At 46.2% G+C, this 142,110-nt stretch overlaps 3 protein-coding genes and 1 non-coding gene across 9 annotated transcripts; 2 read left to right on the forward strand and 2 right to left on the reverse strand.

The window, feature by feature from the left end:
* Positions 1–928: 928 nt before the first annotated feature.
* On the reverse strand, positions 929–21,888 carry LIG3 (DNA ligase 3). 5 transcript variants are annotated; one of them, XM_026517608.4, is made up of 20 exons: positions 21,742–21,888; positions 19,148–19,703; positions 16,509–16,652; positions 14,555–14,752; positions 13,396–13,547; positions 12,293–12,459; positions 12,104–12,181; positions 11,469–11,637; positions 9,756–9,911; positions 7,957–8,088; positions 7,484–7,563; positions 6,455–6,542; positions 6,018–6,095; positions 5,414–5,537; positions 5,134–5,276; positions 4,720–4,794; positions 4,154–4,300; positions 3,479–3,686; positions 3,043–3,110; positions 929–1,977 (listed from the first exon to the last, which is right to left on the reverse strand). In XM_026517608.4, exons 2-20 carry the CDS (start codon positions 19,695–19,697, stop codon positions 1,744–1,746), a joined length of 2,991 nt encoding a protein of 996 aa, XP_026373393.1. In that variant the 5' UTR covers positions 19,698–19,703; positions 21,742–21,888; the 3' UTR covers positions 929–1,743. The 5 variants fall into 5 exon arrangements, with proteins under 5 accessions (XP_026373393.1, XP_044246745.1, XP_057173793.1 ...); XM_044390810.3 differs by having other exon boundaries at positions 21,746–21,859; XM_057317810.1 differs by lacking the exon at positions 21,742–21,888 and adding an exon at positions 20,769–21,614.
* Positions 21,889–22,632: 744 nt separating this feature from the next.
* On the forward strand, positions 22,633–22,738 carry LOC113269212 (U6 spliceosomal RNA). The gene has a single exon (XR_003321374.1). It is a non-coding gene; the product is annotated as a U6 spliceosomal RNA (small nuclear RNA).
* Positions 22,739–32,448: 9,710 nt separating this feature from the next.
* ZNF830 (zinc finger protein 830) lies at positions 32,449–37,203 on the reverse strand. Its single transcript, XM_048212822.2, has one exon. The coding sequence runs from the start codon at positions 37,166–37,168 to the stop codon at positions 36,056–36,058; it is 1,113 nt and encodes a 370-aa protein (XP_048068779.1). The 5' UTR covers positions 37,169–37,203; the 3' UTR covers positions 32,449–36,055.
* A 74-nt stretch (positions 37,204–37,277) lies between these two features.
* Positions 37,278–63,814, forward strand: CCT6B (chaperonin containing TCP1 subunit 6B). 2 transcript variants are annotated; one of them, XM_026517615.4, is made up of 14 exons: positions 37,286–37,482; positions 39,063–39,126; positions 39,681–39,815; positions 43,226–43,399; positions 45,373–45,476; positions 49,990–50,100; positions 50,435–50,594; positions 52,653–52,735; positions 53,318–53,414; positions 53,935–54,082; positions 59,179–59,312; positions 61,582–61,684; positions 63,034–63,106; positions 63,628–63,814. In XM_026517615.4, the coding sequence occupies exons 1-14, from the start codon at positions 37,346–37,348 to the stop codon at positions 63,698–63,700; spliced, it is 1,596 nt and encodes a 531-aa protein (XP_026373400.1). In that variant the 5' UTR covers positions 37,286–37,345; the 3' UTR covers positions 63,701–63,814. The 2 variants fall into 2 exon arrangements, with proteins under 2 accessions (XP_057174112.1, XP_026373400.1); XM_057318129.1 differs by lacking the exon at positions 49,990–50,100 and having other exon boundaries at positions 37,278–37,482.
* Positions 63,815–142,110: the final 78,296 nt, after the last annotated feature.

A 142,110-nucleotide genomic window follows, 5' to 3' on the forward strand; every position in this document is an offset into this window, starting at 1 on the left:
CTGCTGCCCCGTCTGGTGGCTTGGCCTGAGGAGGCCGGAGAGGGGGACGGAAATTTATATAGGTCAGTGCTCACAGAAGCAGCAGCTTCTGTCGCCACAAAGGACAGAATAAAGAGAGTCTCATTCTCCGCACTCACGCCGGACTGAACGGTGCCTATTCACACCACCAACGGGCTGGGCAACAACAACCCTCCTGCCCCCTCCTCCCAGCACATTTTGACCGGCAGGTAGAGACCCGGATCGGGTTGGAGCTGCCTCCCGGCGGAATGTTACCTCAGTTGAGCACACTGGAGAGGGCGGGGAGGCAGGTCCTCAGTCTTAGAGGCCCAGCCTGTTCCAGGGGCAGGCGCATTACCTTAACTCACAGGGGATGGACAAACAAGCCTGGCAACCGGCCGACAGGAAGAAAAAAGAGGACTGTCCAAGAGTCCGCAGAACCGAACTCCTGGAAGTCCGTCTGCGAGGAGGGGACCAGCTGAGGAGCCGGCCCCAGCCCGGAGCGCGACAGTGACACGCAGGCGTGGCCGCGGCGCCCCCTCACAGGAGCAGGAGGGCGAGGCCCGGGCCCCCTCTGCTGGACGGGGCGCGGACGGGCATCCCGGCGTGACTCGACTCTGACCGCGGGCTTCACGTTAGGTAGCCGGAGTCCGTGGGCTCTTGCCAGCAGCCTGCGGTTTGGGTGCGGTCCTCCCCCGCCTCCGGGACGGCCAGAGGCTCACGCGTGGAGCGACTCAGGTGTGAACCGGGCCGGCCCCGCACTGGCCACACGTGACCGTGTAAGGCTGAAGTAAAACCAAGACTTCAGTTCCTCGGCTGTGGCGGCTGCCGAGCACCTGCCGCGGGGCTGAGTGCGCCTAGTTTATCTTGGCCGGTGACGATTGACAGGGTGTTTCCATTGCCACAAAAAGTGCTACTGAACGGCACGCTCTCCACGAGACTGTCTTCCTTTTATTCCAGTAATGCAGCCCTGGGGGCACGGGGGCCTTTCTTGGTACACAGGCTGTGTAGGTTTTGTCCTCGAGTGAGCAGTCTTGTTTCCAAATCTGGGGGAGGCAGAGCCTCCTGGAGTCCTGTATCCCCCAGAGGAGTAGCTCCACTAAACTCCCTTAAGGCCCCGTTTTCCTACCTGATCCTGGTTCCCCCCCTTCAAACCAGGACCCACACCCTGTAAGAGGAGAACACAGAGAATTTAGTCATAAAATTCATTTTGTTTTCTTTCAAAGGAGGCTTCATTCCTGGCAAAAAGGGCCAAGCTGAATACAAGTCCTGCCAAATATAAGAGGCATTTCTGAGCGCAGTCTTTTCAATACAATTTTAAAAAGAGCCTGCGAGTAAAGGGGCAGGTGGCTCTGCGGACGGGGCTTCAACAGCCGCGTCTCTCCGTGCCTTACCACTAGGGGGACTACAGGGGGAGAAGGGGTGCAGGATGGGGTAACTGCAAGAGATTTTATTTATAGGGGGGGAAAAAAAGCTTCTTTTAAAAGAAAACAAAAAGACAACCAAACCAGCACCCAGATCAGAAAGATCTATGTAAACCAGCAAGAGACACGGACTTCCCTGGCGGCACCTGTGGGTGCCACGAAGTTCTGGGCGGGAAGAGACCAAGCACGGTTGGTGGGTTCTGGAAGACACACTGCTTGGAGAAGAAAGGCCATCCCCGTGTCCTTGCTGTTGCCTGCCCGCCCTGGCCTGCCCCAGCTGGAGTGCAGTGAGCGTGGCCGAGGGTGAGGGAGGGCTGCAGTCCTAGCAGGGGGCTACCAGCCTTCGTTTCCGGATACACGCCCAAATCCACTCCGGGGAGACCTGCTGGGCCTCAGGGTTCTTGTCCCTGCTACCCAGCACATGTGTGGCTGAGGCCATGTCAAACTCCTGCACCAGGTCCCCATCGAATGCCACAAAATAGCGTCTGAGACGGCTGAAGTCTGGTGTGGAGGGTGGCAGGTAGAGCCGCACCCCAGTGAAGATGTCCAGCAGCACCTGCGAACGCACAGTGGTCAGGCTGGGGCTCTGCCCAGAGCGCGGGCCAGGGAGAAAGGGTGTCTGAGAACCGGAGACGGAGGGGACCATCTCTGAGAGCTGACTGCAGAGAAGGACCAGGCTTCAAAACCCCAGTGCCCCAGCCACCGCAGAGAACACCTACCCCTCCCTGTCTAAAGGGAAAGGAGGGAGCGTGGGTGGGTCCCCACACTGGGACCTGGAGAAGGGGAGAGTGGGGCTATCCCAGCAGCATCCAGTGCAGGGCCAGTGGCTCTTGGACTCCACGATGCTGGCCGACGGAGCAGTGCGCTGCACACAGGTAGCTAGACTTGGGGGTCAGGAGCCCCGCTCTGCCGTGGACGGGGGCAGGGGCTTTGGGTAGGGAAAAGATGGGAAAGGCTGCCTACTTCTGCTGGGGACTGGGTTGGGGCCCACGTGCCAGACTCCGATGCTGGCTTTGGCCGGGGAGGAGGACTGTGTGGCCGCATCACCCCTACAGAGATCCAGGGTTTACCTCCGTCCCCTCTGGGCCAGTAGCTCCCCCAGGGCTGAGTCTAATTACCACATTCAGAAGGAGCTCAGCAGCTGTTTTCAAAGCCAAAGACGGACAAGAGAGGGCAAAAGGAGAAGGGCGGCAGGTAGGACAGTCACCCGGCCGGTGCCCTCTCCGCCCTCGTGGGCTGGTTCTGCTTTGGCCCTGAGCGCAAACTCACACAGCTGCACTCCACCCAGACCGGCCTTCCTCCCCTCTCTTTAATGTGAACTGTGACTCGGGACCAGCAGCCTCTCTCAGCGAGGCCGGGCTGTTCTATCTCCTGCCTGCTGGCACAGCTCTCCTTCCTCTCTGCTTGCTGGCCGGCCGCCTCTGCAAGGCAACGAGAGGGCACAGGGTGGAACGGCCGTCCTGCGGGGCCTGCCCGGGATGGGTGAGCAGCTGCCGCAGGCCACGGGGTCTGGCTGCTAGTCCCAACACCTTCGCTCATCTCAGTCCCCAAGGGCAGAGGGCTGGGAACTCAAAGCCCCAGGCCAAACGGGCCCCCGGGACACCACAGTTCTTCCGCTCACCTTTGCTGGGCACGGGGTCTCAGCGGGAGCCTTCCGCTTCTGCCCCACTTTCACGGTCGGCTGGTGGCCTGCGGAGAGAGCCCACGATGAGAACTAGGAAGGGGGGAGGGGAGCTGCTACCCCTGAGGTCAGGGCAGCCGAGGGAAGGGCCAGGCCTGGACTCTGCTGGGAGCCTGGGGGAGCTGGCAGGGGAGGCTGTAAGCGAGTAAGGCCTCTAACTCAGGGGTGGCTTATCCTCAGGCCAGATGGGCTCTCGCAGGGGCCCGTCACTCAGGTGTACTGAGCAGATGGAGGGGCCCATGGCTGGACACACGACAGGAACGTGGTCCAGGTCGGGTGTGGTGGACAGAGCAAATCACGCGATCTCAGAGCTGACATGTGAGACTGGGTCCCCTCACAGCACACTCTTCCTCACCCCACCCCTCCCTTCTCTTACCGCCTCTGCGGTTGGGGCTGCTCAGCCTCCCTCCTGCCTTCTTGGCACTGGTGGAGGGCTGCTTCGGGGAGGCCCTGGAGGCCTTGCGAGCCCCCGCAGACCCTGAGGTACCCTCATTCTCTCCGCTGCTGCCCCCTGTGGTGGAGCTCCCCTCCTCTCCAGCCGCCACAGTGAAGTCTGCCCTCTCCTTGGACAGCTGGTACAGTTCCTGGGGAGGTGACAGAGATGTCAGGGCTCTTATCCCCTTCCCAGCCACTGGCCTCTGAGGCATGTCTTAGGCCCATGTGACTGAGGAACAAAGAGAGGAGAGAGACAAAGGCAGGGAAAAGAAGCTGGCATTCTTGGTGCTTTTCTAAACTTGAGCATTTCTTGGGTCATCACTGCAAATCCCTGTTATCTGTCCCCCTGTTCTTATCAGCAACGTAGACTATAGCCTGGGGACCAGCCCTGAGCACAAGGGCAGGAGGCTGAGGGCAGCACAGCTCTCTCCACTGAGGCCCTGCAGCAGGCGGGTCTCCCTCCACTGCCCTCCTTGCCCTGTCTCAGTGGATGATGGGGTGGGGGTAGGGGTGGGGGCAGAGAGGGAAAGAAGAGAACTCATGAGCAGGCCAGAGAGCCAGGGTTCCAAGGCTGGGACAATGGGGTGGAGGACACATGAGCAGGGGAAGCTGGCACCTTGAGTTGGGGGAGGTTAGTGGCAGATTTCCAGTCCTTATCATCACGGATGCGGGTGCAACGTGGGAACCGGATGGAGATCCCGTCGGCTGTGTGAGCCTCAGACTTGGAGAACTCAGCCCCTGTGATCTCCCACACGGCAGCTTTCTGTCAGGAGTTCAGTCACTGGTCAAGAAAAACCTCCCCCAACCAGCGAGAAGCAATACAGACCAGCTAAAACCAAAAAACCACTGGCTAGCAGGCGGGAGATGGGTTCTAGTCCCACGGTTGCTGCTGACACTAGGTGACCCGAGGGAAGTTCCAGCTCTCCTCTGGGGACCCAGTTTCTCTGTCAGTGCATGGAAGGAACTGGCCCAGGTTGCTTCCAGAGCAAAGCATTTGTGTGTGTCATCCTGCCCTTACCAAGGACGATTCCTCAGTGCTGACGGGCCCATCCCTTGGCTGAACAGTCCAGATGCCCACCCTGGGCTGGACTGTCAGTGAGGCTGAGATGGCCTCTCTGTGGCGCTAGGGAACCTGCGAGCTCATTCTGTGGGCTGGAGGAGCCCAGGCTATGGGGCTGGTACCTTTGGGTCTGGGACTATGAAGTCAGGATAGTAGATCTTGTTGATTTTCAGCCAGCTGGGTATCTTGCTGGGATCCTGGAGAAGACAAGATGTTGTCCTGAGCCGTTCCCAAGCCAAAAAACTTAAATTCCCCTTCGTTAAGGGCTTGTGTGAAGAGGGGACTTTTCACAAAAAGCTGACCCTCATCCCATGGGATCCTCCCTGCCCCGAGCGTGTGGCCAGGGGGTCATGTGGGCCAGCTGCCACAGGGCAGGCACTCAAAGTCTCTGAAGGCCTACCACTGCTCCCATGGCCAAGCAGCAGCTCTCCGTTCTGCGGACACAGATAAAGGATCCCTGTCGTCCCCCCAGCACGGCCAATCTCGGGGACGAGGTCCAGTGCAGAGGCCCCGGGCCAAGCAGCTCCTTTCCTCACCTTGCTGATCTTCACCATGTCCAGTTCCTTCTGCAGGCGTGCGAGGGTGGCGTCGTCGTGGCCTCCCGAACACTTGGTGACCGTGCACCACTTCTGGCTGTCTGGGTCGTAGCAGCCCATGAGGAAGATGGACATCATGCCACCTGGGAGGGGGGACAAGCGACGTGGTGGGGGGAGGGAGCCACTGCCGCCAGCCCCACGAGCCCAGGGAGGGGCAGGCTGCTGCGGGGGAGGGGCCTTTCAAAGAAGTACCATCCCAGGGGCCAGAGACCATCCTGACCTTTGCTCCCTTGCCCATAGAAGGCCCCAAGGACCACCAGGTCAGCTGTGTCAGCCATGGCCCCCTCGTTCAAATAGTCCTTCTTCACTTTCAGCCAGTGCCGCTTTCCAGGCTCATATGTACCCTGAGGGAAGAACAGGAGAGACCTCAAACTAGAATAAAAACTCCAGGAGGCTGAGATTTACTTTTTTTTTTTTTTTAAAAGATTTTATTTATTTATTTGACAGAGACAGCCAGCGAGAGAGGGAACACAAGCAGGGGGAGTGGGAGAGGAAGAAGCAGGCTCCTAGCAGAGGAGCCTGATGTGGGGCTCGATCCCATAACGCTGGGATCACGCCCTGAGCCGAAGGCAGACGCTCAACGACTGCACCACCCAGGCGCCCCTGAGATTTACCTCTTCATTCGACGTATGGGCTTTACCACAGTGCCCAGTCCACTCTGAGCAAGAGCCCTTAGCTCGTGGTCAGACCCTAGAAAGGCACCCCTGCTGCCTCCAGCCCCAGCCCCCTCAGACCGTCACCGCCCTCTGCTGGCCAGGGCTGGAAAGGCTGGCGGAGGCTGAGAGCCTGCGGGAGGAAGCAAGCAAAGGGTGTCAGCGGCTCACCTTCACGTCTTTCAGCACCAGCCCTTCCAGCCCCTCTCGGATAACCCGGTTTATCATGTCGGCCAAGTCTGCAGCTTTCTGAGGGTAAGACAAGACGCTGAGGTTGGTGTGAGAACGGAGAGCACCAGGGTGGGCAGGTGGAGGTGGTTCCCTTCCGCACACTAGTAAAGCGCCCGCTGCAAACACCCCGACCTGAACACAACCAGCAAAGGTCCTGTCCCAACCAGAGAGTGGCTGCAGCTTCCAGACACAGGGAGCCCAGCTAGAAGGATGCTGCAGGCCCCGCCCTCTCAGATGGAGACCAGGAGACAACCTACACACAGTGGCAGCCCCCGTAAGAAACTGAGGACCCATTCTCCCAGTCACGGCTGACCAAGGGGTTCTCTGCCCTGCTTTCAAACCACCAGGCTGCTGTCTGGGGTGGGGTCTTTGCTCACAGTAACTTGCTTCATTTCTGAGAACATGATCCGGTTGGGAATTTCAACCATGTTATCATGAAGAAACTTCCGCCGCTCACACAGAGGCCTAAGGGGGACGAGAGAGCTGAGGTCAGGCCAGAACCCTCCCACCCGCATTAGGAGTTCTGAGAACCGACGGGCACATCCACCAACCCACTTCCTGACAGGGTTTGCCATGGCTCTAAACCCTGACGCCTCACAGTTCTTGTCGGGGCGACAAGGACACCCTCATGACCGAACACGGACAACCAGACAACTGTGAGCTGTGGTACAAGCCACTTCATCCTTGCACTTCCTGTTTCTGTCCTGGAGCCGCGAGAACTGGCCTCTAGCCCAGACCGTCTGGTCCCTCATGAAAAATGACTCCCACTCTCATTTTTCATCCATGCAGCCGGCCCCCCGCCCTGCCCCCAGGCCCAAGGCTGGCTGGTTCTTAGGACCGAAGTCCAAGGACCAACAAGACTGTCCTCCTCCCCCCGCCCCAGCTCAGTGACGGGGCCAGTGGGGGAAGAGTGGGGGCAGGGACACATGTCTAGGTGTGCAAGGGGCCAATCCTAGTTTCTCAGGCCCAAGAATCTGCATGCAGTGAAGCCAAGACCGCTAGTTCTCCCTCAGACGGTCCCCACCTCCAGTCCTCCTCTAGTCCCCAGCTTCCTGGCGGCCTCTTCCAAAAGCAAAACCTGAGCTGAAAAGCACCCGCCTTATGCCCTCATGGGTGCTATTTGTGGACGGATAAACCGAAACCCTGTTTCTCTAGACAGTCTACTTTAATGTAGCACAGAAACTTCTGTGGGGATCTGGGCTTCCTCTCTGATTTAAGCTCTCAGGAGATCCAGTCAATAAGCTGGCTCTCAGAGTCAGTGGGGAGTTGAGTATGTGGCAAGTGTGCAACCTCTCGGCTCCCTCCTCCCCAGTTCCGGGCCACAAAGAGGCATATGCTTCAGCCCCTTCCCCTCCCTCCTGTCCAACCTGAACCCCCACCTCTCAGCCCGAAAACAGATCTCTCACCTGTCCATCAAGCTGACATCATTGAAGTAGATACAATCAAACACAAACAGGCAAACATTAGCATCCTGGAAGGCAGCTTTCTGTAAGGGAAAATGAGGTAGTAGATACATGAGGCCAAAAGTAAGTGGGCTTAAAAAATGGGGAGGACCAGTCCACTTCTGGAGACCCTGTGAAGCACTGGACAGAACTGCCCTGTATGTGTTCGGAGCCCCCTGGGCCACAAGGGCACTTGGCAGAAGATCCTAAATGGAAACCAACCCCATTCTAAGTTCCCAATACTAGCCCCTTTGATGTAAAACACACACACACACATCTAAACTCAGGGCTAAATTCAGAAATAGTTCAGAAACAAAGAATAAGCCCAACTCTGAGTAAGTGACAGATTCCCCTCCGTTCAGAGCAAGAGCTCACACAGATACACATGCACGTGCGCACAGCCGCTCAGTCCCGCACGCTTGGCGCTGAGCCAGTACCTTGTGCACCCCAAGGGTCCCAAAGGGCAGCGGCCTGCCTGTGTTCGCGTCGATCAGCAGCACCTCAGAGTCCAGGATCATGCTGTGGCCCCCGGGGAAAGCCTGAGGGATGTAGTCCTTGAAGTGGGCCACCTGGGGGCAGAAAGGTGACTCAGGTGAGGGAGGAATGGGCGGCAATGACCTAAAGCCGAGCCAGAAAGCAAAAGCCAGGCCCCAGAAGAAAGAACACCAACATGTGGGAGCCAAACTCATGTGCAAAACAGACCTAGGCCTTAGGAGCCACTGAGACGAGAGGAGAGGAGTGTTTGAGGCCCAGGAAGAGGTCGGCGTGGGGAGAGCCACGCTGGGCCATGGAGGAGGTGGGAGGAAAAAGGAAGAAACAGAGAGCTGAGTATGTGAAGGAGGAGGTGGGGGCGGACAAACATGGAAGGGAGGAGGAAACACGGGCAGACAGACATTTGTGGGGGAAAACAGGTGAGCTACAAAAAAATGGATGGAAAGGAGGAAATGAACCCTCCTAGGAGTAGCAAGGAAACAGGAAAGTCTTCTCTGAGTGGGAGCTCTGAACCCACAGCCATCTTCAAAATGAGTAAGAAAGGATGTTTGCAATCAAGAGTTTTTCCTGGTACAGGCAGAACCCTAGTCTCTGAGAGTTCCAGACAGGGAGCAGTCCCACTGTAACCCAGGGCAGCCCCTGCCAAATGATGCCAGTGGTGAGGTCCAGAGAGCATGACTGGGGCCCGAGTCCTCCCCTGGGCAGGGCACACAGGCCCTCACTACCTATGGCGCTCGGAGCAGGGACAGAAGATGCCTGTTCCGCTGTCCCGCTCGGCTTCAATCCCCAACCCCGCTCTTTACAAACCACAAGCACAGGAGAGACCAGGGACGGCTGGTGAGGGAGAGCAGGGAAAGGGCTCTAACTCTGAAAAGCTGGGCCCACAGTTCTTCCGGGTAGTGGAGGAGCCCACTGGGCAGCTCCCTGGGAGAAGTTCTGGGGCAGTTTTCCTGGGCCCCGCGGAGGCCAGTGCTTAGCTCTCCTCTGGACACCTGAGACGAACGGCTCGATGCTCAGTGCTCCAGCAGGAAGGCAATGGTGGGGGAAGCACGGGGGCCACACAACACATCCCCTCCACGCCCAGGGCTCTGAAGCACAGAGTCAGTCCTAGCAGAGAAGGGACAGCAAGCTCAGGAAGGCCCATCGACTCACAGAGGCCCGGGGTGCTACGAAGGACTAAGGGGTGAGGTTGTCAATGCCCCTTAAGGAAGGACAGGAGTCCGGGCTCTCCTATGTCCCCGCTGGGTGGAGTTTACATCAGAACGTAAGCTTCCAAGTACTTCTGTCCTTTTTTTACTGCTGTACACCCACTACCGAGCACAGTGCCTCGCCCGGACTAAGCCCCTGTTAAAGCTTTGTCAGACAAACGCATGACCGATAGCCTAACAGCCCTTCGTTGCAGAGCACTAATTCAGCGCTGGGGAGCACACAGGACGTGGAAACACAAAAGACGAGCACTGTGAATCACCTGCTAGGTGAGCTCGCTGTGCCAGCATCACCGTGGGCCAGGGGAGCACTACCATCCCCAGGGGCTCTGTGCTGACTAACCCAAGTCTGGGCTCTTTGGCTGTCCCCACGGAGCAGCCCTTCATTATAAGAATCCAAAAATAAATACACTCCTTCAACAACCACAGAATAAACCCAACTGTGCCCCAGGGCTGAAATGACTACAGAACCCTGGCCTTGAGGTTCTTAGGGGGCAGGAAGGGAAAGACAGTCCCCGCAGAGAGGAAGGGACCCGTACCTTGTGAGGCAGGACGGGCTTGAGGCTACGGCTGAAGTAGTTGAAGCGGTCCCCGTTCTTATGCACCTGCACTCGCTCCCCGTCATACTTGATCTCGGAGAACATGCCGTTGGGACACTTCTTCATCGCGTGCTCGATGGACTTGCAGGCCTCGGCCTTGGGGTGGGGAAAGAAAAGCCTGGAGACTTACAGGTGCTCTTCAATGGGGGCTGCTCAGCACGGATGGCCCCAGAGTCCAGGTGCCGGGGCCTGCGGACCAGAGGATACCCTCGAGACAGGTTGCTAAAGAGGCGAGGGGAATGGACAAGGCTAGGCAGTGCCGTATTCGGACCAGAGCGTCACTGCAGCGGACACCGGAGGGGGCTTTTTGAGGACCACGAATGTGATCCATGTTAGGGGCAAATAAAATTCCACTGAAACAGCATTTCATTTTTTTCCAGTAATTCAGGATCTTGCAGGGCCGTGGCTTGCTATTAAACACATCAGTTATCTCAGCACAGGAGGGACGTAGAGGGGAGAAGAGAGTGTAGGGGACAGGGAGGCTGGAAGGGTGGCAGCGGTCAGGGATCCCTAGGACAGGACACAGGAGTGCTTCACATCCCAGCGCCATCCTGACTCAACCTGACGACAACCAACCGTCTCAGGGGGGTTTGTACGTGTCAGGTCACACACATAACTTCAGTGCGTCCTCGATATGCTATCTTACGTGAGAAACACTGATTTCGTTTTATGGACGAAAAAACAGACGCTTGAAGAGCCTAAGTCCTCACTTAAAGTTACACAGCTTGTGAAGGGCAGGAATGAAGCTCGCAGGGAGGCCCAACTCCAAAGCCTGCGCAGTTCATCACGGAGCTATCTAACCCACGCCACTCTTGGGATAAATGACAGGTTACAGAAGAGACTCCCAAGAATTCCTATAAAAGTCAGGAAGGCCACTACTGCAGGTGATAGGAGTTCTGTCCCCGGGATGGAGATCCCACCATTCTGGGGCTGGCTGGCCCGCATTCCGGGCGAGAGAGGACACTTCCCTAGCCCAAATGCAGAAGCCTAACGGAAGGCTGCAGTATATAGCGCATGAGAAGGGCCCACAAAAGGCACTGCACCCCACGGGAGCAGCCCCAAGGCTCTCACTAGGCATGACAACATTTGTGGGGGCTGCCGTCGCACAGAAAAACCAGTGCAGAAAGGAAATCCCAGTTCTCACGAAATGAGCAGGGGCTCAAGATGATCTTGGTCAGACCCGGTCTTCACTCCTTAAGCTTCTTTCCAGAAGAAAGAGGCCAAGTCACCCTGTCTTTGGAAGCCCGGCTCTGCCACTAACTCTCGGAGCTCCTTTGCGGTAGGTCACAGAGCCTTAGGAATTACTTAACACGTCCACCTGTCTTCGGGGAAGATGCCTGGTAAACCATGCTAAGGAGATGATTCAGATTTCATACGTCACTCACGCAAGGAAATGAAAAACCAAGAAAGGCTAAGTAACTCATAACTCATTCAAGATTCTATAGCTTGCTGGTGGCCGAGCTGGGCCTTGAGCCCAGACATTTCTACTAGACCACACGGCCTCCTCCTTCGCCTTTACAGACCCGTTGGGATATACCCTGCAGCATCTGCGCTGTGCCCGGCCCCAACTCCTCCAGCATCCGTGCCCCCCCAGATCTCACAAGGAAGGTCAGAACAGCCGGACAAAGTGGGACCGGAGAGCAGCAGCCTTACCAGCATGGGCTGCACCGGCGTCATCAGGGAAGCCTGGACACTCAGTGCGCGTCTCCGGCCTGGCTCCTTCTCCACCTCCTGCTCATTGCGGAGGACCCGCTCCACCACGTCCTGCAGGTTGCGCGATGCTTTGAAGGCTTCATAGGCATTGGGGTCAAGGGCATCTAACCTGTCAAGGCAGACAGGAGCAAAGCAACAAAAACCACTGCCTTTGACCTTATTGCTTTAGACAGTGGTCAGTTCTCGCAGAGAGGAGGGGTCTCGACATAGGGGGAGAGCTTACGTTCTGCTGTCTAAAGCCTTCCGCAGGGGAAAATGCTCTTGGAAAACTAGCAATTTTGAGATCCTGGGTCTACATAGATGTTGCCCTAGCAAAGACGGGGCTGGAGTGGCAAGCAACTCATACTCGATTTATCGAACGTATTCCATACTTTCAATTCTAACAACTGTGTGAGAAGGGCATTGTGACATTTTATATGAGAAAATAGAGCCTGAGCTAGGTCAACTGATGGGCCACGCAGGAAGGAGTAAGGCTGAATCAGGACTTGAATCCAGACCGGGACCCCAAAGTCCTGACGCCGGCTGGCAACAAACGAAGCAGACAGCCCGGCCGTCAGACGGGGGCTGGTACTCACACGTGCTTTGCACCCGCGTTCATCTTCAGATCGTGTTTGATCAATCTGATGATGCACTTAAGGTCATTGGCCGTACACCTAGGGGTGAGGCACACTCAGCCTGGTCTTTGAAGAGCTCTAGACCCCCAAACCCTCCTTCCCTGGTGGTTTCATCTCCCCAAGCCCATCCCCGTCGGCCGGTGCCCCCACCTGGAGGCGATGTCCTGCAGGGCCTGCTGCTGCTCGTCCTCCTTGGTGAGCCTGGAAAGCCGGAGGAGGAATTCGTCCACCTCCTGGATGGTAAGGAGGCTCTTGGGAGCTGGGGGGAAAGACTTGCTCTGCTCAAAGAAGACTCTGATGGTCTCTGACACGTCGCCCTGTCTCCAAAAACCAAAATGGCTGCAACCCCAGGGTGGCTGAGTGTATCCCCCAAACCCCCAGGATTAAAGGTGAGTCAGAGATTTCAAGCATCACTCCTGTCCCCACCTCACACATATTAACCTCACTCTTGAAAGAATCTCTCCCACCCACAGTTCCCGGAAAGGGCACCTCTAACCACCATAGGATCTGGCCACCTGCCTTGGCTGACAGGTGAGCCAAGGACTAATCCAGGACTGAGCCAACTTGGTGCCTGTTAGAATTTGTTCTCGGTGAGAACTGCCGGCTACCCTAGAGGGGCACCTGGGTGGCTTAGTCAGTTAAGTGTTCGACTCTTGATTTTGGCTCAGGTCATGATCTCAGGATTGTGAGATCGAGCCCCCTCTCGGGTTCACGTGCTAGATGTGGAGCCTGCTTAAGATTCTCACTCTCCCTCTGCCCCTCCCCCACTGCCTCTCTCCCTCCCTCCTTCTCTCTCAAAAAAAAAAATTAAAAAAAGAAAGAATGAATGAATTTGAACTAAGAAACAAATACGGTCATCAGATAAGGGGAGGGTGGTGCTTGGATCGAAACATTCCATGCTGCCCAAGCTGGAGTCATGAACAAACAAAAGCTGAATGTTGTATCAAGTTATACTGAAAAAAAGCAAGAAAAAGTAGGGTCCAGAACGGCAACCCCAGGAGAGACCACGGGAGGTCTGAAATCGGTCCCTCAAGATCTAGGCCTCTTGGGGCTCTGCAGGAGTACGACTGCAGTCCTCAGAACCTCGTGAAACCGACGGCTGTCGCCTCACATTCAGCTCCCATGAAGGAAGCTTATTCAAATGGGTTTCAGTTTCCAAAACAGTATGTGCCCCAACCAGAAAAAAGGGTGCAGGTGCCCGGCTTGGCAGAACCCCACCTGGAATGCTGCCTACCCTCCCCCTTTCCTCTGACCTGTTCTAGGTCTCGTGCCATATCATCTGGGTTGCAGTTAAAAATGCGGCTGAAAAGCTTCACAATCTGCTTATCATTCAAGTTGTACACACTCTTAATAACACCCGGGAGCAGCAGCTTCACTGTTAGGTACACGTCACCGTGGAAACCATCTGGAGACAGAAGAATGGAGGCCTTCTTGAGAAATGGAGCCTAAACACATACAAACTCAAGGAACTGAAAGAGATGTCTGCATCGCTGTCTGTGCTGCCACAATGCCCTGCACGCTTCCTTACAGTGACAGAGGCCACAGCATTTGGCGACTCGTGGCTTACGTGTCTACCTCCTCTGGATGAGCTCCCACAGGGCAGGGCCACACTTCCAGTTCAGTGTCCCCAGTGAGGAGCACATTACAGATGCTCAGTGATGATCTGTCAGATGAATGAAAGAGCTGGAAGATTCTATTCCAGCCATGCATGTAGGTCACAAAAACCTGATCAAACGTGCTGGATAGTGAACTGTCCTCCTGGTCAAATGCAATGCATTCTTCTGGTCTCCTGGGGATAAAGTAAGGGCAGAAAAAGAGCGATACCAATGTGCTCTGAGCAGAACTGGCTGCATTCTTCGTGGGGCCCAATAAGAAGTAAAAATGCACGGCTCTCTGTTCATTATTAAGAATTTCAAGGGGTGCCTGGCTGGCTCAGTAGAGCATGCAACTCTTGATCTCGGGGTTTTAAGTTCGAGCCCCACGTTCGTTGTAGAGATTACTTAAAAATAAAAAATCTTTGGGACGCCTGGGTGGCTCAGTCGGTTGGGCGATTGCCTTTGGATCGGGTCGTGATCCCAGAGTCCCCGGATCGAGCTCCGCATTGGGCTCCCTGCTCAGCAGGGAGACTGTAAGCAGGGAGTCTGTAAGCAGGGAGCCTGCTCCTCCCTTTCCCCTCTGCCCCCCGGCCCCGGCTCGTGTGTGTGCTCACTCTCTCTCAAATAAATAAAACCTTTAAAATAAATAAATACATAATCTTAAAAAAAAAGAAAGAAGGAATTTCAAGACGTTATTAACAGAGGATTAAACCAAGTAGGAGGCCCCGTGCAACTGTACTATTCACACGGCTATGAAACCGGCCACGGCTCTGAGCTCTTCAGAGGAAAAGCCCATCCAGGATGTTCTAGGCCCCACCTCCTGCTGAACCTTTCCGAAGAAAGTCCTGGATGATCTGGGTCTTCGTGTTGTAGCTAGGATTCTCAGCCACCATGGCACACAACTTCCGAAACTCACGGAGCAGACAATCCTTGTGCTTGGGGTCGCATCTGCTTGATGACAAACTTGCCTTAGGGGGAGGGCTTGAGCGGGCTGCCCCAGAGTTGTTGGGCTTGGCTGTTGGAAAGAGAAACAGCAGGGATGATTCATTTGCCTTGCTGAGAAGGAAGAAAGGGAAACAAATAAGCACTCTGCTGGCACTCTGTATGGAGCTTCACTTAATCGCCCAAAATGGCCCTGCGGGGTGGAGACCGTTACACCCATCGCACAGGTAGGGCAACAGGCATCACAGCTGCTAATGGTAAAGACACAGTGGCTTCACAGCCGCACCGAGAGCCAGCTGCTGTGCGTTTCTTTATGTACGCGCTGCAGAGAACAAGCTGCCCCCAGAAAAGTGGGGATGAGAACGGAAGAAACCAAGGCACATGTTAGTTGGTGGGAAACTGCTGCTGTCGCTGTCAGGCTGGAAGAAGCCTTAAAGATGACCTGGTTCAATCTCTTCTCACTATGAGGAGCCCAAAGCCTGAGAGAAGGCATTCCCAGGCCTTTGCCGCTCCCACCCACCCATCACCCCTGCTTAGTGCCAAAATAAAAGGTAGTCAGTGAGCAAGACTGTCCTCCAGACACCCCCAAGTAACTGCACAACTCTCGAGTGATCCTCTCTTCCCTCCTTTACACAGCACACTGCACTCTGCAAGCTGGCAGCAGGGCCATTAGCAAGCAGCCTGCTGGTGTAAGCGGCCTCTTGGCTGGGGTCTGTAAATGATAAATCCATCCTTGTCTCTGCTCTGGCGTCTGAAGAGGATGTCAGGGGACAAAATTCCAGTGTCGATGTCGAGCAGGTTGCAAGACTTTAGAATACCCCGTTTCTCTCAGCTCCTCCCAACTTCCCCTCCCAGGAACGCGCTGTCCTTACGGCCACCTGGACTCTTCCGTATTTCCAGCTTTGCCCTACCACCAAACAAAAACCAGACCTCAGAGTTTCACAATAACAAAAACCCCACAGGATCAGGCGCTGTTTTTGCAATCTTCTCTCCAGCAGTCCTCGTGCGAATTCTGTAGGGTAAAGGAGGCAGGTGTTTCCTGTTCACAGATGAGGCCATGGAGGCTCCGAGGTAAAGCCACTTGCCCCCGAGCAAGCTGTCACATGACAGCGCTGGGACCAGAACCCAGGTCTCCCAACTTCAGTCTATGCTGCTTTCACTCACTTAAAGCTACCTCTCCAAACAACTTCTGAGTCCATACGTTTGGCTTTACTTTACCTGAGTCAGTCACAAGAATGTCTCCAAATATAAGAGGCAACAGGGTACAGGGTAAAAGAGCACAGGTGTTGGGAGTTAAACAGACCTCAGCGTCGATACTAACTCCATAATGGACCAGATATCAGCTTTCTCATTCATAAGATTAGCCTCATAAAAGTACTTCCCAAGGTTAACTGAAGAACAGACGAAGCTACATAGGTAAAAGCCCCTAGCCGAATGCTACTTGTTACATAAGGCCATGCTGGACACCTTCCATACTTTCAGCTCTGGTTAGGACACGTTTAGGGATGCAATTTCTCAAAATCCTTTCATTACCAAAATACAAGGAAGTTATAGGGCAGGTTATAATCATCTCCATCTGACCTAGGTGACTACTTCATGGGGGGAAAAGTCTTGAAAACCCAAACATCTTTTTGCTGCAAGAGAGATTAACGTATACAAAAAATGCTATACCAGTGGAATGTTGAAAATAAGCCATTACCTGCCTCTGCTCAGAGGGAAGCGAATAATGAATGAGGCTAGACAGCACGGAATTTTCATCTTAGCCAGAATCCCAAATGGGATTCCAAATTAAAAGGACCGTAACAGCTAAAGTATCTCTAATCTCTCACCTGAAAAACCAGAAAATTTCCGGGGATTGCTATTGGTGACGAGAGAGGCACCTTTCACTGGAGAGGTCACCTGGCCAGTGGCTGTCAGCTTAGCCTGGACAACGGCTTTCTTCTTTGGTGTGCCTGTTGCCTTAGAAGACAGATCTGTAGGACCCCCCAAAAAAGGGAAAATATGTTTTAGTGAAAGATCCCTGAGAAAAGCTTCCAAAGAATTTAACAAATGCTTTTACAGCCTTGCTGGGTAAGTTACTACCACGGCATTACACCAAGGCTGGTTGTGGACTGGCTGATCTTTTTGAGTGGAGGTAGTGGGTAAGAGAGTCCTGGTGGTGGTGCGGGGGAGTGTTCGGGGGACAAAAGCCCCGTTTCTCTTTCCTTTTTTTTTTTTTATAACTTTTTTTTTTTTAAAGATTTTATGTATTTATTTGACAGAGATAGAGACAGCCAGCGAGAGAGGGAACACAAGCAGGGGGAGTGGGAGAGGAAGAAGCAGGCTCATAGCGGAGGAGCCTGATGTGGGGCTCGATTCCATAACGCCGGGATCACGCCCCGAGCCGAAGGCAGACGCCCAACAGCTGTGCCACCCGGGCGCCCCACTCTTTACTTCTATTAGTAACTTACATTTTCATCAGCACTCGCCTTCTATTATCCTATATATAATGATCTCCAGATCTGGGAAAAATCAGAACCCACATGTCCAAAGATAAAACCCGGGGACCTCAGCTCCATGGAATTAGCCCCAATTTATAGATGAACAAGAAAGTAAAATGAAGATGGAGAACAGAGCATGTGAGGTTGGCACAGGCAGGGAAAGTCCCAGCTGCTGTGTTTTTTTTGAGCTGTGTAAGTTTGACTCTACCTTGTTTTTCTCTTCCTCAAGGAGACTGATTAGTCAAGAAGTGGCAAAGGCTGGGACCAATGGCCAAGTCAGGGCAGGACAGGGAGTTTGAGAAAGAAGATATGCAAAGTAGCTTTCTCTCCTGGAAGTCTTCTCTCCTCTCAAAGAACAATAATAAATAGGTGCCCATTTTTCTTTTTTTGCCCATTTTTAGAGCCACTGCCAGAGTCCTCCCAGAGTGACCAGAACTACACTTAATTGAAGATATGAGTATTACTTTAAAGATAAGTATATGGAAGGTCATGAAGGACTACCTGGATTTGGAAGTATCAGTGTAAGATTTCTAAAATATAAACACGTGACTACATATGTATGTGTGCATATATCTGTATGTGTATATGCATGTATTTTGTTTGCAAACATATATTTTCTAGTTCTGTCTGCTGAAAGGGCTTAAAAGCCAAGATACCTCATGGCAACAAGGATACACAGCATCTAGATTTTGGTCTCTAAAGCCATTCCCCCATAATGGGAACCAGGATTCTTCAGAGAAATGGCTGGCTCCAGAGTTGTGGTAGGGTACATATATAAGGTAAGCCTAAGAGGGGCACCTGGCTGGTTCAGTCAGTGGAGCACGTGACTCTTGATCTCGGGGTTGTGAGTTCAAGCCCGACGTTGGGTGTAGAGATTACTTAAAAATAAAATCTTAAAAAAAAAAAAAGTAAGGTAGGGGGGCGTGGGTGGCACAGCGGTTAAGCATCTGCCTTCGGCTCAGGGCGTGATCCCGGCGTTCTGGGATCGAGCCCCACATCAGGCTCTTCCGCTAGGAGCCTGCTTCTTCCTCTCCCACTCCCCCTGCTTGTGTTCCCTCTCTTGCTGGCTGTCTCTATCTCTGTCGAATAAATAAATAAAATCTTAAAAAAAAAAAAAAAGTAAGGTAAGCCTAAAAGCATACTGTTATGCTAGAAAGTAAAGAAGTACTTCAAAACATTAAAAAAAAAAAAAAAAAAAAAAAGAGAGGCAGCATCCAGGACACAGAAATCAGATCAAAGAGTTTCCCAAGTGGCCCAATATGGGACAATTAAGTACGGAATTAATAAAATACAGTAAAATTATAAGCCACCAGGGAAAAGTAATCTGTGAGTCCATATGATAATAAATTGAAAGATAAGACGGGGTGATGGTAGGTACTCTATTCTTCAAAATTATCAATGTCAGAAAAGAAAGACTACGGAAATGTCCCGATTAAAGGAGGCCAAAGAGACCACAAAATGCGATACCTGATCCCAGAGTGGGATTCTACTGTGGAGGGGAAAAAAGCTACAGGAGATATTGTTTGACCAATGGACAAAACTGGAATACAATGGTGCGTTCAAATATTACATTAGGGATCAATTTACTGGAGTTGATTGCTGTGTTATGGTCCCGTAAGAGGATATTCCTACTCTTAAGATATACACACTGAATGAAGTATTTAAAGGCAAAGCCATAATATGTGCAACCTACTCTAAAATGGCTCAGGAAAAAACCCAGCTGTGCGCATGGGGAAAGAGGAACAGCGCACACAGGAACACAAATGATAACGCAAACAGAACAATATGTAACCACCGGTATGTCTGGGTAAAAAGAATATGAGCTTTCTTTCTTCTTTTTTTATTCTCACAACTCTTCTGTGAGTTTGATATTCTTTCCAAAAAATTAAAAAAAAAAAAAAAAAGGAAGGAAGGAAAAAAATGGGACTCTACTCTCCTCCTTTTTTCTCTCAGCATCATCATATGAAAAAGCAGTGGTCCCCACCCACCTGCAATGTGCTGGCTTATCTGTTCCTTCTCGTTGTCTTCCAGCTCTTCCCAGCCTTCCAGCTCTGTGAGATCCTCAATTTTTTTTGTGGTGGCCCGGGCCCGCTCCAGTTTCTCAAACATGCATTTAATGTGATACCACTCTTTCATATCACCCCCGGACTCTGAGAAGGGATTGGGCACCACTTTGCCGATCCGGCATACACCCTTCACAATTTTCTCCTTGCACTTTTTGCAGCCGGCTGTGCCACGCTTGGCATAGTCCACACAGAACCGTTGCTCGGCCATCTCACAGGGGCCACTGCAGAGTCCCACATGCGCCCCTGGCAGGAAAACAAGGCAGGTGGCACGTGGTCTTAGATGGCCTTCCTGGAATGACAGAGCAGGCTTTCTTCTCTGGAGGAGGCAGTGCCCATGAAGCAGATCTGTTTCTGACCAATGGCCGAACTGTCTTCTGTCAGGCCAGTGATGCCGCTCTCGGAAGAGGCACAGTTCTTTTCGCCTGAGTGCGCGGAGGGTTGGTGGGAAGAGGATCTTGAAAGTCAAGGTCATACAGCTCTGTGAAAGAGTGAGGGGCAAGAAAAGGGAGATATAAATGAGGAGCTAGGCTGCCACCTTCCCCAACCCCGAAGTCCTACTACAGTCCGTGATGACTACCGAAACATTTCCCCGAGTGTTAACGATGTAGTGCCTACAGGATGAAGAGCTCCAGAACAGGAAAATTCAGTTTGCAGAAGGGTGTTCAAACAGCTAATGTACACATGTACATCTAGTAAATCACAATCGAGAGACTCAAATCCAAATAACGTAAAAGCTTTTCTCAGGCCATCGGCAATACCTGATACTTACGATGGATGACGACGCTTAAGCATTACAAGATCCTGAAGTCTCTGTTTAGTCACCAAGAAACATTACATGATGTTCATGAAGCTTTTAATGTGAAGTAGAACACAGATGCCATCCTCAGAAAATAATTAAGTCACTATATAGATCTGTGATGTAATCAGATGACCTATTTTGAGAGGCAATTAAATGGAACCTAGAACCAGACTGCCTGGGTTCACATCCTAGCTCATTAGCTGTGTGACCTTGGTAGGTTACTTAACCTCTCCCTTCCTCAATTTCCTCAACTGTTAAAACGTGGTTAACAAAACTACCTAACTTGTCGTTCTAAGAGTAAAGCCCTCAGAACACAGCTGGTTCAGGACACATTAGCTCTTATTTCCATCAGTAAAGCAGTTATCCTTTAAGCAGAGGCTCCCTATGGGCAATCAGCCTGTTCATAATGGAGCACCTTGAATCAGGGAATGCTGAAGCAACTGGATGGCAAGAATCAAAAGACCTGATAAATCACCACAAATGGACGCAGGGATTATGTCCACCCAGTATCCCCCCACCTTTTTATAGCCATATTTTCTAAAATATCTTCATTGTTCTAATTTTAAATATGCTGGAAATTATTTCCAGCCTGCACATGCTTTGTAGTGAAATTGTTACTGGTTTATAAAGACAAGCAGGCTTTACTTCCTGCAGAGGAAAGCAGGTGGATGGGAATCGGCGGTGGGAGTGCGACTGTGACTGTCCAGTTAGGGACTGTTATTTTTGAGAACTCCCTTTACTCACCTGCGTCTCGGTTTTCTCATTTCTAAATATGGAAAATAATACCTGACCTCACGGGATGGCTGGGAAAATTTAAAATGAGCCCATGGAAGGGCTGAGGTCGGGGGTGCGCTCTGAACTCCCTGAAAATGTATACAACGTGCGCATATTCATAAATGTACACTTTCTTGGAGAGACGGTCTGTAACCCCGAGAAGTTCAAGAACTACAGAGGGGAGGTATGTGAGTCCGGCAGGTCCATCAGAGGAGCTCAGAACAGCGTTTGGGCAGGGCACCCCCGTTCCCCAAAGAGCCAACTTGAGAGCGCCTCGCAGCGCCCCACCCTCCGCGGGGCCCGAGGCCCAGGCCGAGCCGGGCCACGAGGAGGCACGGCGCTGTTCGGAGCCAGCCCGTCTGCCCCGCACCCCTCAACGGCCGCGGCTCAGCGTTTCCTTCAAGGTGGTCGAGAAGGAAACCGCTGGGGCCCCAACGCAGCCCGGGCCAGGAAGCGAGCGTCCTGCAGCCGCAGTTCCCGGGGGCCTTCCCCGACGCCTTCCGGTTACTGGCCGGCGCGGACGCCCGGGGACGCCCGCGGAGAAGGCGAGGAAGCGAGTCCCTCGGTTTGGGCGGGCTAGGGGCACAAGGACACAGCCTGGGCCTGGGGAAGGGGGCGCGGCGGAAAGAGAAAGGCTCCCGAGCTCGCACCAACGAGCACAGCCTCCGGCGCGGCCAGCGTGCAGAACCGGCCCGGCCAGAGCTGCCCCACAAGGGCCTCGGGGGACCCTCCCACTCGCGGAGCCGCGGGGGTCCCGGGGAGCTACGGGCCAACGCCTGTGGGCTCCCGGGGGGCCGCCACGTCACGGAGGGTGTGCCCCGGGGCTCGGCGGGCGGGGGAGGAGCCGAGGGGGCCGGCTCCTAGGCCGCGCCGAGCCCCGGGCCCCCGGGCCGCCGGGCCGCTTCCCTCCCCGCTGCCCGGCCCCGCCGCGCCCGCCCCTCACCTGCCTTCCCAGCTCCGGCGCACACCGCAGGCCTCGCACCAGGCGCCCACAGGCCGCGCGCCGCCACGACGGTTGTAGCGCCTGTCTCTTTAAATCCGGGTCCTTGAGCGGGCCGCAGCGCGCAGGCGCAGAGGTCCGGGCCCAGGCTGCTCCACGCGTCCCCGCCCCCCCCGCTTGCCACGTGGGCTGTGGTCAGGTTAGGCGGAGCGCGGCTTTGGGAACCGTGAAGGGGCTTAGGGTGGTTTCCCGCCAGCTCTGCGGACGGAGGAAAACGGAGGTGCGGTCATGTGGTGGCAGCTGGGGTCTCAGCCCGGCCTGAACTTCGGAGGACCCCCTGATTTGTTCCTGATGTTAGAGATGATTCAGTCCTTAAAGATAATGGTTGAGAAAGTGTATTGTAATGAGCTTGGGGAAGGCAATGCGTCCTTCAACCTATTTTTCTGTTTTCCCTCTGTCCTGTGTGCCGCACAGTGCCTAGCACATAGTTAAGTATTCAATAAATAGTATTGAGTTGAGAAGAGGCACTAGGTATATAGATACAGACTTCAAGTGTAAAGGAGTGATGGGGAGAGTAATCCCTTGTATTGTTCAAAATGTACTGTCTCTTTTAAACCTCAGGTCAACTTTTAAGGAATTAGGATGGCTATTTTTACAAAAGAGTAGCAGGCTCAGAGAACGTAAGAGAGTTAGAGTTCGGGGGTTTAGGAACAGCAAACGGGCGTAGTTAGAGAGGTAAGCCAAAATCAGATTCTGGAGGGAATTCTATGTGTAAAAGAGCTTAGCTTTTCTTACGTAGGGGATAGGAAACCATAAAGGGCCTTTGGAATAGTAACTATTTTGAGGCTGGGTAGGGGAGAGACTGAGGCAAAGGAAGAAACTAAAAGGCTCTTGGTACTTGCCGTGGCAGCACATATACTAAAATTGGAACATACAGAGAAGAGTAGCGCGTACCCTGCTCACGGATGACCTACAAATTCCTGAAGAGTTCCATGTTATTAAGGAAGATTCTTTTCTTTTTTTCTTTTTTTTTTCTTTTGTCTATATGAGATGGTGTATGCTAAGTAAACTTTGGCAATCATTTCATAATATATGTAAGTCAAACCTTTATGCTGTGTAGGCCTTAAACTTATGTAGTGATGTATGTCAATTATATCTTGGTAAAGCTGGGGAAAAAAAGTTTCTTGTGGTGATCCATGTGAGAGATTAAAGTGGCCAGAATATGTTCAGTTAGTTGGGATGGAGAGGAAGAGGCATCTTTTTAAAAATAAATATTTGGGAGGCACCTGGGTGGCTGCCTTCGGCTCAGGTCATGATCCCAGGGTCCTGGGATCCAGCCCGGCATCCAGCTCCCTGCTGTGGGGAGCCTGCTTCTCCCTCTCCCTCTCCCTGCTGCTCTGCGTCCTTGTGCTCTGACAAATAAATAAATAAAATCTTAATAAATAAATATTTGGATTTTAAATTCTCTGATAAAGTGCTCATTTACCTAAAGATGAAATGAGAATGACTTGAGTGAGCAGGTAGGTAATGGTGCGAGGGGAGAAGTAGGTATTTGGGATAAAAGGATGAGTTTTGTTTGGATATATTAAGATTGGTTGGTTGAGGACAACCACAATCCCACTGTTTGGAGTGGGGCAAAGTCTATTGTGCTGCAGAATGAACAAGGTCTTTGGGGTTGGAAGGTCCCTGGAGGCTCAAGTCCCACCTGGCAGTCCAGTAATCCTGAGTCATCCTTCTCTCTGTCATTGCATTTACTACATTAATTTGAGAATCTCCTTGACTCTTTTTCCCTAACTGTGCTATCAAATGCTGTCATTGCATGTGGCTATCGAGCTCTTGAAATGTGGCTGGTCTGAATGGATATGTGCTATAAGTGTAACATGCACACTGATTTCAAAGATGTGTTGCCAAAAAAAAAAAGACTGTAAGATATCTCAATAGTATATTTATGTTGATTCACATGTTAAAGTAATATTTTGGATATGTTGGGCTGAATTAAAATACATTATTAAAATTAATTTCAACTGTTTTACTTTTTTGAAAATGTAGTGCCTAGAAAATGTAAAACTGTGTACCCAGCTCACACGATTGTCTATTGGACAGCACTGCGCTGGACTTCAAATGTTTGTGGAGGGTGACATCTGGGCTTTATGCATCACTTTATCCTCAATGCCCAGCGTAGTACGGGACACTTAGTAGGCACTGGGCAAATTTTTATAAATAAACCCATGAGTGATTGGAATGAATGAAACTGAGAGTGAACAGCTTTCTCAGAAGGAGGTTTATTACATTGTGTCTTTGACAATGTTTGATATTCATGTGCAAAAGGACTCAGGCTCTTAATATTTGTTTTGCTTGATTACAGCTCCAAGGAACCCCCAGTTTCTTTGATTCACCCCCCCCCCCATCTCCTACCCCACTGTAAAATGGAACTAGGCCTGAAGGCTGGAGTTGCATTTCGTTAGAGAAGTGGGAACCGCTACCAAGGAGAATGAAGTCATGTGCACTGGGCGTAGCAGGGCTTTGGAACCACACAGAGTTAGGTTTGAATGATGTTCCCCTACTGGCTGTGTAACCTTCGTCTATTTTCTTAACTTCTCTGGGCTTCAGTTTTCATGGTGAAATGGGGATAAAAATACCTTCTAGGATTAGGTATGACAGTTAAATGATATGGTTGATATTAACTTGGGAACTGCTTGGCATTTGGCGGTATTTCAGTAAATGTACATTCCCCTCGACTCCCGTGTCTGGATACTTTCATACCCCTGCAGGGTTAAATCAATCAGGCAAGTGTGGAATGCCGCCTCTGTGTGAGGCACTATTCCAGGAAGCGGAATAGCAGTGAAACAAAATGGACAAAAATCTCTCCTAGATGATAAGTAGTAAATAAAATGCATAGTAGGTACGCTGATGATGAGTGCTAGGCAGAAAAAGAAAGCAGAGGAGGATTGGAGGTGCCAGGAAGGTTGGGGGGGGTTGCCGTGTTAAACACCGAGGTCAGGAAGCCCCCCCCCCCCAAGTGACACTGGAGTAGACTGAACAGGAAGACTACGGTGTTCTAGGGTACAGGGAACAGTAAGCAAAGGACCAGAGGCCAGGATGTGTCAGTCATGTCAGGAGATCAGCAAGGAGATGGGTGTGCTTTCAGCAGCAGGAGTTAAAGGGTCGGAAGAGGTGGAGACAAGTCAGCAGGGTATCTGGAGACAGACCCTAGAGGGCCTTGTAAATGGAGATACTGCAGTTTATTGCAGGTAAAATGGGAAGCTGGTGGATTGTATTGAGCGGAGAAGTAACATGATCGGACTCAGGTTTTAATGAGATTGCTATCAGTCTGGCTGCTGTATAGAGAAACTGGGAGGTGAGTCAGTTGGCTACTGTAAAAACATAGGGGAAAATGAGGGCAGCTTGGGTGGTAATAGTGAAAGAGTAACCAAATATTCATGTAAATATTTGCAAGTGCATTTTTCCAGGGAGCGCTTTTATTGAAGTCTTTTTTTTTTTAGGATTTTATTTATTTATTTTAGAGAGAGAGGGTGAGCAGGGGGAGGGGCAGAGGGAGAGAGAGAATCCCAAACAGGCTCCGTGCTCAGCACGGAGCCCAACATGGGGCGCGGAGCCCATCAAGGGGCTCGATCCCAAGACCCTGAGATCCTGACTGGAGCTGAAATCAAGAGTCAGATACTCAACTGACTGAGCCATCCAGGCGCCCCGCACTTTTATTGAAGTTTTAAAGCAATTCCGTGATCCAAACCAAAGATGACCTTGGTGGCAAATAAGCAGGGTATCTCCTACCTATTCCTAGTTATTCAAAGTCCCACGATGAAGTCCTTCCCTCAGACCTTGATGCTAAATTGTCCAGGGCACTGCTACTGTTTCTGAGCCTCTGAGAGCTTCTGCCACCCCCTATAAGACCGTAGCATCCCTGACTTCCAGTCGAAGCTCATTAGGATTGTTAAGAAGAAAAAAAAATCTGAGGGAAATGGGTAGATTCTGTTCATTTTTTATGCTACTCACTATGGAAGCTTGGCAGCCACAGGCAGGAACAGGGAAAAGGCTTCACACCTTCCTAGAGAAGGTGTGGGGCACTCGTGAGGCTGGTTTGCACTCAGTGGATTCCCTTTTTAATAAGCTCTGGTCTATGAATCACATAAATCTCAGCGCTGAGAGCCAATTTTACGGTTTGGTTTGCTTAATAGTCACACAATTAAAATAAGTTGTAAAAAACGGTGATGGTGTTTGCCAGGATAAATATTTAAAAGGGAACAGCTGTAGGAAGATGTAATAATTCAAAGCAGCTCATGGCTCTTTATTTTCAATAAAGGCTGTGGAGGTTGATTCTTAACCAGTGGGGTTTCTTGGCCTCTCCTTGGAATATCTTTGTGCTGTAGCTGCGAGGGTGAGGTAGGACAGAGAGGAGTCAAGTGTGCCTCTGGGAATAGCTGATTCATGACACAGACAGGGACAGGGTTTAGGACGCTCAACTCAAGGGTTGAGGTCACAGAGAGTGAGGGAGACTCAGAGTTGTTACCATCTTCCCTAAACTGGGTTGGGTTTTCTCGTATGAAGTCCTGGTGGTCATATTTTTTAGGTGGCAAATTAATAATTTTCAAAGGGGAAATTTATTGTACAAAGAGATGAGCCTATCTGGGAAGCAAACTTAAGTTCTGTCTCCTCCACTGGACTCCAGGCTGGCTGAGAGGTAGCACTGATGCCAGTTGGTTTTCCTGCTTTGGTATGGTGGTGATGAGGGAGCAGAAGGCTAGCTGAGGACAAAGCACAAGCTGACACCCTGCCACCCTGCCACCCCCCCCCCCACCATCCCCTCCTGGGTGGGATATGTTCGACATTCCTCCAGGAAGCTTCCAACTATTTTAATGTTTATAATGCTTTGCTAGAGGGAAAAACCACCTTAGCTTGATAATAGAAGGACTTCAGTATCCTGGGTCTTCTTTACCATATGAAAGTCCTTTTGCACACCTCCCTTTTTCCTTACCTCCCCAACTCCCAAGTATAGAATCAGCCACCCCTCACACCCCCGTTGCAGCAGCTCTTTGTGCCCACCGGTCTTGTCCTCGTGCTTTAATAAAACCACCATTTTGCACCAAAGACGTCTCAAGAATTCTTTCTTGGTCATGGGCTCCAGATCTCACCCCACCAAACTTCACCTACGTTGCAAAACTCTATTCCAGAACAACCTTAGGCTGGGGTCGAAGATCAGGTTGAATGCTGCCTTCCTCTCTTGTACCTCACAGGCCATTTCCTTTATGCCAGGAGAGCTCCTATCCGTCTTCTCTCCTTGTCTGGGAGCTTCTGTCCATGCCTTCTTACCGAACCTTCTTGACTACGCAGCCCACTGTGCTCTCCTTCTCCTGCCTTCAGCTTCTGTCTTGGTCTTGGTGATAGTAAAGGAAAACACTCAGTTGTTCCCATTTCTATGATAGACCGTGCTCTCTGAGAACCCACACTTCTGACAGCAGACGTGGGTTTTCTACACTGGGCAATGAAAGGGTTTCAGTCAAGGACGCAGCCCCACCAGACTGCCCCCCTGCCCCCACTTCAGATGCCAATCCCAAGTCCAGAGTGTCATCTGAGCTTCTGCCTGACCAGCTCTAAATCAGAGCTTCCCAAGGGCCCTCCGCGGGTTTGAGGAGTGTGGTAGAGCAGCTCACGGAACTCAGGAAAACAGTTCAGTGACTGGATTACCCGTTGGTGAGAAAAGGATGTAACTCAGGAACAGCCCAATAGAAGAGATGCATTGAGCAAGGTATAGGGGAAGGGGCGTCGAGCTTCCACGCCCTCTCTGGACACGCCACCCGCCCAGCACCTCCACGTGTTCACCAACCTGGAAACTCAGCAAACCCCATCCTTTTGGGGTTCTATGGAGATTTCCCCACAGAGGCATAATTGATTAGATCATTGGCCATTGGTGATTGAACTCAATCTGTAGCCCCTTCCCTTCCCAGAGGTGGGGGAGGTGCTGAAGGTTTGAATTTAATCCCTGGATTGGTTCCCTTGGCAACCAGCACACACCCTTAGGGGCTTCCCAGCATCACCTCATTAACATAAACTCTGATGTGGTTGACAGGGGATTGTTTGGAGTAACAGGTGACACCTTTATCTCTCTCACCTGTCTAATCCCTTAGGGGATTCCAAGGGTTGGTTTTTTTATTTTTATTTATTTAAAAAAAAAGATTTTATCCATTTATTTGAGAGCCAGAGAACGTGCAAGCACAGGGGTGGGGGTGAGGGATAGGGGTGGAGGGAGAGGAACAAGCAGACTCCAGGCTGAGCGCGGAGCCTGATGCAGGGCTCGATGCCACGACCCTGAGATCAGGACCTGAGCGGAAACCAAGAGCCAGATGCTTAACCAACTGTCACCTATGTGCTCCTAGGAAATTCCAAGGGTTTTAGATCAATGGCAGGAATGTGGACCAAGGCCAAAATATATATATTTCTTATTATAAATCACAATATCGCAGTGATAGACGGGGGTGGGGGCTTAGGGAGTGCCCAGATAGCGTAATACCCACAGATGGTAAAAGTCAGGCTTGGGGAGCAAACTGACTCAATACTAAACGCACAGCTGGTGAGTGGGAAAAATCAGACCATAGTCTTGATTAGCTTTCTTTCTGTTGCCTATACCAGTAATTTAGTGAATAATTGTGTCCTGCTCAATTTCTTATACCACTTACAATACAACCAGGCTGTAGTTTTCTTGAATGTAAGGGTCTCGTCTTCAGTCATTTATTTAATAGTATTATTGGCCTGTACTAAAAGCATTTACATGCACTGAATTCATTTAATTCTCTCAGTAATTCTAGAGGGTAGAAACTCTTACTCATCCTGTAGTGGAGGAAACCAAGGGTGAGGTAGCTTACCCAGTATCATGTGAAGAGTGGTGGACCACATGGCCCGGTCTAACTTGTTTCCCAGTTGCAGTGTCTGGGAACTGAAGTCATTCTTCTTGATCCCATCCGAGACCACTAGAGAGTAAAATTGATTGCTGGTGAAATGGAGGAGGGTGGGGCAGCGTGGACAGAGTCTGTTAACAAACTTCAGAAAACATAGCTTCCACCCAACCAAGGTCTCTGAACAGCACCGGTTCCCTTAACGTTGATCATAAACTTCCCTAATCTTAATTCTTGTTATCTTGGGGGATGCTCTCCCACTTTCCACATTTCACTAATGAATAATAGAATAATGGACCAGGAATCAAGTTCCATCTAGTCTTAACATTAGCCATTGCTGAGTGACCTTGGAGAAGTCATTAGATGATGGTGATGGCAGTTGTTTTACCTCTGGGGGGTGTTGAGACTTGAAAACTGATGTGAAGTCTGTGCAAAAATGATGCTCTCGCTATGTGAGTGTAAGGTAGTATTAAATAATAATGATGCAGGATGACACTGGGGATTCTGGGATCGTTGCCTTGAGCAAGCTCCTTCACTTCTGCGCATCAGTTTCCTGGTTTGTAAAATGAAGGTTTTATGTAATTTACAGGGTTGTTTTGAGGATTAGAGACCGTGGATGTCAAATCCTCGCACAGTGCCAGACACGTGGTAGGAATCCAGTAAATGGTAGCTATTAATAATAACCTGACGACCTGGCTTGGCCGACACTCTCTCCTACCCACATTTGGCAGAACAGCAAGCAAACAAACAACACATACACACACAACGAAAACAGCAATAACCACCACCATCAACCACCCAATCAGTGTGGTCCTCTGAACTCCCCTAAAGGTGACTGCTGGCTCCCAAGTGCACGTGAAGCTAGCCAAATGCCGTTAGCAAAATGGAGGCACAGCCAGATGGAACTCCTTTCCTCCTCTGAGGGACTGGGAGTGATTTCAATGAAGGATGGCTGAGTGCAGACTCACTCCAAAATAGCTTTGACTGCCAAGTGACAGGAGGAGGGAGCCAAATGAAATGGTGGCGGAGAAAGAGGACTGAGGGCTGAGAGCAGCTGGGAAGCAATGTGTCCTTGCTGACTCTTTGATCTTACTCTGCTGCTGAATCACTTTGTTCCTCCTTCTCTCCACTTCAGAGGCCTCTGGGCAGTCAGGTCTGCCCACTCACTCCCGCTGACATATGGACATCCCTTTGGCTTGTTTGGTGCCACGAGGCATTCTCGTTAGCTGCTAAATGCCGAGGTGGCCCCGTACACTCCAGAGGCTGTTGTGGATACCTCCTTGCATTGCTGCTCTCAGAAAGGGTAAGAGCCTCATGTGCGAGAGAAGGGAGACACAAGGGAGGAAAAGATTGCTCAGCCCTTTAAGCCGCTGAGTTGACTTTTGTTCTGGTTCCAACTTCCATGAGTTAGCTTGGTCTTTTTACCAGTTTTCCAAGCAACTTCCTGCTATGTGGGTATTATTCAGTCGGTAGATATTTATTGAGCTCTGTTATTGCTTGGCATTATTTTAGGTTGTGGGTGAGGCATACGAGCCCCCTGCCCTTGTGGAGTTTGCATTCTGGTGGGATAGAGACATAATCCATGTGCAAATAAACAAGCTAATTCAAGATAGTGGTAAGTTTAATAAATTCACAGAATGATATGACAGAGTGACAAGAGGTCGGGGGCCGGGGGGATGGCTGTTTATGTCATCCGAGGAAGAAACATTAGGGCTGAGAATGGAATGGTAAGATTGCCATGCTGTTTAAAGTCAGGTTCTGGGCAGAGGGAACCGCAAGGTGCAGGTCCTAACACGGCATGTCTGAGGAACAGAAAGCTCACCACTGAGAACCAGGACGTGGAGAACAAAGGGGAGAGTGTAGCAGGTGAAGTTAGAAGACAGGTCACAGCATGGGGGCCTATGGATCACATTCAGCCCACATGGTGTTTTTGAGATTTCACTAAAAACAAAAACAATCTTGACTTGTCATGCCTCTTGATAATTAAAAAGACTTGGCCATGCCAGCCCACTACTGAACGATGACAATTGATTTCAATATAGAGCGGTTATGCTCTCCTGCCCTTTCCACCGTCTCCCCCACCTTTAGGGGGGTTTGGGGTCTGTCATTAGCTCGTAAGTAGTAGACATTTGAATCAGCAAAATGCTGAGCACCATGTGAGCTTAATAAGGGCCTGAATTTTTTTTTTCCCCAAGTGTGATGGAAGCGTATGATGAAGGTTTTCAGTGACAGTGACTTGACCTACATTTTTAAAAATCACTCTACTTGTTGGTAACTGATTGTGGCTAGGGTGTGTGTGAGGCAACAGGTAACACTAATGCAAGAGATGGTGGCTAGGACCAGTGGAGACAGAACATAGTAGACAGATTCCGGGCATATTTTAGAGGGAGAGCTGCCAAGACTTGGCTAACGCATTAGATTTGGGTGAGTAAAAGGGAATGAAGGATGACTCTCAGGAGAAGGGTCAAGGCTAGGGATATAAATCGGGAGTCATCAATATATAGGTGATATTTAAACCCACAGGAATGGATGAGATCACTGAGGGAGGAACTATAGATAGGAAATAGAATGCAGAAAAAAAAAAAAAGAAAAAAATAGAATGCAGAGTTTTGGGATTTTTTTTCCGTGTTCAAATTTAAAGCTTCTCAAGTAATTCCTGACATTATACAGGCTACTAGACTCTTAGTATTAAAAAACAATCTAAAATGATCTTTCCAGCCACCATTCCTACCCATATACTTACTCAAATCCCCCTACACAAACATCCAGCCAAGTAGCCAGCCAATTAATGCATCATCATTAACAGGAAACATACTATTTCCATTAAGGCCTTATTTCATCAGAAAGTGGTTTTTCTTCCTATCAAAATTTTAGGTGAGTATCTGTACCTCCAGAAAAGGACAGTGTTGAGAGTGAAGGGGGCAAGGCACTGTTCATAATTACACCAAGACAAATGGGACTATGCTGGGCAAACCTTGGAAGTAAAAGCAGCGATACTTGAGTCACCTGTCTCCAGGAGTCAATTGAATGACTTTAAAAATGTTTAAAAGGTGAGATGCCACTTGTCTTGGCAAAATTTAAAATTTGGAGTTAAAAGAAATCTCAAGAAAATCACCTCCTCTAATTACCTCAGTTTCAAAGAGGGAATTCAAGGGCATTAAATTATTAGACTAAAATCAAGTTAGCATGCAGCAGGGGAAGACTAGTCCATCTTCCTCAACTTACGATGGGTTTACTGGTATGTAATCCCATGGTAAGTCCCGATAAACCCATCGTAAGTCAAAAATACCATACGGTGAAAATGCATCTAACATAGCCCACCCACCGAACATCATAGCTTAGCCTAGCCTACCTTAAACATACTCTGAACACTTACATTATCCTACACTTGGGCAAAATCTAACACAAAGCCTATTTTATAATAATAAAGTGTTGAATGTCCCATTTATTGACTACTTCACTCAAAGTGAAGAACAGAAGAGCTGTGTGGGTACAGAATGGCTGTCAGCGTATCGGCTGTTTCAACTTGTGATCATGTGGCTGACTGGGAGCTGTGGCTCACTGCCGCTGCCCCGCATCACGACAGAATGTCATGCGGCCTACCACTGGCCCAGGAAAAGATTCAAATTCAGAATTCAAAATTTGAAGTACAGTTTCTACCAAATGTGTATCACTTTTCCACCATTGTAAAGTCGAAAAATCGTGAAGTAGAACAATTTTAAGTGGGGGACCATTGATAGTAGACATTGCATTTCAGTTTATAAACCCCTTTCACACACGTGTCATGTGACCTGAGGTAGCGTTTTGTTTTTAAAGATTTTATTTATTTATTTGACACAGAGAGAGAGGGAGAGGGAGAGCACGGAGGAAGAGTGAGAGGGAGAAGCGAACTCCCTGCAGAACAGTCAGCCCAATCCAGGACTTGATTCCAGAACCCCGAGATCATGACCTGAGCCGAAGGCAGACACTTAACCCACTGAGCCTCCCAGGCACCACCCCCTCCCCGATTATCATCGTTTCGTAGTAGGCTGCACTGAGGTTTAGAGATGTGACTTGCCCAAGATCACTAACCATTAAAATGTAGAGTGGGAACTTGAACCTGTGTCTTGTTTTCTCTCGCCAATTCCCCTGTTCTTCCTATTGCTCCATACTAATCTAGTGATTGTTACTACTACAGGTTTTAGGTCTAAATTAATTTTTCTCCTGGAATTTTAATTCCACAGCCTCCTGCTTCCTGGTTTGTAAAAAGTAGTCATTACTTTCATCATTAAAGGAAATACAAATGTGAAAGCATTTTCCAAGTTGTAAGGGCAAATTTACATTTAAAGGCTAGTTAGTTCAGCTTTTTGTTTCCCTCCAGTTAGGGGGACTACATTAAATTGGTAAGTGAATTAGTGAGAGGATTACCTTTGTAGCATTTATAGCAACTCTAATAAATTGTTGGCTAAATGAAGGTGTCCTCTAAAAAGAGAAGGGTGACTGGAAGAGATCCATGGGACTAAGTCTTACAATTTGGGAACATTGGTGGATTCACAATCTAATGCCAAAACCTATTTGACCGAGCTCAAAGAGGTATAAAGGAGCTCTCCAATGTGTGGAGGATCAGGAAGATCCACTAATACCTGTAGCTGTTACCACTGATCGAAGATCCAACAAGGATTTCTTTGATTTTGTTCAGGGCCCCACCATTCATTCTCTGGGATACAGAGCATTGGGAACAGAGCTTTCTGTCCCTCCTAAAAACCCAGTGCTGTTTAAACGTATAGTAACATATCTGGCACTCCTTAAACTCTTTAACTGTGTTATAATTAAGGACTCAACCTCAAGGGTACTCAATTGTTAACTTAAAGTTCCAATTCCTTAAGAGCATGGCATTCAAGACCTTCCAAAATGGTTCATAATCTCCCTTTCTAATCATAACTTCCACTGTTGTCAGGAGTGAACATTCTGCTCTAAACTGGTCTGCTACCTCCTGCACAACTTGCTCTTGAAGCCCGTGCTGTCCTTTACTGTTAGCCACAACTGGCTAGTACTTGAACTGTAGCCAGTCCAAACTGAGATGTGCTATGTCAGATAGACCCAGATTTCTGAAATCTAGAACCCCCAAATGTAAATACTTCATTAATGATATTTAAATATTGATTATATATTGAAAAGGGAATATTTTGGACATATTAGGTAAAATAAATTACATTAAAAATAATTTCATATTTTTTACTTTTTCATGTGGCTCCTAGGAAAATGAATATATGTGGCTTGCACTGTATTTTTTTTTTTTATTTTTAAGAGGTTTTTATTTATTTATTTGAGAGAGAGAGAGAGAGCACAAGCAGGGGGAGCAGCAGACTCCCCACTGAACTAGGATCCCCGACGTGGGGCTAGATCCCAGGACCTAGAGTTCATGACCTGAGCCAAAGGCAGACGCTTAATCATCTGAGCCACCCAGGTGCCCCAGCATCGTATTTTTAAATGGACAGTGCTTTCCTAGATCGGCCTAGCCTCTTAAGCCAATGTAAAACAGGGCGTACTACTCAAGCCCACCTTTGTATTTTCTCATTCTAAAATAATAAAGTGATAGATGATAGAAAACTGTGAATATGTGTGGGTTTACACATTTAAGGGAGGCATGCCCTTTGTTATCATATTGAAGTTTGCTATTACCAGTCAGCTGACAGCTCAAGAAAACAGACTTTCTGCCAAAGACAACAAGATAGTTAAGTTAATACACTCAATTAAGTGTTAGATAACTTCTTTAGGGACCAACACTAAAAAACCCCAAGCCCTTGAATTTCATCTTTATCCCTCCCGTTTTTCTTCTATGTGTCACTAAAATGTTGGCCCTTCCTATGAAATTTTTCAACTTTATTCCTTTACTCTCAGTCCGTAACTAATCGAAGTCTTGCTCAACTTGCTTTTAAAATCTAGTTTCCAAGTAGTCTCCCTGCTTCTTTCTCCCCATCCAATCATTCCATTTTATACACTGCAACTAAAATCATGTTCCATAATTTTTTTTGCAAATATGATTTTTTGCTCAAAAACTTCCGCTTTTCCTACACTGCCGACAGAGAATTCCTTCATCTGGCATCCAAGTGCGGCTTTTTCATGTTATCTCTTGGTACTATTCTCCATAAACCTGACCTTTAGAGCAACTAGACTTGGTTTATGTAAAGCAAAAGCACTTAGAACCACGCCTGTCATATATTGTAAAAGCTCTATGTTTTAACTATTATTATTATTACTCACTTTCATTTGAGTATGCTGTATGCATTTCTACCCCTGGAACACTGCTAATCATTTGCATTTGAATATCTCTTTCACTAGAGGGAAAAGGAGTGATTTAAACAGTCAATGACTGCAACGAGCTAATTGTTACTCCCTGAGAAAACAACTTACCCTCCCAATAATGGACAGAAACTTTGAACCCTACTTTACTATGAAATGTAATAAAATTTAAGACTGGATGAAATAGAAATAAAAGGTAGTATTTCTTTTGTACAATAGATGGTACACTTATGGAATATGGTATCTGAAAAAAACAAAGCCTGAAAAAATATAAATGGGTTCTGGATTTAGGGCCACATGGCTCTCCAAATTTTGGCGTATATTAGAATAACCTGGGAAGTTTTCAAAACTAAACAGATGCCTGGGCCCCATTCCAGATTTATTGAATCTCTAACACTAGGCCTTGGGTACACAAGTTTTTTAAAAGCTCCAAGGTGATTCATTTGCACCTTTTCAAAAGCTTGGTGGGTGATCTTCATGTGCACCTACATCCAAGAATTACTGGTTTAATCAAGAGAAATATATATATATTATTTTTTTCCCCCACCATGTTCTCCTAGTGCATGTTTTTGAAACAGAATACTTAGAGACCTGATATGCCCTGAATGACTTACGTGTTTATGAATAGTATTCTTGAAAAAAACAAAAACAAAAAACAAAACAAAAAAAACCCTCCTCCACCTTCCTGCAAAGCTCTTTTTGAGTTGACTTAGGGGATCAGAAAAGAAAAAGCCACACATATCCCAAATACCACACTTGGTTTTCATCTAAAAGCTTGTCTGTTGGCTTGGCTTCTACTTATTTATAAATTTCAAAACAGAATTACTTAAGTAAATATATATTTAACTATATATAATATTTACAGCTTACAGATTTGACAATTCAAAATTATACACTTAAGTAAATGTGTGAAAAAGTTGACATATTAGTATATAATAGTTCAAAAATTTCAAAAACAACTTTACCTCAAAAATATTTTACACCGATTTTCAAAAGTGCTATCTTCACAGGCTCATTGTATCACAGCAACCCAGTTAGGTAATCAAATGAAGTAACCAGTATCCTATCCAGAGATAGCACTTTTGGTACCATTGTAGAGGGTATGAAAATCTTGGGTCTTGGAAACCCTATAATAAAGCCCCTTTTACCCTCCAATCCTGAGACAACAAATCTTGTAGTTCTCCTTCATCATCGCTGTCAACATTCTCCTCTTCCTTTTTCTGAAGTTCTTTTATAGTCAGAACCTCTTTAAGCTTATTTTTTATTTCATCCTGGCGATTCCGAAGCTTTTCCACCCGACGGTAACATTCTATCTGCTCATCGATCTCCCCAATTTGCCGGTCCAACCGTCCCTCCTCATCCTCTTCAGCAACTATGGCTTCGGAAATGGTATTGACCTGTCTCATGGCCTTTTGAAATTCGTCCCACTCTTTGTCCATCTGATCCTTTGGGGCATCAACCTTTCGTACTCTAGCGTCTATTTCAGGGTCGTCAAAAAAGCCTTCCGGTAATGCTTCCGCTGTGTTTTCTCTCCTTTCCACGACTTTTTCATGTATTTCTGCTTTCTCAATTGACCCTGAATGAGGAATTAAAGGGGCCTTGGGAGGATTTGTACCCGAGAAACCGCTTGGCAGCATACCACTTGTTGCCTCTCTCGAGGAGGAAAGCGAGTGTTCCCTGCCCTGTGCGTCGGGCGGCTCCTTGCTGGTGTCCCCTTTTTTCCCTTCTCCTCCCTCTTCCTCCTCCTCGTCTTCCTCATCTTCATAATCAGGGAGTAAACCAAGTCCCGACGCCTTACTGAGGGTCGCTCTGGCGGACTCCTTCCCTGTTCTGTCAAAGTTGGCGGGCAAAGCGGATGTGGAGGGCTGTACCTGAGGCAGCGGGGAGGCCTTGGGTCTTTTGGCATCTTGGCCATCCGCATCCGGCGCCTTCCTCTTGGCTGACTGAGGCACTGCGCTGGAGGACGGACCCTGGGTGGTTTCCTTCGCGCCTTTCAGCTCGGCCACTTTCTCACGGTGCTGTTTTCCCAGGACGTGAGTCTGCCATAGGAGCTCGCTCTTCACCGGGGTGTTACACAGGGCACAGCTCAGCTGCCCCAAACGGTTGTACTTCGCAAACGGAGATTCTATCCGTTTCCGATTGGTGCTCAGACGCTGCTTCTCCTTCATCAACCGCCGCAGTTCGTCCTGATTCACCACTCGCTTCCCAGCCGGAGTGCGAGCAGACGTGGAGGACGCCATCTCCGCGCCCGGACCCAAGGCGCTTCTGGGTTCAGTGCGGGCGAGGCCTGGTAACGTCACTTCCTGTCGCGACGAGGATTGGCTGAAGCTCCGGAAGTCGGGCGGTGGCGCCGGGATTTCTCTCGAGATCCGCTTTGAAGCTGTTTTTAGCTGCTGGGTCGCGCACGCAGTGAGGCTATGGCTGCGATCAAGGCAATAAACTCCAAGGCTGAGGTGGCGCGGGCCCAGGCGGCCTTGGCTGTCAATATATGCGCCGCCCGAGGGCTGCAGGATGTGCTGCGTACCAATTTGGGGCCTAAGGGCACCATGAAAATGTGAGAGGGCCCGGCGGTTGGAGCGACGGTTAGGGCCGGGGGTTTGTTGGGTGTCGTGGAGCGCTGTGAGGCAGACGTTCCGCGAAGAGCCTGGAGCGACGGGATATTCTCGTTCTCATTCCTGCCCGGAGGTCACCCCTGGCCTGAGGCGGGAGGACAGCCTCCCGAGGAAAGGGCCCCGAGTGAAGCTGTGACACCCCCACTGCCCCACTTTCGTTAGCGTTCGTGTGCAATTGAAAGTCAGTTCATGTGGTGTCTCTTCAGAAGCATAAGCCATTTAACTCCCCTGTTCTTTGAGACTGTATGCCCTTAGTTCGGGTTTTGTTTGGCAGTGTGTTGTAGTGGTGCGGGCACACAGGCCTTGGAGCCCAACAGGCATGGGTTCAACTCCCAAGTTCCCTTCTAACTGTGCGTCCTTAGGCAAGTTACTTGAACGCTCTGTGCCTACACTTCTTCCTATCTATTCACCCTTTCAGCATATATTTACTTAGCACCACCATTTTCTTTAGAAGAGTGAGGAAAAGAGGGCTAAAATGTTTAAGAGAAGAAATACATTCTAAGGAGAATGAGCAAAATTAATATTAACGGTAAAAGAGAGCTTTTCGATACTAACTGGATGCTGGAAACAGAAAAAAAATACAAAATTATTATATTGAGGAAAGGGACTAATTGCTGATAGGAGTAGGGAGGAGAAACCTCTCAGATGACAGATTTTTGATTAGAATCTTGAAAGATAAGTTAGAGTTCACCAGTTGGAGAAGGGAGTAAAGGCCTTCTAGTAACTTCAGGAACAAGAAAGCCCATTGGTGTAAACCCAACAGAAATGAAAACAAACATGTTGTATTAAGGGAGCCACAAGATTTTCCCACAAGATCTCATTTGGTAGCTGTGGCAGGAAAAATAGACATAAGCTGGATTGGGAAAGGTGAACTACATCATTGCTAAATAGTCCAGATTTTACCTTGAAGGTGATGGAGAATGTAAAATTCATTGAAAGATTTTTGATCAGGGAGCTGACTGAGTCTCATTATTTTTTAGAAATAAATATAGTGGGGGGGGGGGGTAGATTCAAATTCAGAGATACCAGGATGCTGTCTAAGTAGTCCAGGCTAGAGATATTGATGACAGTGGACATGGAGGGGAGGGGGTGGATTAAAGAAATACTTAGGGATTTAGGTTGTAGAATTAAAAGAACTTGACGATCTAATAAATATGAGGGATGAGGGAAAAAACTTAATTTGAGTGAATGAATGGTACATACTACCAAAATAAAAAACCTGCAGGAAATTTATAGTTTTGTAGACTTCCAAGTATCCTTTGACCAAACTTATGCTCATAACTCATCAATTTCTCTTAAACTTGTAAATGCTCCATTTGGAATGAAATCATCATAGCAGTCCATATGGGAAGAAGTGAATCTGTAGGCTGCACATGGTGGTGATTACCATGGTATTGCCCCATGGCACTTGGAAGTTTTGAAGCTCAGTTCCTTATATTAAGGATAGTGAGTGGCAAGAACTGAAAATGTCTTGCTTGACTGTTGCCATATGAGGTTAATAATATCACTGTTTTCTGAACAGGCTTGTTTCTGGTACAGGTGACATCAAACTCACCAAAGATGGCAATGCGCTGCTCCATGAGATGGTGAGCTGATGCTGCTGACTTTAATAAATCTTAATAAGCCTAGAACATAGTACAGATTGTATATCTTTAAACCAAGGCTATCAGTTAAATACTGCAGTCATGAGTTACACTTGTTGGGTTAGACCTTAATAAAAGATGATTTTGATTGTTTTCAAATCTTTATAGAGTCCGAGTAATAACGTAGGGATACTTCCAAATTTGTTACATCTTTTAAAAGCACTGAATTATGTTGTTTGTAATATGAAAATATAAAAAATATCCTTTGCAATTTTAGTAAATATATTCATCTTAGAGACTGAAGGATTTGATCTTATTTTGGAAATGTCATTGTATTCCAAAGCAAAGACTCTTACAAAATGTTCAAACCTCATTAGTTCTCAATTGAAAAAATTTGGTATTGACATTTATTAAGTATCGATAATAAGAATTTGTGAACTTGTAGAATGAAGCTTATTTCTTAATTTTATTCTTGGCCCTTAGGTTATCTTGTTTTCATTGGGCTATTTTTTTTTAAATCTCATTCTCTTTTTTAATCTGTTGCTTACTTTTTCCAGCAAATTCAACACCCAACAGCTTCCCTGATAGCAAAAGTAGCAACAGCCCAGGATGACATTACAGGAGATGGTACTACTTCCAATGTTCTAATTATTGGAGAGTTACTAAAACAAGCTGATCATTATGTTTCTGAGGTATTCGCGTTTTACAGAATTCACATTCATGTGATACTTTACTTTGGGAAATTGTTGTTTTCACTAGTAAAATGGTTTAATTTTAGAGGGCAAAAATAATTTTTATCAAGATACTTTTGGACAATTAGAAATAATCACGAACTTTTTTGCCAAAATAATGCCTTTCATTGGAATTATATCCCACTTTTTTAAAAGAAATATTTAAGGTATATAAGAAGGTAAAAAATTAGCCATCTACCCCTGAATAATGGCCAAAAAAAGAAAACATCACGGATAAAGTTGAAACCAAATTATGCACCTTTTAAAAAAATAACTGGAGAAAAATAATTGAAGGTTTTTCACACCGTGTATTTACCTATCTTTCTAGTTTTATTTTCCTTATAAATTATCTACTCTAGTGAAACTCCTCCACGCTGCTCATTAGCCTCTGAAATCACTGTATACGTTTCTACCTAAGTGCCTTTGTTGAATCTGTATTCTTTTCTTGGCATTACTTATCTGTCTTCTTTGATTAAGTATTTGAATGTTTCCTTTCTTTCAAGGACCATTTCAGCAAAGCATTACTTGCTCCAAGTGCTAGAATTATTACTTCTTTGCGTTTCATTTAGTATTGGGAATTGTCTAATGATTCAGTACCTGCAACGTACCTCATTTAGGATTCTTTTGGCTGTAGCAGTAGAAATTTGACTAAAAATCATTTAAACAATAAATTATCTCCCACAACAGAACATCCAAGTTTGGTTGATTAAAAAATTCTGTTAGTCATCAAGTACCCTGGTTCTTTCTGTCTCTTAGCGCCTCCGTTTATAGTGCTTTTTCGTGGTAAGGCTTATTTCCATCCTGATTATATGACTGTCAGAGGGAATTAGGAATACCTGCTTCCTTTAGTAACACTCAGGAGGGACGTGCAAGAGAGAACCATTTGCCCAATTATGGAATAAAATTTCTTCTTTACAATACGATTGAGCCAACTTTGATCTGTGTCCATCCTAAATCAATAACAGGTTTTTGGGGAATTGACTTAATCTAATAAGGATCCACCCTTTGAGTTAGCTAGAGAAGGTAGCTTCCTCTGAAGACTGGAGGAAGAGATAACCTAAACAAAATTAGGGTTTTGTTAGGGAGAAAAAAGTTTGGGAAAAGGTAGATGCTGACAGATACTGACATAATAATGAAACTGTGGCAGTATAGTGATAGAGCTAGGCACAATATATGATAGAAATACTGAGGAGGGAGGGATATCCTAAAGTAGACTGAATTACAAAGCACTTTCTGGAGGAAGTAAGACCTGGGTTAAATCTTCAGGATGAGAGGGAGTGAGCCAGAGGAAAGAGTGAGGGGTAAGGAGAACGACATTCCAGTCAGAAGGAACAACACGAGCAGAGGCACAGAGAAGAGAAGCAACGTGGTATGTGTGTAAAGCTACAAGCATTTTGGTGTTGGCAAAGTTTAAAGTGATGTGGACAGGGGCGCCTGGGTGGCTCAGTTGGTCATTGGGCTCCCTGCTCAGCGGGGCCTCTGCCTCTCCCTCTCTCTCTGCCCCTCTCCCATACTCATGTGTGCGCTCTCTCACATAAATAAACAAACAAACAAATAAATAAATACATAAATAACATCTTTAAAAATAATAAAGTGATGTGGACAGTAATGAAAGCCTGGAGAAGTAGGTGGGAGCTAGATCACAGAGGGCATGTAGTATGCTAACCAAGAAGAATGTTCACGTTAATGTATTAATTACTGATACGGTCAGATTGGGATTTTAAAAATTTGGGTGACAGTTTTAAGGGAGTCAAGACTGGGAGATCATAGTAGTCCAGATGACAAGTCGTGAGATCCTAGACTGAGACCACGTTTTGAAAATGGTTCATAACACAGGCTCTAGAGTCAGGCTTTGCAGGTTTAAATCCTGGTTCCACCTCTTACTATCCTGGTAATCTAAGGCAAATTACATTATCCCTATAAATCTCCATTTCCTCATCTGTGAAACAGAAATAATACCCACTTCATAGTGTTGAGAGGATGAATTAAATAATACATGTAAAGCCTTTTAGATTAGTACCTGGCACAAATGCTCAATAAATGTTAACTTTATTTATTTTTTTAAATGTTAACTTTAAAAAATTGTTGTAGGACTGATGTAAAAGAATGTAATTTATCCCCCAAGGGGAATAAATTAGACCCAGTTCCAGCTTTCAATAAGTTTATGTATTTTTTCCAGGATAAACAATATTTTGAAAAAAATCATTTTGTTATAATGTCAGACCTAAAGAAAAGTTTCAGGAATAGTCCAAAGAATAACATTTCTCTCTCAGACATATGCATATATATGGTGTATGTATATATATGTATGTACATATTTTTTTCTAAATAATGTAAGTTGCAGACGTGATCTTCTAAATATTTTAGTGTATATTTCTTAAAACCAGGATATTCTCTTATGTAATCACAGAATAGTGATCAAAAACAGGAATTAGGGGCGCCTGGGTGGCTCAGCCATTAAGCGTCTGCCTTTGGCTCAGGGCGTGATCCTGGTGTTCTGGGATCGAGCCCCACATTGGGCTCCTTCGCTGGGAGCCTGCCTCTTCCTCTCCCACTCCCCCTGCTTGTGTTCCCTCTCTCACTGGCTGTCTCTCTCTCTCTGTCAAATAAATAAATAAAATCTTAAAAAAACCAGGAATTTATATTAACATTGACACATTGTTATAGTAGTATAACCTACAGATTTTATTCCAGTTTTATAATTTTTCCCAACAGTGTTCTTTATAGCAGAAAAAAAATCTAGGCTCATCCATTGCATTCAGTTGTCATATCCCTTTAGTCTCCTTTGAATTGGAATAATCTTGAACTGTCTTTGGTGTTTTATGATATTGCTACTTTTAGAGTATAGGCCAATTATTTTGTAGAGAGTACTTAATTTGGATTTGACTATTTTATCATAATTAGACTCAGGTTATGAACTTTTGGCACGAATACCATAGAAGTGCTTTAGTGTTCTTAATGCATTGTATCAGGAGGCACATGATGCCTGTTTGTCCCATTACTGTTATGTTAACATTTGGTGAAGGTGGTGTCTGTCTGTATTTTTCTCCAAATCAGTGTTCATTCTTTTCCTCTGCATTAAAAAGAGTCTTTTCTTTTGTGCCCATTCAGAAGGGTACCACATGACAGTGTGTCATAATTCTTGGAAATAAGGAGGACTATTATAGTTTTTTGTACTGGACCTAAAATTTTTCTGTAAGTTTGAGATTGTTTTAAATATGAAGCACTGAAAAGTTACTTTTATAAGTTATATACATACACATATTTAGTGGCATTGATGTGGGTAATATTACTTTTTCTGGATATACCTGTTAATAGGAGAAGGTGGTTCCTTTTACTTTATAATTTTTAGTTTTATGTTGATGTCATAGGGCCTGCACCCTAGAATAATAGCTGAAGGATTTGAAGCTGCAAAGATAAAAGCACTTGAAGTTTTGGAAGAAGTTAAAATTAACAAAGAGATGAAAAGAGAAATCCTCTTAGATGTGGCTAGAACATCTCTACAAACTAAAGTTCATGCTGAATTGGCTGATGTGTTAATAGAGGTATGTGACTGAACTTTTGTATTCAGAATGAGTATAGACTAATGCATGATGATATTTTTCTTTTTTCTATAAGATAATCAACCACTGCATGTGGTGGTTTTGTATGTGAAATAAAATATGGAAGACAAATATTTATAGACTTATTTAGAGACTAGACTTGATTGGTCAGAGCAGTATATGTTTTTCAAAAGTGTCATATTAAACCTGCTTTTAAGTTACTGTGAAAGTTAGAGGAGGGGCTTGGCTGCCTGTGGGTCATCTCTTGTGGATGCCATTGGGGTGATGTGCTGGTGTTAGAAGTCCATAGTTATGCGAGGTGACACACAGGGAAGTGGTTAAGCTTACCACTTTAATGAAGCATGATTAATCTGATAGATAATATTTACATCTGGCAAATGCATATTTGTTTTGTTTATTTCTAAAGGTAAAATGTATGTAATATAAGGACAAGACTGGATATTTTGAGAAGGCTTTTATCAGGTGGCTGTAGTTTGATATCACCATTATTCCTCAGCTTTATATTTTTCAAAACTTGAATATATTGGTTTATCAGGAATGATGAATTTATAACCAAAATCACAAGACATTGACATATAAATCAGAATGCTCTCTTGCTAATTTACTTCGGGAGATATAAATGACAAATGGGCTGGAACACCCGAGTTGTTTCTGGTCGATTCCCCTTACCGCTAGAAAAACCTACTTGGCAAATCAGATTAAGATCAGACAATTTCTTGCTCAACAGAGTTCAAATAAAGACTGCAATATTTTCTCCTGTTGGAGTACATATATCAGGTGACCCAGAATCTTCACATTATCTGGTTAAGGCCTCCATTCTCTTGGAGTTCTAGAAACACTGATATTCTCATTATCCAATAGTTTTTGTCATTAGTTCCTATTAGGCTCCAAACCCCAATATCATGTTATCTCAGATAAAGTTTTCTAAGGTATAGTTTTTTGCTTTATTTACATTTTAGGATGGTTATACTGTAGCACTTAATTTCTGTAATTAGTTGTTTTCATATTGCTTTCTGAGCTAAGCAATAGGATGTATTGTACAATGCTTCTCAAATTATATATCCCTGGGGATAGGTGGCAGAATATGTGAGACATGTCTTTCTAGAGTGTCAGTTTTACTTTGCAATTTTGGGGAAAGGCATTACTTGCACATTAAAACAAACACGTGTATTATGGCATGATGTGGAAACTTCATGATAAAACACAAAACTTAAGAAATTTCATGTTGGTATAACCAGCAAATTTTAACTCTTACCTTATAATACATTTCCTTCTTTTCCATTAATACGTTCTTTGGTGGAAAAGTTTGAGTAGTATTGATAGTAGAAAGAGTAGTAGCTGGGCAGTTGAGAACTGAATTCTAGTCCTGGCTCTGCTACTGTCTTTTAGACTTTGTTTTAAGACTGTAGCAAAAACAACTACTACTAGTACTACTACTACTATTACTGCTACTACTACTTCTCCTCCTGCTCCTTCTCCTCCTCCTCCCCCCGCCTCCTTCCTCTTCTTCAGACAGAGTGTGAGCTAGTGGGGGTGGGGGGAGCAGAGGGAGAGGAAGAGAGAATTCCAAGCAGGCTCCACGTCCAGTGCAGAGCCTGATGTGGGGTTCGATTCCAACACCTTGAGATCATGACCTGTGCTAAAATCAAGAGTTGGATGCTTTACCAACTGAGCCACCCAGGTGCTTCTAAGACTGTAACTTCTTAAAGTTTTATCAGAGTTTACTTATCTGTGAAATGAAGGATTTGGGCCTGATGATCTCTGAAGTTCCTTTAGGTTCTAAGGTATCCATTGGCATTGGTTATTACTGGTGTCCATGATGAAGTGACCCTTGTTGGCCTTGCCCTGTATTTTGAGGCCTGAAGCCCTTTATCTGCTTAGTCTGGTGATTACTTGGGCCAGTGGTTTCTTTAAGTAGACCAATAATTTACTGTTCTCATTTGCTTCTCTTTCAGGCTGTTGTGGATTCTGTTTTGGCTATTAGAAGACCGGGTTATCCTATTGATCTCTTCATGGTAGAAATCATGGAGATGAAGCATAAATCAGAAACAGATACAAAGTAAATTACATAAACTTTGACAATACATAGATTCTAGGATATTTCGTTTAGTTCAGATGTTTTTTCATTAATTTCCTTTTATTTAACATCAGTCTATTAATTCAACATATATTAATTGAATACTTAACCTGAGCCAGTCATTATTTTGGGTGCTAGGGATGAAGAGTAAACAAAACAGAATTTCTTTCTCCAAGAAGATTTTGTTTCTAGTTGAGGGAGGTAATAAATACATAGTGATAATAAAAACTTGAAGAAGATAGAGTGACTATGTGAGAGCATGTGTGTGATTTTAGAATGTTCAGGGAAGGTCCTTATAATAGTAAACTAAACTAGAGAGCTAAGGAGGTGGCTGAAGAAGTAAGGGAGCTAGCTGTGTGCATATCTGGAGGAAGAGTGTTCTAAGCTAAGGAATAATGGTTGAAAAGGCCCTGAGGCACAAGTGTGCTGGGGTGTTCCAGAGTGCCTGGAGCACAGGAAGAGGAAAGAGGAGTAGGAGATGAAGTTGGAGAGGAAAGAAAGCCAGACAATTGTCTGAATATGTATGTCCTCAGAGTATGTAGCATCTTGTTGATTTTGGACTTAATGAATTTTAAACTTTCTATTGTGGAAAATTCTAAACATATGTAAAAGTAGAGAGAAAAGAATAGTGAACTCCTATGTACCTGTCACTCATCTTTATCAATTTTCAACATTTGGCTTATCTTATTTTTCCTTTTATTTCCTTATATACTCCTTTTTCCTCCCTCCTCCTTGCCCCAAACCTGGATTATTTTGAAGCCAATCCAGATATCATTATTTCATTTGAAAATACATTCTTATTTATTTTAACATATATGTGTGTGCTTGTGGGCATCTTTATTTACCTATTTCTTGAAGTTTTATTTGGTTTTTCTTAAATCTGCCATGGCACTTTTTATGGTGTCCTGTTCCCTGCAGATCTTTATAAACCTGCCTTACATGTGTTTGTTTTTTTTTAAAGATTTTATTTATTTATTCGACAGAGATAGATACAGCCAGCGAGAGAGGGAACACAAGCAGGGGGAGTGGGAGAGGAAGAAGCAGGCTCATAGTGGAAGAGCCTGATGTGGGGCTCGATCCCACAACGCCGGGATCACGCCCTGAGCCGAAGACAGACGATTAACCGCTGTGCCACCCAGGCGTCCCAGCCTTACATGTTTTTAAACATATAGTCATATCTGATAATTATAGTATTTGAAGTTTTGGCTTGTCTGTTTCTGGTGTTTATTATATTTTGCTGGTTCTCCCTAACCGTGTTTTGTTTCTATATGTGCCATTCAATGTGTTTGAAAAAAGTATTTGTAGAAATAATTTGAGACCTAGGATGAAGGTCCATTTTTGCACGGAGACTTTGAATTTGCTGCTACAAGGATCCCAGGGAATATTTTATTTTTTATTTTTATTTTTTTAAGTTGTCTCCATGCCCAGAATGGAACCCAATATGGGGCTTGAGCTCACGGCACTGAGATCAAGATCTGAGCTGAGGGGGAAGAGTCTAGGCGCTTAGTCAACTGAGCCACCCAGGTACCCCAGGAAATGCCTTAAATTAAATCCACAGCTTGAGGGCTTTGTTTGTTTGTTTGTTTTTGTTTTTAATATCCAGCTAATTCTTTTTTTTTCTAAAAATTTATTTATTTTAGAGAGAGAGAGAGAGCGTGCACACATGTGAGTGGGAGGAGGGGCAAAGGGAGAGGGAGAGACAGAATCCTTAAGCAGACTGCCTGCTGAGTGTGGAGCCTGATGCAGGGCTCGATCCCAGAACCCTGAGATCATGACCTGAGTGGAAATCAAGAGTCGGCTGCTTAACCAACTGAGCTAGGCGCTTCTATCCAGTTAACTCTAACTGCTGGTTGATATAAGGGCTGCTTGCTTCTAGTTCATCCTTCTGGTTTATACCCTGAGTATGTACCCCTTTGGGGTTCCTATTTAATGGGAAAAGTGTCTCCTATTAGACCCTCTACCTTGGATGAGCCCTGAGCTTTTAATTCTGTCCCCTTCTCATTGTGAGGTTGTTGAAAACAAAGTTCAAATTTTCCTGAATTATTTAATGACTTTAGAATAAGAATGCCTGCAGTTCTTTTCTTATCCCTTGGAGTTCATTTTCTTTACTGTTTTATAGCTCTTTAATATTTTTTTTTTTAGAGAGAGTGAGCGTGTGTGCATGCACGAGCCAGTGAGGGTTGGATCAGAGGGAGAAAGAAGATGTTAAGCAGGCTCCACGCCCAGCATGGAGCCTGATGCAGGGCTCAATCTCACAACCCTGAGATTATGACCTGAGCTGAAATCTGGAGTTGGATGCTTAACTGACAGAGCCACCCAGGTGCCCCAGCGTTTTTGTTTTTAGCCCAGAATTTTTAGTTGCTTTTGGTGGTAGGCTTTGGTCCCAAATAGTCTGCCATTGCTGAGGGCAAAGCAGTTCTTGATTTATATTTCAGAAGGATCTCTTTGGTTGTTGTGGAGAGAATGCACCGTGGAGCAGGGCACCTCCCAGTGCAAGAGAGAAGCAGGAGGCCAGTCAAGAATCTGTTGTAATTCAGCTGAGGGATGAAAACAGTTTAGATCAGGGTATACTTAGAAGAAGGAGCAACAGGATCTGTTGATGGTTCAACATATAATGTGACAGATAGAGTGAAGGATATCTCCTGGGTTTTTGCATGGAGCAGCTGGAAAAGGGGAAGTACCATTTCTTGGGATGGAAAAGACTGGGAGGAAAAGATTTGGGGAAATAAATCAAGAGTTTAGTTTGGGAAATGTTATGTTTTAGATGCCTATTAGGCATCCATGTGGAGATGTTGATTAGGGAGTTGGAGAGGTGTGTCTGGAGTTTAGAACAGAGGTCTGATCTGGAAATATATTTGGGAGTTATCTGTGTGTAGGTGACTTAAAGCCTGTGAGAGGTAATGAGACCATCTGGGAAGTGAATATAGATAGAAGAGGAGGTTTAAGGTTGAATGCTGGAAGCTCTGATGTTTAGAAATTGAGAAGACGATGAGGATTCAACACAGGAGCCTGAGAAGGAGTGGTCACTGGTAGGAGGAAAACCAAGAGAAGCCAGTGTTCCAGAAGCTAAGAGAGGGAAATGTTTCAAGGGGAGAATAATCAAATACATCATATGCTGCTGAAACTTTGAGCAAATTGTTGCGGATTGAAAATTGACCGTTAGATATGGAAAGCATTTAATGTTTTTGGTGGCTTTAATGCGAACTGATTCAATAAAGGAGTAGGTATGAAAGTCAGACTGAAGGTGGGCTCCAGAGGGAAGGGTTAGGGAAGAAGTGAGGATGTAAGCTTACACCACTCCAAGGAAGTTAACAGAGAAATGGGGCAGTAGCTAGATATGGGAAAAGACTTAAAGGAGAAGCATTCTTAGTTTAAAGGGGAATTATCATGGCAAGTCTGTATCCTGACGTGAATGCTCCTGGAGGCAGGAGGAATCGATGGCAGTTGGGGGAATGGGGGCATTGCTGGAGCAGAGAGGAGAAAGGGAGTAGGAGGAGCTATGGGTATGCAGAGGAGCATGGGTAGTTCATTCATAGAAGTACACGGTTCAGGCTCAAGTGCAGGTGGGTTGGTGGAGGTAGTGATGGGACAGTGTTTGTATCTTCTCAAAGCAGCAGGGTCATTTGCTGAGAGCAAGAGGGGGAAAGAATGGAGACTTGAAGAGTGATGAATACCGAACATATCGTTTGCTTGTTTCTTCCTAAATATCTTCATTTTCGGTTAGGAGTTGGAGTAATTAGATTAAATTTTGTAGTTAGATTAAAATCAGTAGTTAGGTTAAAAATTCGAAAACTTCCTTATAATCATGTTTATTTTAAAAATTATTTCTTTACTTTAATGTAGAACAAATACTGGTTATAAAAGATTCAGAAGTAGAAATACCAGTCCCTAACTGGGTATAAATGAAGTTTAAAAAGTTATGAAAATATTTACTCTTGAAAGAAAATTTGGAAAACAGGAAAAAACCGTCTCCCACCCCTCCAAATTATCTGTATTCCTACCGCCCAAGCATAAGTTTACTCTAGGTTCCTTTCATTTTTTTCTTGTCAGTACCAAGGTGCTTATTTTTTAAAAGAATAGTTATAATCATGCTTTATAGGTAGTTTGTTGTTCTGTGTTTATCAGCTTACCTCTGTAAATATCTTCCATGTCATTACATAGTTTTCATGACCACCAAATATTGGGTCATTTATTTGCTGAACAATGCCCTATTGTTAGACATTTAGGTTAACAATTTTTGGTTCCATATAATTATTTTGAACAAATGTTTCTAAGAAACTCATTGTGTGCCTACCTTTCATTACTTGACCAGCTGTGTCATATGTTTGAGCCACATAATTTAGAGAATAATTCTGGGTTGACTTTTCACTGTGACTTCACAGTCACGCTGCGTTAAAGTAGATTTTCTCTTCCAATTTTACTAATTATATGTTAGGCTTAAAGTTGGTGCAAGGAAACAATTATTCAGAGTAAGAAACATTACATATTTTAATAGATTGATCAGAGGATTAGTTTTGGATCATGGTGCCCGTCATCCAGATATGAAGAAGCGAGTGGAAGATGCATTTATCCTTATTTGCAATGTGTCACTGGAATATGAAAAAACGTATGTGGCAGTTATTCTTTGTAAATTTTGAAATTATATTTTCTAAAAGTGTTTTTAATTTTAATTAACTGATTTAGAGAAAGAGAGGTGGAGGGGGCAGAGAGAGAGAGAGAGACGGAATGAATCCTAAGCAGGCACAGGGCTCGATCTCATGACCCTGAGATCATGATCTGAGCCCAAATTAAGGGTTGGGTGCTTAACCAACAGAGCCACCCAGGCGCTCCCTAAAAGTGTTTTTTAATCTCTTTCTTCCCTCCCAAACTTTTAGTGTAAACTCTTACCTTTCCCTCTTTTTTCCTCTGCCTTTACTAGCTTGTTTTTATTAATCTTTTAGAGAGGTGAGCTCTGGTTTCTTTTATAAGACTGCTGAAGAGAAAGAGAAATTGGTAAAAGCTGAAAGAAAATTTATTGAAGATAGAGTACAAAAAATAATAGACTTGAAAGACAGTGTCTGTGCTCAGTCCAATAAAGGATTTGTTGTCATTAATCAAAAGGTGAGAAAGAAAGTTCAGATTTTAATTATTTGTAAATATTTTTCAGCATTTCTTGTAGTGTGGTCTGTGGATTCCTGGGAGTCCCAAAGACCATTTCAGGGAGTCTTTGAAGTTAGAATTATTTTCATAATAATAATAATGCCTTTGACATTGTGTCCACATTTGCAATGATCATGCAAAAGCAGTGCTAGGTAAAGCTGCTGATACCTCAGTACAGATCAAAGCAGTAACGCCACACGGTACTAGTAGTCATTATATTCTTTATTGTCACACTATCACACACTTGCAGTTTAAAAAACAAAACAGAACGGCAGTTTCATTTGAGAATCTCTCTTTTTTAAAAAGATTTATTTATTTATTTGAGAGAGAGTGTGCGTGTGAGCGGGAAGAGGGAGAATCCCAAGTAGATGCCCTACTGAGTGCAGAGCCCGACATGGGGCTCAATCCCATGACCATGAGGTCATGACCTGAGCTGAGTTCAAGAGTCAGACACCCAACCGACTGAGCCACCGTGCGCCCCAATTTGAGAATATCCTGAAGTGGTAAAACTTATTAATTAAATTTTGATTAAATATGCATCCTCTTATAATTCTGTGTGACAGAGTGTGAAATCTGCATATCAAAATATTGTTGTCTTGGGGGTGTTTGGGTGGCTCAGTTTGTTAAGCGTCCCATTCTTGGTTTTGGCTCAGATCATGATCTCACGGTTTTGAGATTGAGCACTGTATCAGGCTCTGCACTGAGTTGAGCATGGAGTCCGCTTGGGATTCTCTCATTCCTCTCCCTCTGCCCACCCCCAGTACACCCCCCCCGGCAACCCCCCCCCCCCACGATCACTCTCTCTCAAAAAATAAAGTTTTTAAAATATGGTTGACTTGAGGGAAAATTCTTGTGTAATTGAGTTGCAAGCTGAACTAGCCACTTTTTTCGTGGAATGCCATTTTTACTTTAAAGAGTAACTGGCAGGGGTGCCTGGCTGGATCAGTCAGTAGAGCATGCAACTCTTTTCTTGGGGTTGTGAGTGCAAGCCCCATTTTGGGCAGAGAGATTTACTTAAAAAAAAAAAAAAGAATAACTGACAGAAAAACTGGTTATTTTGACATGGGTATTTGGCAGGCTTTTCTCAAAAAGGAAGAAGTGGTCTGTCACTTCAAGGAAAACAACTGACAGTATTTGTTGCCAGTAACTTTGAGCTTTCAAGCCAAAACTAAAATTTTGGAAAACTTGTATCTGCTGCTGTGAACTTGACTGCTTTCCAATACTTAAAGGACTTTTCTGATAATATTAGTGGTGATATTAGCAAATGTGATATTTTTGATACTATATACCCAGGAAATGTATCAACATTTGGAAGCTCTGCTTAACATAGTGAACCACTGTTTTCTAAATGACTAAAAAATGTATGATCTAATAAAGTCATGCATGGGCAAATAATACATTCAAAGTGTAAGACAAATGGATTTTAATATGAAAGATTAGGAAAAGTTTATTAATAGGTTCCATATTTCAAATTGACACTAACCTTTAAGAAACTATCATTTATTCAGTTTTGATACAGTGTCAAAGAAGAATATCCACATTTATCTGAAAAGGCTGTTAAAATATTTCTCTGTTTTCCAGTACATATTTGTGTGAGTCCAAGTTTTCGTAATATACTTTAACCCAAACAACATATCACACCAAATTGAATGCAGAAGTAGATGTGAGAATCTAGATGTCTTCTATTAAGATAGACATTAAAAAGATATCAAAAATGTGAAACAGTGCCATTACTTTAAGCTATATATTTTTTTGTTTAGGAAAGTATAGTAAATTTCACTTAAAGATGTTATTTATTTAACATAAAATGGGTTTATTATTATTTTGAGTAGATTAATATTTTAAACATTTCTCAATTTTAATTTATAATATGACAAATACTATAGATACAGTTCACATAAACAAAAGCTTTTTGGGTTCTTAACAATTTTTAAGAATGTGAAGCAGTGCTGAGAGCAGGAAGTTTGAGAACTACTGGCTTAAGATGTGCTTATAACTTTTATGCTAATTTGATTTTAGGGAATTGATCCATTTTCCTTAGATGCTCTTGCAAAACATGGCATAGTAGCTCTTCGCAGAGCAAAAAGAAGAAATATGGAAAGGTAAGCTTGCAGATTATTATGTATCCTGTTTTTTAACAGATTAAATTGAAATGACCCCATGGTATTCCTTTTAGCTTATATGTAAACTTCACTGAGCAAAATAGCATACAAATTCCAAATGTTGTTTTTAATTTCAATAAATAATGCAAGTGTCAAAAATCAAGACTGTTAACCTACCTCAGAACTTTGTTGAAGTACAAAGAAGGTTTTTATCTTAAAACATTTTTTTAAAAAGGGTGAATGGGCAGAGCACTGAGTATTTTTTTAAAAAGATTTTATTTATTTATTTGAGAGAGAGAGAGAGAGTATGAGCAGTGGGGAGGGGCAGAGGGAAAAGCAGACTCCCTGTTGAGCAGGGAGCCCGACGTAGGACTCAGTGCCAGGACCTGGGGATCATGACCTGAGCTGAAGGCAGCTGCTTCACCAACTGAGCTACCCAGGCGCCCCTTCTTAAAACAGATTTTAAAAACAACACAACACAGCAACAATGCGGTCTTCTGTGTTAGATATCTTTTCACCGTTAAGAAATTAAGTCTTTAGTGCTTTCTATAACAAAAGCTATGATGACATATGTCATTTCAGACTCTCTCTTGCTTGTGGTGGAATGGCTGTGAATTCTCTTGAAGACCTTAATGTAGATTGCTTGGGATATGCTGGTCTCGTACATGAGTGTACATTAGTGAGTATCTCTGGGACAGTGGTTATAAAGTGACGAGTAAACCTATTTTATGTTATTTTGTTTTGTTTAATTTTTTTTAGATTTTATTTATTTATTTGACAGAGAGCACAAGCAGTGAGTGGCAGGCAGAGGGAGAGGGTGAAGTAGGCTCCCTGCTGAACAGAGAGCCCGCTGTGGAACTTGATGCCAGGACCCTGGGATCATGACCTGACCTGAAGGCAGACGCTTAACTGGCTGAGCCACCCAGGCACTCCACCTTTTTTTTTTTTTTTTTAATACTAAGTCTTTTAATTCAGGCTTTACCTTTTGATGTCTGAATAATCCACAGGACCGATTTTACAATTTATTTATTCGAATGTTTGTTGAGAGTTCAAATATAACTTAACTGCTTTTAACGCATATTTAGTTATGTTTGATAAGACAAATTCACATGAAGATTGGATTCTAATATTATAAGCTGGGTCTTCATTTCATAATAACGTTAAGTATTAGAGTTATATCTTCTTGGATTATCCTCTAGGGTGAAGAAAAGTTCACTTTTATCGAGGCCTGTGTTAACCCTCGTTCTGTCACCTTGTTGGTTAAAGGACCGAATAAGCATACTCTCACACAAATCAAGGACGCTATAAGGGATGGACTTCGTGCCATCAAAAATGCCATTGAAGATGGTAGGCTCTTTTTTGTGACGGATATGAACCTTATGTATTTTTAAAGTAGTAATAAATCTATCATGATATATATATATATATATATATATATATAGATAGATAGATAGATAGATAGTATTTTAAAAGATATGAATGATTACTATTCTGTCACTTCATTTTGGATAATTTGTAGTTTAGATTGTGAAGATTTTTCCATTGGAATATTCTTAATAAGTATGCTGTGCTTTTTTTTTTTAAGATTTTATTTATTTTTTTGAGAGAGAGTGTGTGAGCACAAGTGGGGGTAGGGACAGAGGGAGAAGGAGACGGACAAGCAGACTCCCAGCTGAACAAGGAGCCTGACTTGGGACTTGATCCCAGGACCCTGAGATCGTGACCCGAGTCAAAGTCAGATGCTTAACTGACAGCCACCCAGGTGCTCCAGTATGTTGCCCTTTGAATTAACTTCTGTTTATGAAATGAAAAAGCACTTAATTTAATGCTATAGTATCACTTTTTTATTTTTAGAAATTTATTTTTAAAACCACTGGGGTGCCTGTGTGGCTCTGACTCTTGATCTCAGCTCAGGTCTCAATCTCAGGGTGGTGAGTTAAGGCCCAAGCTGGGCTCCACGCTGGGTGTGGAGCCTACTTAAAAAAAAGAAAAAAAGAGGGGCGCCTCGGTGGCTGAGTGGTTGAGTGTCTGCCTTTGGCTCAGGGTGTGATTCCAGAGTCCTGCGATCGAGCCGCATATTGGGCTTCTCCGCTGGGGGCCTGCTTCTTCCTCTCCCACTCCCCCTGCTTGTGTTCCCTCTCTTGCTGGCTGTCTCTCTCTCTGTCAAATGAATAAATAAAATCTTAAAAAAAAGAGGAAAAAAAATTATTTTTAAAACCATGAAAAGGCTTTTACAGCTTAGAACTCATTCCATTACCTTAGGTGCAGTGTAATTTTAAGAAAGATTAGAAAAGAATATTAGCATGTATTATTTATTGAAAATTTATAAACTAAGTTCCTTCTAAAAGGAGTTGGGGTAGGTAATGCAGTAAAAACACACGTTTAAAATAGAATAATAAGCACATGAAAAGATGCTCAACATAATTAGTCGTTAGGAAAATGAAAAAACCATAAGGAGATACCATTTCACAACTGTTATGATGGCTATAAATAAAAAAGCTGGATGATAGTAAATGTTGGCAAGGATGTGGAGAAATTGGAGTCCAACATTGCTGGTGGGAACTGTTAGAAAACAGTAGGGAGTTCCTTACAAAGTTAAACTACAGAGTTACTATATGACCCAGCAAATCAACTCTTAAGTATACACCTAAGGTATACCTTACTATTCTTTGATCAAATTGTTCTGGCTACATTTGTTGAAAAGATTCTTCTTTTACCAGTGAGTTGAGTTGCCACTGAAACTTCTCATTGAAAATCAATTGTCCGTATTTGTGTTGTTCTCTTTCTGGGTTCTTATTCTGTTCCATTGATCTGTTTGTCTATCTCAGCGTTAATATACTATCCTGATTACTGTGACTTTATAATAAGTCTTGAAATCAGTAGTGTTAATCTTCCCATTTTGTTCTTTTTCAAGTTATTTTGGTTATTTAAAATCGTTCGCTTCTTCAAATGAATTTTAGAATCAGCTTGTCAATTTCAACCAAAAAGACTTGAGATTTTGATTGGAATTTTGCTGAATCTGTAGAACATTCTGGGAATAATTGATATCTTAATATTGAGTCATGGTATATTTATTTATTTGAGCCTTCTTGATTCTATCTCAGCAATATATGTATATATATATTAATATATATATATATTTTACTTCAGCAATATTTTGTGATTTTTAGTGGCATATCTTTTTTCAGATTTATATAGTTCATGAATTTTGGTCCTATTGTACATGATGTTTTTAAAATTTCAATTTCTGATTGTTATTAAGATATAGAAATAAGTTGATTTTTGTATATTGATCTTGAATTCTGCAGCCTTATTAAGCTCACTTATTCTAGTAGCTTTCTTATAGATTTCATTGAATTGCTTATATAAATGATAAAGATGGTCATGTTGTCTGCTAATAAAGACAATTTTACTACTTCCTTTCCAATCTGGATATCTTTTATTTCTTTTTTCCTTTTATTTCATGGGCTAGAAGCTTTAATATATTGTTGAATGGAAATGGTGAGAGTGGGCATCCTTTCCTTGCTCCTGATCCTAAGGGGAAAACATTCAGCTTTTCTCTATTATGTATGATTTTTCTAGAAGTCTTCTGTCAGATTGAGGAAGTTCTCTTCTCTTGCTGAGAGTTTTTATCACGAATGATGTTGGATTTTGCCAATTGCTTTTCTAGTGATCTATTGAGGTGATTATATGTTTCTTCTCTGTTAGATTATTAATGTGGTAAATTACATTGATTTTCAAATGTTCAACCAACCTTACATTCTTGGGATAAACCCTACTTACTTATGATGTATTATCCTTTTTATTTATTTTTATTTTTTTTTATTTCTTATTTTTTATTTATTCGACAGGATAGAGACAGCCAGCAAGAGAGGGAACACAAGCAGGGGGAGTGGGAGAGGAAGAAGCAGGCTCATAGCAGAGGAGCCTGATGTGGGGCTCGATCCCATAACGCTGGGGTCACGCACTGAGCCGAAGGCAGACGCTTAACCACTGTGCCGCCCAGGCACCCCTATCCTTTTTAAAAATAGATTATAGTTTTTAAATTATTTTTTAAATTTGTGGATATGTATATATAATTTGTTATTTTAATCATTTTTAAGTGTTACAGTTCAGTGGCAATAAGTTACATTCTTTCACATTGTTGTGAAACCATCACCATCATCCATCAATACTCATTTTTCATCTTATAATACTGAAACTCGATAGCCATTAAACGATAACTCTCCATTCCCCTCTCCTCCCAGCTCCAGGAAACCACTATTCTACTTACTGTCTCTATGAATTTGACTGTTCTATGTACCTCATTTGAGTGGAAACATCCAGTATTTGTCCTTTGTGACTGGCTTATTTCACTTAGCATAATGTCTTCAGGGTTCATCCATGTCCTGACATATGTCAGAATGTCCTTGCTTTTTAAGGCTGAATAATAATTGCATTGTATATGTATACCATCTGTTATTTATCCATTTATCCATTGATGGAAACTTAGATCTCTTCACCTTTTGGCTATTGTGAGTAATGCTGCTATGTGTATTGTCCTTTCTGTACATTGTTGGACTTGATTTGCTAAAATACTATTAAGAATTTTTATATCTATATTCATAAGGGGTATTTATATATTTTTTGCTTATAACACCTTTATCTTTTTTGCTGTTAGAATAATGCTGACCTCATAGAATGAGTTAGAAAACATTCTCTCCTCTTTAATTTTCTGAAAGTGTTGAATTCTTGTGTAGAATTGGTTTTACTTCTTTCTTAAATGTTTCGTAGAATTCACCAGTAAAGCCATCTGGGCCTGTAGTTTTCTTCATGGGAAAAATTTAAACTATAATCAATCTTTTTAATAGATACAGGGCTATTCAGGTTGTGTGTGTGTTTTTTTTTTTTTGAGTTTGTGTCTTTCAAGAAATTTGTCTGTTTCATCTATTGAGATCATCAAACTGCTGCCATGAGCTAAATCCTGTTTGCTGCCTGTTTTTGGTAAATGAAGTTTTATGGGATACAGCTATACCCATTCATTTATGTATTGCCTGTGGCTCTTTTTGTGGTACGGTGGCAGAGTTGAATAGTTTTAAAGGAGATGATAGGGCCCACAGATCCTAAAATATTTATATTTGGTCTTTTGCAGAAAGTTTGCTAATCCCTGATCTAAGTTTTCAAATTTATTAGCATGAAGTTGTTAATAATATTCCCTTACTATTATACTTTTAATGTCTGTGAAATCTATAGTGACATTTACCTTTTTCATTTCTGCCACTATTCTTTTTTTTGACATTGTTCATATTCATTGATTTCCACTCTGATTTTTATTATTTTCTTTCTTCTGTTTACATTAGGTTTCATTTGCTCTTTTCTAGTTCTTAAGGTGGAAGCTTCTTTTCTAATGTAGGTGTTTAGTGATACAAGTTTCTTTTTAGGTATTGGTTTAGTAACATCCCACAAATTTTGATGTGTTTTCACAGAATAGGATCAGGGAAGTTTCCACAGCTACTGGTTTCTGTTTCTTAAGGTGGGAGGTACATGAGTACATTTATTTGCACATTTATTCTTTATACATTAGACATATAAATATTCTTCTGTGTAAAATCACTATTTCACAAAGAACTTAAAAAAGTTTTTTAGAATTACTTTTTAATTCCGGTATAATTAACATAAATGTTATATATCAAAAGGAACTTTTTAAAAATGTGAATGGGAGGAGAGGATGCAGTCACCTTGTGGATAGACAACTCTTTTGAACAGTTATGTTGTACAGGGAAGCAGAGGAAGGGGTAAGTAATTAAAAAATGATGTGGGATAAAGGAGAGATTCTTTTTGTGTTGTTTTGTTTTAAAGATGGGTGATTCCAAAGCAAATTTGCTGATTCAAAGGAGAGTCATAAACTTTATAAGAACCATACCAGCAGGTATAAAAGTCATATCCTGTTGTGAAAATTGATGTTTTTAACCAGAGCTTTTACCTTAGAATAATAAGAACACCTATATTTTTTCCTCAGGTAGCAGTTTGGGTTTCGCTTCAGTACAGGAAACAAATACTCTATTAAATCCCAGGAATTCTATACTAGAATGGTGGCCAAATTATCTTGGCCTAAAGTTTTTTTCAAATCAGATACTACAATTAGTTTCCTATCCCTATAAATTATAAATAACTACCTGTTAAATGTAGTCATAAAGGAATAAGATGAAGGTGGAAGAAATGTCTACTCTTACAAACAATGAGATTAGCTGCTTGAAGCCAGTGTCTGTACCATGCCTAATTATTTAATGGTGTGTAACTTCAGGATGCTTCATAAGGCTGAACTATGCAACTTACTTTATTTCCATATATATTTAGGTCTATTTTAGGTGTTGGCGGTATAATTAAACACACTTGAATAGCTAAGTGCTTTTTTCTCTGGTGTTTCTATCTGGCATGCCTTGACAATCTCTTCCCTCCAATAGGCTGTGTGGTTCCGGGAGCAGGTGCCGTTGAAGTGGCAATAGCGGAAGCTCTTATTGATTATAAGCTTAGTATAAAAGGAAGAGCTCGTCTTGGAGTCCAAGCTTTTGCTGATGCTCTGCTCATTATTCCTAAGGTACAACTATCCTAATGGCCAAAGAACAACTGGTTAGACATAAGGGCGTTGGATTATAAATTGTCCACATTATCTAACATCAGAGTAGAAAGACAGTTTTTATTTGCATTTTCCCATGCAGTTTTGTTTAAGATATGTTACAGCTAAAGCAGGGAATGATAACTTTTGTATAATAGCTCCGAATCCTTGTCAGAGTTTCATGAAATAACTAAATTACCCCTGTGCTTATCTCTGAGCACCAAAAGTTGAAGTCCGGAAATTTCCTTCAAAAATGGTTCATGATTAATCATAATGAAAACGTTTAGAACTTAAATTTTTTAAATTATTTATTTGACAGAGAGAGAGACAGCCAGTGAGAGAGGGAACATAAGCAGGGGGAGTGGGAGAGGAAGAAGCAGGCTCCCAGCAGAGGAGCCCGATGTGGGGCTCGATCCCAGAATGCCGGGATCACGCCCTGAGCTGGAGGCAGACGCTTAATGACTGAGCCACCCAGGCGCCCCTAGAACTTAATATTTTTTTTTTAAGATTTTATTTATTTTATTTATTTGACAGAGAGAGAGACAGCCAGAGAGAGAGGGAACACAAGCAGGGGGAGTGGGAGAGGAAGAAGCAGGCTCCCAGCAGAGGAGCCCGATGTGGGGCTCGATCCCAGAACGCTGGGATCACGCCTGGAGCTGAAGGCAGACGCTCAACAACTGAGCCACCCAGACACCCCTAGAACTTAAAATTTAACTAGTCTTTAGGGTAGATTTTTCTCTTGGTGGTGGTATCCAAAGTATTATCATCACTTTAAATTGTGTGAAGTGAGAACTTTAGGCTGTTTAGCACTGCCAAATACAAGTGTGCTTTTGTCATTTTCATTTTAATACCTAGAAAAGGAGAGAAACCAGATGTTCCATGTATCATCAGAAGGACAGAAGACTACCATTCCTTTTCCTTTGCCTTAATCTGGTTGTGAACCACTTAGAAACACAGAAGACCATGTCAAAGATGTTACTACTGTGAATTAAAATATTAAGAACAGTGCTAGCAAAGTCTCTTTGTTAATTGCTTTAAAATTATTCATAATGTATAGAATCTTTGAGAATTGGATATCTATTTTTCTCTTTGCCCACAACAGCAAAGTCAGTAAGTGATGATCCGGTAGTTGACACAAACTGGTAAGCCTGGTATACAGTGGTGGTTCCATTTTACTTATCAGCTATTGGTTTAGTACTACTTAGAAATAAACCTGGTTTGAAGTGCTGTTATCTCCAATCCTGTTGCCACAGGTCATGACTCTCCTCATGTTGATGAGGGATATGAAGATCCTGAAAATATGTAGGGTTCCTTTAGCAGGTGCCTAGGAAAAGCTAGAAAATGTGTGGCTGAAGGGATGAGAAGAAATAATACCATTCTACTAATTTTCCATTTAATAAAGATTTTATTTATTTATTTGAGAGAGAGCACGAGAGAGAGAGAGCACAAGCATGAGTGCACAAGCATGGGGGAAGGGCAGAGGGAGAAGGAGAAACAGGCTCTCTGCTTAAGGGAGCCTGAGATGCCAGGAACCCAGGACTCTGGGTTCATGACCTGAGCCAAAGGCAGACGCTTAACTGACTGAGCTACCCAGGTGCACCCTAATTTTCCATTTTTTAAGAAAGTTTTTATTTATTTAGGTAATCTCTACACCCATTGTGGGGCTTGAACTCATGACCCTGAGATCAAGTCACATGCTCTTCTGACTGAGCCAGTCAGGTGCCCCTCTTTCCATTTTTTTTTTTTAAGATTTTATCTATTTATTTTGACAGAGAGAGAGAGACAGCCAGTGAGAGAGGGAACACAAGCAGGGGGAGTGGGAGAGGAAGAAGCAGACTCCCAGTGGAGGAACCCGATGTGGGGCTCGATCCCAGCACTCTGGGATCACGCCCTGAGCCGAAGGCAGATGCTTAATGACTGAGCCACCCAGGCGCCCCCCCTTTCCATTTTTTAAGAAATCTTTTGCAAGGAGAGAAATTAATGTAGTGGGGTGAGGATGAGGGACTGTAATATCCTTAGAATTTAGTGAAATATACATAGGGAAAACCTTTAAGTAAATATAAAAACTGCTAGATACATGAAATAATAATTTGATTTAGATTAAGAATGGAATTCTTCAAAAGGAGATAATTACTGTATTATGAATATGTTTTCACAAGACTAGAGAGCAGAGACTTACTTTTTATATTTGCTATTCAAATGTATATGTGAAGATATTTCACACGTATATTTATTATTTCTATTCTTAAAGGTTCTTGCTCAGAATTCTGGTTTTGACCTGCAGGAAACGCTAGTAAAAGTTCAGGCTGAACATTCGGAATCAAAACAACCTGTTGGCATAGATTTGGATACAGGTAAGAAAGTGATGAAAAATTAGCTGCTCAGTAAAGAAAGAGGTTATACTACAGTGACCCAGAACTTATAGTAAGGGAGTAGAGATTTGGGTGACTTCAGTATTTAAATTTTGGTTGCCTTTAATTTACTTTTGAATTTCTTAAGAGAATTATTCTTTTAAGAAATAGTTTTTGAGTGCTTGTTATTTGACTCTTGAGATTCACAAAGAACTAAAGAGACAAAAACCCCTGCCTTTCTAAGTTTATATTATAGCAGGGAAGGATAGGGAGTAAATAATAACCTTAATAAATAAGTTCCCTTAGTATTTAAGGAGTAATAAATTCTATGGAAAAAATAAAAGAACCCTATAAGGATGACTGTGAATGCTAGCATGAGGCGGGAGGTGGGAGGGGGTTGCAATTTAAAGAGAGAAGGTGGGCAGGGTAGACCTCATTGAGAATATGTCTATAGAAAAAAAATCAAAGGAAGTAAGGAAGTAGCCATGTTGGGGAACTGGGGAAAGAGTATCCTGGGCAGAGGGAGCAGCCAGTGGAAAAGCCAGTGTCTGAAGCTTTTGAAGAGGAGAAATGAAATGAGAGAAGTAATAGAAAAATCATGCAGGGTGTGTGGGCCAGTCCAAGGGCTTTGACTTTTACTGTAGTGGAATAGGGAGCAATTTTTGACAGAGGTGTGACATGGCCTAATTACGTTTAAAAGGATCACTCTGGCTATTCTGTGGAGAGGAGTCCGCTGAACAACTGGAAGGTTGGAATGGCCATTAACTGCATCAGAGAACTGTGGGTAGAGCAGATTGTGGTGGGGAGAGATCAGCATTGAGTTTTGGCAAAGTTAAGTTCGAAGTGTCTGCAGACTTTCAAGTGAAGTAGATAGTTGGAAGTGTGAGTCTAGAGCTCAAGAAAGAGCTCTGGGTTGGAGATAAGAACGAGAGTCATCGGAGCGTGTATGGTTTAAATCCAGAAGACTGGGTGAGATTACCTGGGGAGTGAGTGTAGAGAGTGAAGAAAAGAATCCAGGACTAAGTCACTGGCTACTCCAAAATTAAGAGCTCTGGGAAGAAGAGGAAGAACCAGGAAAGTCGACAGAACAGGAGCCTCTAATGCAAAAGAAAAAACCGGGCTGAGCGTGGTGTCCTGGAAGACAAGTGAAGAAAACGTAGTCAAGAGGCCGTGTTGTTTCTGATCCACAAGGCCTGAGAACTGACTACTGGATTGATTTGATAACGTGGAGGTCATTGTGACCTGGACACTAGTAGTTTTGGTGGTATATTGAACACTGTTAGAATATATAACCAGTATTAACAGAATATATCAAGATGGTAGTGCTAAAATAGTTTGTTCTTACTTTGCAGGTGAGCCCATGGTAGCAGCAGATGTAGGAGTTTGGGATAATTATTGTGTGAAAAAACAACTTCTTCACTCTTGGTAAATTCATATTAATAAAAAGAGAAAGACTTTTAGGGACATAATCAGTAACTTTAAAACTTGTCTATTATTTTTACCATCTATACTGAAAAATGGTTAAATGTATGAAAAGGCATGGTATCCAGTTAATAATCCTAACTTCTGTCATTTTACAGTCCTTTTTCCATTTTAATTCTAGCAGTGTCAGACATAGGAAATGTTTATCTTACCATTTATTTGAGGGGAAAGGGAAAGAAGGAAGTTTACTGAAATTGTACCACAGGCATAGCGGGGAAAAGCAAATGATGTGCTAAAAATGAGCTCAGTTTTGCTGGTATATAAAATCAAACTTTTTATTTTATCAGTAAAAGAGTTGAAATTATAATACAAGGGGTGATGTTTGTATTTACAATAGCTTCGTCTTGTAATATCTCATACCAACATCATTAAAGAACAAAGTACTTTTAGTAGCTGAAGATTGCTGGGGGAAAAGATGAGAGTGGGTTGGTAGGCTTTACTCACCCTATTTTCTTTTTCCTCAGCACAGTGATTGCCACCAACATTCTCCTGGTTGATGAAATTATGCGAGCTGGTATGTCTTCTCTTAAAGGGTGATTGAGTTCAAAATCAACTCTTCTAGAAGCTGAGATTTAGTGCATTTACATCAACTACCGTTATATAGCCTGAGCCATTCTTAATTTTTTGCACAATAAAAGCAGTTTATATTTGTTGGCTTTAGCAGTCTCAATAATACTTCATCAAGGTATAAAGAACACAAGAAGTACTTTCACAGTAAAGGAATAATAATCAAAATATTTTTCCTTAAGAGTTCTAACTTCTGGGATGCCTGGCTGGCTCAGTTGGAAGAGCATGTGACTCTTGAGCTTGGGGTCGTGAGTTGGAGCCCCACATTGGGGATGGAGATTACTTAAATAATAAGTATAAGAGTAGAAGAGTTCTAACTTCCTATCCTTTATTATATGTGTGATATGAAATAATAAGAAATATTTATTTGGTTTTCATCCCCAGTTCCTGGCACAAGAGCTTTTAAAACTTTTGTAATTTCCTGAGTAACAGAGGTGATAGGAGCATTTTTTTGGTTATAATATTTGGTCTCAATCTCTGCTTCCAGCTGTAAGAGACTCTAAGACCATTGGAATCTCTGGAATTAATGAGGGTCTTCTTGTATGCTAATTAATGACTCTTGATGGGCCCTTTGGAAGGCACCTGGGTGCCAGAGGAACCAACCTTGTGGCTAGAGGGTTAGAACTTTCAGCCTCTCCCCACATCTCCCACTCTACCCCTCTACCTCTAGGGTAGGTAGAGGGGCTGGAGATTGAGTTACTAATAATGTCTATGTGATGAAACCTCCATAAAAATTTCTAAACTATGGGATTCCAGGTTGGTGAACACATCCATGTGCCAGGAGAATCAGCCCACTCCAGCCCTCCTGGGGACAGAAGCTCTTGTGCCTGGGAACCTTCTGGACTCGTGCTATGTACATCTTCATTAGGTTGTTTGTTTATATCCTTAATAATCTGCTAAACGTGTTTCCATGATTTGTAGTCCAGTTGGATAGAAGTGTGAATAACAAGGGTACCCATTACTTGCAATTGGTGTCTGAATTGGTGGGGGGCAGTCTTGTGGGACTCAGCCCTTGATCTTTGGGGACTGCCCTACCTTCAGGTGGTCGGTGTCAGAATTGATTGTAGAACACCCACTTGGTGTCTGGAGAGTTGGAGAATTGGTTGGTGTACAGAACCCCCCCCCCCCATTTGGTGTCAGAAGTGTTGTGAGTAGGGGAAGCAGTGTTCCCTTAGTAGGCTACTGCAGTTTTCATAAAGTAGGATCTATTGGGATTCTTAGACCTTTGGACAACTTTTAGTGAACAAAATATGGCGCATAGGTTTTTGAGTACCCAAGTCAATTTCTGGTTTGTCAGGGAGTATGAATGTAACAGGACAACATTTTATTCTCTCTCAAAATTCCTTCAGTAACTTTACTCCACTCGTTCCTCTTATAAATATGACATCACTTTGTGATTATAGCTTTGGGTTTCATTGAGATCTGACAGTTTATTTTGTATATAATATATTGTATTTTATCTGGTTCTTTGATATATGTGATCAGCAACTTACACTTCTGTGCTAACTCTCTGACCAGGTGGTTAAATGGAGCAGGTCTCATCTGGAAAGGAGTGGGGGGGGGGCGGTGTTGGCACCAACACTGGGAAATAATTGTTTTTGGCTTTGAATGCAGCTCTTCTGTATCAGTATTATGGCAATAGCTTTCCTTTCTTGTTTGAAGCACTGGAATTAATCTGTTGTACTCTTTATTATCATGAGGCTGCTTGTAGTTAATTTCTTTTTGTGGATGCAAGTTGATAAGAGACTAAAATAAGGCAGGTGCGTTTAATGGAACTTTGGCTTATTAGTGCATATAGTAGGAGGTTTGTTTAACCATTTCCTGCCTTAGTTGAAAACCTATACTTTTATACCCCTTTTCCCCCCGACTTGATATGTTGTCAGCATCTTTCCAAGTCAATAACCATGCTTCTGAGCTGTGGTTATATGACATTTGATTGTGTGGCTATTCTGTGATTTATTTAATTCTGTTTTCAAATTTTTTTCTCATTGAAAACAAACATTTCCCTTTTTAGCTTCTGTTCTTGTTTTATAGGATAAGTCTTTTAAGATGTGCATACCACGCATACTGCCAGACTTTTTTCTACATAAAATGTTTAAATTATGAAATATTTTAAATAAACCAGAAGGACAGGAAAAATATAAACCCCTTTGTACCCTCCACCTAGCTTTAACAAATAGTAACATTTTGTCATGTTTGCTTCAGATTTTCTTTGTTGTTAAATTGCCATCCTTTCCCACCCACACCCCATCTTATGCTTTCTCCACCCTTCCTCCCTAGAAAAAGACTGCCTAGAGGTAGTCTTTGATCTTTGAAATATATCATCCCCATGCACTTAAAAAAAACTTTTAAAATGTATGCATATGCCTGTAGCAATGTAAAATTATTCTTTCTGGGTTTTTAAAATATAGGAAAAGTATATACTTTTGCTGCTTTTATTTCCCACTTGACATATGGTTTTGAGATTTATCCATTCATTCATTTGAGCTGTTTTTGAGTATTCCAGTGTATCTCTATACTATAATCCATCAGTGGACCTTTTGGTTATTTCTAATTTTACATCATTTTAAACACCACAGCTTTGAATTTCTGTGTACATGTCTCTTTGGGCACATTTATGAGAGTGTTTCTAGAGATTATACCTAGAAAGGGAATGGCTTAGGTTTAGCATTATAAAGTCATTATACCAGTTGACATTTTCCCCTGCAATGTATAAAACTATTGTTCCATACCCCTACAACCTTACTAAGTCTTAGTATTTTTAGAGTTTTAATTTTTACCCATCTGAAAAGTATGTAATTATAGCTCATCTTAAGCATTTGCCTTGATTACTAGTATAATTGAACATATTTTCATAAATCTGTTGGCCATTTTCAGTTTTACAAAATTGCCTGTTCACATTGTTGACCATTTTTTTCATTGGATTTGTCTTTCAGATTGGTGTATGTAGGACTCTATCTCTGTTTGTCTATCTATCTGTATTTTACAATATTTTCTCCCAGCCTGAGGCCTTCTCACCTTTGCAAAGTACTCAGAAGAATTTGATACACATATTTTTATTTTTATAGACTAAAATTTGTCATTTTTTTCTTTTCAATTTTTTGGTGTCTTTGTAAGAAATTCTTCTCTACTTCAATAATAAAGATTTTAAAAATATTTTATGAGTATCCAGATTTTATCACATTTAGGCCTTTAATTCATCTGGAATTAATTTTTGTGTATAGTATGTGTTGCGGATCTAATTTTTCCCCCCACATTGCCAACCAAGTGTTCTCAGGCTGGCTGATTTATGTTATCACCTCTATCATATATTACATTCCCTTGGATTGATCAAATTTTAAAACTTGCATTTGTTTCTGGTTTAAATATTTTGTTCCCTTGGTCTGGTGGATTGTTATTATAACAATATTGCTTTAATTCTTAAAACTTTATAAAAAAGTCTTGATATGTGGTGGGGTGGTCCCCCAACCCCTTCTTTATTTTCTTCAGAATTGTTTTGGATATTCCTGGATCTCATCTTATCCTTCTTCCATGTGATGTTTAGGATCAATTTGTTGAGTTACATGTTTTGATTAGAACTGCAATAATTTTATAGGTGATTTCAGGTTGAAATGAATATATAAGTATATATACACACCTTTCATAAATATTTAATTTCTCTTCATTTATATCTTACTAAGTGCTTCAGTTGCTTTATTTTTATTTATTTATTTTAAAGATTTTATGTATTTATTTTGAGAGAGAGAGTATGAGTGGGGGGAGTGGCAGAGGGAGAGGAAGAAAGAGAATGTCAAGCAGACTCCATGCTGAGCCTTGAGCCTGATGGGGGCTTGATTCCACGATGGTGAGATCATGACCTGAGTCAAAATCAAGAGTTGGATGCTTAACTGACTGAGTCACCTACCCGCCCCAGTGCTTCAGTTGTTTTAGATTAGTAAATGTTTTGTTTTCAAGAAAGCTTTAGGTATTTCCTATAAAAATGAATTGCATCTTTGGCTAGATTTATTCCTATGTGTCTCATTTTGGAAGCTATTATGAATAAGCTATTTTATAAAAATTGTACTTTTTAATTGTTCATCATTGTACTATAGGCCCTTTATGGAGTCTTCATATTGGCTTTTGTAGTCCACAACCTTGCCAAACTCTCTTACTAGTACAGTAGTTTTTCTGTAGCTAAACAGGGTTAAGTCTGTTCCTTTTTTTTTTTTAATGATTTATTTATTTGAGAGAGAGAGAGCACAAGGGGGGAGAGGGACCTCGGGAGAGGGAGAGAGAGAATCCTCAAGCAGACTCCTTGCTGAGCGGGAAGCCTGATGTGGGGCTCAATTCCAGGGCCCTGGGATCATGACCTGAGCCAAAATCAAGAGCTGGCCACTTAACTGACTGAGACACCCAGGTGCCCCATCAGGTAGCATAAATTCTTCATCTGTGCCTGAACATGGTGCAGACTTTGGGCTTCAATTTCTTGTAGGAGCCCTGAACAGAGCAAGTTTCTTTACTGTTCACTTGATAAGTGGGTAGAGTTTGTCTAGCATCATGGAGAGGTGGTTTTTCCAAGGCTCTACTTTCATCTTAGGGGCCTACTACCAGCTCCTTCTTTCAAGGGTGGCCTTGTTTCTGTGTGAGCATCAAAAACTTGACACCTAAACTAGATCTTATATTTAGTTCCTTATTTTCCTGGGCTTCTACTATTCACCTTTAGAGTTTATCACTGTTTGGGTTTCCTCATCAGGAAAATCTCCCTCTCTTTTAAGTTCCGTATAGTTTCTTTAAAGATTTTATTTATTTATTTTCAGAGAGTTAAGAGAGAGCCAGAAAGCACAAGTTGGGGGAGTGGCAGAGGGACAGGGAGAAGCAGGCTCTCTGAGCAGCGAGCCTGCCATGGGGCTTGATCCCAAGACCCTGGGATCATGACCTGAGCCAAAGGCAGACGCTTAATCAACTGAACCACCCAGGCACCCCTATAGAGTAGTCAACTTTTAAGTATGTAAAAAATTCATGACAATTCCCTTAAAAATAAAAAAAAGACTTAATCCCAAGTTTGTTTCATAAAACTCTCAGTTTCAGTTAAACTTTCATGAGCCAAGAATCGTTATCCCCCTGTCTGCCATTCTCCTAATGGTTTGTTTCTTACCTATCTTTTTTTTTTTTTACGGTCCTTTCCATAACAATAACTCTCTCTTTGAGATCACTTTATTGGTGCCATCATTATTGCTTTATGTTTTGATCCTGTCTGATAGTCATACATTACTGTCCTCCCAGCCTCCCACAATACCACTGCCATCCCAGGGTTTTGGCTCTTGAACATAATTCAGTTTAATATCTCTAAGTATTAGGTCTTGTAACAATCCATTTACTCTTCCTTTACAGCTGCCTATATAATTGTCAAAGAGATCTAGGGGAACAGGAATACAATCATTAAGGACATCCCCAGTGACTCTGTAAATAGACTTGCTTTCCTTATCCTATTCTAGGTTGAGGTCTTTAAGCTTATCAACAAGGAAATCAAGTGCCTCATGAATTAATCTTCAGGCATACTTTTCCTGGCCAGATCTTTAGGCTATACAGGAAAGGGACAGAAATGGGAAACTGGAAGATCAGTGTTTTAGAGTTCAGAAGATCAGTGATTCGGTGCTTTAGTGAAAAACAAACATGCTGCAAAGCTATTTCTAAAGATTGCCTTGCACCATAGACTTGATTATGGATTTTTAAAAAAGATTTTATTTATTTATTTGACAGAGAGAGAGAGAGAGTGAGAGAGTGTGAGAGCACAAGCAGGGGGAGCAGGAGAGGGAGAAGCAGGCTCCCTGCTGAGTAGGGAGCCCAGCGTGGGGCTTAATCCCAGGACCGTGGGATCATGACCTGAGCTGAAGGCAGATGCTTAACTGACAGCCACACAGGTGCCCCTTGATTATGGATTCATGACTACATTTAGTTATTTTAGTTATTTCATAAATAACTTTAGTTATTTCATAAATATTAGCCTTTAAGGATTTTTTAACAAGATTTATTTATTTTAGAGAGAGAGGCCCAAGCAGACTCCATGCTGAGTGTGGAGCCCAGTGTGGGGCTCAATCTATGACCCTGAGGTCATGATCTGAGCTGAAACCAAGAGTCGGACACTTAACCAACTGCACCATCCAGGAGCCCTAATATTAGCCTTTCTTTAAAAAGGAGACTTGAGCATCTGAGTTGGAGCCATTACTGAGGGGGCATTATATTTGAGGACAGAGAGAGAAGTACTAGAGTGCTGATATTTCCCCAGAGCCTGCAGATGGTAGGAATGGTTTTCCCATGACCAGATTTGCCATCTTCTCCATGCTCAGTAGAGTTCTTGATGGTATAGAACTGAGCGGATGATAGTCACAATGAGCAATGACTGCAGTTTCCTTCCTTCTGAGACTTTCTCGACATTTCTCAGTTGCTTAGTCCCAGAATCAGCTGGCATAGCCCTGTGTGTGCTCATTGCCTAGGCCAGGATGGAGCCAAGTGTCTTGTTGGACAAATAGCCTGTGGGCCTAAATCTGGCTCCTGCCCATGCCTTGGAGATAAATCTAGATGCAGAGGTTAAAGAACAGGTTTGGGCCATATGCTTGCCTGGCAGGTGCTTCACAAAAACCTCAAGATGCATAGGGTAAGGCTGCAAAAGCAGTGAGCTTAAAAGGATCTTTCTTATTGCCTCCTTCTTCTGTAGCCCTTGAGTTATATGCAAGGGCCAAGAACTGTATGCAGTGTTTGTTGGTTGGAGGTGCTGTTGACATATAGGACGCACCATTCATTGTGCTTGACTCTTCTTCTTTTTTTTTTTTTTTTTTAAGATTTTATTTATTTATTTAACAGAGAGAGACAGCCAGCGAGAGAGGGAACACAAGCAGGGGGAGTGGGAGAGGAAGAAGCAGGCTCCATCAGAGGAGCCTGATGTGGGGCTCAATCCCATAATGCCGGGATCACGCCCTGAGCCGAAGGCAGATGCTTAACGACTGACTGAGCCACCCAGGCGCCCCAACTCTTCTATCCATTGTAGGATGTTTCACACTCCTGGCACTCAGGCAATATATCCCCATTTCTTATGACAGCCAAGAATGCCCTTGCATTTCCAGATGTCTTCTGGAAGAGGGTACCACTGAAGAAAACTCCAGTCATTCAGGAATCTACCCATTTGTGTATCATTTTTATTATGTGGTTCTTTGTATTCACTAAACTTCAGCCTCAGGAAGTTCTCTTTTCTCCCTCACCCCTGATCTGGGTCAAAGAATATGATGGGCTGTCCTATGCGGGGGACAGTGTTGGAGACTCCCTCTGTCATGGAGTTGTCTTTGTGGAATGGGGCTGTGCTGGCTCTGGAACCAGAGTGCGTGGGATCATATTCTGTCTTGACCATCTATTAGCTGTGTGACCTGGGGCCAGTTAATTAACCAAAGTTTTCTCATCTGTTAAAGAGGGATAATATTGTACCTATCTTACAGGATTGTTGTGAGGTAAGTTAGTATATATAAATTGCTTTATCCAGTGCTTGGTCCATGTTTTGTACTTAACAGCTGTTTAGCTATTATTTTTATTACCAGCAATGGTATGCATAAGAGAGAAGGGTAGTTTGTGACATAAATAGAATAAAATCAACTAATGATAATAACCCTGCAAGCTTCTGGCTTTAGTCCTTAGACCTCAAGAAGTGTCAACATCGCTTCGACTGTAGGACAGGATCATGCTGCCTGGAGGCAGGTTGGATGCTTGAGAGTATGCCAGAGTTGTGTCAAATGAATGTTTTCTTTCCTGTTTCCCTCTTGGGCACACTGTTAGTCTCTACCTCAGACTATGACTGGTGAAACTTGTGTAGTTTTTGTGGGGGGGAGGGGGGTAATGTTCCTGAAAGACCATAAGGCCTTTAAAACCATTTTCCCGGGGCACCTGGGTGGCACAGCGGTTAAGCCTCTGCCTTCGGCTCAGGGCATGATCCCGGCGTTATGGGATCGAGCCCCACATCAGGCTCCTCCGCTATGAGCCTGCTTCTTCCTCTCCCACTCCCCCTGCTTGTGTTCCCTCTCTTGCTGGCTGTCTCTCTCTCTGTCGAATAAATAAATAAAATCTTTAAAAAAAAAATAAAACCATTTTCCCTACAATGTAGGGAAAATATTTCTGCCTAAGCACTGTGTGACATGAGCTGAGAGTTCTTTTCTGTCACTCCAAATTAGACTTTCTAGAGATGCAGGCTTGACCTTACACATACATGTGGGTGGGTAAGCTGAAAGAGTGTGGTTTCAAGGCACCAAGAATGTTCCGACACTCAAACCTGTCTACCTCCTGTGGATAAAATTCCAATATTAGCACTTAATTCTTTTGTATTAAGCATTATGTGCTTTCTGGGTTTTTGTTTGAAATGCAAGTATGTAGAAAAGAGTTAACATAGCAGGCCTGACTCCTGTCCTTTGAAAGGCCTCCTTCTAAGGTTGGTTCCTGGTTGGGATCTGTCACTTGGATTTTGGGAGTGTTCTTACTACTCTGATAAGAGTGGCTCACTGTGCCTCAGCTAACCTGTCAACAGTATGGTTTGTGCTGAACATTTGCTTTCTTTCTGGTAGTCTGGAACTTGGGTTTATCTCAGGCATGGGGTGCCGATGTGACCAGCCTCCAAGAAAAACCCTGGGTGCTGAGTCTCTAATTTCCTTCCTTGGTTGGCAGCATTTCACATGTTACAGTTTCTCAGTGGGGGAATTCAGAGCATCCTGTGTGACTCCACTGAGAGAGGGCCTTTAAAAACTTGCACTTAGCTTCTTTTGCTGATATTGCTTTGTTTTCTTTTTCTGTGATAATTTATAGCCAAAAATAGGACTATATACTGAGTCCTTTGAGTCTTCCTAGTGAATCATTGAACTTGGGGGTGATCTTTGGGTCCCCCAACACAACAATATTCCTGATATCATAAGAAAACTACAGAACAATATCTGAGCAAAAATCCTCAATAAAATATTAGCAACCTGAATCCAATATCGTATAAAAAAAATGATACACTCTGACCAAGTGGAATTTATCCCAGGAATGAAAAGTTGTTTTTACATTAAAAAAATCCATTAATATAATATATCATATTAATAGAATAAAGGACAGAACCCATACAATTATCTCAATAAACACACACAAGAAAAATCATTTACAAATTTAATGATACAACGCTGTGAACTTAGAATAGAAGGAAACTTCGTTAACCTGATAAAGGGCATCTATGAAAAGATGTTACTTAATGGTGAAAGCCTGAATGCTTTCCACCTAAGATCAGGAATAAAACAAAGCTGTCCACTCACACCCCTTTGATTTAATAGTGTTAGAGGAAGAACTGTGTTCATAGACAACATTTTCTGGTCTCTAGAAACTCTAAGGAATTAATAAACACAAGTTGTCCTTAGAGAAGAGCACATTGTCAAGTTTGCGTGAGAATGAGTATAGGGGACTTTCTTCTTAGAGCCCTGAAAGAGCCTGGCAACACAGGACTTGGAGACTTGGAGACGGAGGAGGTGTTGAATGGGAAATTCACAGTCTGCCCGCTGCCTGGTATGTGGTTAGTTTATCTACTAGAGTACGTAGGTAACTAGGAAGACAGTCTTCTCTGATATGTATCCCTAAGACAAGAGCAGGGAATGTAGGGGTTGTTGGCTGTTTAAAATTCTGCTGTAATGCCTGTCTGTGCCTTCTCATGAGTTACTGAGAATGAACAGGGCTCTTACCAAAGGGACGGGAGGGGCATGACTTTTGGAACCAGACAGTTTCATCTTTGAATCCTACTTCTCTCTTACTTAGCTGTGGTATTTGGGACCATGCATCAGCTTCAGTTTCCAAATGGGGATGATGGTAATAACTACTGTATCTGTTAAGACATGCATTTGACTGCCAGCAACTGAGATGAGGGATAACAGTAATTTAAGCAATAAAGAAGTTTATTTCTCACTCATGTTCAGAGGCAGGGACATCAGGCTTGTATAGTGGTTCCTCAGTATCAGCTGGGACCCAGGACCCTAATTTTTTTGTTCCATGATTCTGAACATAAGATTTCCATCCTCAGAGTTGCCTTTGTGATCCATGAAGTCCGTTGGAACTTCAGCCATCATAACTGAGTTCCAGGCAGGAAGCAGGAGAAAGGGCCCACCTCAGGAGTCTCTTCGATTTAAGGATCTTTTCCAGAAGTCCCACACAATGATGTCTTTGACATTTCGTTGGCTACAGTTTAGTCTTATGCCTAATTGCGATAGAGACTTTAAAATGTGGTCTTTAGTTAGGCTCCTTGACACTCTCGGTAAAACCCAAGTTCTCATGCTGTAGAAGTAGGGAAGCGTGGCACAGAATAGGCAAAGCAGTCCCAGCCACACCTACCTTGCTGAGGTAGTGATGGAAGGGCTCCGCGATGTCATGCACAGAAAAGCCAGCACAGGGCAGGAGCTCATGAGTGTTCTTCCCTACACCACCCCCTGGCTCTCACTACCTGTATCCAGGAATAAGGTGAATGTTTCCTAGGGGGCTGAGTAGAGGATGTAGGTGACAAGGGCACTAATCAAGGGCTTCTTCTAAGGGCAGTGCCTTTCCCCACGTTTGACTACTTGGTTCAGTGCCTGCCACTTCATAGATGCCCATAAGCGCTTTTGGATGAATGGGAGAGCATGGTATTTGGAGTCAGGCAAACTTCGTACTTGAATCTTGTCTTTGCCACTGCCTGATAAGGTTACTTAACCTCTTGAGTCTCAGTGTCCTCATCTATAAATTGGGGATGATGATAGTAGTTACTTCACAGCCTGTGAAAGGATCAAACAGGAAAGTGTTTTGTGAAACTCCTAAGCACTGAATGGATAGCATCATCATGGAATTTTACGGGGAGAAAAACAGTATGGGAGGCAAAATTCTTCCCCTGAGCCCCCCTCCCCTTGCTCAGCCTGCTTCTCTTCAAGCCATCTTTGCCCAGGTTCCTGTCCTTACATAGCCATGAGCGTGGACCATAAAGCCAGCCAGCACAGGTTGGCTCTCCACTCTGTCCCTTAACTGGTTGGTACTTAACTGCTCTATGCCTCAGTTTCCTCATCTATAAAATACACAAACCTCACAGGGTTGTTGGGAAGATGAGGGGACTTGATACAAAGCTTTAAGAACAGTTCCCTGTTCATGGCGTTAGCTGCTACTTTTATTTGGCATTCTCCTTCCTCTGCCTGGCACCTTTTCTCCATCCGATGCTCTCTACCGAAATTCACATCCTCTTGTTTCTCGTGAATAATGAACACACTTCTTCTCCGGTGCCTGCGGCCACCTAGGCAGCCCTCCCTCACCACCCTACTTTTCTTTGGCGACGCCTCAGTGGATGACAGGGTTTGCCACCTCCTCCTCCTAGAACTTGAAGCAGCAGCAGAGCGTGAGCTTGGGAGTGGAGGTGTTGCTACGGCCGGAATGGGAGGAAGGCTCCTCTCAGGAGGGCTCTCCTCTATCTCCAGCCCCCACCCATGACTGCGGCCTAACAGGCCCTACCTTGCACCACCCCACCCACCTCTGGCAGCCTCATCTCTTGCCTTCCCCACCCCCATCACTTCTCTTTAGCCACATTGTTCTCCCTGCTGTTCTTCCCTGCAGGCTTGTTTCTGTCTGGGGGACTTTGCTTTTCTCTCAGCCTAGAACACTCTTCCCCCAGGCCCTTGCGTGCCTTACTCCCTCACTTATTTATTTAGTTTTAATTACCCTGCCTTCTGCCATGTTCTGTATTGTCTGCTTTATTTTTCCTCAGACCAGGCATCACTACTTGAGACTTCAATAAAATGCTAATTGTTAATTGTTTATCTCCCCTGTACCAGAATGGAAGATGCTTTCTGTCTCTGTCTGCGTCCTCAGTCCCTAGAACAGTACCTGGCACATAGTAGGGCCTCCAGGAGCTTTTGTTGTTGGGGTGAAATGCTGGTTAATGCTGACCTTTCTCTGATCATTTTTTCCTTTTTGAGCCTAAGATTGGGGGTGAACTCTGGGGTGAGATTGGGTGGGGGAGGCTGATTGTCACCTGATAGGCTTTAACATCAAGGCTTGGGGTGCTGTTCTGGGACCCCAGTTTTCTCTCCTGGCTCCAGATCCTCTGCTTCTATTACTTATTATTTAGTTTTAGAGAGAGAAGAGAGAGTGTGAGTGAGCTCAAGCAGGGGAGGAGCAGAGGGAAAGAATCTTAAGGAAGCTCCATGCTCAGCATGGAGCCCTATGTGGGGCTCGGTCTCATGATCCTGAGATCATGACCTGAGCGGAAATCAAGAGTGGGTCGTTCAACCTACTGAGCCCCCCAGGTCTCCCCTCTGCTTCTGTAGTTAGTTACAGTCAGTTTACAAAGAAACTTCATATACATTGTCTCTGTCTTAATATTCACAAGGATCAAACAGTTGACCTCGGGTACAGCTGGTCACTGTGTGAGCTGCCTGCCCTCCCACCGTCTTTCCTATATGGCATGCTGCTGCAGCGCAGAAAATCCAAGTGCAAGACTTCCTCATCCTCAGGGCAGGCCCAGGGCTGCAGGCCGGGCTGGCCACAGAGAGACAGGGGCGAAGGGCAGGGCTCCTTCTCCAACTTGGGCATCATCCCGTGGCCCAGGGCCTGCTCAGGGCCAACCTGCTCCACCCCTCCCCAGCCTTGACATTTTGCTGCAGGCTATTAAGGGCCCCCATCTGCACATCTCTCATTAATTAAAAATGCTACAAACCATCTGTTTGAGAGGAAGCCTCAGAGAGGGGCTGCCTGCCTGAGGCTGCATTTTCTCATACCTCTCAACTTTAATTGAAAACTTAATTTTAGACTAAAACCCAGGCCCATAATCCCTTCTTGCTGCTGGTGGCAGTGATGGTGGAGGGGGTGGGCCAGGTGAGCCCCTAGGTAGCAGAGGCTCTGGGCTCCCGGGGCACTGGTGCTGGGCAAAATTTAGGAGTTGTGTTAGCCAACTTATCAGGGAGCCTGGAGAGAGGAGCCAAGACCCAGAAGTCAGTGGCTAGAGGAACAAAGCCAGAGATGAAGGGGTAGCCCAACTTAGAGGAATACACCTTGGACATGAGAGGAGCCAGGGGGCCCAAAGCATCTCCTAACTGCTCTGTGTGTGGCGAGGCCACTTCCCCAAGTCAGCTACTTCCCCTTCCTGGGATACTGGAGTTGGGATGGGTCCTTGGCTTTGTGCAATGGGATGGTTTAAGGATGAGGGCCTCCTCAGGGAGTGGGGGCAGACCCTGGCTTTTATCCTGCCTCTGACTGCTTCCTTCCACCCTCAGTCTCTCTTCCCATTGCCCCTGCCCTGCCTGTTTCCCTGGGAACATTTTAAAGGCTTTGAGGTCACAGTCACTTATGAGGTGAGGGCAATGGGTAATGGAGATTTCAGCCAAGGCTTGATCCCCTGGATACTCTGCCGCATGCCTGGGTTTCTTGGATTTTCTCTGGATTTCCCTGGCAATTGAATAGATGGCAGTCCTTCTTCCCCACATACAGAAGGCCCTCTGGTTCACTGATGACATTCTTTTCAACTGCTCTCCCTGGCACCCACCCCTCCCCCCAGCAAGATAGAACAGCAATTACCATCCCCATTTCCCCATTTTCCAGAGAAGGACACTGGTGGCTAGGCATAGAAAGTGACTTGCCTGAGTCATTAACACGGCCGTTAGAGCCAGAGCTGGCGCCAGAACCCAGGCCTGGCACAAGGCCAGTTCTCTTTCTTCCCCATCTCACTGTCTCTTCTGGTCCTCCCCCTGTGGGTCTTGGAGCAGAGGGGATGATGGAGGCAGGCAGCATACCTTAACCTGATGCAGAGCTCAGTCCATGGTGAGGGTGACTGTATGGCAGCCAGAAGCAGCTGATTTATACCTGTGTCCCCAGGGCCTACTGCAGAGCCTCCTGTAGGTCCTCAGTCATGTGTACTGAGTGCAGAGGTGAGTAAATGAATGGATGAGGGAAAGAAGGAAGGAAGGAAGCTTGTTTGCTCTAAGGCAAGCCATTCTGGCAGCCTCTGAAACTTAGAAATTAGAGTGATGCAAGCCAGGAGAAATCACTGGTGAATCTGGACTAACCCAGCCAGCTCATTTTAAAGAAGAGGCCCAGACAGGAAGTGACAGGCCTGGGCTCACAAGCCCACTTTTGGAGGGCCAGGCCTGGAACGCAGATCTCCTGACTTTTTCTCTTTCCCCTCTTGCCCTGGGTGGAGATCAAGGGCAGGAGGATCTGAGCTGCTTAGAATGGGCTTCACATCAAGTCACGCCAGCCTCTCTCTGTCTAATGTCCCCAAATCAATTTGCAAAACTTCCATTAATACTGTCAGGAAATCTGCAAGCTGTTTAAAGCCAGGGCAGCACAGTAACTGCCGGCATAACAGCTGCCTGGGGGGAGACCAACACTAATGGCATAATTAAAGATTAGTGTGGCCTTGGGCAGTTCAACAAAATTTACCTTTCTCAGCAACTGCTGATAGAGGAACTTTGAGTGGTGGGAGAGCCCCACACTCACTAAGGGCTGGGCCAGGTGGCTTTTCACCTCTCTTATTAACACTGTGCTTATACCTAGGAGGCTGGCATCTTCTGGGGACAGGGACAAGGAGCAGCAACTTGTTTGGCCAGGTAGAGTGAGGTTGATCCAAGGAAATACCGTAGAGCAGGGCTTCTCAGACTCTGGTGGGAAGCCACACCACCTGGGCATCCTGTGAATGCGGGTTCTCCTCCACAAAGTTTGGGGTGGGGCCTAAGACTCTGCATTTCCAACAAGCTTCTGGGTGATGCTTGTGCTGCTAGTTCTTGGAACACATAGTGAATAGCAGTGCCGTAGAGATAAAATCCAGAGATGATGACAGGAGCTATAGCTCAGACACTCATGAACACAGGAAGAGGCCAGCCACCAGGTTGTTTCATTGGTGTTTCCAAGCCAGCACTGAAAGGGGGTTCTTTCTTATGTGGGGGGTTCTTTCTTATGTGGGAACCGTGGCACAGGGCTCAAGACAGGTAGCTCTGAAACCCTAGCTGCTCCAGTTCAGAATCCTAGCTCCAGCGTTCAGTGCCCAGAAGATGGAGATAGTAATTGTACCTACCTTATGGAGTTGTTACAAGGGCTAAATGAGATCATTCATTTAAAGTATTAGTTCTGAGCATGTAGAAAGTGCTCCGTGTCACTGCGAGATTTCTTTTCAGCCTCAAGACAGTTTGCATAGAAAGGATATTCAGAGAATACCTATGTTTTTGAAAAGAATATCTAATTCATTAAAGTTATACATTTTATAAAAATCTAGTTCTTATATTTTAAGATTTAGCTTATAATTTTTCTTTTTATAAGTCTACCAAAATTTAACAGTCAGCTAAAGGGGCCTTTGGATGATATTTGTTCTACTTACAAAGTTAGCCAAGCATCCTCAAATACTTAAAATATCATTTGATAAATTTAACATATTTCATTTTATTCTTAAGTACTACAATTTATTACCTAACTGACAAATCTTCCCAAGTAATTAAGTAATTCTTATAAATGCAAGGGAATCTTAAGTTATCTTAAATGTTCCAACACTTAACACATATGAATTTTAAGATGATTTTTTAACCTTAAAATCACAGATCTAACTCAATTATTAAATTACATTTTAGATCGGAACTAAAGGCCAACTTGCTATTTAAATAGGGCCAAATTCTCAAAACGTTGCAAATACTTAAGGTGCCAATATGCACGGACCCTTTAACATCTAAAAATATTCATCCCGTGGGTTTGAATTTCTCTCCTTGAGGATACTTCTAAACATTTCTATATTTGAGGATGGAAGATTTTTACCCACTAAGGAGATAATTATACCTTCCTAAGTGGTTTTGGGGGTCACCTTCTCAGACAGTTGAGGTTGCATAATAATCAGAGTTATCGGCCACGACGCTGGCTGGATTCTTCTCAGTGGCTTTGATGGAACCTGCTCAGCTCCGTGTTGAGATGCTCTGCCAGGGACTCCATAAAGTAAAGAAGGAGGTGGGTACGCAATCTGCGCCCCAGGATTGGGGGCCTTTATTATGCAGTTCTTCAGTCCACTATGGAAATGTGAGACCCCTCCTAAGCCACCACAGCATGTGGTCAGGCTTTGCATCTATTGGCCTCTTGAGATACTGAAATATCCTCTTTCCCCAGGCTTTGATACCCTTTGACCTTGAGGAGATGCTGTTCTGTTTATATTCTTCCTATTTCTTAGGTTCACACCTCCTTAGATATGACAATGGCATCCTTTGGGAATTCTGGTTCTCTTTTGTGATTTGATTTACCTTTGTGGTTGCAGCTCCCAGGATCGTGCTCTGATAAGTCAATGTTAGCACTAAATTAGGATTATCGACACTGATCATCTTTTTTTTTTTTTTTAAGATTTTATTTATTTATTTGACAGAGATAGAGACAGCCAGCAAGAGAGGGAACACAAGCAGGGGGACTGGGAGAGGAAGAAGCAGGCTCCCAGTGGAGGAGCCTGATGTGGGGCTCGATCCCACAACACCGGGATCACGCCCTGAGCCGAAGGCAGACGCTTAACCGCTGTGCCACCCAGGCGCCCCGACACTGATCATCTTAAAAGGAAGGTGAGGGGGTCTCTGTGCAGACCCCTGGGATATTCAGGAGAATGCCACACGGTGGCCCCCAGCTGCTCGGGACCTGGGCACTTGTGGTCACTCTTCCTCTAGATGTTTACGGTACAAAGGAAGGAGGATGAGCTCAGGGTCTGGCAGAGACCTCGGGAAGTAGCTTCACCTCTCTGAGCCTCGGTTTCCTCTTGTGTGAGATGGGGACTGTGGTATTTCCCTTGGTAGGGTAATCAGGAGGAGCCAGTGAGAATGAATAATACAGCGTAGTACCTGGTACATTGTAAGTGGTACAAAAAGTTACATCCTTGTTCCCTTTCTTTCAGTCCATTTTCAAAATAGCAGCTGATTCCATATGTCTCCATAATTATAGGCAAGAGCAAATCTAAGCTGACAGACCGGACGGCGTTGTCTTCAAAACACTAATCATGGCCACTGTCCACTATGGCTGTCTGTCTGAGTGAGAATGTCTCTCCAAGGGCAGGGGCTCACTCAGCTCAGACTTTGCAATGTGGGCAGATTGGCCTCGGTCTGGAGGTGGCAGCTGACCTGTTTCAGGGAGCCATGGCCATTTCTTCACAGCCCTCCCTAACCCCACCTTGGGTCCGCTTCACTCCCGCTGCCTCTCCTGCAGCACGCTCCTCCTGGGGACAAATTGGCATCCCTAGGGTCGTAGAAAGAGCACAGGTTTATGGAGTCGGACAAACCTGAGCTTGAATTCCAGTTCTGCTATTGACTGGCTGGAGACCCAGGCAAGCCACTCCATCCCCCAGGCCTCTGTTTCCTCATCCACAGAGTGAGGGTTATCGAATAAGCCCTGCTTCACAGGGATGGCATGAGATGAACTAAGATGATGGGAACTTTGCAAACTGTAAAGCCCTGTACATGTGTTTACTGTAAGGACCATTGCAGTATTAGAACATCATTATGAAATTGACATTTTTTCCTCCCCATGTCATGTGCCTTTCTGAGGAGCAGCGCAAACGCCTCGTCCACTGCAACATCTTCTGTAGCCAGAGTGAAGCCTTCCCTTGTCCTTGCTCCCAGAAAGCCCAAACTTCCCCGTAGTAGAGTTTGTGGAATGCTGTAATCTCCATAGCTGGTGGCTTATTGGTTAGTGTCCCCCACTACATCGTGAATCCTGGAGGGTGTCTTTCTCTTTTTCTGTGTGTCCAGCATAAAACGGGGCCTGCCTCAATGGATGCTAGTTGAGTGAAAGCATGATTCACAGGCTAAGTGTGTAGTAGAGCAAGCAATGCCCTGTTTCTCCAAGAATTTTGTTTCCAACCATCTTCCCCTCTGAGTCTCTTCCTGGACTCCACTGGCCCTCCCACAGCCCCTCCCTGGGCTTCTCCACCCCTCTTCATTTCAAGCCCGGAACCGGATGCGCAGCTCCTGTTCCCTGCCTGAAGGATTAAATGCAGTGATGAGAAATGTGTTTTCTTATTGTTTTAGGAAACCCCATAGGGCGGGGGCGAGGGAGGGAGAAATGGAATGAGAGGCAACAATTTATCTTGTGCTAAAGGGACTATAAGGTTCCAGGAAGCTGTGCTCTTACTGCACACCTCTCCCCCAGTGCTGACCCTTCCTTTACTGGGAAGGTCATTGGCTGGGACAGCTGGCAGCCCAGGTGTGCCCATCCTTGCGCCCGAGGGGATTGGGGTTCAGTGGCCCTGGATGGAATTCTGATCCTGCTCAGGGACCTCTCCTCGTTGTAGGAGCACACAGGGGATCTCACTTCACCCTGCCTGCCCCCTGCCTGCCCTCAAGGCCTTTGCCTCGGTTTCTTAGGCACTGAGGTACCACAGAGAGGTGCATTAGGAAAGAGACAGGAGACAATTGCCACTGTTAGGTATGTCACCTTGAGCCCATTTGCCTCTCTGAAGTAGGGATAAGGACAGAAATGTGTGCCTCACATGGGCTGAATGAGTCCTGTGAGCTAGCCTGTGCCTCCTAAGCTCCAAACCCCAATTTTGTCCCTGTGCTCACAAAGGTTCTGTGTTTGGGGCTGATTCACAATGACAGATACATAGAAGAAGCAGATGCACACGAGCCAAGATGCTTCCCTGTGGTTTATACAGAGAAATACAAATGCCAGGTGGACAGAATACCCACCTGACAGGGCTGATGCGACAGAGACCCAGGCCCAGATGTGGGCTCTGCCACTTACCTGCTGTGTGAATCTCTCCCAGTTGGAGCCTCAGTTTTCTCTTCTCTAAACTGGGAAGAATAATAATACCTACTGGATAAAGTTGTGTGAGGAACGAGGAACTATTATATGTTAAATGCTTAGCTCTGTTTGGCATTTTGAAAACACATCATAGCACATTAGCTGTTGCTGTTATTATTAGTTGGCCTTAATTAAGCAAAGCTTTCACCCATTGCTTGGGTAGATTTTCCAAGAAAGGAGGAATAGTTCTGTCTGCTTAGCTAAAACGTTCCCAGGGCAAGAGCTGGGGTGGGCTCTTCAAAGTTTGCTTCTGGGAAAGCCATTCTTTCTATTCCCATTGCTGACCAAGCTGCTGTGCATGTTGGACAGAACACAACAGCTGGGGGGACCTGGGTGGCTCAGTCAGTAGAGCGACCGACTCTTGGTTTTGGCTCAGGTCATGATCTTGTGATGGTGGGATTGAGCTCCGCATTGGGCTCAGTGCTCGGCGTGGAGCCTGCTTAAGATTCTTTCTTTCTATCCCTCCCCTTCTACCCCTCCCTGCTTCTCCCCCAAAACCAATCAATCAATCAATCAATCAATCAAATCTTAAATTTTTTTTTGCTAAATTGCCTTCCATATACATTTTGTCACTTCACCAGCAAAATGTGACACTTCCTGTTTCTCCAAGAGTGTTCTCAAACTTTAAAGTAAAAAAAATTTTTTTCCAGCTTTACTGAAGTATAATTGACAATTTTTTCCCCCAATGATGGATGAAAAGCCATAGGTATCGTGCTTCAGGTTTTTGTGTTTCCTTGTTAATGAGGCTGAGAATCTCATGTCATATGTCTGAGAACTATTTTTGTTTCCTTTTCTTTGGATTGTCTGTTCTTCACCCATTTTTTCAACCTGGGTCTTTGTTATTTTCTCATCCATTTTTAGTTCTCTAAGAAATGAGGCCTTTTTTTCTGAAATATATATTGAAATATGTTCCCTTGACTTTATCATTTGTCTTTTAATGTTGTTTACAGTTTTTTTCATGTAAAATAAATAATTTTATGTAGTTGAGTTGATCTGTCTTTTGTTTTATGGTTTCTGGGTTTTGTGTCCTACTTAGAAAGGTGTTTTTCCCACTTTCAGATTCATTTTTTGGAAGTACATTTATGGTTTCATTGTTTACGTTTAAATCTGGGATCCATCTGGAATTTATTTTGGTGTGTGAAGTGAGGTAAAGATCTAACTTAAAATATTTCCCAGATGGCTAGTTCCTCAAATAAGAAGAAATGGAAGTCCTTCATATTTGAAATCAAACCCAAACAAATCAGAGGCTGTGATTTGTTTGAATTTGTTTGAATTGAGCCCAAACAAATCAGAGGCTGTGATTTGTTTGAATTTGTTTGAATTGAACCCAGACAAATCAGAGGCTGTGATTTGTTTGGGTTTTCACAGATGATAGGACCCACAATATCGTGGGTCCATATGAGCATTGAGAGCCTACAGTGATGGAACATGTCCACAAAAGTGATCTCCCAGGGCCCAGCCAAGGGACAGGCATTTGCTACAGGAATTTTCCTGGGGGCCGGCAGAAGGTGACTTAGTTATCTTAGTTAACACTTAGTGCTTACCATGGGCCAGGCAGTGTTCTAGGTGTGTTCTAGGTATTTACTCATTCAATGCTCACAGCATCACTAGGAACTATTGTTATTCCCATGTTACTGACTGAGGGGAGAAGTGACTTGCCCAGGCTCTCACTACAGAGGGGTGCCCCAAACATAGGCTCTGCTGCCTTTCATAGGGTATAAGCAGTGATAACCCCAGAGTCTGAGCCCGGAGCTTCCCAACTGAGGGCAGTAGGTTGAGCAATGGAGGCCCTGTCCTGCAGGAGCACACAGAATCTCCTGGGAGCAGGGAGGAGTTAGCACATGAAAAAGCAACTTTGGTGTTAGGATCTTTAGAAATGGAGCTTCACTTTGAAAACAAAATTTTGTTTTGGAAAACAAAAAATCCTCTATGTTTTTCATAGTGTAGGTCACTGAAAGGGCATGAGATCTTGATGTTGCTTAAACAGAGGTGTATATTTAAAAATACATAGTGGGCCCCTGGCTGGTGTAGTCGGTTGAATGTCTGACTCTTGATTTCGGCTCAGGTCATGATCTTGGGGGCATGAGATGGATCCTCATGTTGGGTTCTGCTCTTAGCATGGAGTCTGCTTGAGATTCTCTCCCTCTGCCCATCCCCTCCACTTGAGCACGCTCTCTCTCTCTCATAAATAAATAAATAAATAAATAAAATCTTTAAAAATATATATTAAGAAGCATTGGTCCAAACCAATTTGCAGATGAGAAAATGAAGGTCTAATGTGGTGCCCAAGGTGTTGGTTGGGAAGCACGTCAGCTCTAGAGTCAGGGACATGAGCGATTCAACATTGTGTCCTACTGACTGTGTGACTTTGGGCCTCCTCCGGGGCCCTCTCAGACATACCCTCTCCTGTAAAATGGGAAAAAGACCACCCGACTCTCAGGGAAGGGGAGCCAGGAGTAAACAAAGTGGCCCAGCTTGTGCTGCATGGCGGGCTCCATCACCGTTACTGTGTGTTTGAGGCAGGCCCGTACATCAGCCGGGGTCATGACTCGGTGCTGCGTACCCTGGCTGACATCCACTGAACACGTGCGGCTGAGTGAACCCTGAGGGACCTGCCGCCTGGTTCTCTTTTCTGTCTCCTGCCATTGCGCTGACCCCTTCCCACCGTAGCACTGCTGAGCCTGGAGTGAAGCTGGGGGTTCCCCTCCTCTGCAGGGGTGGCGTTGGGGGCTCTGTGCCAGCGAGGAGATGGTCAGTGGGGGCTGGGAAGCTTCCATGGGAGCTGCTCAGGAACTGCAGCTCCTGTTTGGAAATACAAATTGCTGCAGATTTGTCATCTCTGGAGAGAAACTGCATTTGGTAATTTCAATGTTTTTCGCGGTTTGGTGCTCCTGTCTGTTTAAAGGGAGGGGAGAGTGTGCAGAGCCTTGTGGGGGCGGGGGGATGCAGGCTGAAAAGTGAACAGGAAAAGCAACCTGGAGCCCTGAGGTGTAGGAAAAGAATCCTCTCCCCATTCTGACGGGTGGGCCTGCATTCTGGGGCTGAGCTCTGGGGTGTGGGCCATCCTCCAGCCCTGGTCCTGGTGTGTGCTGGCCTGGGCATACCATGGCTGTCTTTACAGAAATAGCAACAGACTCAGACCAAGGGCCAGAAGACTGGCACTGTCACTGTCCCTTGCTGGTATCTCTGCCTACAGGTGGGAGCTTGGGCCAGATGATACAGTAAAATAATGCACCAGTCTGGAAAAGCCTCAAGCCTAGTGATTGGTTGATAAGAGTAGCTAATAAACACTTCGATAATAGCACTTACCCTCTGCCTAGTGTTACTCTAAGGCCATGGGTCTATTAACTTGTGAATCCTCATAGCAATTGTATGAGGAGGGTACTATTATTTCCCCCATTATATAGATGAGAAGCCTGAGGCACAAAGAGGTTCAGTCACTGGCTGGGGGTCACACAGCAAGTTGGTGGCAGGAACTCAAGTCTCTCTCTCTCTCTTTTTTTTTTTTTTTTAAAGATTTTTTATTTATTTATTAGACAGAGATAGAGACAGCCAGCGAGAGAGGGAACACAAGCAGGGGGAATGGGAGAGGAAGAAGCAGGCTCATAGCGGAGGAGCCTGACGTGGGGCTCGATCCCATAACGCCGGGATCACGCCCTGAGCCGAAGGCAGACGCTTAACCGCTGTGCCACCCAGGCGCCCCAGGAACTCAAGTCTCTTGACTCATAGGCCTGAATTTATTGGCAAGCGTCATCTGTGAGGTCAGTCCAAGTGCTGACCCTCCAAGACCAGGTGTTGGGGGAAAGTGGTGGGAAAGTAATCAGGGTGTTTTAAGTCAAGGAGGATTGTCGGGGTCCACGTGGTTAATCGTGGGTGCTTCCTGAAGCAGGTGAGACTTGGGGAATAGTTAGGATGATCTGAGAGGTTGATGCCTGGGTGCTGGGCACCCCTGTCATATGACCCTGCATAGGCAAAGGTTGGGCAGCTGGAGTGGGAAGATTAGACAGAAGGGACTTTGGGCTGCTTAGCCATCTGGGAGGCTTGTGTGGGGAAGAAGGGGAAGAGATATTAGTAGGCAGAGCACTAGCACCTGGGCTTGTTCATTCATTCATCTATTCACCGAGCATTTCTGCAGTCTCTTCTTCATAGCAGTCCTTGGGTGCTGGGGCTATAGAAATGGGTAAGACCCAGTCCTGGCCCTGGACTTGACCGTCCTCTTTGCAAGACATGTTGGTAATAAGCTCAGTCATAGTATTGTGTGCTAAGAGCGCCGGTAGTTGGAGGTATCAGGGGACCTGGGAACTCAGAAGGGAGGCACCCAGCCCAGGCAGGGGGCGGAAGGATGGTTAGGGAAGGCTTCCCAGAAGAGGTAACTTCGGGGCTCAGGTATGAGGAAAAGGGGCAGTTCCACTAGAGGTCCTCACATTGGAGGTCCTCACGTTGGCATGGTGGGATCCACCCTGCCCCCTCCCTGGCAAGCTTTTAAAAGTTGCTGTCGCCTGGGCCCCGCCCAGACCCATTGAATCAGGATGTCCCCTTGTGATTCTTTTTTTTTTTTTTTTAAAGATTTTATTTATTTATGTGACAGGGAGACAGCCAGTGAGAGAGGGAACACAGCAGACGAGTGAGAGAGGAAGAAGCAGGCTCCCAGCAGAGGAGCCCGATGTGGGACTCGATCCTGGAACGCCGGGATCATGCCCTGAGCCGAAGGCCGAAGGCAGACGCTTTAACGACTGTGCTACCCAGGCGCCCCTCCCCTTGTGATTCTAACATGCAGCCAATAGTGAGAAAAGCTGAACTGCAGGGAGAAAGGAGGAACTGGTGATGGGGAAGGGGAGAACAGTGTGAGGCAAGGGATGGTGTGGAGGTGGGAAGGAGGGTGGCATGTTCCAGGGGCCGCAGACCAGATAGCAGGGGCTGCAAAGCAGAGGACAGGAGGATGAATGCAGGGAGAGCTGTGAGGGGGGCAGACTGGGCTAGGGTGGGCACACACGCAACAAAACAGCTTCTGGTGTCCTGGGTAGGGCTCTCCATCCTGCCAGCCCACCCCATACCCTGCACCCATCCTGTGGGTGCTGGCCGCCTTGGTGAGGGGCAGGTGTTCACCTGTGTTCCCCTTGCTGCCCCTGCATGGAGCTGCCAGCCGTGCTGCTAGCTGCGTGCAGAGTTTACCTCGCAGAATGGTGCTGGGTCAGTAATAGCCCTTGGCTCCTAGAGGCAGCTCAGGGCTGCCAGAAGGGCATGGAAGCCTCATGGGATGGATGGCCATTGCCTGTCAGAGACCTTGGGACTTGGAGGAACCCTCGGAAGGGGCCCGATGACTTACCATGGCAGCCCAGAGCCCAGGGCTCCTGGGAAGGGGTAGCGGGTCTGGGGGGAGGGCTGCACTGACTGGGTTAAGCCCTGATTGGCCCTGTGGGTGCTGGGCACTCTTCAAAGGCCTATTTTTGAGCAAGCTCTGTCTTGCAGACTCTTGGCACCAGCCCTGAAATTCCACATAGTCACACAGATCTGAGTTCCCTCCTGAGGGCGGTCACACATTTGCTCTCTGACCATGGGCAAGGGACTTCTATCCTCTGGCCTCAGCTGCTTTATTGGTAAAATGAGAGTTGAAGTCCTAACCCAACAGGGTGTGAGGATTGAGACAGCGTGTGTAAAATGCTCGGCATGAGGTCAGTACAAGCTCAGCAAATGTTGCTTCTCACTTCCTTCCCCAGCTCCACCCTGCCTTTCCCTAAATATTGGTCCCTGGCATTAAACAGCTCTGGGTCTTCACATCTGTGTCTTCTGAAGAGTGTTCTCCGATGGCTCTGGATCCTGCTGGGGTTGTTCAGAGTGGGCTCTGCCCTTTCTCCCTTCTCAGGGCAGGACTGTGGGCTTCCTCCTAGGCCCTGATCCGGGCCAGCTGCCCCTTCCCTCCACGTGGAACACCTTATCATCGAGGTCCCAGCAGTACTTCCTACGTTGTCCTGACCCTGAGAAGTGGGCGCAGGGGACTCGTGAGGGGTGGATTTCCAGGTGAGGGCAGCTGGTGCCTGGAGGGCGGGTGATGGGGAGTTACGGGAGGCACTGCTGTGGAGATTTAGGAAGGGTTCAGGATAGATGCTTGTTGCTAGGTGACCAGCAGGGGCCAGTTGGGAGAGGTGTGCAGGATTGCTGTGGAAAACCCAGGTCCCTTTTATTGTTAGCTCCTAGGTGGATTCCGTCCCCCTGTCACGTCCGGTCCTCCCGCTTCCTATTCTCCCTCTTTTCCCTCTCCCCCATCCAGTGCCATCAAGAGCAAATTTGTACAAGGATGAGACAGAGTCCCAGGTCGTTGGCTTCAGGTTTTAATTTTCTTCCTTTTCATTACTATTCGCAGTTTGTGCTGTGTGTGCTTATTTGAGTGGGCATGTTTGTGTGTGGGGGGTGTGTATGCACATGTGTACACACTGTGTGTGCACGTATGTGTGTGCAAATATAAAATAATTCATAGAGGGGCGGTGGTGGCAACTGCTCCCCAATATTGCATGTATATGTGCCAGGCACTTGCTACGTCCTTTTCCCTAATCATTTGCATTATCTTTAATCCTCACAGCCACCGGTGAAGTAAGCAATTATGTCACCATTTTACAGATTAAAAAAAAAAACACCCACAGAGGCTCAGAGAGCTTAAGTGGGTTTGTCTGAGGTACCTGACAGAGAAATGGGAGAGCCAGGCTTTGAACTCAGATCTGCCTGTGCACTTTTGCGTTGAGTAACGCTCTGTAGAGACAGGGCTCCCCAGCTCAGGGAAGCCATTCCTGGCCTCAGGAGAAAGGCGGGTCCAGAGGAAGTACTTCAGCCCAGGACTTAGCAGGCCTGAGGTCTGCTCTCAAGTTTGTTGCTGGTGACTCAACTCTTTGACTCTTGTCTTCTCTGGGCCTCTCCTGTGAGTGGCCCTGTCAAGTTGATGCTCCATGGCTCCCCTCCTAGGAGGGGTCTGGGTCTGCAGCCACTGGCCTGACCCATGTAGATATGGGGGCTCCGAAGGACTGTCTTAGCCAAGGGCAGGCCAGCTCCCCAGGACAGAGCCCTGAATGGAGCCGGGCAGAAGCCCACTCTCTGTGTCCTCCTGGAGGTTCCCGGGCCCAAGCAGACATATGGAGAGTGAGTTGATACAGGTGGTCTCAGAGCTGGGGCTTGGGGCAAGCCCAGCACTGTGTGAGGGCCCCGAGATGCAGGCAAGGAGCTGACTTGTCCACACGACACTAGGGAAACTAGTGGTGGTCATCACCAACCCACAGGCACATCTTTTTGCTTCTTCCCCAGTGAGGGGTTGGGGACTCTGACCCTGAAATCCTGGGCCCTAAAACACTGTGGCTGTGACTGTCTGGATGGAGGAAACTCAGCATTGGAGCGGCTGTCAGGAAACCCCTCAGCTGGCTTTGGAATTGCCTTCAAAACATCAGAGTTCCTTGCTCTGTCCAACAGCTGGCTGACGGCATCTGGTTACCAGTGATTCTGACTCAGCACAGACCTACTATGTGCCAGGTGCTTTTTATACATGCTGCCTTATTTAAGTGTAATGGCAACCCTTTGGGGGGCATTGTTCTCCCTGCTCTTCAGATGAAGGGACTGAGGCACAGAGGGGATAAGTCACCCAAGATGGCTGGATAAGCCGGCCGAGATGATCTGGAACCCAGTCAAGGGTATCCCTAGAAGGACTTGCTTTTGAACGTGGATGGAGCATTGAGTATGTACCTGGCTTTGTGTTGAGACCTTCCGAAGCAATACCCCACTTAAATGCTTTCTAACACCAAATGAGGGAAGAATTACTCTTCCTCCTAACAGATGAAGAAACTGTGGCTCAGAAGGGAAGTGGTAGAGCTGGCATTCAAACCCAAGAAGAAGCTGCCATGTCAAGGCCCGGCCTAGCCACGGGGGTGGGCATAGCCTAGCCCCTGCTCATGCCGGCTAGTGGTGTTACTGTTGGTGTCAGCACACACTCTTCCCTACAGACACGTTCCAGTTACGTGAAAGAGCAGTGAGGATGTCTTTATGGAAATGGGACTTTGGGCTGTGGGAAGCAGAGACATCTGTCTTAGGGAAACACTCTGTTCTTGGCTTTGCTGCCCTTGTCCTGAAGATTTCCCCTGGGGCTTCCCCCACCCCATGGGTTCCCTTCCAGTACTTGTTCTGCCTGCTTCTCTCCTCCAGGCAGCCCTGAGGGTGCAATACTGTGCCCACTCACCCTTCTCACCCAAGCCCGGACTGACCAGGACCAGAGAATTTGGGCCTGGGTTTCAGTTGCAGCAGGAGGGATCCCGGTTGGATCCTAGGAGGCACATCAGGACACTTAGGAGTTGTGGGAGGATGCATGTGGGACGGGAGTTTTTAAGGCCCAGAGCCAGCAATAGGGACAGTGAAAGGGGTGGGGTGGTTGGGGGGGGGGCATGTCCTCTGACCCTGCTCTTGGGGAGAGTTCTGATTCAGGGGTTATGTCCTCACTTCCTTCCCCAGTCCCACATCCATGTGCTAGACTCGGAACCCCTTCACCCGCACTCTCTACTCTGAGCCTACTCCTAATATTCTTTTAAATGGATTTCCCCCAGCTTCACAGTTTGGGGGCGAGGCTCAGGGTCCCAGCCACAATCCAGCATAGAGACTCTTACACCCCACCTCACCCCCAGTTTATAGAGCTTTCAGATTTTCTGAGCAAAGCAGCCTCCTCCCCCGACTGCCTGTGGGGGGCAGCCTTACCCCACGCACCCTCTGTAGAGCCCTGTGGAGCCCAGTTGCTCTAAGGGCTAGACTGGGGCTCCTGGGGGAAGAGGCAGAAGAGCTGGATCCCCTCCACACTTCCCCTTGGCCTGTGAGAGGGGAGAAGAGGGAAGATCGTGCCATGAGGGTAACCAGGGGCACAGCTGGGCATGTGGGTGGGAGCATCTAGGGATTCTGAGGGGCACCTCAGCCTGGTTCAGGGGAGCAGTTCTCACCCACAGTCCAAAGCTCTCCAGTGCCAAGCTATGACCCTGCCAGGCGCCCCCCTCTGCAGGGCTCTTTTGGATGCCCTGGATAGGACGAGTGGTTCAGATGTGACAATGAGAAGAGGAGGTAGGGATCCCAGTAGCTGGCTACGTGTGCAGGGAGAGATGGACCCTGTGGCAGGGGCTGTGAGGCAGGGTGGGCCGATGTCCAGCCTCTAGTCACCTCACTGCCCATCTACCAGGGTGCCCAGTCCCTGGAACCTAGAAATGCAGGGGATGGGAGGGGACTTGGGCTCAGGAAGACAACGCTGGGGAAGAGTGGAAGTCAAAGGGGAAAGGCAATGAGAAGACACAGCTCAAATCCCTATCAGCCAGGAGACGTTGGGCTTTGTGGCCATCAGTCAACTAGGGTGCAGTGTGGGAGGGTGGGGGTGAGGGTACAGGTGGGCTGGAGGGTGAGGATGCCTTTCCCCCAGGGCTGCTGGATTAAGTGCGAAGTGAGGAAAGTGCTTGGCACGTGGTAGGTGCTTACCCAGGGGCAGTTTCCTCTGGCCATCTTGTCCAGAGAGCCTGACTCCTTGATCTTTCTCCCCTGCAAACCGCAGCTCTGGAGAGGCAGCATGGTCTAGTGATTAGAGCAGTGTCTGGAGCCACACCGTCCTGCTTTACAAGCCTGCTGCAGCCACACACTAGCCAGGTGTCCTTGGGCAACTTATTTAATATCCCCGTGCCTCAGTTTTCTCATCTGTAAAATGGGGGTAATAATAATTCCTACCTCAGAGGGCTGTGCTGAGACTAAAATGACCTTTTTTAAAAAAAGATTATTTGAGAGAGTGTGAGTGCATGAGTGAGTGGTGGGGGGAAGGGCAGAGGGAGAGGGAAAGAGAATCTCAAGCAGACTCTGCACAGAGCATGGAAGCCTACTCAGGGCTCGATGTCACGACCCAGGGATCATGACTTGATCTGAAACCAAGAGTTCGACGCTCAACGGCCTGTGCCACCCAGGCGTCCCTAAAGTGAGTTTGACTGTATGTAAAGCACTTAGGACAGTGCCTGTTCTGTGTGACCACTCTGTAAGGGTGTGTACCATTGTCACTTTTTTTTTTTTTTTAAAGATTTTATTTATTTGCGAGAGAGTGAGTGAGAGAGAGAGTATGACCAGGGGGAGCAGCAGAGGGAGAGGGAGAAGCAGACTCCCTGCTGAACGGAGAGCTGGACACAGGACTCCATCCCAGGATCCCCAAATCATGACCTGAGCTGAAGGCAGATGCTTAACCAACTGAGCCACCCAGGTGCCCCCCATTGTCACTATTAATTGTCACAGTCCCATATATGTGCATGACCCTGGGCTCCCTGTGAAGCTGTCCCCTAAGTGAGCTGTTTGAATTCCCCACAGCAGTCACTGAGACAGATCCATTAGGAATCCTACCCATTTTACAGGTGAGCATGTGGAGGCTCAGAAGATAAAGTGATTTGCTCAAGATCAGACCGTCCCCTTTTCTTAAAAGTGACTCTTAAGTTCTTTTCAGTGTGTGCATGGCCCTGAGTACCCTCCAGCTGCCGTCCAACCTGGGACCCCTGGTGAGCCAGGCCCCGAGCCTTGGGCCAGTGAGGATGTCTCTTCTCTCTTTGGGTTGCCCATCCATGCTGTCCAGTTTGCTTATTAGCTGTCTAGTTTGCTTATTAGCCAATTAACTGCAAGTAAAGTTATTTGTTAGCTTTGATTTAATCTTATATGTTAGTATCTTTTCCCGCTCATCAAAACAAAAAATAACAATAATTAAAAAACATACAAGGGAGGCAGGTTCAAGGCTCCTGGTTTGGAAAGGGGACTAGAAGCCTGGGCAGCTGGAGTGAGGGGAGGGCAGGGTGAGGTACGCCTGTGGGGCTGAGCTGGGAGTTTCAGCTGCCTCTGAGGCCCTGGGCTTCCCTTTAATTATGATCTGCAGGTGGCCCGGTGCCCAGGGTAAGGCTTTCATCTGACAGGTGAGGCTTATCTCCTGGAGCTGGGGAATTGACTCTGTAATTGACCAGGATGTTTTACCTTTGATGGTGTCCCCTGGTAGTCTGAGTCCCCGCACAAGGGACCAGGGGTGGTGGGGGGGTGGTGGGTGAGGTACGGGGGTGGCATGGTCGGTTTTAGCCGAGCCTCTGGTTCTTTGAGTGAGGGACTCACATGGAGCCTAAAACCCAAACAAGGGGGGGGGGTCACTGTGTGGTGAGGCGGGGTGTGAATGCCCAGGGGGCTGCTGTGGATAAGAGCCTGCACTCCAGAGTCAGACAGGTCCAATTTGAGGACTGGCTCTGCCACTAAGTAGCAGTGACTCTGGTCACCCTAATTAACCCTCTGATCTTCCATTGCCCCATCTGAAAATGGGGCTAATGGTGTCCATGTGACATAGTTACTGTGAGGACTAAATAGGATAATGGGTGTAAAGTGCTTTGTGCAGCACCCAGCACCCTTGTAAGTGCCCAATTAAACGTTAGCTTTACTCATGGTCTATGCATGTGGTATGCTTTGCGTATCCAAGCAGCGCTCGGCTTCAGGTGGGTTCTGCCCCGAGCCCTCTTATAGTGCTAGATCTGCAAAGGCTTGAAATCCACCCCTCCGAGGGCTCCCTTCCCAGGCAATGAGAAAACCGCATCGCCACCTAACCTTTCTTGAGCACCAGCTATGTGCTGGGACTGTGTGCCCTAATGTCAAGGAGCTCAGTCTCCTGGGTCTAGTTATATCACAGGCTGATGGGGATGGTAAAAGGGGGGCATCATAGTGGGCACTGAGCAGGGAATGATGCACTCTGGGTGTGACTGGTGGGTGGCTTCCCAGAGTGGCAAAGCCATTCACATTTGCTCTGTGCATTGAAGGACGATTTTGGGGCAGGGTGGGGGGAGGGTTTTCCTGAAGATGAACTCGCATTTACAAAGGCCTGGAGAAAAGAGTCCAGGCAGTTCCCCCACTTTGTCAAGAGCACTCAGGCTCCAATTACAGAGAAAGGACACATCCCAGGCTGGGGGATGCAGAGTTGGGGTGGGGGTGGGGGATATTCAGGGAAATCCCCTTTTCTTTGAAGAGGCAGTAGGAGGCCAGGTTTGACAAGAATGGTGACAGGATCTGGGAGCTCGGGAGGTGGCTCTTCTGTCTGGCAGAAGGGGATTTATTTAAACAAAAGAGAAACAGGAGGGTGAGGATAAAGGAGGAAAGCGAGACCAGTGTCTGCTCTCTTCGTCCTGTGCTGGGGCAGAGGGTGAGGGGGTGTACCCAGTCCCTCACCTCTGGTTGGGGCTGTGGCCCTGCGGGTGAGGGTGGGCAAGATGCTGAAGAGACACTCCCCGCACATGGCAGAGGGGCACCTGCCAACCTGAGCCCAGGAGCCTGTTTTCAGGGGAGCGAAGGACCCGCTTGTCAAGCTTGGAGGGCCTTTTAATTAGTTTTATAAGAGGCCTCCATCTCCGTGTGTCTCTCTTCACCAAGATTCCCCCGGGAAGGAACAGGGTGGAGTGGAGACGGGTGCAGCCGTTCAAAGAATTTCTCCAAACCCTCATGCCTGCAACATTTGCCTGCCTGATTTTTCCTCTTGCCTTTTGTCTCCCCTAGAACAGAGACCCCCTGGGGGAAGGGAGAAGAGGTAGGGGTGGGGCACCCACCTACCAAAGTTGGATGCTGGATGTTTGTGTACAGGGGCTGCTGGGTGGTAGGAAGCATGAGGACAGGTTGCAATATACTTCCTCGCTTTGCCACTGACCGGCTTGGTGGACCTGGGCATGTCCTATACACTCTTGAGCCTCCCTATTGGAATTTACAGATGGGGCAATAATGCTCATTATCGGGCTCACTGTCTGGAGTCATGCTGGGGATGAAATAAGATGTAGATGAGGCATCTAGCACAGACCTGGCAGGGTCCAGTCTTCAGCCTTGCCACAAGCTGGCCAGATGGTGTCCATGGGAAGTGTTAGGTGAGCAGTCAGCCTTGCAGAGGTCTTTTAGCAGGTGGATGGGTTCCCAGGTAAGGCCATCAGCCTTTGGGGTATATTCCTCAGCTTTCAAGTCTGCAAAATGGGGTTAATAATAGTATTTACTTCATAGGTTGTGTGACGATTAAATGAATTTTATGTCATAGTGTTTGGCTATAAGGCTTAATAAATATTAGCCATTATTACTGATTTTATTATTATTGTTAGTTAGCTGCTGAGGCAAACTCTCCAGCCCAAGGATTGGGTCACAGGTCTCAGAATGGAACAGAACTTGGCCTTAAGAAAGAGGTGGGAGGCCACAGAAAGCATTCATTAGAACCCTGCTCCAGGTCAATGTTGGAAGTGCTGGGTCGTGTGAAGGCCTGGATGGGTAGTCTTGTCTGGGGTGTGTGTGCCCAGGGCTGGTGTGTGGCTCCCTGTAACCCCATCCCACCCTTTCAGAGTTCTCTCAGCGTATTTTCTGCTCGCCTTGGGTGCCAGCTGGGAGGGCCAGGTTAAAGCTCCCAGGCCAGGAACACCTGCAGCCTGGGCGCCTCCACACGGGGCTCCCATGGCGACTCAGAGGAGCAGGCCTGGCTCTGCAGGAGAGGTGATGTCAGAGGAGTGGGCCTTTCATCCCACCTAGAGCTTCAGCGGCTTTTTCTCACAGGAGTGGCAGTGCCAGGAGAGAGGCTGAGAGTCAGGACAGAAGAGGGAGACAGTAGACGCTGGGGTAGCCCAGCTTCTGGTCTCGCTGGCAGGTACAATCATGACCCTTCTTACCCTCAGTATCTCTGCATTCTCCAGTTCATGGGAGAGGAAGACGTTGCTGGGGGGGGGGGACACCCAAACCCTTAACTCTGTTCACAATTGGGGTTATGTATTTAGAATTGTATCTGCTGGACCAGTGGGAGGGGCAGTGAAAGCCGGGATGCTGGGGAACAGTGGGGTCCCTGAGGGAGAATTCATCACAGGGGGCTGAAGAGGTCTGGTCTTGACGTCTGGCTGCTGTACATGCCTGAGGCCTGGAGGGACAGTGGTTCTGGGAACAGGCGCGTGGCTGGTCATCAAACCCCTTTGAACCCAGTGACAGTGGTAGTCTGAGTGTCCCCAGAGAGAAAAAGCTGTGTATGTCAACTCAAAGAGTAAATTCATTTACTTTCTAACCCGTTGGGGCCCAAACAACACTGCGGTGGGCCCCTTGCTGTCAGCACCTGAACATAACACGGATTGAGGGAATGTTCTTCCCACCGTGCAGGAGAATGCTGAGTTCTTAGCACTGTGCCTGCTATGAAGGAGGTGCTCAAATATACTTGGTTAAAGTAATGGTAAGATTAAAAAATCAACCCACCTCATTTAGTGAAGGGTTTTGTTGCAGCTAATTTGCAGAGCAATCAAGAGCGTGAAAACCCAGGCCTTGTTGCAGTGAGATGCCCCTGGGGGCTCCCAGGTATGGGAGGGAGTTGGCAAAGGATTGAAATCCCCGAGTTGGTGGGTGGGTGCTTGGAGCTAGCAATATTTGGTTGCTGTCGTGCCATTTGCTTCCGCAGGCTGGCGAAGGGGCCATCTCAATGGTTTCTGAATGAGGCAGGAAAGTAGTTTGTCCACAGGAGAGGTGGGATCTAAGTGAGGGAAATGGAAGTCATTTGGCAATGCTGGCACAAACATTACACCTTTATGGCTCACACATCTATTATTTTTTCCTTTTTCGTCCCTGCTCATCTTACTGATGCACTCACGCATTCCGAACATGTTCACGTAGGTCTTGACATCTGGGGGTGTGGGGCCTCCGTGAGGAAGGATCCGCGGGTCTGCCAGCATCCCGACTGAGGGAGCTTGTCTCCAAGGGAGACGTGACAGGCCAGAGAGCCTGGAAGAGGGTTATGATATTTCCCTTCTCATCTTCTGGTCCCGGTGCGCTCATGGTCTTCTCCCTCTTCTCGGCACTGTAAGATTAAAGACTGTGGATTATTCATTCCCAGTTGAGTGGAGCGCATTTCAAAGTCAGGGCTTCTGGGCATCTTGTCTCAGAGTTGCTAAGGGCAAAGGCCCACATTTTTGGGCCCATCATCTCTGTCAAGTTGAAGCCCGGAGATCCGGAGCCTGCCCTGCCTGCACCCTGGCCTTCGCCACCTGTTTGATTTCTTCCCTGGTTTCTCCCTGTTCAGATTTCCCTGCCCCACCTAACCCCCGAGGAAGCTCAGTTGTCAGTGTGACCACCTCCTGGGCACATAGCTGTGGCTTGTGGGCTCCAGGGTTACTGTTGCCCAGGGCCCTCAGGCTGTCCCTTCCAGTGGGAGCAGGGAGCCTACGCGTTTGGGAGCTTGGCTTCCCGGGCAAGCAGCCGTGCTGACGAGCACTACAGGAAACGCTTGTGGCATGCGCTCTGTTAGCCATTCTCCTGAGCACTGTGTATGCAATGTCTCTGTTGAGCCCCACACCAACCCTAGGAGAGAGGGACTGTTTCTATTCTGATTTTGCAGACGAGGAAACTGAAGCTCAGAGAGGTCAAGTGACTTTCCCAAGGCCACACAGCCAACAGGAAGCCAAGCTGGGATTTCACAGCCAAGCAGTCTGATGCTAGAGTCTGCACAATGCGCTGCTCTGTTAGTTTGTTTATCCTTACAACGACCCCAGGTAGGGATGGGGAAACTAAAATCTTGAGAAGATAGGTGACCCATTCTGGGTCATGGAGCTTGTGAGGGGTAGAGCTAAGATTTGAATCCAAGGCATTCTAAATTAGAATCTGTGCTCCTTCTACAGCTCTCCCTGAGACTCATGGACAAGCTGACATTCTAGATACCCTTATGAAGGGAGGAAAAGAAGGGGCACTTGCAGACCCGGGGAGCCTCAGCCTGTATGCTTGGGTGGAGGTGGGGGCCACAGGGAGCCCTGGCTGATGGATCCAGGCTCTTTGGAATTTCCTGAGAACGCATTTCAGTAGATGTGTTTGCAATACAGGTTCAGTCTCACACCACCACCACATAAAGATTCAGAACTGACAGAGGAGGAAAACACAGATGCCTTCCTATCCGAGCCATTGCTTATCATTGAGAGTTTATCTCCAAGAGGCTGAATAATCATAACACACAGCCCCCACATGTGGCTGATCATGTATGTTTCATTTGGTTACAACACGAAAGTCTCTTCTCGAGTTAGGGCACAGCTCTGTGGCTGGCTTGCTCACAGCTGAGAAATAGAATAGACGTACCGGTAGGGCCCAGGAGCATCAGATACTGAGGTTGGTGCTTGAAGAACGTGTAAGTTGACAGAGATCATCGTGCAGCCTTTCCTGTGTGCAAAGCCATTCCACGTGTCCTCTTCATGGGCCATCACAGCAACCTGGGCCTTTCTTCCCAGAGAGGCACTGGTCAGAGGTTTGGGCCATTCACAGAGGGTAGGGAGGAAGGGGAGTAGGATGAAGGCAGCGTCTGGTTTGTGTGAAAACTGAGTGTGAGGCATGGAGGGTGTGTTTTATTTTTAAGACAAATTAAAAAAAACTCAACTTTGTCTTGTGCCTGAACCCAAATAATACTAATCTTATTTATGGTTTTGTTGTGTGTGTGGTTTTTTTTTTTTTTATAATGATTTTTTATTATATTATGTTAGTCACCATACAGTACATCCCCAGTTTCCGATGTAAGGCTCGATGATTCATTAGTTGTGTATAACACCCAGTGCACCATGCAATGTGTGGTTTTTTTTTGAGCACTTACTATCTGCTGGGCATCGTGCCAGGTGTTTACAGTGCAAACTTATCAAGTAGGGGAACTCATTAACCTCATTTTACAGACGAGGGAGGTGCTGCTGGAAGGGGTGAAGAGAGCTGCCCCAGGAGTACCGTGAATGAGGGAAGGAGCCAGGCAGGCTGATTCTGGAGTCTGTACCTTTCTTGCTGGGCTGTTCTGCTGGACAGCGCCTCTCTGTGACCCAGGCTTCCCCTCCAAGAGCCTGGTGGGCTGTGGGAATGAAGGGTCCTCTGGCAGGAGGGAGCTCTCTGTGGTGACCTCAGCCATCCCACTTAGCCTCTCTGGGAGCCTCCAGGAGTGAGCAAATGATAAGTTGTCTTGAAGGAGGGGGTCTGGCTTGTCCCACGCTATGTGTCACTCTGTGTCTTAAGGCACACTTTGCTCATCTCTAAAGTAATGTTTTCCTGATCAGAGGCGGCCTGAGACCTGTGGCCCAGGCCTGGAGTGTTTGCACATGCCATTCGCTTGTTGGAAATGCCCTCCTCTCCCCTCTTCCCCTGATTGGGTCTTTTTAAACTTTCAGCTGTCAGCTTCAATGTCCTCTTCTGAGAGAGACATTCTCCCTCTCCTCCCCTGATGGACTGGCCTCAGCCCCTACCTCTGTCAGTCCTGGGGGCTTCCCCTGGCTCCTCTACTTCATCCCAAACCTTCCTATGAGACCCAGCCCTACCTGTGTATGAATTATTCAGGTAGAGGCTGAGGGCTCATTATGGGGACAAATATCCCAGCAAAAACCATCTGGCTGGAACAGAGAGAGAGAGAGAGAGAGAGAGAGAGAGAGAGAGAGAGGGTAGCATTTAGTGTCAGGAAGTGATTTCCCATGGTAATTAAATGCTCACACCAGTGTGTGTGTGTGTGTCTGTGTGTGTGTGTGTGTGTGTGTGTGTGTGTATTGGGGGATGTATTTTATCACTGTTCCCTCCCAGGCTCTGATCTAGCCTGTGTCACACCAGACTCCTGGGTCTAAATAGAGCACCATCCCCCAACTTGAGGGGGATTGATGTTTTCAATTAAAAAAAGAAAAGAGGAAGAATCAGGGCCTCTGTGAGGTTCCCTGAGAAATGATGGGAGCAGTGGGGTCAAGGGGAGCTGATTATGTAGATGTATTTAAGCTCTCAGCAGGGAATGGATGGTTTCCATAAACCTGCTGGGGGCCAAGACCCCCACTGTGTTTGCTGGCTCAGATGCAGCTGGGGGTTGTTTCTCAAGTTAGGGAGGAAGGGGATGAGCAGGTGCTCAGGATGAGGGGCTGCCTGTCAGGTGGGACCCAGTGGGATTTGGAGAATGGTGGGAGGGGCCCTTTCCCTTCTGGAGCACACACTCAGTCCTGTGTCCCCACAGAGGTGTGCCTCTAGGTGACACTTCACTGGAAAAATTCTAACTTGGTCTCTGCTGCAGACATGCTATGTAGCCCTGCTCTGGTCCTTTGTCTTTCTGCACTAGGTTTTCAGTGTGTAAAATCAGGTGAAGTTCTAGAAATGGATGGTGGTGACGGTTGTACAACAATGTGAGTGTACTTACCTGTACGCTTTAACATGGTTAAAAGGGTAAATTTTGTTATGTATCTTTGCCACACACACACACACACACACACAACTCTAAAAGAAAAATTAGGTGTATCTGAAGTTTCCTTCCAGCCTTAATGCTCTGTGGATTGATGATCCTGGATTCAAAGAAATGCCAAGAGCTTTATCGTTATTCGAGGAACAAGCTATGTGACCTCTGCTAAGTTCGTTTCCTCCTGTGATTCTCCCTCCTTTGGTGGCACAGTAGTTTCTCCAGACCTGGCCACTTGCTTCCCCTCACTGTTTTCTGTAAGTCTCCTGCCATGGCCCTGAAGTTTCTCCTCTCCCCAGAGGCTGGACCACACCACACCGCTTTGGTACTTCCACCATCATTTTTCTTGGCCTCCGTGGGTTCTTCTAGGGACCAAGGGGGACCTCTGCTTGGCTGTTCGTTGAGCCATTGAAAATTTCATGGATAATTCAGGAACACAAATCAAACAGGAGGCTGGAAGCTCTGGATTTATGAAGAAAAATGAGGCAGACTTGGCGATTTATGAGCAGTTCAGAAGAGCAGCATGGTGGAGTTTGGGAAGACTGGAGGACTGGCCTAAGGCGCTGGAGGGCATAGTTAAGGGAGGCAGAGGAGGGAGTAGGGCTAGAAAGAATGTAGCAGGCCTGGGCCTAAGCACCCAGACCACTAGATTTGTAGGAAGTTGTCTGTGTCCTGGCAAAATAGGGCAAGTGGAGTCCAGTGAGGGGCCAGGGATGCCTCAGGCTTCAGGGGCAGTGGCCAGCCCTCAAATCTGAATTTGGTTTCCCTGTGGCCTGGGCTTTGCTTGGGCTCCAAGGAGAAGGGAGGTAAGGGGAGGGGGTATATCTCCAGCCTTGGGGGAGTACTAGGCCAGAATTGAGAGGGTTGGCTGACCTGAGAGAGGGAGTGAGACCCCCAGTTGTCCAAGTGGCTTCTTTGAGGCTTTTCCAGTATCGGGATGGGGGGAGGGGAACCCTCAGTCTCTGAGGGTGGTGGTAGACTCTATGTAAATCGAACCCCAGGAACCCAGAGGGACATCCCAAAGGCTATCCCCAAGGTCAAGGCCCCAGAAATTTATGGGTCCCATTAGAAGTGGGGCAGGAGTCTGACTGGCTTTGCTCCTATAGCTAACCAGTAGCAGCTGGTTCCTGCCACCTCCCCAGCATGGTTCCTGCTGGACAGTCCCACCTTCTGTCCAGTTCCCCTTGCTTGGGATGAGCTCCAAGAAGTGCATTTGCAGATAAGTGGTCTAATAGAAATGACTATATATCTGAGGATCAGGGAGGAAGAGACAGGGATGAGCCCCCAGTAGGCAATGCTTGACAGGATGACATGGAAGAAGTCACATCACCTGTTAGGACTGAATTTCCTCATCTGAAAAATGGAAATTCCCTTCCATCAGCCCCTTCCATAATTCATAATGCTGTAGTATGGATGAAATAAAATTATGAATGAATGTGTGCTTGGTATCCTCTAAGGTGTTGTGTCAAGGTGGTGGATTCTCTTAGTTTTCCATGGGAATCTACCACAGTCAATTCTTCTTCCCTTCCTTTTCTTCTTCAGATTTCCAAGGTATGAAAAATGAAGAGATTAGACCTAGTCAACTCTTAGTCCCCTTCTGACCTGAACAACTGACCCTTTGTGTTGGTATCTCAGTTCCTGATCAACATGTCCCTAGTTGAGGGTGGGGCTTCCAGGGTCCAGGGCTTCTAGCAGGCCGGACTTAGTTCAGACAGCCATTTAACAAGATGATATCTAGGTAGCGAGCTTTGCTGGTTTGGCTTAATCTCTTCTAGGGTGCTACTGAAGGTGTGGCTGGATGTATGCATTTGAATGACTTAGATGGGTGGGGCTGTCCCTTAGACTGTATCAGAGAGATTTTCCCAGAACTCCCGTCCTTTAATGTAAAACATCCCCACTTTAAGAACTGAAGGAGGTGGCATGTGAAGGGTTTAGACTCACGAGGTACGGGCGGAGATGCACTATTGACCTGGGAATCATTATTTAAGAGTCAGTGCATAGTTATTGAGCTCATACTACATTCCAAAGGCTGTTCCAGGCACGTTCATGTTCTTATTAATTTGGTTCCATGATAACTATGGGAGGAAGATGGTATTATTCTCTTTTGGCAAATGGGGAAACTGAGGCTGTTCAAGATCACACAGCTGGGAGTGGTGGAGCTGGGACATAAACCAGGCCTATCTGACCTCAGAATTGGAGCTTCTGCTACAAAGTGATATCTTATTCTAGGCCCACTTTTGTGTCTGGTAAAGCCCCCACAGTCATCTCACAATTGGCTTTCATTGATTTCTCTTTGAAGATGGTCACATTTTCCTCTTTTTTCATATGTCTAGTACTTTTGGATTGTATCCTGGACATTGTTAATGAACTATTAGGCTCTAGATTCTATTATATATCTCTAAAAGACTGTCAATTTTTTGTTTTTAATTTGACTGAACTCAAACTTCAAACTCTGTCTCCCAGATGGTTGGCAGCAGCTGAAATCTCAGTTCAGTTCATTTAATTTTAGCTTGGGTTTTTGTCTCTCCTGTGCATGTATGTTGAAGGATCAGCCAGAGATTTGGGCAGAGATTATACAAAGAAGTTGGGGCTTAATCTCTGTGGCTCTTTCCTTTCTGGGGTTTCTGCCATCACTTTCCAGCTGCTGCGTTCACCCACATTTTCTCTGTTTCTTCGAGCCACTATGATTTCAGATTTCCTATAAATTTAGCTATCCTGTTTGACACCAACTATGGTCTGTTCTCAGGAAAAATGCTTTAAAAACATAAAATACACCCTTGTCATTCTTCCAAGTATCAATTCCTCTGCAATTTCTGCCTGTTTGTTGTTTTACCAGTGCCTCTGGGTAGTTTTGAAATATTTTATACAAGTTTGTAGTTGTTATCTGTGGGAGGACAAGCCTGATAGGAGCTACTTGACTTCATTGGAAGCCTTGTTCTGCTTTTGAGCATGTAGTTCCTTCCTTCTATGGTTCTTACCAGGTGGGTCCTTCCTTCCTTCCTTCCTTCCTTCCTTCCTTCCTTCCTTCCTTCCTTCCTTCCTTCCTTCCTTCCTTTTTTTTTTGTTTTTGTTTTAAGATTTTATTTATTTGTTTTAGATAGAGAAAGTAGGGGGAGGGGTAGAGGGAGAGAATGTTCAAGCAGACTCCGCACTAAGTGTGGTGTCTGACATGGGTCTGGATCCCACAACCCATGAGAGCATGACCTGAGCCAAAATCAAGATTCAGACACTCAACTAACTGAGCCCCCAGGTGCTTGCAGGTGAGTCTGTTCTTAAAAGTATATCAGGCCTATCAGAGTCTCTAGGAATCTAGTCTTCAAGTCATAATAGCAGGTACTTATACCAAGACAATGTTGTATTGTAATTGGCTCTTGGAAATGTCATGCAACTGTGTATTGGACAGCCTTCGGAGTGGCTTTGACTTATGTGTATGTTGCCTTCAGTATCACCTTCTTTGGGAAAGAGTGTTTCTAGACTGCAAGGGGCTTCCATCCTCAGATCACTGTTCCAGGTACCATAATGCTGGGAGTTGGAGGGGCGAGCTTTGTCTCTCTCTCAAGCACATTTTTGGCAAAGTCTCCATTGGGAGGGCAAGAGGGGTCAGGAGGGAAAAGGAGGCAGATTCCCCAACTCGCCAATGTCATCCAAGTGTATGTCTGCTTAGACTTTGCCTTAGGGAGTTTGTCAGATGGCCGCCACCTGTTTAAGTTCCACCAGACACCTTCTGGAGCTGCAGGTGTGTGTCAAGGGCTGGAGGAAATTGGCTCTTCCCCAAAGTTCCTTTTCTCTTTTGTTGGTGATAACAGAAAAGCCAGAGCATGATGGAAAAATCCATGTGCTTTAAAAAATACTCCTGCTTTGTAGAAGGGTTGTTTTTCTCCCCTTTTCTTCTTAAAAAAAAAAAAAAAATCTCTTGTGTGTCAGAAAGATGAAGCCAGAAGAGAAATGTCCCTTTGATGGCTGAGAATTATTGTTTTAAAGGCTTTATTTAAGCCGCTCTTAACAAAACTCAAACATCTGGCTTGTGGCGCCTGTGTGCCAACTTTCAGCTTGAATGGAATGCATGAAGATGGCAGGCTCCCAGGCTGAGTGGAGGGAAGGCAAAGCCTGCTGTGGTCTGCTTGGCTGCTGTGACTGCTGTGGCCACTGTCTGCATTGTGTCTCCTCCATGGGGCAGGGGCAGAGGAAGAAAATCACTTTCTTGAGCATGTTTTTATGCTAGAGACATTTTGCTAAGGTGAATGTATCTGTGCCTATCTTTCAGGACTTACGGTGTGAAGAGAATCAGGACTTGAGATTAAGAGAAGCTGGGCTGGGGGGAAAGGAAAGGAGGGTTGTGTTTATCCAACACATACTCTGTGCTAGGCTTTTTCATATCCATTGTTGGGTTCAGTTCTTACAACCACTCCATGAGGTAGGTATTTATATCCTTTCATTCCAGGTAAGAAAGCTGGTTAGAACTTGCCCAGGTTTACCTGGTTAGCAAATGGCAGAGTCAGGAGTCAGTCTCAAGGCTGGTGCATCTCGAGTCTGGGTTTCTTTTTCTTTCTTTCCTTTCCTTTTCTTTTCTTTTCTTTTCTTTCTGATTTTATTTATTTATTTGACAGAGAGAGACAGGCAGCGAGAGAAGGAACACAGGCAGGGGGAGTGGGAGAGGAAGAAGCAGGCTCCTAGCAGGGGAGCCTGATGTGGGGCTCGATCCCGGAGCACCGGGATCACGCCCTGAGCCGAAGGCAGACGCTTAATGACTGTGCCACCCAGGCGCCCTGGGCTTGGGTTTCTTTCATAATCTCTGGCTGCTTCTCACATGAGCCCTGAAGCCTGGCTTCTCCGAGCCACCTGCTGTCTTCCTCCCTCTAAGATGGAAGGGGCTATTCTCTGACTTGGGGCATTGGGAAGAAGGAGAGAGGGGATGGGCTGTCACTGCAAGTGACTTCCCTGATGATTCTGTAGCATCAGAAATAGATTCTGTAACCTAAATTTGTGTAGGGGACGTTTATGAGGATGTACCCTCAGGAAGCATTCACTATTCCAGGCTAGACTTCTGGCCTTGCCCACCAAGAGTTGTGTAATGTTGAGCAAGTTACTTGGCTTCTTTGAGCCTTAGACTTCTCAGGTGGGGATAAGACTACCCACCAGAAGGATCCTAACTAGAAATGCACATAAGAGCCCGCGGCTCTGGGCCTGGCACAGGAGAGGTGCTCAGCAAGTGTTGGTTTCTCTTCTCTTGAGCTGTGAGAGGTCCAGGTTCTGGCCCCAGAGCCAGGAGTTGAGATGCAGAGAGCTCTGGGAAAGCAAGGGAGACTAGATTGGGAGGCAGACACCTTGAGGGGCTTCAGACTCATTAATTGATTGGTCAGAGACTGCCAGTGTCCAGCTGGTGAGGAAGGCTGGGTGAGAGAGTGGGAGGCTCAGTGTGGGGCTGCTCACATGTCTCTTACCTGGTGGGCCCAAGAGCCTGGAGGTCTTCCTGCTGGAAAGATCCCTTGGAAACCATCATGTCCAGCTTTCACATTTTACAGGCAGGGAAAGTGAGGCCAGAAAAGGAAGAAGTCTTGGCCAAGGCGCTGTAGCCGGTAGGAAGCAGAGCTGGTTCTTCGCCTCAACTCTTCAGCTCTGAAGGCAGGGCTGGGTGGGGGAAGGCAAATGTAGAGTGACATGGCCTGAGGGCGCCAGGGCTGTAGCCCCCTAGCTGCTGCATGGGTCCTAGGGCCCAGCGGCCCTTACCTGAAGCCAGCGGGCGTGGGGGTGGTGGTGGTGACAAAGAAGCTGGAGTGGCTCCCGCTCCTGCTGATGCGCTTCTGATCTGTCTGTGAGCATCTGTTCGCCTGCTCTCTGATCACTGTGTGGGCGGAATCTGCCCATTAGTATTTTACACCCAGGGTCTCAGCACAGCCAAGCAATTAGGATGCCCAAGATCTGAATCTCTAGCTGCTGCCTCTAAATGTACTCAGGAAAGTTTCTCTTGTTTTCTTGAGCCTTAGTGTTTCCAGCTGTAAGATGGAAGCAAGTGACCTGCCTTGGAGGATAGGAGTGCTGGAGAAATCCCTAAATGGTGCATTGGACACCCTAGAAGTTAAAAGAGATAAATGTAGGGTACCACTATCATGAATTGGCTGTTTGGTCTTTTTCCCTTCCCTTCCTTTCCCCTCCCTTCCCTTCCCTTCTTTCTTCCTTACTCCTTTCCTGACATATTTTGAGCATCTGAGGGGCCTGGTGTAATGGCAAAAACCAGGACTAGGAGGTGGGACTGTATAATGGAATTTTTGCAGGAAACGGTGAGTATGTTTGGAGAATTTCTTGAGACTCCCAGGAAGTGGGGGAGGCATAAGAAAGAATGGAAGGAAAGTGCATAGAAGATAAAGTGGCCCTCAGATCAGAGCCAAGCCCTAGGAGAGGCGGGAGGAGGGGAGTTCAGGGGAACATTGGGTCTTCACTATGCTGAAGGGACAGGGAATTCTGTACCCTTTTCCATCAAAACAAGACACCTAGGGGTCCTTTTGTTCAGGCTTACCCCATGGAGCTCGGGTAGCAATGGCTGCTCTAGGTCCTGCTGGCTGGGATCTTTTCTGGAGGTTATAGGGTTCGTGCTGTGAGCCTGGGAGAAGGGACCTGGCAGGAGGCATTTTTGTGGTCTAGATCGCAAGGCAGCCTGTCCTGGTGGGGCTGCCCATGGGTTCCTCCAGCACCCAGTCCACTCTGCCCTTGGCATTCTGTTTCCAGTAGTGGGTTGGTTGGGGAACTGTCTCTCCCTGAGCACTGGGATGACTCAAAGACAAGGACTTTGTCATGTTCACCACATGTGGCCTACTTATGGCTGATCAAAGTCAAGGCCGAGGCAGTGTAGAAGAGCCAAAAGAGTAAGGATGTTGCAGTTGATTAGATCTGAGTTAGAATTCAAGTTTTGCCAGTTTCAAGCTATGTGACTATCATAGGTCAGGTTCCCTAGAAATAGATTCTGTAACCTAAATTTGTGTGTGGGAGGTTTATGGGGGTGAGTGCTCAGGAAGCATACCTATAATGGAGTGAGAGAAGCAGGATGGGGCAGAGCAAGAAGTGGAATCATGGTACAGTTGCAACAGAAGCCTCAGCCAATCCCTGGGGGAGTCTTAGGGCCAGCATGGCCCTTCGGTATTGTCCCAGACTGAGGCAAGGGAGCCAGAACTTTGTACCACCACTGACCAGTCATCGGATGTAGGCTTCCTAGGGAAGGGCATATACTTTGGCAAGGCAGCTTTTAGCTGAAGGCAATGCCTGAAGCAGGACTCAGTAGTCAACAGCCCCACTACTGGGGAGGTGAGCACCTCAGCCCTGAGGGGGCAGCTGGGAAGTACACCACATCATCCATCACAGTTACCTTGGGTAAGCCACTTAGCCTAACTGAGCCTCAGTTTCCACAATTGTGAGACGGAGATAATTGATTTATTCACTCAGAAGTTCTCTCAGGTGTTGGGAAATACACAGCAAACAAGACAGACAAAGCTCACTCCCTCAGGAAGCGTACATTCTAGCTGGGAAGTGAAATGACTAGAGTCAAAGAGTGCTAAGTTCAAACCCAAAACCTAAGACAGTAAGGCGGGGACTGCTGACTTGGGCAGTTCTCTATTTTATATAAGAAGGGCAGAGCGGAACCTAAAGGAAGTGAAGGAATGCACCATGAGACCATCTGGGTCAAGACTTCTCAACCTTGACACTATTGAGATTTCACGTGGGATAATTCTTTGTTGTGGAGACTCTCCTGTGCATTGTCGGATATTTAGAAGCATCCCTGGCCTCTACCCACTAGATGCCAGTAGCATCCTCTCCAGTTGTAACAACCCAAAATGTCCCCACTTAGTGTCAAATGTCCCTTGGGGGGCAAAATCGTCCCCTGGGTGAGAACTATGTGTTCAGAGGAAGAAAATTCCAGGCAGAGGGAATAGCAAGAGCAAGGGCTGAGAGGTGAGTGCATTCTTTTTACATCTGAGTGACGAGGCCAGTGTGGCTGGAGTGATGTGAGCAGAGGGGAGAAAGGAAGCAGAGGGGAATGGAGAGATGGCAGATCATGTAGGATCTTATAGGCTGTCAGGATTTTGGCTTTGACTCCAAGTGAGAAGGAAGCCCTTCGAGGGTTTTGTGCAAAGAAATGATATGATCTGGCTTATATTTAAAAGGAATTCCTCTGGCTGCTCTTTCACAATAGTGATGGAAGATTAAAGATGATGTTTCTGACACACAACAGGTACTCAATAAATGGGCCTGTCATCCTCAAGAACAGGTGGAGTGTGCCCTTTGTCTGCATGTAAGGTCATTGTGCAACTTGGCTACCATCCCATCCTGGTATATTATAGTTGCTTTTTTTGTGACTCAGGTCTTGATGAAGACCCAAGAATGTTAAGAGCTAGAAGGGGCTTTCAGGAGAGTGGAACCCAAACCACTTATTTGAAAGAAAAAAACTGAGCGTAGGGATACGAAGCAACCTGGACGAATCCACCCCCTGCATCAGTGGCAGTGCTAGGGTTAATATCTATAGAGTTGCTCTTTGGGAAAGAAAGTCTTTGATGGTGACCTAATTTGTGCTGCCTTATGTGAGTGTTTTTTTTTTTAATTAAAAAGATAAAATTCAAAGACAAGAAGAATGTGCTCAAGGCTGGATGAGTTTTTGCACAAATAAAGGATTTGACTGGAAAATTAGTTGTAAAATAATAATAATCAAAAGATGGGTTTGGACCCTGTCTTCCTAGCAGGAAGCCAGATTACCATATCAGCACCTGACGGTAACTCCTTTCTGAAGCTATGGAGCTGCTATTTTGCTTTAGCAGAAAATGGGCAGAAGGAATGGTTGCTGTGAGACCCACTTGTGGCCGCCTTTGTGTTTTTGGGCTTGGATAATATTTCTCTAATGGGCAAGTCACATTCTTAGATGGGATATAGAAGCAGAGGTAATCTTGAGTTTGACCCCATTGACTGATGTTCATCATGGTGTAGACAGAACCTGAACATAGGGCCCAGGGCTCTGGACTTTATTAGGTCATGACTTTCTGGTTTTATCACTTCGGTGAAGTCATAAAATGTTGTGGTGCCTCCATTTGCTCATCTGTAGACCAGAGACTATAGTTTCTCCCCCTTTCCAGGGTGTTCTAAAGAGAAAAACACTTTATCTCCTAGTTTCTCTGCTTAGTGCTTTGCATTGAATGGGTACCTGATACACATTTGTTGAAGAAATGAATATTTATAGGGAAAAATGAGGTGATGTATGGGAAATATTAAAGTGAAGCATGAAGGACTGTATAAGACTCTCTTAATACTATTGGGTGAGTTCCTGGCCTCTGGTAAGTTGATGGGTCCTAGATTGAGAGGTTCCTTTTATCCATCCACCCGCCACAGGCCACGCTGTATAGTGTACACACTTTTCAGGAGGCAGAATTTCTCTTCTGTTCTTTGTGGCCCTTTGGAGCAGACTTGCTGAGCGGTATCAACACTTAGGATAGGGTAGCGCCATTTTGTTGCCAGGGTCTGATACCATGGCCATTCCTGACTCCCATGGGCAGGAGTAGGAATTGGCATTCTCTCAGGGCTTGGAGACCTGCACAAGTTCAGGCAGGATTGTGGGAGATGCAGTCCCTGGTCATGGTGATTTCTTTAGGGCCTCAAAGGAAGCTTTGGAGTTATTTCAGAGTGACGTGGCTTTACCAGTTACTATTATGTGTTCATGGGTAAGTTCTTAGCAATCTGCCTCATTTTTTTCATATGTAAAGTGGGGTTGTTATGGGCCACAACAAAAAAATAGATACTTTGGACTTGGACTTCATCAAAATGGAAAACATTTGTGCTTCGGAGGATTCTATCAAGAGAATGAAGACAGCCCACAGAATGGAAGAAAATATTTTCAAATCATATATCTGATAAAGGACTTGTATTTCAAATATATAAGGAACTCTCACAACTCAAAAATAAAAAGACAAATAACCCAAATAAAAATGGGCAAAGGATCTGAATAGATACTTCTCCAAAGAAGATGTACAGATGGCCAGTAAGCACATGAAAAAATGTTCCACATCATTAGTCATAAGGGAAATGCAAACCAAACCCACAGTAAGAGAATTTCATAATAGTAGGATGACTATAAAAAGAGAAAAAGACAGATACTAACAAGTGTTGAGGATGTGGAGAAATTGGAGCTCTCACACACAGGGAGAATGAAAACTGGGAGAAGAAAATTGCAGTCATTTCGGAAAACAGTCTGGCAGTTCCTTAAAAAGTTCGACATGACTTACCATATGATTCTGCATTTCCACTCCTATGTGTATACACAAGAGAATGAAAACATATGTCCACATAAAAACCCATACACCAATGTTTATAGCAGCATTATTCAAAATAGCCAAAAGGTAGAACCATACCAAATGGCCATCAGCCGATGAATGAATAAACAAAATGTGGTCTATCCATGCAATGAAATATTTTTCAGCTATAAAAAGAAATGAGGTACTGATACATGGTACAAATGGGTGAATCTTGAAAACATGATGCTAAGTGAAAGAAACCAGTCACTGAGGACCACATACTGTGTGATTCCACTTATTTGAAATGTCCAGAAGTGGCAGAAGTATAGAGACAGCAGATAAGTGGTTGTCTAGGGCTGGGGGGGATGGGAGGGGTTGGGGGACTGATAACTAAAAGGTATGGGTTTTTGGCAGGGGGTGATGAAAACATTTTATGATTGTGCAGCCATCCTCTGAGAATATACTAGAAACCATTGATTTGTGTACTCTAATGGGTGAATTATATAGTATGTGAATTATATCTCAACAAAGCTGTTACAAGAGAAAAATGGGGATATTAGTAGGTCTACCTCTCAGTTTTGTTGTGAGGGTCAGTGAGATAAAACGCAGCGTCTGGTATGTAATTAGCTCCCAGAATACACTAATTGTTTTATTATTAATGTTATCACTGGGCTGTTGGAGATTATAGGAGATAAGGGACAAACTAGTTAGCATAGTTTCTGACACATAATTGGTGCCTGCAATGTTGGTGTCCGTCCTGTGCTTTCTTTCTAAATTTGGGAGATGTAGGGAGACTCCCACTGAATCCAGGACTCTGGTCAGCTCACCCTTTGGAGGGGATCTTTATGGCTCCAGCTGGGAGATCTACCATGGGAGGCAGCCAGGGGAAAGTGTGGTTTGGGGCCCATAATAGGGTTCATTAAAACCACAGACTTTTACGTTTCTCTGGAGAAATTCAAAGGGACATTTGTGGTTCTAGCCCAGTCTGTCAGCCTATCTCTGTCTCACTGCCTCTTGTTCCCCTTCCTCATCAGCAGTTTCTCCTCTTTGTTCTGGGATTGCTCAGTAAGGAGCTGAATTATTATTTTTATTAATGTGGCCCCCTGAGCATTTTCAATTTGAATCCTTCCCTGTAGCCTAAGTCTCTCTCCCCAACTTCTCTTTGTAGTGCAGATTAGCTACATGGAAGGATATTTTACATTATTTTGCTTCCAGGAGGGATGGGGAAGATAGGGCTGAGCTGGAGTTTGTGGTGGGAGGCTTTGGTGCAAAGGTGCGAGTTTTAGTGGTTCTAATTCTCTCCCCCACCTCTCGTCCAGGCCAGAGCCCTGTCATTCACCCTCTTTTGCCTCTAGTTTTTCTCTCCTCTGTCCCATTCATCAGTGCCAAATGGTAGGTGTGGGTGTGGTGGGAGGGAGTTATGGGGCTGAGGGGAATGACACATATGGTTTCCTATATTTCCCTGTAGTAAGGCCTAGTACAGAGAGGGATTTCAGGGTCCTGGTTTCACATGATGCATGTACACACGTGTACACGTGTGTGAGAGAGAGAATGAGATTGAATGTAGCGGATGCTGTGGTGTGCTGTATGGCCCAGATGCCCCCTTCAGGGCTGAATCATTCATTCCCCCAGCAGATGGCTCTCAGTTGAGTTCTCTGGGATTACTTCAGCCAAAAAAATCGTTGACTCACCCAAGGTCTTACCCCCTCCCAGGGATGGTCTGCATCCAATGACTGCTCATTGTGGGGAGGGGGAGATATAAGGGATCAGCCCCTTCCTCAGAGTGGGACGACTTTGAAGGGCCATGTCAGCTCCATAACTCTCTGTGGGATCTGCTGAGGCCTTAGTTTTGACTATATCACAATTCATTTCCTCCCTCCACCCAGTCCTGCCTCTTTCACTTCTGACAAAGAGAAAAGCAACCTCTGACATCCAGGAGCTGGCCCTGGACTCACAGCTAGGCTTTGGTGTTGCCCTGTTAGACAGAAACCTTCTCACAGAACACTGGACAAGACAGAACATGAAACAAGACCACTCTATAATCTCGTCTCATCAAGGACAAAAGCATGATCACTGTCCAAACCACAAAAATACCAAACATCCCCCTGTCCTGACTAATGTGAGTGATGCGTCTTCTTTACCAACTGTAACTTTAGCTTCACCGTGTTTTTTCTTCCTTCTAGATAAGATTTATTAAGATACCTGATCATAGAATTACCCTTGCTTGCTAATAGCAGCCAATTCAGAACAAAGCCCTAATTCCTTGAACCATCCCCCAAGTCACCTACCATGAACCCAAATCCTATAATAAGTCCTTTCTAACACCTTCTTATTGAGATGCCGTACAGGTCCCCATGGCATCTGGTCTTCCTCGTTGTAGCAAACAATAAACCCAACTGTGCACCTGCAGAGGTGTTCCTTGAAGTCCTTGGCTAGAAGGCATTGACACTCCCTTATGGGCATTGATTCCAAGGAAACTCTCAATAAACTTTCCGAACGTGAATCTCCTTCTCAAAGTCTACCTAAGTCAACTTAAGAAAGTTAGTGCCAGGAGTGGTCCAGGGAGGAAACCTTTGAAATGATCTCGGAACTGAAGGGCAGAAAAAGCTGAATATCAAGCCTAGTCTGCTACTCCAAGTTCATAACTATGACTGGGAAGGAGTGGGACCACCAGGTTTGTGATTGGAGCATCTGGGTCAATGCACTTGAATATCATGGATCTTCAGATCCTTTTGGTCCCTTTGGGTCTACAGAAATGGCTTGCTCTTCCCTATTAAAGGCCAAGAATCTCCCCTGCTCTGCAGAAGTTGATGCAGATACCTGTCTTGGACAATACGCACTGCTTTCTGAATCTACCTTCACTTCTCCTCTGGCTACCAGACCAATAAATAAAGTTAACATATAGCCTGGCTGGGGGAAGTGCTGGGCCCGCTATAAAAGGAAAGGGACTATCTACCCTAGTTGTTGCAGATCCAGATGACACTTTGAGCCAGGGGTGAGTATGTATAGGATTGGATCCCTTACAGTGCAAGGGGGATAGGAGGCATTCATTCCCCCAGCTGCTGATAGCTCTCAGTTGAGTCATTCTCCAAAAGTTTCCCTCAGTTGAAGAGAGCTGCTTAGCCTTCCCCAGTGTAGGCTGTATTCAATAACTGGACGATGGGATGGGGAGGTTAAAATTCCTGCCCCCTCTCCTCAAGGTGGCATGATTCTGAAGAACCATCACAACTCCAGAGCTATCTTTGGGATCAGCTGACACCTTTATGGCAACTGCATTACAGATACCTCTGCCCATTTCTACTTCTTTCACCCTCTCCTCAGGGTGGATCTGGGGGCACTCCCATAAATTCCCTGCATGTGAATTGCTGTTTCAGAGTTTACTTCCTTAGGGAATCCGACCTTAGACAATGAGAAAAAGAACAAAAAGAAAGAAGACATAGAAAACAGGAATGGCAAAGGAAAGAGATGGAACCTCTGAAGCTATGGGTCCCTCTCTGGAACTTCAACTAAGGCCAGATGTTCCAGCTATTTGCTTCTGTGCAGAGGCCCTACAAGGAGTGGCAGTGACTCCCCAAGTGACATCAAAGAGCAGCTCTCCATTAATAAGTAGAAGGAGGGCAGAGCTGTGGAATAAGGACAATGGGAAAGCAAGATAGAACTCTTGGAAATAAAAAAATACTGTTGAAATAAAATTCGATACAAGGATTGGAAGGTGAAGTTGAGATTTCTCAGAAAGTGAACAAAAAAGGAAAAAGGCAAGAAAAGTAAGAGAGAAAAAAGAGACCCCAGGGAAGAATCCAGAAGGTCTAACATTTGAATAATAGGAGTTCTAGAACAGAGAAAAGGGAGGGGTGAAGATTATCAAGAAACAATGCAAGAAAACTTTCTAAAGCTGGCAGACCTGAATCTACATATTGAAAGGGCCTATTAATATTAGGCCCATTCGCTATCCATATGAAAAAGAAATGAACCTTCATCCTGACCTCATACCATATACAAAAATTAATTCAGGATGGATCAGAGACCTAAATGTGAGAAGTAAGACAATAACATATCTGGGGGAAAAAAGTCAGAAGAATCGCTATATGTCTTTGGGATCAACAAAGATTTCTTAAATAAAACCAAAACCACTAACTATAAAAGAAAATATTGCTAAATTTAGGCCCTATTAAAATTAAGAACTTCTTATATGGAACCACGAAAGATCCTGGCCATAATAACCCTGAATAAGAAAAGCAAAACTGGAGGCATCAAGATTCCAGACTTTAAGCTGTATTACAAAGCTGTAGTCATCAAGACATTATGGTACTGTCACAAAAACAGACACATAGATCAATGGAACAGAATAGAAAACCCGGAAATGGACCCACAACTATATGGTCAGTTAATCTTTGACAAAGCGGGAAAGAATATCCAATGAAAAAAGACAGTCTCTTCAACAAATGGTGTTGGGTAAACTGGATGGCAACATGCAGATGAATGAAACTGGACCACTTTCTTACACCATATACAAAAATAAATTCAAAATGGATGAAAGACCTAAATGTGAGACAGGAAACCATCAAAATCGTAGAGGAGAACACAGGCAGCAACCTCTTCGACCTCAGCTGTAGCAACTTTTTACTAGACACGTCTCCAGAGGTAAGGGAAACAAAAGCAAAAACAAACTATTGGGACTTCATCAAGATAAAAAACTTCTGTACAGTGAAGTCAACAATCAACAAAACTAAAAGACAGCCTATGGAATGGGAGAAGATATTTGCAAATGACATATCTGATAAAGGTTAGTATCCAAAATTTAGAAAGACCTTATCAAACCCAACACCCAAAAAACAAATAATCCAGTTAAGAAATGGGCAGAAGACTTGAATAGACATTTCTCCAAAGAAGACATCCAGATGGCCAACAGACACATGAAAAGATGCTCAACATCACTCATCATCAGGGAAATACAAATCAAAACCGCAATGAGATACCACCTCAGACCTGTCAGAATGGCTAAAATTAACAACACAAGAAACAACGGATGTTGGCGAGGATGAGGAGAAAGGGGAACCCTCTTGCACTGTTGGTGGGAATGCAAACTGGTGTAGGCACTCTGGAAAACAGTATGGAAGTTCCTCAAAAAGTTAAAAATAGATCTACTGTACAATCCAGCAATTGCACTACTAGGTATTTACCCAAAGGATACCAAAATACAGATTCGAAGGGATACATGCACCCTGATGTTTACAGCAACATTGTCAACAATAGCCAAGCTATGAAAGAGCCCAAATGTGGATAAAGATGACTCATAAATGGATAAGGAAGATGTGATATATACATCTGATAAAGTATTACACACACACACACACACACACACACACACACACACACACACACGAGTATTACTCAACCATCAAAAAGAATGAAATCTTGACCATTTGCAACAATGTGGATGGAGCTAGAGTATATTATGCTAAATGAAATAAGTCGGTCAGAGAAAGACAAATACCATATGATTTCACTCATATGTGGAATTTAAGGAAAAAAACAGATGACCATATGGGAGGGTAAGAAAAAGAGAGAGGGAAGCAAACCGTAAGAGACTCTTAATGATAGAGAACAAACTGAGGGTTGATGGAGGGGAGTGGGCAGGGGATGGGTTAAATGGGTGATAGGTGTTAAGGAGGGCACTTGTGATGAGCACTGGGTGTGGTATGTAAGTGATGAACCACTGAATTCTACTCCTAAAACCAATATTGCACTGTATGTTAACTAACTAGAATTTAAATAAAAATTTGAAAGAAAAAAATAAAATTAAGACCTCCTCTTCAATAGAGACAATATTGAGAGTGAAAAGCCAAAAACCTGAAGTATTTGTCATACATACACCCAACAAAGAAGGTACGTCTAGAGTATATATAGAAATCCTACAAATTCACAAAGTAAGAAACTTTTACTTTTAAGAATGAGCAAAAGTTTACAAAATAAAGTCACTAAAAGAAATACAAAAATGACCAATAAACATATGCAAAAGTGCTTGATATTGTTAGTCATCAGGAAAATGCTAACTAAAACCACAATAAAATATCACTACATCCCTACAATGGTGAAAATAAAAGGTCTGACAGTAGGGTGAGAATGTAGAGCAAGTGGGACTCTCAGGCATTGCCACTGGTAGTGTAAATTTGCACACCACATTGGAAGGCTGTTTGGCAGCATCTTCAAAAGCTCAATGTGTGCCTACCCTGCGATCCAACAGTTCTACTGCTAAATGTAGCCTGAAGGGACATGAATACTTATTTCCACTGAAAGACATATGCAAGAATATTACAGAAGTGGCTCAAAACTAGGGACAGTTCCAAATGCCCATCACCATTTGTCTAAATGTGGGTATATGCTCACAATGGAATATTATGCAGCAATGAAAAAGAACCAGCATTCTCTACATGGAACAACGTGGGTGAATGTTAGAGACATAATGTTAAGAAAAAGAAGCCAGACACAGAAGGGTATACGCTGTAAAATTCCATTTATATAAAACCCAAAAAGGCAAAACTAGTCTATGGTGGTAGGAGAGAATAGCAGCTACTCTTGCAAAGTGACTAACCAGGAGGAGGCACAGAGGAGGAACTTGTTGGGTACTGGAAATGTTTGTATCTTGATATATATTTGTGTGGTTTGCAATATGTAAGATAGAAAATTACATGTAAGTTCCAACTTAAAATAAGAAGGGGCTTATTGAGTACTCAACACAATAAATGGAAAGAGTCCATATCAATTTTCAATTATTGTGAGTCAGAACAGCAAGAGAAAAGAACATTCTAAAGATTTCCAAGAGGGAAATCAGGTCACTCACAAAGGAGCAAGAATCAGATGGGCATCAGACTCTCGTCAGCAACATCAGATATCTTCAAAATTCTGAAAGAAATTATTGTCAGCCTCTGATTTCTATATTCAGGCAACCCACCATTCAAGTTGCAAGAACCCAGAAAATTTATGTCCTGTAAATCCTTTTTAAAGAAGCAATGTGAGAATGTGTTACAATATTAGAGGAGTAAACCATGAAAGGGGGGAACTGGGAAGGCAAAAGCTGTAGATAGAACCAGAAGAGCGGGGATGAATTCCAGGATAAACGCTAGAGAACACCTCGTCTGGATTGAAGCAAGAGATCCAGTGGCCGGGAGTGGGGCTCCCTGATGAAAAGGGAAACTGGGTAGAATATGCTTTATAAAGACTTTTAAAAAGTATTGGGAATATGATAAAGACAACCAGGACAAAAGAATAAAAATAGGCAACTGGAAACTTACAAGTGTGCATGCACACGCTTGTATACACACACACACACACACACACACACACACACACACACACACACACAAACTGTACCTGAAAGAAAACCATAATCCTAGTACACCACTCGGCTTTGCAAGGAGTAGTCTTTACTGAGGCACAAATATGATTTTCAACTCTTAGAATCAATCTGAAAGACCTGTATGTTACAGGATAAATGTAAAAGTTAGCAACTTTACCAACATGAAAGTAAAAGTATGGATGGCAGAAGTTAGGAGGTGGAATGGGAGAAGTGAGGAGAAAGCAAGGATGGGAATATTGATATCCTATTTACAAAATGCAGATTCTCTTTTGCCAAGTGCCACTCTAGAGGATGGAAGATGCCAGGGGTAACTAATGATGAGTGAAAAAGAGAGATATGGCAGGAAGGGGGATGGCAGGGGTGTGAGGGAGATAAATCCTCATCTATTACAGTAGTAAGTCAATAGATTGTGTCTAAAATTGATGAATCAAGAAATACCAGCAGAAGCATATTATGTGGAAAAATGGAGGTAAATATAGGAAGAGATGTTTTAAAAAGACATGGCTGCCTAGGGGGAACAGAGCTGGGAGTAGGAAGTAGTTTAGCAGGATACTGTATTTAAACTTGTGCATATATTATTTCACATAAAAACAGTTTTTTTTTTTTTTAAAAGAAGACAGACACAGGTCAAATAGAGGACAGTTTTTTCCCCTAAGGACAATCAAGGCATCAAGGAGCCCCTGGGCAGCCCCCACCTGGAAGAGGAAGTCATGGCTTTGACATCTGGGGGCTGAACTCAGTTTTTATAGGAGCAGGGATTTGGGGACTTTGAAATGTCACTAATTTTCATGCCAGCGCTTCTCTGTGATAAACTTCATCCCTCCCCTTCTTCCCCCTCAAAAATACAATTTTCAATAAATAGCAAGCTCATAAATAACATGAGGCACTGCGGATCCTAATGAAACAGTGACAAATGTTATATCTTCATGGGATCAGGAGAAATAACAAAGGGGAGCGTGGGGAGGGGCCTGGAGTTCCCAGAGTTCCTGAGATTTTATTAAAAATCCTTTAAGTTTCATGTGGCCCATTAAAGCGCTTCTCCTGCAAAATAATTAAACATCATTCAGAGTCGTTGCTGCTTTATTAGGAGGATGCAGTCCCTCAGCTTCTGTGGGTGAAGGGTGTATTTCGAGTCTGTCCAAGACACGGGGCAAGTGGGCTGGCCTGGGTTCTCACCCTGGCTCCCCTGCTGGATAGCTGTATGACCTGGGGGACTCTTACAACTTGGGCCCCAGACTCTTCATCTATAAAATGGGAGAGTTGGATTAGATGTGTTCCTAGTCTGTTTGAGGGGGGACAGATTTCTCTCCCTCCACGAAATGCACAGCCACACGCACAATTTTATAAATAATTTTGTGGCTCCCTTATGCCTATCTATTATCTTCTAAAGTCATTTTAGCTTGGGTGCTCCAGGATTCTTTTTTTTTTTTTTTTTAAGATTTTATTTATTTGACAGAGAGACAGCCAGCGAGAGAGGGAACACAAGCAGGGGGAGTGAGAGAGGAAGAAGCAGGCTCCCAGTGGAGCAGGAAGCCCAATGCGGGGCTCCATCCCAGGACTCTGGGATCATGACCTGAGCCGAAGGCAGACGCTTAATGACTGAGCCACCCAGGCGCCCCTCCAGGATTCTGTTCTTTTCCTTCTCTATGGCTTACGGCTTACAGCAACTGGCTCCAATTTTAATCATAATCATTTTAGTTATTTTAACAGGGTGAAGCAGAGCTCTTCATGAAAGTCCTTGCCCCTCCCCAGACATCATTTTTCACCAAGCACTGGCTTGGTGGCACATGCAGGCTCCCCGGACTTGCAAACTTAGGACCATGCCATGTGATCAGCCAGATGGCCACTGCTGGACCCACTTGTTCCCTTTAGATCTCCCTGGGGGAGACTGCTTCCTTGGGACTCCAAATCCCTGCTTCTGAGAGTAGAGAGTCCTAGGCTTCCTACTGAATCTGTGGTGTCTCCCTGTCAGGGTTCCTGGGCCAACATCTGCAGGCCCTCCTGTGAGTCTATGCCCCAAACTCTCCCCGTTACACTGCCTCTGGACTCCAGCTAAGCAATTGATTTCCTTTTCTCCCTCCAGCTTGGGAAGGCCCATGTTCCTGGTCCTCCATCCTGCACTGTGTCCCTGGGTGGGCCTGGCTGCTCGTTAGCCCAAAAAGCCTCTCCTGGAGTCCAAGCCTACTGATAGGACTTAGAAGACTAATCACCCCCATCCGTTGAGCACCTTCTGTGTGCTTGATGGTGAGTACAGTATCCCCTGTCGATGGTTATAGAGGAGGAAACCGACACTCAGCGAGGTGAAGGAATGTGGGCAAGGACACACAGCTAGCAATGGCTATGGCAGGCCAACTTAGAAGATGGCCCGCAGCGACCTCTGCTTCCTGGTATTCATGACCTTGTGTAATCATCTCCCCTTTCGTGTGGGCTGGACCGAGTGACGATTCTAACCAAGAGAATATGGCAAAGGTGATAGGATGTCACTTTCATGATTAGGTTACCAAAGCATGTGACTTCCTTCTTGCTCTCAGACTCTCCTTCTTGCCCTGTTGGCTTGCATGCTTTGAGGAAGCAAGCTGCCATGGGGGGTGGGGAGGCCTATGTAGCAAGTTGCTGAGGCCCTCATTGCAATAGCCTGCGAGAAAAGAAGTCCTGCCAGTAGCCAGGTAGGTAAGCTTGGAAACAGATTCTTTTCTAAGCCAGCCATCAGTTGAGACTGCAGACCCCGGGCTGACACCTAAATTGCAGCCTTGTGAGAAACCTTGTGGCTTGCAGAGGGCCCAGCTAAGCTGCAGCCAAATTCATGCCCTACAGAAATAGTGAGATAGTAAATATGTGTTGTTTCAAGCTGCTAAGTTTTGGGGTCATTGTTGTGTGGGTTATGGATAACCAACATAATGGCCAGGCTGGAATTTGAAGCCAGGTGTGTTTGGTGCTAACATTCTGGGTTGATCCTGTTGCAGCTGCTTCTCTCCATCCTTGCCCCTTAGCCCCAGTATGGGGGTCTCTTGGCAGTTGGCAGGCCCTGTAGCACCTTGGCTTCTGCTCCAGGGCTCACCTATGCAGTGGCAGATTTGGGGGACAATTACATACATAGTTCAGCCTGAAGGCTGATGGGATGATTCATGAGGGAGTGCTGGACGAGGAGCCAGGAGACCACTTCTCATCCGAGCTTTATCCTAAGGAGCCCTGTGACCTGGGACAGGCCTTCCACTCTCTGGGCCTCTGTTTCTCTGTGTGCCAAGGAGGTAGTTGGTTGAGAACATTGTTAAGGTTCGTTTTACCTGGTTCTTCTGAGTTAGAGATGGATCGTCTGGCTGCGGGTGGCTTCCCAGGCAGTGCCAGGTCCCGGGTGAGTGTGACCTCACCTGTAGGAGCTTGAGGGTTAGACAGAGGCTGTGGGCAGCTGCCCTGTTTGAGTCTGGGGAGGGGGCAGTTATGACTCGAACCCCTGGTAGGGGTCCTGCCTTGGTCCCTGAAATTCCTGTTTAACCATCATTTTCTGGGGGACTTTCAGTGACCTTTGGGTGGGGAAAGCCCTCTGGAGTGGAGGCTTTGTTCCCAGAGCAAAGGGCAGGGGCGGTGGGACTGTGTGTGTGTGTGTGTGTGTGTGTGTGTGTGTGTGTTGAAAGGGGTGCTAGCTCACTGGGCTTCAACAGGGGGCATTTATTATGTACAGGGGAATGTGATAAATGGGGGCCCATCCTCCTGTCTTCTTTCAGTTCCCTGCCCCTGGGGTGATTTATGCAGCTCCATTTATGGTCCTGGGAGGCTAACACAGAGAAGTTATTCAACTTCTTTCTTTCTCTTCTCTTTCCTTTCTCTTGCCCTTTGCTGTGTCTAGGCGGGGCAGGGGTGAGAGGAGTTCTTTAGCATCTCCAATAAATGATAGCTGTGGATACTCATACGGGCCTCTTTGCTGTCTTTGAGCTGCATGGAGTCTCGGGTTTGGAGAGATTTGCTTTCATGCTTCAAGGAGGCAGAAAAGTAGAAGGCTTTAAAGTGCAGGCTTGGAGGCAGACCACTGTGTTTGAATCCTTGCTCCAGCACTTCCTAGCTGTGTGACCTCAGGCAAGTGACTCAGCCTCTCTGAACCTGGGTTTCCTCATTCTGTAAGATGAGGCCAAAAGTACCTTGTCGTCTCATCGAGTTGTTGTAAGTATTAAATGTGACAGGGTAAGAGGCTCGGCATAGTGCTGGCATGTAGTTAGCAGTCAGTAAGTGCCCGTGATGATGAGCGTCCCCAGGCCTGAGATGTGACTGGCCTGAAGTCTGCGGCCCTTCAACTCTGCTTCTTCCAGTAAGCCGTGTCACCTGCTGCCTCTCTGTCGAGTGCTGTTCTTCTGAGGGTGGCACTTTGGCTTGAATTGGACCTCGTTTCTCTGCTGCTTCTTGAATGTGTCCTTCAGTCTTTTCCTGGAGGCGGCAGAGGTGGGAGGAGTGGGTGGGGGAGAGACAAGAGAGCATGGTGCTGGGAGCCAGAGCGGGAGGCCTGGCTTCTAAAGCCCACCTCTGCGTGTCTATTTATAATTCCCCAGGGGTTTTCTCTTTCCTCACCTCCTTCTTTCCCCATCTGTACATTGGCATTTATCAACATGTGTTAGGCTTTGTTCTCATGTGACAGAAAAGAAAAACAAAGGCTCAGAGATGAAGTGGCTTGCCCAGGGTCACATGGCTAGAAAGAAGTAGAGCTGAATTCAAATCCTGATATTTGGGCCCCTGTCTAGGACCTTGACCGTTTTCCCAGGGCTTCAGGCTCTGAGTGACCCTGGGCGTGTCTCCCTCTCTAGCCCTCAGTTCTTTTGCCTGGAAATGAGGTGTGGGGCCCAGATCATCCCTGACAGCCCTTCTGGCCAGGGGTTCCTGGCCCAGGTGGAGGCCAGGTCTGTCTGGTTCTCACGTGGGAGGAGCAGACATCTCCAACTTTCTCTGGCCTTGTTGCTGATGGAAAGTTTCTGCCTCAGCTTCACTGTACCTTTTGGAGGCTTGGGCCCTGGAAGCTGAGTGTCGTACTTAATTATTCAGAAACCCATATATTCTCTGTAAGCAAGAAATCCTCTCCGACAGGCGAGAAATGCCAAAAATTGTTTATTGCTCTTTGCTTCAAATCTGGAGTAGGAAGCAGGGTTTGGGAGGTGTCTCCGGCTGCTGAAGACAAGTCTCTGTTCACTTTCGGGTACAAGTGCTTCTATCTTATCTAGCTTTTTTAGGGGCAAGGTGGTCCCTGGGTCAAGGATGGAGAGGCAGGGGTCGCATGACCCAGGTCCCCATTCTTCCACAAACCTGCTGACTGGCTTTGGAGAGCTACCATCTCCTTGGAGCCTCAGCTTTCTCATCTGAAAAATGGGTTCACGTACACCCTGCCCCATAAAATCAGTGAGGTTGTGAAGGTCACTCAGGACCTGAGAGAATGCTTGAATTCATGGAGTTAAATACTGCTGGTGATGGGGTTCACGTGGGGGCCGGGCAGGGAGGGGAGGAGAAAAGCAGCTGGAGAATGGGCAGAGATCGCTCGTTTCAGAAGTTTTCAGAGAAGCAGGATGCTCAGCCGCCTCTCCCAGGATTTCCAAGATTTGTTTTTGTTTGGGTTCTTGCAAAGATTCCACACCATCTCTGTGCAGGGCCTTTGGGGCAGGATGGTAGGAAGTCACTGTTGACGCGCCACAGGAAGTCGAGGAGGGAGACAGGTGCTTGCTGTGTGTTGGTCACCGGGCCGTGGACTTGGCCTGGGTTTCTCCATTTTTTTTCAGCAACTTTGTCCATTTTGCAGATGAAAAAACTGAGGCTTACTAAAATTGGCACTTGCACAGGGCCACAGAGTGACAAGTAGCAGAGCAAGGGTTCAGGCACGTGGGTCGCCTAGTGTCCTTTTCCATCAAATCATAAAGCATCATCGGGAAAGTTCACTCTGCAGGTGGTAAAGGACTTGAACAGCATCCCCAGAGCCCTGGCTCTCTGCATGGCTGCAGTGAGAGCCAGCTGATGGTCCTTGTCTTGGTTCCTTGTCTCTGTGGCTGGACATGGGTCAGGTCATTGGTCTTGGAGTCAGAGCTGTAAGAGGGTGGTAGAATGGCTGGTGGTGGTGGAGTGTGTGCCCCATGCCGCCTCTCACCATTGTGGATGCCTCTACCATACCTCTGCCTCTCCTTCCACTGGGCCAGTGACCTCCTGGCCACATGCGGCCTCTGGTCCAAAGAATTTCTCAAGGTGGGGTCACAGCACTCCTCATTACTCAATTCACTAATTCATTTACTTAGGCATACATTTGAGAAGCATGTGGTAAACCTGACTCTGAGTCAGACTCTGGGCTCAGCTCTGGACAGTGTATGTGTGTGTGTGTGTGTGTGTGTGTGTGTGTGTGTGTGTACGTGTGCATGCACACGCATGCATGCCCACTAAGACACTGCTAAGACAGTGTCCCAGGGACGCAGCCTTGCAGTAGGGGCTGGAGTAGCAGCCTGTACCGGACAAAGCAAGACTACCAGGGAGGGCATGGTCATCTCCTCAGTAGAAGGGGTGGGGAGGGGCTGTCAGGGAAGCTGGCCCTCCCCTCACTGCCAAGGGTAACTGAGGAAGTGTACTTCAAATGCAACACAATTCACTGAGCACCTACCTGAGGAAGGATTTAAAGATAATCCAGACCCCGTGGTCTCTGCTTTTGTGTGGTTAGGGATGGCCCCCAGCCACCAGCAAGGTGTTGTTCCTGGTGGTGGGAACCAGGAACTTTTCCAACCATCCTTTGCTGTGTGGACTAAGGTGGAATAGCTTATTGTCTGGAGCTGGGGGATGTGTCAGATGGGGCAAGACCAAGACAGTGGGGAGAGTTAGGTGACTGTTGTCTTTGTATGGCGAGCAATGATAGGGGTCCAGATGGGGGCCTGGGCAGGGAGGCAGACACTGTCAGTGCTCTGTGCAGGCCCCTCTGCTCTCACTATTTCCATGCCCCCAGACCCGGGGCCACCAGCTCTAGCCTGCAGTCTGGGCCTCTTTGCCCAAGGCTTTTTCTGCCAACTGGAACCCGCTCAGCCATCTCAGCAGGGTGAGAGAGTGTCCACTGGTGATTGACAGCAGTTGGTGGAGACAAACCCCAGCTCCCTCACTCATCGGGCAGGATTACCCTGAGGTGTGTTCTAAGCTGTCCCCAGAGCCCCTCAGTTGTCTTTGTGAAGCCTGCTTATAACATATTCTGTGTTGGCTTCACTCTTTCCCTGTTTCATAGCTCTGCTCTCCTCCTGATACTTCCTGGGGCTGCCTTCTAAATAACCGTCTCACACTCGAATCCTGGCCTCAGGATCTGCTTCCGACGGAGCCCAGCCTAAGACACATAATGACGAGGACAGTGTGGTTAGCCAGACCCGGGTAAAGGTGTGAGGCCACCACATAATCACTGTGTAGTCTCGGGCAAGTCGCTTATCCCTCTGAATTCGAGTGCCCTCCCCAGTAATGCTGGGGGGGGGTGCTGTGGGAATTAAATCAGCAGTGCTCCTGACCCCTGGTAGATGTGGAATAAATGGGAGCTATTATGATTATTATCTGATTGTGAAAAATCGGAAGGCAGCCTAGATGTCCAGTTACTGAACTGAGATACATGTGTCCCCTAGTGTCATGGAGCATCGTCAGTGGGGAGGGAGGGGGGCAGTGGAAGACGAAGGAGGATGCTCTTTGAGACAAGTCAGAGAGAGCCGGATGTGAGCATGGAGGAAGAGGACATCTGCCCCAACTTTGGATTCAGGCTTCACTGGCCTTTGGGGGAGTCAGGCTCCAGAAGGGAGATTCTTGATTTCCCGGAAATGGTGGTAAGGCTAGTCGGGGAGCTGTGGTGGCACACTGGCTGACAATCCCAAGGAGTTTCCCATGACATGAGCATCCCTGGTTCTAGGGTTCTGGTCCACCTGAAACTTGGGTTTGCTCGGCCCTGGAGTCCACATGCCACAGACCTGAACCCCTCAATACTCAGTCGTGGAACCTCATCTCATGGTTGCTCACCCCACCTCCTTTTGTGCCCAGGCTTCACTGGGAAGTATTTATTACACGTCAGTGTGATAAATGAAAAGTCATATTTTACTGTGAATTATCCCCAGCCCATGTGAAGCGTAGATCTATAGCCTGGAGAGTTATTAAGTGCTTACCACGGAATGCTATAAAAATCTCATCATTTTCCCCAAGGGCCTCTCCCACTAGGGAATGGGGAGGGAAGGGGACTGTGGAGAAAGGGGCCTGCTGCCTCAGTTGTGGGAGGGGGAGAAGAAAGGTCGGCCAGGGCCAGTTGGATTGCTCCGTTCAGGGAAGACACCCTGGGGTGGGATCCTGGGGTTCTTGGCTTCTTGTGTTTGGCTGTGACCTTGAGTATAGTGTCAGGAGGCCTCAGTTTTCCTATTTGTAGCCAGCAGCCATGGGCAGTGATGGTATTGAAAGTTGTGAGCCACAGGCCACATCTGATAGTGACTGACAACATAAAGCTTAGTACGGTAATGAAATAAAGCCAACGACAAAGTGAAACTGACTCTCACATTTCACAGAACTGCTGAATTAATTGTATGATGTAGAGAAGCCATATAGTTTAATTTTTTGTCTGATTAGGAACCCCCATGTATCAGCCAGGATCCCAGCAGGAAACAGATGGCACACTCACATTAGGATAATTCCAGGAGGGATTTAATAGAGGAACAGTTTACAAAGGTGTGGGTAGGATGTAGGGAAAACACAAGTGTTGGGCCCATACCCCCAGGGTTAGTAACAGTGATCCCCTGGCTATGTCCCTCCTTGGGCTATGAAGGATGAGAGAAGTGAGCGGAAACCAGAGGTAGCTGGGCTGTGTGGTGCAGGCTACTCCAAGAGGAGCTGGGACCTTCTGTCTTGAGGCCCAAGGTGGCCCTGCAGAGAGCAAGTGTGGAAGCTACGTACCCCTCCTCTCTCCTGTGCCCTGCCAGGGCTCCCACTGACCAGGCCCAACAGGAGGTGGAAGGAGTTGGGGCCTGGGATCAGGTGTCCATGCCGGTCAGCATCTGGGGGTGGGGGCAAGGTGAGGATGAAGAGGGGATCTGAGAGCTGAACTGAAAGGACCCAGCCAGCTCCCCATTGAGGCTGGCTTCTGCTTGAATATTTCAGGATGGGGTGGGTAGGGGAGGCACAGGGCCTCCCTGAGTAACAGGTCCCACTGTTAGGCTGCCCTCATTACTGGGGAATTCTTCCTCAGGGTGAGCCCAAGTCGGCTTCCCTATAAATCCTCCCCACTTAACAACAAATACAATCGTTATTAGGCTGCATCCGAGATGCAAATGGTCAACAGTCAGTGTGACTACAGTTAGTATCATTGTTCGCTTTGCATGACCTACCCTTGTTTTTATAGCTTTTCTCTTTCTCTTTGGTGATTCTCCTGCATCTATAAACAACAATGATGCTGACATTTCCACTAATTCCGTGCACCACTGATGGCACGCAGAAGGTCTGTGTTCTCACCTCGGTGCACTTGCTGAAAGACTAATAAAATGGTTCCAACATTCCGATATGCAAAATTCCCTGTGACCTTGTGAACTTCTGCCTCCCTTTATACCAGGCATGTTTTCTCCTCCTGGGCCCTGAACTGAGTGGCACATCCAGGGAGGCAGACCACGGACACCTACTTCTGAAGCAGAGGGGCACATGGAACAGGGACCTTTTCCAGAACCCAGAGTCCCTGCTGACCATGCCCACAGAACGGCAAGTTTGTCCTCCAGATCCTGAAATGTGAGGACCAGGAAGGGGCGTGGTGAATGCCTTCACCAATTTCTTTTCTAGCTGGGCACCTTCTTCCCAGCCACTATCGCCTAAAACCCCATGTTCATTGACTCGGGAATCTCATGAATGGGAGGTACCCTAGAGGTCTGACTGTCTTTCTTTTTTTTCTTTTCTTTCTTTTTTTTAAAGATTTTATTTATTTATTCGACAGAGATAGAGACAGCCAGCGAGAGAGGGAACACAAGCAGGGGGAGTGGGAGAGGAAGAAGCAGGCTCATAGCAGAGGAGCCTGATGTGGGGCTCGATCCCAGAACGCCGGGATCACGCCCTGAGCCAAAGGCAGACGCTTAACTGCTGTGCCACCCAGGTGCCCCTCTGACTGTCTTTCTGATGCAGAACCCTTGAGAACAGGCCAGGATGGTGGCCTGGTGTCTGTTTGAATACCTCCTGTTTGACAGGAAGCTTGCTACCTTTTATTTATTTTTTTATTATTATTTTTTTTAAAGATTTTGCTACCTTTTAAAGATAGCCTGTGGAAGCTATAGAAGCTGGGATGATTATCCAGTCAAGGAGAGTCCTGGTTGTTTTAAGGGTTCTCCTGCTAATGAGGGAGAACACAAAGGGCAAAGAGAACAACAAACACATAAATGACACAGGCTATTGGGGCGCGTGGGTGGCTCAGTGGGGTAAGCATCTGACTCTTAGTTTTGGCTCAGGTTGTATTGGGGTTGTGAGATCAAGTGCTGTGTTGGGCTCTGTGCTCAGCGGGGAGTCTGCTTAAGATTCTCTCTCTCCCTTTGTCCCTCCCGTTTGTGCCCTCTCTCAAATAAATAAATAAATCTTAAAAAAAAAAGACATAGGCTATCACAACCGTGGCTTCTGCTCTGTCTTTTCTATCTTGTTTTAGAGAAGGCCAGGAAGGCAGTTCACCTTCCACGCCCTCCCCATCCAGGAGCTCATCAAACTTCCCCACTTCCATCAGATCAGGAGCTCCGCAAAGCTCCCCACCCAGCCAGCTCTCAAGCCCCCAGCAGGGTGCAGCACTCGAAGAATCTGGATTTACCCTCCCAGCTGCCTTACCCATCATTCTGCCTGCTCCCTGCCGGTCCACTTCGGTCTCTGAGGCCTGCCTTCCTCTCAGATCTCCCAGGCTGAGCTCTCCAAACCCTCTTCTCTCCTGGGACCGCCCACCCCCTCCCCTCTGCCCTCTGTTAGGCAGCGGTGGGCTTCCCCTCATTGGACCTTTTGCTTCTAGGGGCTGGGAAGACCTCTGGGCCCTGAGGAGCTTGGGGGGCAGAAGATAGAGGAGGCAGCTGGTCTTCATAATAAATCCTTTGTCCTGTCAGGGAAGCACCCACTGTCTTCCTCCCCCTTATCGACCCCCCCCCATCCTGGCTGAGCCCTCCCGCCCTCCGTCCTCTCCCACCGCTGGCCCATCTCTTCTCCCGTACATGCCACCCTGCCCAAATCCTTGGTACATTTACCTCATTAAAAAGATTACATGGATAACACCTATTATTGTAGAACAACTAGAAAATATAGATAAATGTGAAGAAGATAAAAGTCATCTGCAATCTATTGCCTAGAGATAACCTCTGTTGAATTTTTGGGTGTAAAGGCAACCCTCAACTTATGATGGCTCGACTTAACAGTTTTTCGACCTTATGATGAGACCCATTCCATAGAAACTGTCCTTTGAATTTTTCATTTGGATCTTGCCCCACGCTAGCAATACACGGTACAGTGGTGTCTCGTGGTGCTGGGCAGTGGCAGCCCACTGCAGATCCCAGGCAGTCGCACGATTGCGAGGGAAACAGCTGAGACACTCGCAATGGTTCTGCACCCCTACGACCATTCTATTTCTCACTTTCAGTACGGTATGCAATAAATTACACGAGATACCCAACACTTTCTTACAAAGTAGGCTTTGTGTTAGATGATTTGGCCCAACTCTAGGCTAATGTGAGTGTTCTGACCATATTTAAGGTGGGCTAGGCTAAGTGTGATGTCTGGTAGGTTACATGTATTAAATGCATTTTCGACCTATGGTATTTTCAATTTATGAGGGGTTTATTGGGATGTAACCCCACTGTAAGCTGAGAAAGATCTGTATATCCTTCCAGACTTACATAAAGATATTTTTCTCCTTTCAAGAATGGCATCATGCCATACATATTATTTTGCAACCTGCTTTTTCACTTGAGATATATGTGCACATTCTTCTACGACAATAAATATCCTCCCCGACATTGCGGTTTATGGCTGTACAGTGTTCCGTGCATGCACGGGGCACAGTTGGGGGTTTAATTCCTAGGGTGCTGGGGATACAAAGCGGAGATTGTCTCCTCTCCTCCCAATGCGTGCAGTCTGACTCATTGCTGGTCTGTTGGGAACTGTCCCACTGCACCCTGGGCTTTCCCTCTTGCCCGATTTCTAGGAGCTTAGCCAGGACTAGCTTGGGGCAGTGTTTTTATTCTCCCTGGCTCCTCCCTCTCATTTGGTCTCTCATCTTTCTTGCACCTTCCATCAGTGCTGCTGGCCTGAGTTCTGCCACTCTTCGGGGGCCCTACTTTGTGTTTCGGCAGAGAGTGGGAGTCAAGTGCTATTGGAATTTTCTGTTAATAGAATTACTTATTCCCCCTTCCCTAAATGTTTGCTTGTCCAAATTGCCCCTGTCTTTCAAAGGCTCAGGTCAGAAGCCACTTCATTCCAGGAAGCCTTCCTTCCCCTGGATACTGACAGTATTTTGTCTTTACTCTTATCCTGGCTCTGCTACTTACTAGCTGTGTGACCTTGGACAAATTACCGAACCTCTCTGAGTCTCAGTTTCTTCATCTGTAAAATGAGGTTAATACTAGTATCTATCTCCTACGATTTTGCCTGGTAAACAGTAGGGGCTCCCTAACTGTTAGCCACTGGTAATATTACCAATCTTCACTGCTCTATTAGACTGCAAGTTCCCTGAGAGCAGAGACTGTGTCTTTCTTAGTCATCTCCTGGTCTTACCTGTGCTCTTCATTCCCAGTATCTAACGCAGGGCCTGGCACCTAGATAGCACGTATCACTCACTCCATGAATAAGTGAGTTCAAACCCAAATCCTGATTTGCAGACCAGGAGGAACCATGGCTTACCAGAATCACAGCAAGCTAGTGGTGGGGCTCAGAGGTCCTGCCTTCCCACTGAGTGTCCTCTGCCTGGCTGGCCTCTGCACTGATGAATCCTATCGCCTTTCATCAGTGGTTAGTTGTGTATAGAACTAATTAGGGGTATTTGGTCTGAAGGCTCTGGTGGCTGGAGTTCTCCTTCTAAGAGCCTGGCTCTGTGGTCCCAGGAGGTTAGGTTCCCCTTCCCACTCCAGCATCCCCTTTTTCCCCTGATCCTTAAACCTCTCATCCTCCCCTTCCCACTAGTCCTCTGCAGGTGCAGGAATAAGATGGAGCCCTGCCTCTTCCCCTGGCTCCAGCCCCTTGGCCCTCTTTTCCAGCCCCGCACCGGTGCCTTGGTGGCTGAGATCTGTCATTAGGGGATGCGGTCAGCCTGCACACTTCATTACACAGGGGGGTCATGAGTTAGGCAGCTGGGGGGTCAAGAGTGCAACAGGGCTGTGGGCACAGGGTGGCATGGCAGAGATGGGGTGGCAGGGAGACACTGCTGCCCCGCCCAGAGGTGACTGAAGTGCCCAGAGGGGACAGGAATGTCCGATCATTGGCCTCCCAGGTGTCTCACTCAGAGCTGGGGACACAGCGGTGGCTGGACTCTGGGAGCCTCCTGGGAGCAGGGCAGGTGTGGCGGTGGGAGAGGGGCAGGAGCCTGTCTCAGCATACCTTGGTCAGTGAGATGGGCATCTAGTGCGTTGAAGGGGAGCGTGGATAGGCTGCATCCTGGGCTCTCTGAGCCACCCTCCTCGATGGACTATCCCATGGAAAGAACATGTGCTTTGGAGTTTTGAGTCTTGGTTCTGCCATTTCCTCACTGTGTGATCTTAAGCAGGTCATTTGAACTCTCCGAACCTCAGTTTTCTGATCTGTAAAATGGGGATAGCAATAGTGACTTCATAGGGCTGTGGGGATTAAGTGCAGCTATTTGTGTGCCTAGCAAAACCTCAGTGAGCCTTGGTTTCTTCTTACATCCTTTTTTACTTTTTGGCATTCTCTTCTTTCTCAACAGGGTGAGCCCTGAGAGCCCAAAGAAAATCACAACTGCCGGGTTCCCAGGGCCCGGTCTATACCCTGCTCGGCAAAGTTTCACCAGCCATACCCTCCCCTGAGCCAGACTAGGGTCTTGGAGTTCAATGCCCTTTGCTCCTACTCTCTGCCAGCACTCCCTCTAGGGGCCAGGCTGCTATCTTCTTGCTCATTCTCCCACAAAATTAAAGGCTTCTCCCTACGGCAAATGCCCAGTTTGGGGAGACTGTGGCTCCTGTCCTGGGGCCTTGGGAAGACCAGACTAATAGCCCAAGGTGGAGAAAAGGCTTCATGATGACTCCTCCAAGCCCAGACCTTCTCTGTGGTATAGACCCCCAACCAAGATACACAGCTGTGATTCGCACTCAGGTGGCCTAGCCCCTCCCTTTATAGATGGAGACAGTGGGGGACGAAGGGGCAGTGGCTTGCCCAGAGTTGCGTAGTGAGTGCAGGAGTGGCTGAACTGGGATCTGGAACTAGTTTTCCCACCTCCCAGTGTGGAGCTCCTGATGCATGTTCATCCAGCATCTTCTGTGTGCCTCTTATTGGTTTCCAAGTCCTGGGAGGGCTCTTAGCCTTAACCTTGGCCCCTTCCTTTGGGGAACGTGGCTTCCGGAGCCATGCACAGGGTATGGTTGATGGGGCTATGCACTGAAATGGGTTCAGGTCTCTGGGGGCCACCACACTTGGGGCTGATGGTTTTCAAAGGTGGTAGGAGATTTCTTCTTTCACTGAAGCACTTCAGGGCCTGTCCTAGATTCAGAGAGCTGGAGGTTGGGCAGGGGTGTGGGGGGGTGTCTGGGGAGGAGGGTGATCAGCGGTACCGACTGATACTACAGAATTTTATCCTCTGTGTCTTGTTCCAGTTCAGAAAACATAAAAATGGCCCTATCTCCTTTACCCCTGCCCAGGTGGTGGGAGCAGAGGTTTCCAAAGGGACAGATTTTTTTAAACAAGATTTTATTTATTTATTTATTTGAGAGAGAAAGAGAGAGAAAGGAGAGTGTGAGTGGGGGAGGAGCAGAGGGAGAGGGATAAGCAGACTCTGCGCTGAGCGTGGAGCCCCATGCGGGACTCCATTCCACGACCCTGAGATCATGACCTGAGCCCAAATTGAGTTGGATGCCTAACCAATGGAGCCACCCAGGCGCTTTCAAAGGGACAGATTTAGCTTAATTCCCCACCTGCCTGCCCGCTTCTTGGGCTGGGGCGGGAGGGGGTGTGTTCTATTTCTCCGTCTCCACCCTGGGAGCCACTAGCTTTAACCTTTCCTACAGGGCAGGCTAAGTGGATGGTCCCCCCCACCAAGGACATTTAACATACACTAAGGGTGTCAGTAAAAACCAGACATTAGCTCTGATGAGTGTGTGCATCACAGAAGCTGTGTTTGAGAGTTCAGGGCTGTTTTCAGTTGAATCCCATATGAATGGTGCAGGTAGGGCAGTACCATGGTCTTTCCAGAGCTTGATGCTTCCAGAGGTCTCATCCTGGCTCTGAACAGATCCCTTTGAGGATCACTTGAAAGCTGTGGACCCTCTTTCCAGAAAGGCAAATATGTACAAACATTTGGTGTGTACTTTCAAACTTCATAATATTTCCCCTTGTTTAGAACCCTTGCTTCAGAAGGTGGAGTCACGGCGCTTCCCCTGCTAAAGCAGGGTGAATTGACCTGCCGAAGGGACAGAGGTAGGGAAACATGCTTTCCGTCCTTAGTAGTGCCTGGATTGATGTGGGAGAGATATCCTGCCCTGGGGGAGCTCCTGGTCTGATGGGGGAGGCCGTCTGTACTGTCTAGGAGGTTCTAGGCCAGTGTTCATGGACTAAAAAGAGATGAACAATTACAGAATGACCTAAACTCTTTGGGGGCTGAGAAAGGGCCAGAGCTTGGGTTGGAGGGCTGGGAAAGAGACAAGCATAATCCGGGAGGACTTCGTAGAGAAGGGGTTGAGGCTGATTCAGAGTGAGGGAAGAGGTAGGGGAGTCAAAGGGAGGTGGTAGGATGTGGCCTGTCAGTGTGCATGCCCAGGTATTAGTGCAAAAACCAAACCCAGCTGAGTGGCCAAAAAAGGCACGAGGCCCCACACATCTGCACAGATTTATAGGGTTCACCTTTAGGAACATCTGCTCGTTTTCTCCCCTGACAAAGGAAAACAGTTTCAAACATAAATCCTGGAATGGCTTGGATAGATTTCTCCACCCCTCCCTCTCCCTGATTGCAGGGCCTGAGGGTGTAGGAAATGTGTTGTCTTGTGTTTATCACAGCCAAGCAGAGCTCGGGGTGGCAGGCCTGACAGCCTGGTCATGTGGAGGTGATATACGGAGGTTTGGGAGAGGGCCCCAGAGAGGAGACTTGGCATTCGTCCTTCAAACACAAAGTCACGCTCGCTATTTATTTATTTATATATTTGCTTGACGGGGACAGCTTGCTCCCAACTCTGTTGTGGGCACGAGGCACACACACTGGGAGAGGAGATGCTGGGGACCTGCTCACCTGTGCATACCCAGGAAGAAGAAGCCAATGGCCCGGTGTTGGGTAGGCCTTGCTGTTTGAGCAGACAGGTGACCCTGCTCTCCTGTTTTTTTTTTTTTTTTTTTTTTTTTTTTCCAGGACTGCTCCATGGGTTTCAAATTCCTATGACTCAGGAATTCTGTGCTGCTACTATAGACTCTGTGATTGATGCTAGGGTCTTTCTGATTTAGGATTGGGACAATCCAGAATTATTTCCTCCATAAGGAGGTTTGTGATTTTTTTTTTTTTTGAAGAGTCACAAGTTCTGTGGGATTCTTTCACTCTGTAGTGTTGAGAAAGGATCCATTTCTTTCTCACATTCTGGAGTCCCCTTCAGGAGAAGGGAAAGAGAAGCCTAGGCTGAAGGTCTGCTGCTGGGAAGGAGGAAAACTCAACTGTACTTAATTCTTTGATATCCTCGGGATAGAGGGAACCCCAGAGTAAAACCCACGCCCAAATGCTTTCTTCTTGATTCTGAAGTCCATAGCATGATTCTTCTATTGCTAGACCCAGTTTTTCCTTTGTAAGGTCCCAAGTGACAACTCCCCTCTGGCACCTGAGAATGTCTGGTTGCTCACTCTTTACCCTGGTCCCCACGATTGGGACTGCTTACAGGTTTTGGTGCTCGAAGCTTGGTTTTGAGCTCGTCACTTGAAGGGTTCTGGGGAGCAGGGTGAGGGGCCTTGTGAGGAGCACTCATCTCATTGTTGAACCAGCCTCTTTGTTAGAAAGGCCACTCCCTCTTGCCATAGTATCATTCTTTTCTTATTGTCAGTATGAGGCAGTTACCTCCTAAATCCTTTATTTGGAAAAGACATCATTTGAATGCTTGGGGGACAATAACTACAGGAGGCAAGAAAAGCCAGGTATTGCTCTGGTAACAGTAGCCTGCAGATCCTGATGGCATAATACATCGAAGGCTTACCTCTGCCCTCTGCAAAGTCCACTGGGCATGGCCTCCAAGTGGCAATTGGACAATCTGGGCAGCTCCTGTCTCAGCTCAATTCCACCATCTCACCATGTGGCGTTCATGGGAGAGACCATGTGGCCATGTGGCCACAACATGGGAGAGACCTCCAAGGGCAGTCATGTCCTTGTTCGGTGCTTTGTTCTGGAAGTGACAGACATCTTTCTGCCCACAGCCTCTTGCCAGGGTGGGCCCCAGCCAGGGTCCCCGGATGACTAGCTCAGCATCCTATCCCTGTGCTCTTTCACGGCCTGGTCCTATGGGGCTGCTTGGGAGGGCAGGTGGAGGCCTGGGAGCTCTCCAGGGCCATGCGGCTCGGGGTGGTCCTGGCCAGCCTCTAGCCTCTGACTCCATCCATCCAGGGCACGAGGGCCAATTAGTCAGCACGCACCATTATGCCGCCTAAACAACTACTTTAGATGCAGCCAACACGGGCGTCGTGTGGCAGCTGCGATGGACGGCGGCAGTTGTAATTAGCAGAGAATTCGGGGAAGGACAAATGGGAGGCTTTTATAGTCAAGCAAACCTCAGAATTGAAATAGCTCTGCTAATTGTGCTTCATGTGCTTATTAACATGACCTCAGATAGTCAATAATGTCCCCCGTCTGAGGGTCTCTCTCTCCATTGTCTTTGGGACTGAGAAGAAGAATGGTGCTCTCACTGATAGACCACCTACTACGTGCCAGGCACCGTTCTATTTTACATGTGTCCCCTCGTTTGGTTCTCAGAGGAAACTGAGGCGCCGGACAGCAGGGTTTCTCTCCCGGGGCTCTGCGGCCTGGTGGCTCTGCCCTTCACCGCTGCGCCCTGAGAACAGAGCACACTCTTTGTGTAAGGCGAAGGCTTTTCTCCTCGTGTCTTGGAGATCCGAGGAGACCTGGAGAGAATTCTGCGGGTTCGTGAACTTGGAGGCGAAAAAGTCCCATCTTTGTTTTCATCAGTCTTTACCTGCAATTGAGTCTTTCCCTTTAGTATGAATGCAGGGAGCAAACTGCAGTAGGTAGAATTAGCAAGACTTGGGATTTGTCACCGATAGAAATCACAGGCATTTGCATATCATATTACATTTAATATCTTGAAAAACAATGTTTGCTCAGCACTACTTCCTGCTACTAGATCTTGTTCTTTAGCGCATTGTTAAAGAGGTACATGTATTACTATGAATGCACGTATAGTTGTTTATTCAAATTTTTTATAGAAATGTAGTTGACATGCAATATTGTATTAGTTTCAGGTGTACAACATAGGGATTCAACATTTATATCTATTAGGAGTGATCACCATGAGAAATCTAGTGACCGCCTGTCACCATACAAAGCTGTTAGATATTATTACCTATATTCCCTATGTTGTACGTTGTATCCCCAGAGCATACATGTATTAAAAAAAAATCTTTCGGGGCGCCTGGGTGGCACAGTCGTTAAGCGTCTGCCTTCGGCTCAGGGCGTGATCCCAGCGTTCTGGGATCGAGCCCCACATCAGGCTCCTCTGCTAGGAGCCTGCTTCTTCCTCTCCCACTCCCCCTGCTTGTGTTCCCTCTCTCGCTGGCTGTCTCTCTATGTCAAATAAATAAAATCTTAAAAAATAAAAAAATAAAATAAATAAATAAAGATAAAAAAAATCTTTCGATAGTGACGACTTTGCTATAATTGGTTCCCTTTGCAATTGTACATACTTTATTTTGTGTTTTTAAAGGCAACATCCCATAGGCTTTACCAGACTGCCAGAGACTTCCAGAGCACAAAGGTCATGAACCCCTCTGAGAGGGTCTCTCTGAGCTTCACTCACTTGCCTCAGACACCATGTCATCTGGAGTGAGTGGGTTACATCCTGGTTGACGCTCTTCCTACTTTATAGGGAGCTAGCAGCAATTCCTTGAATGTGCCAAGTTCTCTCTCTTTTCCATACCTTTGTGCAAGCTGTTCCCCTTGCCTGAGCGGCTGCACCTCCACCCCTACCCCATCACCTGGCTCCTCGGCTCTACGGCTCTACCCCGATCAGTTAGAGTGCAGCACCTCCTCCTGCCCCCGGGGCGGCCTCCTTGCTCCTCCAGGCTGGGTTAGGGGGGCCTCCCTTGTGCCTTCCCAGGGTGAGCTCCAGGGTAGTAATGATCCCATTAGATTGGCTTAGAACACGTTAACTGTGGTGGGGCACTTTGGAAAGACAGTCTTCTGGAACACCGAGGTGCTGGCCAGAGGCTTGGTTCTAGGCTACCTGGGCCCCTACTCTGCTTTCTCCTCTGGATGACCATATGGCCCTATTAGTACCTGGTTGGCTTTAAAAATAACCCCGAGTGGCTATGCATTTCCTGAAGTGTGAGTGCAAAGACTGTCAGGGTCAAATGTCTGGATGGTGCCACAGCCCTCAAGCAGAAAAAGCTAGTGGTGTCGCTGGGGTGGGAGGACCCCGCTTTTGTGAAGAAGGTCTCTTGTAGCCCTGCGACTCTGGAGACCCCAGGGACCAGGGTCCCGCAGAGCACTGCTGCGCCTGCTTCTGCTCTGGGTGGTAGTTCCTGCTCCTCGCAGTGTGTGTCGAGGACCCCTTCCTGCCAGCTCACTGCAGACACCCCCGCTGCAGCGGCTGCAGGAACTTCGCGAGCAGGTCGCCTGAAAGAATGCCTTTAATCCTCATAAGCCCCTTAGAGGGAGGCACTGTTATCTCAGTTGTACGTATGAGGAAACTGAGGCACAGAGAGGCGCCCCCCCACACTCTGATTCTGCAGCCAGAGTTCTGAACACCAGACCTCTTGCGTTGCGTGTGAGACACCCACTGCAGAAGGCCTTGTATAATTCAGAAACTTGCCTAATTTAAGACAATTCCTGACATGCTGGTAGGTGTTTCTGTTTATCAGCTGAAGTGGCACTGCCGTGTGGTGAGCACGAGAACACGGTTCGCAATTCACTGGGCCTGCCAGCTTCAACATTCTTCATGCTTAAAAAATATTTGGGATAGACATTATTTAAAATTTTACATATGAAGTGAGACTTTATTAATATCTTTATCACGGCGTCAAATCCACATATACACAATCTCATAAAACATGAAGGTATTATGCTGCTGAGTAATTGGATTTTAATCTGTCGATGGAGCCTGGACCGGAAGCCACAGTAGGGAAGGTGTGTCTTTATTCATGTGTGTCCCTGTACCTAGCACAGTGCCTGGCACCCGGCAGGTGCTCAGCAGCAAAGGGTTAAGGGAACACCGTCTAACTCAAAGCATTACAGTTCAATTGGTTGTGATCTCTTCTTTGAAGGGGAGCCACCTTTAAGCTTGTATTTCTTAGTAGTTTCGTTCATCCTGAATTTACCACCTCCCTCTTTCCCATCCTTAAAAAGGGGAAGAGAAAGAAGAGACATTAGTAACTGATAATGAAAAGGGACAGGGACAGAAGACCTGAGGATGAGCAACAAGGCCAGTGTGTCATCCTAAAGAATGGGGCTTGTATGCTTAGGGCACAGGCATGGGTTATGTATCGGTCAGGGTACCTGCAGCAATGGAAAGCCAATTCTGCATAACTTAGCAAAAAAGGGAATTTGATCTAAGGTTCATGGAGCTAAATGGGGTGGGGAGGCTAGTCTTGGGGACAGCAGGAATCCAGGGGTTACTGCTGAGGTGGAAGAAGGGAGAGGACACGCTGCAGGCCAGCCTGGTCAGGACGCTCCACGAGAGGTGACAGTACACACAGTGGGAGGTTTCCTAACAGGGAGGTTGGGTGCTAAAGGGAAGAGGATGTGAGTGCTGGAGTGACAAAGGGGACATGTATCCACCACTTGCATCTCCAAATAATCAGGTGGAGGGGACAGTGAAGGTTGTCTAATCCCTCTTTGTGTCACCGATGAGAGAATGGAGTCCAGCTTCTTTTCCACTTCATTTCTAGTTGGTGATAGAAGCACGACCCGAGCCCTCTCTCTGGGTGCTCTGCGCAAAGAGGGGGCAGAAACATTTTAACACTTTAAAGACCTTCCAAGCACCATCAGTCTTTATCATGATGGGTCAAAGGCCCTGCTGTCAATATGCCCTGATGGGGCATCCCTCGCTCTCACCCCAGTTCCCTCAGCCTGGAGGATGGAGGGTCTGGAATGTCCCTGGTCCACTCTAGTGGGTAGGCACTCTCACACCTGGGCGTGTGTGTGGTGGGCAGGGGTTATAGTCACGGTAGTCCCTAGCCAAGCGCACCCCTGCCGTGCTTCCAGGCGAGCAAGAATGAAGATCTGAGGAAGGCCCCAAAGGGCAAAATAAGAGGGAGGGACATCCAGGAAAGGTATAAGCCCTAGGTTCATGTGGGAGGGGCATTTTTATGTTCCCTTGTGTGCTACTTGCTGTAAATATGTGAATCCCAGCTAAGTTCTACTGCCAGAAGAATACAGCCACTGCCTGTTCTTGACAATTCATTGGGCTTTATCCTGGGTGGGGATACCAAGATTAACTGAACACCTACTATATGCCAGACTTTCTATTTAGATCATCTTATTTAATCCAATATTTCTTTTTTCTTTTTTTTTTTTTTAAAGATTTTATTTATTTATTAGACAGAGATAGAGACAGCCAGTGAGAGAGGGAACACAAGCAGGGGGAGTGGGAGAGGAAGAAGCAGGCTCATAGCGGAGGAGCCTGACGTGGGGCTCGATCCCATAACGCTGGGATCACGCCCTGAGCCGAAGGCAGACGCTCAACCGCTGTGCCACCCAGGCGCCCCTAATCCAATATTTCTACCAGTCCCGTGAGACAGTTATAATTACCTCATTTTATAGTTGATGAAGCTAAGGCTCACGTAAGCCTCCTAGCTGAGGAGGGTAGAGCCCAGGGCTCGCACAGTGACGCCACCTTCTCTGATTCTCATGTAGGTATGTGTGTTAGTCAGGGTTCTCCAGAGAAACACGACCAATAGAACAGAGATTTTTATTTATGTATTTATTATATTATATTTTATTGATTGTCAAGAATTGGCTCATATGATTTTGGAGGCTGAGAAGTCACAAGATCTTCAGTCAGAGAGCTGGCCGCAGGAGATCAGTTCCATCTTTCCCATTCAGGTCCAAAGACCCGAGAGCCAGGAGAGCTGATGGTGTAAGTTCCTATCTGAAAGCCACCAGGCTCAAGATGCCCAAAGAGCCCATATTTTGATATTTTGAGTCTAAAGGCTGAAAAGACCAATTTCCCAGCTCAATCAGTCAGGTAGAAGGAGTTCCCTGTCACTCAACCTTTTTGTTCTGTTCAGATCTTCCACTGATTGCTCGAGGCTTACCCACATTAGGGAGGACAGTCTGCTCTGCTCAGTCTACCAATTCAAGGGTCAGTCTCATCCAGAAACACCCTCACAGACACGCCCGGGAGGATGTGTGACCAAATGTCTGGGAACCCTGTGGCCCAGTGAGGTGAACCCACAAAATGACCCATCGCAGTGTGGCACCAGGGACAGTGAGGGGAGGGGCCTTGGAGGCCATTCTATTCCGTCTTTGCAGAGGAGGTTTTGAGAGGGAGTAGACGTGTGTGTGTGTTGTGTGTGTGTGTGTGTGTGTGTGTGTGTGTGTATAAGAGAGAGAGAGTGTGTGTGTGTGTGTGTGGGGTGCTAACCCTTTTCTCTCCCCTTCCAGAGGAGGATACTGAAGCATTCCCAGCACACAGCCAGCTCAGCGCCACAGGTGGAAGCCAGATCATCCGTTTTGCGGATTAGCTCCCCCGGGGCTGAGTTCTCCCAGCCAGAAACAGCAGCCAGGGCTCCCGGAGAGGGGAAGGAGTCAGCAGGGGGCCCATCATTTCTTATCCTGGGACTGAACCAAGCCTGCAGCCCTCATCTCCCTCAGCTTGGCAGTGTGGTCACAGGCCCGGTGCTTGGACTGGGAGTTGGGCCTGCTGGTTCCTGGCACAGAGACTGCAGGCCTCCTACATGCATTCTCTTCTCTTCCTCTGTGAGAACCCTTCACAGAGCCACCCAGAATAAAGACTACAGTTCCTAGCATCCCTTATAAGTAAGTGGGCCATATGACCAACCTAGGGACAATGGGCTGGAAGCAGAAATGGTTGGTATAACTTCTAGGAAGTGTCCTTAAAGGGAGGGTGACCTTCTCTCCCCCAGTTTCTTCTTTCTTGCTGGCTGCCATGGAGATGTCATGACTAGCACCAGAGCAGCCGCATTGGGCCACGAGGTAGACGTAGGAGAGGCTGTGAAGCGACAAGGCAGATGGAGCTTAAGTCCCTGACCCCCAAGGCACCATAACAGGCCTAGACCCCCACCTGGGAAGTGACAGCTAAACTCCATCTGGATTTTTATAGCCCCTCCCTTGCTGCAGGACCTGGGGCCATGGCTCAGCCTCTCTGGACCTCGGCTGGTTATGGATAGTGATAACCACACACGGTGTGACCTCCCGTGCAGGGGGTCAGGT

The sequence above is a fragment of the Ursus arctos genome, unplaced genomic scaffold (genome assembly GCF_023065955.2).
Source record: "Ursus arctos isolate Adak ecotype North America unplaced genomic scaffold, UrsArc2.0 scaffold_24, whole genome shotgun sequence".
Lineage (NCBI taxonomy): Eukaryota > Metazoa > Chordata > Mammalia > Carnivora > Ursidae > Ursus > Ursus arctos.

Bases quoted from the DNA above. Each gene is read 5' to 3' on its own strand.
- LIG3 (XM_026517608.4), bottom strand. From the start codon at position 19,697: ATGACCTTGACTTTCAAGATCCTCTTCCCACCAACCCTCCGCGCACTC. The intron at 11,638-12,103 runs GTGAGTACCAGC...CTGCCTTGACAG, and splicing joins AACGCGGGTGCAAAGCACGT to GTTAGATGCCCTTGACCCCA. The intron at 4,301-4,719 runs GTACCAGCCCCA...AACTCCTGACAG, and splicing joins TCATAGTCCCAGACCCAAAG to AAAGCTGCCGTGTGGGAGAT.
- ZNF830 (XM_048212822.2), bottom strand. From the start codon at position 37,168: ATGGCGTCCTCCACGTCTGCTCGCACTCCGGCTGGGAAGCGAGTGGTG.
- CCT6B (XM_026517615.4), top strand. From the start codon at position 37,346: ATGGCTGCGATCAAGGCAATAAACTCCAAGGCTGAGGTGGCGCGGGCC. The intron at 50,595-52,652 runs GTGAGAAAGAAA...ATTTGATTTTAG, and splicing joins TTGTTGTCATTAATCAAAAG to GGAATTGATCCATTTTCCTT. The intron at 54,083-59,178 runs GTAGGCTCTTTT...TCCCTCCAATAG, and splicing joins CAAAAATGCCATTGAAGATG to GCTGTGTGGTTCCGGGAGCA.